This window comes from Nyctereutes procyonoides, unplaced genomic scaffold (assembly GCF_905146905.1).
Source record: "Nyctereutes procyonoides isolate TBG_1078 unplaced genomic scaffold, NYPRO_anot_genome, whole genome shotgun sequence".
Classification (NCBI taxonomy): Eukaryota; Metazoa; Chordata; class Mammalia; order Carnivora; family Canidae; genus Nyctereutes; species Nyctereutes procyonoides.
Window position 1 is genome coordinate 58,899,232 of NW_026575133.1, and position 143,637 is coordinate 59,042,868.

General features: G+C 45.5%; 2 protein-coding genes and 1 pseudogene across 6 annotated transcripts in view; 2 read left to right on the top strand and 1 right to left on the bottom strand.

Moving 5' to 3' along the window:
* The first annotated feature begins 31,657 nt into the window (after positions 1-31,657).
* GATA4 (GATA binding protein 4) lies at positions 31,658-116,878 on the top strand. Of its 4 annotated transcripts, none has more exons than XM_055300061.1 (7): positions 31,658-31,757; positions 64,728-65,848; positions 106,321-106,487; positions 107,746-107,871; positions 111,664-111,751; positions 113,480-113,628; positions 115,040-116,878. In XM_055300061.1, exons 2-7 carry the CDS (start codon positions 65,233-65,235, stop codon positions 115,220-115,222), a joined length of 1,329 nt encoding a protein of 442 aa, XP_055156036.1. In that variant the 5' UTR covers positions 31,658-31,757; positions 64,728-65,232; the 3' UTR covers positions 115,223-116,878. The 4 variants fall into 4 exon arrangements, with proteins under 4 accessions (XP_055156036.1, XP_055156037.1, XP_055156035.1 ...); XM_055300062.1 differs by lacking the exon at positions 31,658-31,757 and adding an exon at positions 31,781-31,874; XM_055300060.1 differs by lacking the exon at positions 31,658-31,757 and adding an exon at positions 60,863-60,992.
* A 9,480-nt stretch (positions 116,879-126,358) lies between these two features.
* NEIL2 (nei like DNA glycosylase 2) overlaps positions 126,359-143,637 on the top strand; it is a 20,543-nt gene continuing 3,264 nt past the window's right edge. Inside the window, exons 1-3 of one of the 2 annotated variants that reach the window (XM_055300408.1) lie at positions 126,359-126,555; positions 128,451-128,590; positions 132,092-132,450. In XM_055300408.1, coding sequence (XP_055156383.1) covers positions 128,453-128,590; positions 132,092-132,450 — 497 coding nt within the window. In that variant the 5' untranslated portion in view covers positions 126,359-126,555; positions 128,451-128,452. The remainder of the gene's footprint in view (positions 126,556-128,450; positions 128,591-132,091; positions 132,451-143,637) is intronic. The other variant, XM_055300407.1, reaches the window with a different exon arrangement.
* LOC129493545 (26S proteasome regulatory subunit 7-like) lies at positions 140,541-142,659 on the bottom strand (annotated as a pseudogene).

Genomic DNA, 143,637 nt, shown 5'->3' on the forward strand with positions numbered 1-143,637 from the left:
CTTGGACTAGACTTGCTGGGCTGGGGCCTCCTCTCCTTGGCCCTGAAGGCAGAGGCTCTCTACCTGGCTGTACAGCAAACCTCCCAGGGGAGCTGTGAAAAATCCCGGAGCCCAGGCCATCCCCAGACTGATGAGACCGGGGCCTTGGGACCCTGAGACGCAGGCACCAGTGTTGTAGAAGCCTCCCCTGTGTGCAGGCAAGGCTGGAAAGATGCGGCCATAAGGCCTCCCCATGTCCTTGGTCCCTGAGGGGTGTGCCGTTCCATACAGCGCCCCCTCCCTCCACGTTCACATCTCCGCTGCTGCTTGCCACAGACAATGCACTGATGTGTCAATGGCCACAAGTCAAAGGCACAAGCATGCACACGCCTGCACACACCAGGACCGCATGTCACACACCCATAGGGGGAAGGTCCATCAAATACGAGCTTCTCCAGGGCTTCTCCAGGTGGGGGGTTGTGAGTCACAAATCCCGACTTACCCCACATCACCCCAGCATTGCCAATCTCAGCAGAGCAGTCTCAGCCCTGGCTGCCTACAGAATAAAGGGGCCACAGCTGCCCCTGGATGTCAGTTCCAGGTTCTAGGAGGGTGATTCCAACAGGCGGCTCGCACAGATCATCACATTTAGGGGAGGAAAGGGACCTTGGCGATGATCCCAGCTCCTCTTTCCTGTGTGGAGAAACCGAGGCCCAGAGTTGTGTAGGGATGTGCCTAAGGTCACCCAGAAGAGAGCCAACCATCCCCAGGCGCTGGCCCTCGAAATGACACTAACAAGCATTGCAGCAGTGAGCATTGCTGACCACTCACCCGGGGCTGGCTGCCTTTCTCAGGTGTGAGACGTGTTCATACGTTCAACCCTCACATCCTCAGAGGTAGGGGAGAGTTTTTGCCCAATTTTAGAAAGGAAGAAACTGGAACCTAGGAGCTTTTCCCCTTTCTCTTTTTTTAATTACAAAACACACGTAACATGAAATTACCATCTTAACCATTTGTCAGTGTGCAGCTCAGAGGCATTAAGTACCTTCACACTGTTGTGCAGCCATCACCCTCATCCAACTCCAGAACAATTTTTTAAAGAGGGACGGGCAGGGAGGGGTAGAGAGAGAGAATCTCAAGCAGACTTCCTGCTGAGCACAGAGCCTGATGTGGGGCTCAATCTCACCACCCTGAGATCATGACCTGAGCTGAAAACAAGCATCAGGCATTTAACCGACTGAGCCACCCAGGTGCCCCCAACACATTTTCATCTTCCCAAATTGACATTAAACCATAAGCCCCCTCACTACCTCCCCCCAGGCCCTAGCAACTACCTTTCTACTCTCCATCTCCATGAGTCTAACTACTCTAGGTACCTCATCTGTGTGGAATCATACAGTAGTTGTCTTTTTGTAACTGGCTGATTTCACTTAGCATAACTTCCTCAAGGTTCATCCATGTAGGATCCTGGGTCAGAATGTCCTTCCTGGCAAAGGCTGAATAGTAGAATTCCATTAAACGTGTATACCACATTTTGTTTATCATCCACAAAGATGGGTCGTTTCCATCTTTTGGCCACTGAATAATGCTATGAGCATGGTGTGCAAATATCCGTTCGAGTCTCCACTTTCCATTCTTTTGTGACTATACCCAGAAGTGGATTTTCTGGATAAAATGGTTATTTTTTTGAGGATCCTCCATCCCGTTTTCCACAGTTGCTGCACCAACCATTCCCACCAGCAGAGCACAAGGGTTCTGATTTCTCTACATCCTCACTAGCACTGATTTTCTATTTTTTCTGATAGCAGCCATCCAAACGGATGTGAGCAAGGTGGTGTTTCCTTGGAGTTTTGACTTACATTTCCCAAATGATTATTGATGTTGAGCATCTTTTTGTGTGCTTGTTGACCATCTGTATATCTGCTTTGGAGACATGTGAAACTTAAGACTTTTAGGTAACTTGCCCAAGGCTGCAGAACTCGTGGTGGCAGGGTGAAGTTCACAATGAAACATCGAACTTGCTCTTAACCACTAGCACTGAGATAACACAGGGAGAGCTCTTGAAACAGTGCCTTAGATGCATTAGCTCCATAAATGTTAGCTATTGTTACCATTAATATTACTACCACTATTGCTGCCACTAATATTGCCACTACTATTGTAACCATTAGTATTAGCACTACTACTACTACCATTCATACTACCACTACTACCATTAATATTGCCATTACTAGGGATCCCTGTGTGGCGCAGCGGTTTGGCGCCTGCCTTTGGCCCAGGGCGCGATCCTGGAGACCCGGGATCGAATCCCACGTCGGGCTCCCGGTGCATGGAGCCTGCTTCTCCCTCTGCCTGTGTCTCTGCCTCTCTCTCTCTCTGTGTGACTATCCTAAGTAAATAAAAAAAAATATTGCCATTACTATTATAACCATTAGGACCAGCCCCACTATTAGTATCACTAACATTAGCACTACTACTGGGGCACCTGGGTGGCACAGTCTGTTGAGCAACGAACTCTTGGTTTCAGTTCAGGTTATGATCTTGGGGTCTTGAGACTGAGCCCCAAGCCAGGCTCTACACTTAGTGGGGAGCTTGCCTGAGGCTCTCTTTCCTTCTGACCCTCCTACTCGTGTTCTCTCTCTCTCTCAAATAAATAAATAAATAAATAAATAAATAAATAAATAAATCTTTAAAAAATATTAGCACTACTACCATTAATATTACTGCTGCTGCTACTACAAGGCTTCTTTTTTAAAAAGATTTTATTTATCTATTTGAGAGAGAGAGAACATGAGCTGGAGTGGGGGTGGGGAGAGGCAGAGGGGGAAGGGGAGCAGGCTCGATCCCAGGACCCCAGGATCGTGACGTGGCCGAAGGTAGACACTCAACCGACTGAGACACCGAGGTACCTCTACAAGACTTCTTAAGACTAGAAGCAGCCAGTTCTCTCTCACCACACAGCTGTGACCCTATCATGTATCCGGGGGTACTAGTAGCATGGTTGGGACTAAGGAGAAAACATCTGGGACTATCAGGGCTTTGTGATTCACTCTCTATCTTAGCATTTCTCAAAAAGTAGGCTGTGGGCTGCCTAGATCACAGTTTTTGAGAAGAGAAGATAGTGGGGTTTTTTTTGTTGTTGTTTTTGTTTTTGTTTTTGTTTTTACTTGAGAGAGAGAAGAACAGGGGAGGGGAGGAGGGCAGAGGGACAGGGACAAACAGCCTCGCTGCTGAATGGGGAACCTGACTCCAGGCTCCATCCCAGGACCCTAAGATCTTGACCTGAACCAAGGTCAGACGCTTAACGGACTGAGCCACCCAGGCACTCCGTGGCTTGAAACTCAGATTCCAGATCTCCCTCTCAGACTTACTGGACCAGAGTCTCAGGGTGGGGGAGCAGTTAGACATTTGCAGGACACAGGCCCCCAGGAAACTCTCCATTCAGTGTGACTGATGCTGGGTGAGCCTCATGCACATATTTTGGTTTGGTAATAATGATCCCTCACCAAAAAGCAAAAGCAAACAAATTGTGATTCACTTTGATTTTCCTGCTTTCATGAATTTCTAAATTTCTCTGGTAATCCTGTACTAGTTTTACACTGAAAAATAAACATGTTTAAAAAAAAATAAACATGTTTAGAAAGCAACCAAAAGGGACACTGGTTGCTCAGCAGTTGAGCATCTGTCTTCAGCTCAGGGTGTGATCCCAGGCTACTTGTGGGGAGCTTGCTTCTCCCTCTGCCTGTGTCTCTGCCTCTCTCTGTGTCTCTCATGAATAAATAAATAAAACCTTTAAAAAGAAAAAAATTTTTTAAAAAAATTTTAAGGCACCAATGTACTGTTTTTTGTTTTGTGGATGTATAACCCCTATATAATAAGCTGCACCATTTAAGTATACAATTTGATGAGGGTTATTTATTTATTTATTTATTTATTTATTTATTGAGATAGAGTGAGAGAGAGAGAGAGAGAGAGCACATGCACAAGTGCATAGGGAGAGGGAGAAGCAGACTCTCTGCTGAGAGGGGAACCCAATAAGGGGCTCGATCCCAGGGTCTTGGCTCATGACCTGAGCCAATGGCAGACACTTAACCAACCGAACCACCCAGGCGCCCCTACAATTTGATAGGTTTTGACCCATGTATGAGACCATCACCAGAGCTGCAAGAATGAACATATTCGTCACCCAAAAAATGTCTCCACATGTAGAGGTACCTGTATTCACATAATATGCTTTCCTGCCTTTTCTTTCTGCCCACATACCCTCCACTCCTCCCCAAGACCTCCAGCATCAGGATTTGTAGATATAAGGGGGTAGGGATATCAGTACCCTTATCCAGTGAGCAATGCCATAGAATCCTGGTGACACTGCCCAAATGACAGACCAGGTCTCAGCAGCTGGTAGTAAAGCAGCAGGGCTAGGGGAGCATGGGCTGCAGCAAACAGTCTGGTGTAACAGGAGCCAAAGGGAGAGGATACATCACCAAATATATTAGCATACACTGGCTTGTGCACCCAGGATGCCCTGCTCTGTTATCATCCAACTTGCAAACTCCTATTCATCCTTCAGAACCCACTTCCTCTTCTGGGAAGTCTCTCTTGGTCCACATCCCTGCATCCCCCCCCCCCCCCGTCTCAGGGATGGTATCCAATGGCAGGAAGTATCTTTTGCTGAACATTAAACAAAACCAATCATCATCCTGGGACATCATCCTGGTCACCTCTCAACGACAGGAATTGTGATTTCTGAACCTGCCCCCAAAGATGGACATCTCTCTCCTTCTGTTTAGACCTGCCAAGGAAGACTCACAAATGCCCACGGCAGTGCCTAACAGTCTCCTCACTTATGTCCAACTCCTTGGCAACTACAGCCTAATACCTGGTCCTGCTCATTCACCCCAAATCACTGCCAGGGGCTCCTGGCTAGTTCTGTTCCCCACCCCAGACCTGTGCTCTGAGCATTCTCAAAAACAGGACAGGAATGGTGCAGTGCAGATGGGCTGGACTTCCCTAGGGACATAGCATACCTGGCCTCCTACTGGGCTGCACATTCTTCAACCCTGGGGCTTTGACATAACCACGATGATCATCATTATGCCATCAGGTGAGTTTTGCTGAGCACTTACTATAATGCCAAATTATTTTGTACACAGTATTTCACCGACTCCTTGCAACAGCCCCATAAGGTAGCCCCTTATTATCTCCATGCTTCACAGAAGACACAGAGGGGCTAACTTGCCCAGTCACTCAGCTAAGATGGGGCAGATGCACCTACCTGAGACCCAACCTCCTCACTCCAATGCTATGCACTTCCCTCACCTTGGACCATAGAACCAACATGTACCAGATAAAAAATCAGTGTCTTCCTGCACACATGGCAGTTGAGCTCTCCACTCAGGGCTTCGGCCTCCACCCACAGGAACCCATCCTTAAGGCTTTGGGACAGAGCCTCTCTTGTGCTGCTGCAGAGCCCAGGCCACATGAGGGAGATGGGGGCTATCCTGTCACCCATGCACCTGCCCTGCTGCTACAACCCTTGGGCCCCTTTGTCAGGGAAGCAGCCTCACAGTCAGGGTCAATGAGGAGGCTCGTTGCTCTTGTCTAAGCCTCATTCCACACTCTCCTGTGTTCACCTACATTATCTCCTTTCGTTCTCAGGAAATACCTGACTGGGGCTTCTCAGAAGAGAAAGGTGAGTAGCACCTCCCACATCCCCAACCCCTGCCCTCAGGAAGCGTGGCAGCCAGACACAGAGCTGCCCCACCGTGCATGGTAAGGTGAAAGGAATTTTGAGTTTCTGCACAATCTGACAAGGAAGAAATAAAGAGGCAGGGCAGGACGAAAGGCAAGAATAGGAGGAGGGTCTGTGGAGAGGGAGTACAACATGGCAGTCGGTGCTAAATTCTCTTGCAAGGCTATGCAGAACCCCGGAACAATACTGTCCAAAGTTGCATTTAAATGTGTCTGCCCTGTTGTCCTGAGAGGTGAACATCTCCTCGCTGGCACCCAGGCCTTCGGTAAAAGTCAGCCTCACACAAAAATGGTATTTCTTTGTTGCTTTTGGACATGAAGGAAAAGGAATGGCACCCAGGAGAAGAAAGAAAAGCGGGTGGCAGATGGGGCACCTGGGTGGCTCAGTCAGTTGAGTGTCTGCCTTCAGCTCAGGTCACAATCCTGGGGTCCTGGGATTGAGCCCTAGCTCGGACTCACGGCTCAGTGGAGTCTGCTTCTCCCTCTGCCCCTCTCCCTGAGCACAAGTTCTCTCTCTCTCTCTCTCTCTCTCTCTCTCTCTCGCTGTCTCTCTCTCTCTCTCTCTCTCAAATAAAATAAAATTTTTAAAAAGGTGGCAGACAAGGAAGCTGAGAGCAGTAACACAGAAGGCAGGCAGGTGGGTGGGATGATAAAGAGTTTCAAGGGACACCAGAGAGAACCTAGACTGATCAGTGGCAGCATCAATCAGCCCCTGGGCTCTGCCCACATCCTCTCCCATCCCCCAGAAATCCTACTGAGGATTGTCCTGGTGAAATCCTTCCAGAACCAGAGCCAAGGGATTAGCCACACACCAAAAGCCTAGAGGACCTGTGTCCCAGGGACTATGCTAAGGAAGATGGTTCACAAACCCCATTGTACAGATGCGGAAACTGAAGCTTCTGCCCGCTTGCTCCCTCCATTCAACCACAAACCTCTTCCTTTACTTCTCTAAAACAAAGGGGTTGAACTTTGGGTCCCTCCTCACCCTGCTTCTCTTAAACCCCACTGCCTCCCTCCCTGCCTGTGCCCACTTGCACCTTCTCTAGGGAGAAGAACTGCATCATCCGTTCCTTAAGAATAGAGGCTACCCGTCCCTCCCAACCACCTCACTAGCTTCTGCACCCCTGCACAACCTCAGCTCTATTTTTTTAAATTAACTAAGGCAAAGCACACACATAACAGAAAACTTACCCTCCTAACCACTTGCACGTGTACACTCCAGGGGCATTAATTGTTGTGCAACCATCACCAGCATCCATCTCCAGTCTTCTTTGTGTCTTTTTGAACTGAAACTCTATATCCATTAAACGACTGCTCACTCTGTCCCCCCTGCAGTCCCTGGCAACCACCATTCTGTTTTCTGAATTCTGTGAATTTGACCATTCTAGATACCGCACGTAAGTGGAATCATACGGTCTTTGTCTTTTCGTGGCTGGCTTACTTCACTTAGCAGAATGCCCTCGAGGTTCATCCACGCAGGACCCTGTGTCAGAACATCCTTCCTTTTTAAGGCTGAATACTATGCCGTTGTATGCATAGACCACATTCATTTATCCCTCCATCCGCTGATGGATACGTGGTTGCTTCCACCTTTGGGCAACTGTGAATAATCCTGCTCTGAACGTGGGTGCATGAAGATTTCTTGGAGGCCCTGCTTTCAATTCTTTTGAATATGTACCCCAAAGTGGGATTTGTGCATCAAATGACAATTCCAGGCTTGATTATTTTTGAGGAACTTTAAATGGGGCAGTGGCTGCCCCATTTTACACTCCCACCAGTAGTGCACAAGAGCCCAAATTCTTCCACATGCTCTCATGATTTTCTGTTCCCTCGGCTCTTTTTACCTTTGTATCACTCCCAATCTCTCCCTACTAATGGTAGTGAGAAGTGGCAAAGTGCAACCTTCCAATGTATTTTTCCTCTGGACTCCCAATTTCTAGACTTCTGGTTCCTGGTGCTCAGATGTTTTACATCATATAAAATAAAATCCAGGGCGGGTAGGGGATGAGGTAACTGGGCGATGAGCACTGAGGGGGGCGCTTGATGGGATGAGCACTGGGTGTTACACTATATGGTGGCAAATCCAACTTCAATAAAAACAAAAACAAAATGAAAAATCAAATCAAATCCAGACAACTTAATACTTTCCGCTTCATCCCTTTTGGCTTCTGGCCTGTAGCTGGCTGGAGGTCACTTTGACCCGACTGCAGGAGGGTCAGGACACCTCTCTTGATGGCCACCAACCCTGGCCCTCAGCACCTAATGAGGGGCTGTGAGCCAAAGGCCATGACCAGGTCTTCATCCGGCTGCTGACTGGCCAAAAAATAAACTCTCTGCCCACTGGTGGAATGGGGCATTTTCACAGACATATTCATAAACATCATCAGGAAAAGACAGTCCCGAAGAAGCCCTCATGCATGGAAAGGCCACCCTTGTGAAAGTCAGGATTTGGGGGCTAAAGACCTGCAGAAGACCTTCTGTCCCCACCCTCCCTCCAAAACTCCACGGCAAAAAGACATCTGCCCTCTTCTTTAAAATCTCAAGGGAAGGAGCTTTCTGTGTATTTCTTAAATTATACTGCTATGACCTGAAACTTTGTGGTCCCTTGAAATTCGTATGTTAAAATCCTAATGCCCCCAAGTGATGACATGTGGAGGTAGGGCCTTTGGGAAGTGATAAGCAGGATTAGTACCCTTATAAAAGAGACCCCACAGAATATAAAAATTAATGAAAGGGAATAAAGGGAAAGGAGAGAAAATGAGTGAAAATATCAGTGGGGGTGACAAAACATGAGAGACACCTAACTCTGGGAAATGAACAAGGGGTAGTGGAAGGGGAGGGGGGTGGTGGGTGTTTGGGGTGACTGGGTGATGGGCACTGAGGGGGGCACTTGGCTGGATGAGCACTGGGTGTTATATGTTGGCAAATTGAACTCCAATAAAAAATAATAATTTAAAAATTAAAATAAATAAAGGGATCCCTGGGTGGCGCAGCGGTTTGGCGCCTGCCTTTGGCCCAGGGCACGATCCTGGAGACCCGGGATCGAATCCCACGTCGGGTTCCCGGTGCATGGAGCCTGCTTCTCCCTCTGCCTGCTTCTCCCTCTGCCTGTCTCCTCTCTCTCTCTCTCTCTCTCTCTCTCTCTCTCTCTCGTGTGTGTGTGTGTGTGTGTGCCTATCATAAATAAATAAAAAAAATAAAAAAAATAAAAAAAAAATAAAAAATAAAATAAATAAAAAATAAAAAGAAGAGACCCCACAGAACTCCCTAACCCCTCAGCCCGCTGAAGACAAAACAAGAAGGCGGCTATCTGGGAGAAAGTGGGTCTTCACCAGACGCGGAATCCGCTGGCACCATGATCTCGGACTTCCCAGCCTCCAGAACCGAGAGAAATAAATGTCTGGGGCTTAGGACACTCCGGGTGCGGTATTCTGTGACCGCAGCCTGAACCCCCCAGGACTACATGGCTACAGGGCGGGGAGGTGGCTGAGGAAGGTAAGGGGCATCGTTGAACAGCTTCGCCGTGCAAGCCCCTTGCTCCGTGCTTTGTACATTTTATATTACAGAACTCTCTAAATCCTGAGGGATGGATAATAAGGAGGCCATCTACAGATTAGGAAGCTGAGGTGCATGGGGGGTTAGCAGCTCACCGGTTAATGATGGCGATAGAGACCCAGACGTGGAAACCCGTGCTTCCAAATGGCCAGCCGCTCCTGACCAACACCATCTACTTGCATTTCCCTGCCTCTTTGCCGTGGTGGGGAGGAGGGGAAGGGATGAGGGGGTGCTGTGGCTTCAGACCCTGGGCCTCACTTTGCATGTTGCCAGGGCGCCCTTTGCCTTTCTCCCAGAGGTGAGTGGGCTCCAGAGGTTTGCCCCCCACGCAGAGGAGACTGACTTAAAAACAGGGTGGTGTTTATCCATTTATCATGACCCAATGGAGAAGAGCTGTCTGACTCCCCATCAGCCACCATCTACTGGCTCAGAGAGCCAAATCCAGGTCAGAACCAGACTGATGCGAAAAAAGTCCATCCCAAGTGACTTGCAGATTTACATATGCATGCTACATGTAAGACATACTGTCTCATTTAAAAAAAAAGATTTTATGTATTTATTTGAGAGAGAGAGAGAGAGAGAATGCTCACAGGCAGGTGGAAGGGCAGAGGGAGAGGGAGAAGCAGGCTCCCCACTTAGCAGGGAGCCTGACGTGGGGCTTGACCCCAGGATCCTAGGATCATGACCCAGGCCAAAGGCAGTTGCTTAACCAACTGAGCCACCCAGGTGCCCCTATACCATCTTATTTTTAAGTGTACTAGTTAGAGGCATTGGGTACACATGCACGACCGTGCAGCCATCAGCGCCATCCATTCTAGAATTTTTTTCAAAGAAAGAAAACTGCTAACAAACCCAGGCTGGCCTCTCTCCCCAGGGACCACACCTCCACTAAAGCCATGTTAACAGGACAACCTCTTCTTCATTTCTAGCCTTCCAGAACTTGCTAAAGTCCCCAAATATCCAGATTACTTTACTTTTCACTAACTTATTTCAGGGAGTACTTCCTTGTCACAGATGCATGGGCTCTTCATCTCATCAGTGTTAAACACATCCCCAAATAGTCCAGGCGTGAGAGGTGGTTCCCTTGGGAGAGGCACCCAGAATCGCCAATCGCCTGGTGAGGCCAGGGGACTCTTGGTAGCTTCTGTCATACAGCTGGGCACCTGCTGGCCTTACACAAGTCTCCTGCTCCCCAGTTCTCTCTACTCAACTATGACCCCAAAACGAAACTTCTCCAAAATGAAGATGAGCTCAGGGTCCCTTCCATCCTGCATCATTCCAGCTATCTCCCATCTGGCCGCCTGCCTGTGCCCACCTGCGCTGACCTGCCATGTGTCCCCTCACTGCTCCAGGAGAAGCCTTTCCTTCAGTTATTCTTTGTGGATTGAGGCCACCTGTCCCTCCCAAATACATCCTGGCTTCCCCCGGGACTGCCCTGGGTAGCCTCCCCCTGACCTCCTGGGAACACAGCGACCATGAGATTGCATCATGCACACCTTTAGACTGCAAGTGCCACATGGGCAAGGACTCTGCTATTTGTCTTGGCTACACCTTTTTCTTTAATTCCCTGCTGCCCTCATTTACGGCCCCATAAAACCACAGGATTAGAAATAAATAAATAACCAATTGGCCGTTGGTGCTCCCTTTTCAAGGAAGAGGTTGGGAGGGGTCCTACTTTCCAAGTTCAGAAGTGAAAATATTACCTTTCATCTAAATAAAGAGAGGAACCCAAGAGGCCTTGCAGAGCTCGACAGCTCCCCTCCAAGCCCTTCCGGTCTGCTTGCAAAAGGACTTGTTCCCCGAGTGACTCCTTCTGGACTCTTCTACGTCTCCCACCTTCTCACTCCCAGCTGCCCGGTTACTTGTAAGTTTTGAGAGCTGTCCCCAATCCCCACCATACCCACTCCCCACCACCCATCCCCCTGCCCAATCCCCAACTTTTCCTTTCACCAAGAGACTTTTCTGCTTCCCCCCACAAATCCCCTTCATGGGACCCTTCTCCCTTTGTTTGTAAATGAAGGAGAATCAAACTAAGAGCCCTTCCACAGAAGCATCCTCCACACCTGCTCAGCGCTGGGCATCACTGCACACTGCCTGCCCCTGCTGCCGTCCAGAGGAGGCCCCACTGGCAGAGGGGCAGGTACCTAGAGAGCCCTCCCCATCCCCCTCCCACCATCAGTCACCCTAGCCTACTCTTGGGAAGGCCCAGCAGACAAAACCTTCATGGTTCTCTCTCTAGTGGAAGCATTCCGGAACCAGCGTCCCACCTCCACATTGTAGAAACCATCTGCCTTGTTATCTTCCTCTCAGGCCTTCTTTTAAAAAGCGAGAGAACCCCATTTTCATAAATATTCTGTCCCACTGCTGGAGGTATCTTTTATCCCTCACTCCTTCTCCAGTCATGTCCAACCTATTTTTGTGACTTAAAAATTCACACCAGGGTATCCCTGGGTGGCGCAGTGGTTTGGCGCCTGCCTTTGGCCCAGGGCGCGATCCTGGAGACCCGGGATTGAATCCCACATCGGGCTCCCGGTGCATGGAGCCTGCTTCTCCCTCTGCCTGTGTCTCTGCCTCTCTCTCTCTGTGACTATCATAAATAAATAAAAATTAAAAAAAAATTCACACCAGACCAGGTCTCTTGCAGAGTGCTTCTTCTGGGTTCTATGGCTACTTCGGTCACTGAGGACCTAGTCCTCTCTGGCCTGAGCTGGGACCCCTGCCACCCAATAGCCCTCCCCACCATTCCTCATTGCTGTAAGCCAACACAGGAAGCCTCCATGGCCCTCTTCCTCAAAAACCCTAAACGATTCCCTATCATTTCTAGAATAAAGCACACTAAGCCCTGAGCACTCTGACCTCAGCCTCCCCTTCCAGAATCACTTCCCACAATCTCAGTGTACCTTATACTACAACTGAATGCACCTACTCATCCCTCATAGAATGGGCATGGTTTATCCCCTGCTTTCAGGGGAATGTGCAATTAAGTAAGGGGGAGTTTAGTTTTGAAAGAAGGCAGCTATTATACTGTGTCTGATGGTGGCAAGAATGATACAGAAGGAAAGAAAGAATGAACGAGTCAAAGAAGAGAGGGGAGATTTGTAGGACCCAGCCCTTTAAGCATCTGGAAGAAATGGGGTCCAGTCCACAGGAGAGGAGAGAGCAGCCTTGTAGAAGACCAAGGGCAATGTGGCCACATGTAGATGGGAAGGAGGGTCACAGACAAGCCCTGAGAGAGGTAGGTGGGTGGATGGCAGGGTGAGAGCACATGGATGGCTTCTGTTTTCTCAATTAGCTAAGAAGCTGAGAGAGAAGACGAGGAGGTCTGGGGAGAGAGAAGGAATGAAATATAGGATGACATCAACCAAGAAAATATATGCCTACTGAAGTAGCTATGCCTGTCTGTCTATCTAGTTGTTTTTCTGCTTACCAACCCACCTCTCCCTCTCAAACCTGGAAAGAAATACCTCAGAATGTAATGTAAAGCTGCCTCTCAACAGAGATTTTATAGATGGCTCCTGTTTCTTCTTTGTATATGTTTATATTTTCCAAAATTTTTCCAGGGTGTGTGAATTAATTTAATAGTTAAAGAAGAATTTTTCTGAGATGCCTGGGTGGCTCAGCAGTTGAGTGATCAGGGCATGATCCTGGAGACCCAGGATCGAGTCCCGCATCGGGCTCCCTCCATGGAGCCTGCTTCCTCCTCTGCCTGTGTCTCTGCCTCTCTCTCTCTCTCTCTCTCTCAAATAAATAAATAAAATCTTTTTTAAAAATTGGAAATTTTTATAGTAAAAACAAAATAAGTTACAGGCCGATATCTGAAGTTGAACAAAAGAGTCACTTTAGAGGACAGCTTCGGAGAGTCCCAAACCAGAGTCAGCCTTGAAGAGAAAAGGCAGATTCTGTCCCAAATGTGATCATAAGGGTCTGCTTCCTCCTAGGGAAGGAACAAAGTGGCTACAGCCTTTCCCTTTCTCTCTCTCTTCTGTCAACACACACACACACACACACACACACACACACACACACACGTGCGCATGCATATGCCAGGAGCTATCGGGCCTGGGAGAGCACAGGGCTATGAGGTTCTGTTCTCCCCCACTGTTTGGGATCCTGTGATCATGAAAATCTCTGTGCCCCTGGCTCTCCAAGACCAGCCCACGTCTCACAGTCCATCCATTTGACATCATAAGGACCCTGAAATTGTCCACAAGTGTGGCTGCTATGCTGTGTGTCTCTCGGGAAGGCAAGGGTCACAAAATCCAGAGAATTGTGGCTTTGGGAAGAAAGGTGATAGCACGTAGTTGAAATAAGGCTGAGCTGGCTGAGCAGAGAGGGAATAAACTCCAAGAGTGAATCTCAAGCTTTGCCCGTGGCTTCTGACAGAGGACGGCCCTGGATCGTCACCGTCTGCTCCCTCCAAGTACTCTGCAGTAAATGCCAAGGAGATACATGACTGAATGCTCCTCTCTCCAGTGTTCTGAGCCTTGATTGTCTTAGCAGGACCAAAAAGAATGAATTAAAACTAAGAAAGGATGGCAACAGGCACAGGCAAAAAGAGAAAAATAAATTAGACTCTACATCAAACGTTAAAACTTCTATGCATCCAAGGACACAATCCAAAGAGTGAAAAGGGAATCTACAGAATGGGAGAGATATTTGCAGATCCTATGTCTCACATCAGAGTAATATCCAGAATACTTAAAGAATTTTGGCAACTAGGGGCACCTGGCTGGCTGAGTCAGTAGAACTTGTGACTCTTGATCTCGAGGTAGTGAGTTTGAGCCCCACGTTGGGTATAGAGCTTACCTAAAAATAAAATCTTGGGGAAATAAAGGATTCCTATAACTCAATGAAAAGACAATCCCATTAAAAACTGAACAAAGGGCTTAAATGGACATTCTCTAAAGTAAACATAGGAAAAGCCAATAAGCACCTGAAAAGATGCTCCACATCACTAATTATTAGGGAAATGCAAAACAAAACTAAGGAGAGGAACTATATTTAGACTAAGTAGCTAGAGGGAAGATGTGGACTGCCCTGTGCAGTTCTGAAGTGGTTTTCCCAGGAAGAGAGACGCATCTGTGTCACTGGGTCATCTGAAGCACGAGATTAGATGCTGCCTTTAGGGGGAAAGGTGGAGATGATGTGCTCTTTCTTTCTTTCTTTCTTTCTTTCTTTCTTTCTTTCTTTCTTTTAATTTTATTAAATTATTTGACAGAGAGACAGCACAAGCTGGGGGAGCAGGAGAGGGAGAAGCAGGCTCCCCAGCTGAGCAGGGAGCTGGACACGGCGCTAGATTGCAGGACCCTGAGATCATGACCTGAGCCAAAGACAGACACTTAACCAGCTGAGCCACCCATACATCCGATGTGCTGGCTCTCACAGGAAGCTCTTGGGCCGCCCCAGGATTTTCACTGAGACAAGCTCATTACTTGTATTCAAAAACCAAGAAGCCAGAGGAGAGGCAAACTCAAGTTGGATCCATGGCAAAGGCTGAAGCCAGAAGAGTGTTCACCTGGCTCCCAGCCCACCCCGTGTGAGTTCCGGGGCCACGCGCCTCAAGCCCGAGCAATGCAGGCACAGGTGGCTGCCTTCCTGCACCCGGGGTCCCAGGCACCACGGAGCGTGCTCCAGAAAGACCAATTCCAGAGCCCAGAGAGGGAGAGGGCCCTGATCCAGGCCTCGCAGCAGCTCCGGGGCAGAGCTTCATTCAGGTCTTGGACTCCACCGTCTGTGTCTGCTCACCATCCCCAGCCAGTGCCTGACAGCACGCCTGAAAGGCCACCAGCTTTTTTGAGAAGCGACACCCAAATCTCAGCAACTTTGTCTTGCCTGATGCAAATCACTCTCCCCACTTTGACCCTCTTCCCCTGTGTCTGCCTCCAGCCCTATGTATTTATTACCCAAACTCAGACTTCCCACCCTGCCCGAGGCTCCCCATCTCCTCATTGTTTCAGGTGGTCTTCTTTCTGGAATCGTGGGGACCCGCAGCCTCCTCCTCTGAGCTGTGCTTTCCTGGCACGGCCCTTGAACGCCACAGAGCAAGCCTCCAGATCTTCTCCCAGCAAGCAAGATGGTACCTGTTCTCCTCCCCTGGGGTAGTCTAAACAGGCATCTTTAAAAAAAGACATTTATTGCCAGGACAATTGGAGATAAGGAAAGATCATCTGTCTGCCCGGATGGCTTGAGCTGGGCCTGAGATGCAGTGTTGTCAGAGTGATTTTAGCACAGACTCTGCTAGACATTAGGCTCTTACAAACTCTAGATAAGGCCCTCGTTTTTATAAGGCTTGGAGGAGTAGAAGGGAGACAGGGAGTTGCATGATAGTTGCCACTGTAGATAAGAAGAATATATATTTTGTTTAACCAAACCTGTCCTTTGGCTGGAAACTCCAATGAAGTAGTATCCATCAAATCCTTTTCTGATTTACACAAATACCTGATTCCCCCGATAAGGAAAAGTGTAAGTCAACACTGCTCTGTTGTAATTGGGTGTTACCTGCCCAGATACCGGACTTTTTATCTACAGATCCTTTTGCAGGCTCCCTTTGGCTTTATCTGCCCAGTAGGTGTGACCAAATTGCCGTGTGTGTGTGTGTGTGTGTGTGTGTGTGTGTGTGTGTGTGTGTTGGTTCCAAGGGTCCATTCATGAATATGTCCCAAAGTAACGCCACAGAAAAATCGTGACTTGGAATCCAAAAGGAGGAAAAATGGAGATGACAGGAGCATGATGGATCTATTTAATAATCATACCTAAGCCGCCTCGTATTGTCTGCTCTTTGGAGATCTCGTCTGCTATCCATCACCCATAACACAGAGAAGCCAAATCCCGGGGCTGCCCTGATAAGAGGCCAATGCTGTGGTAAATCATCCCACACCTCCAGACTCAGTTTCTCCATCTCTGAAAGCGAAAATTCTATCTACCACAGTGTATCTATCATGAGGATAAATGAGCTGTGTTACACCAAGTGATCTTAAAACAGAAAAGCTGGTGGATTAAATGAAGATTTACAAAGAATTATGTCCAAAGGATCATTATTTATGATGTACTTCATGAAGGTAATAGATGACACCTGGAAGGGACCCCAGAGCAAACCTACTTCCGATACCTCATTTTCCAAATGGAAAAAAAAAAAAAAAAAAAAAAAAACAAGGAACACACCCCCTGCCCTTCCTCAGCTGGTCAGGGAAGACAAGTTGGTGATGCAAGTCACTGGTAACTCAAAGTCCACCTTCTAGCCCTGAAAAGTGACACTTAGAATTTACAGCAATATAAAGGAACAGCCGTGATAAAATTTTGAGCAACACAGCAGAATACAAAGTAGCACATAATCTATGACTGTAGCTGTGCCATGAGAAATGTAGTACTTCAAAATGAATGAAAATAGTTGTGTTTGGTAGTGGGTTTTAGTTTAGAATTGGGTCTCTAGTTTTACCACCTTGTTACTGGTCTATTGAAATATCATGACTTTCTCTATGTAAAGAGATTTTTTCTTTGCATGCAATATAAAAGTGTATAGGCTATAAAAAGTAAAAGTGCCAGAGCACCTGGATGGTTCAGTTGGTAAAGCGTCTGTCTTCAGCTCAGGTCATGATCCTGGGGTTCTGGAATGGAGCCTCATGTCAGGCTCCCTCAATGGGGAGCCTGCTTTTCCCTTTCCCTCTGCCTGTTGCTCCCCTCGCTTGTGCAAGCCTCTCTCTCTCTCTCTCTCAACCTCTCTCTCACTCTGTCAAATAAATAAATAATCTTAAAAGAAAAAAAAGGAGTACAAGCACCTACCATACTCTCCCCAATCTCTTAATCCCATTCTCCCAAATTAACTAGCTTTAAATGTGCAGTATCTTTCCAGATTTTTCTCAGATAGAAACCCAAATCTCAGTGTTGGTATTTATGGGTGGGTTGGTTGTTTTTGTTTTTTTTGTTTTTGTTTTTATTTTTGTTTTTAATGAAAAGGGCATGAGGTGGTGACTCTCAAGTACCCATCACACTATTCAACAAGTGGGAACAAACCGTCCGGTGACAATAAGCTGTCAAAGGGAAGAAGATACACTCTTTACCAAGGGACCAGGGAAAGGTGACTTGTGCAGCAGGGCAGAAAAAGAGTTCATTCACCTTCCCGAGAGGAGACTTTACTCCCAGAAAAACACCAACTCAGCATGGCGTCTCCTGGCCCAGCTCCTTCCCTTTCAGCCTAAAGCACCAAGTGTGTTGGTCTGTGGACTCAATCATCATCAGCTTAGTCACAGGCCAGCTTGATAGAGGGAGGCTCTGACACATCAGTGAATCAGTGTGCATGAGTGACTTGAGAAAAACAAATCATAAAACAGGAATTATGGGAATCGTGGGTGGAACACGCAGGCCTTATGTCCAACATACTATGTTATGTACATGGATACTATTCCTGGGAAATCCATCATCCTTCATGAATCGAATCAAATGCCACTTTCATTAAATACTCATTTATTCTCAACTCTAGGTTGTCATAATGCACTAATCCAAATTTTGGAAAAGGGTACTTTCATGATGCAGTGCTCTAGGTACCCTCCCACTTACATGCTATCCTCACCAATACACACATCCCCTCTAGTGACCCCAAAATAGTGGGCTCTCCATATTCAGAGTTGCCAGGTTTAGCACATAAAAACACAAGATACCCAGTTAAATTTGAATTTCAGACAAATAACACATTGTATTTTAGTCTAAGTAGGTCTCATATGTCCTGAAGATTACCTGGCAATTCTATTCAAATGCTATACTCTCTACTGGCCAGTTGATTTGATAATTTTGTCTGATAATTTTATTTGTTCAAAAAGCACAATCTAGGGGCACCTGAGTGGCGCAGTCAGTTAAGTGTTCAACTCTTGGTTTCAGCTCAGGTCATGATCTCAGGTCGCGAGATGGAGCTCCAGGTGGGGCTCAGCATTCAGTGGGGAGTCTGCTTGAAGATTCTCTCCCTCTGCTCCCCCCCTGCTCACACTCTGTCTCTCAAATAAATAAATAAATATATATATATATATATATTTTTTTTAATTTTGGGATGGGGATCCCTGGGTGGCTCAGCGGTTTAGCACCTCCCTTTGGCCCAGGGCGTGATTCTGGAGTCCCAGGATCGAGTTCCACATCGAGCTTCCTGCATGGAGCCTGTTTCTCCCTCTGCCTATGTCTCTGTCTGTCTCTCTGTCTTTCATGAATAAATAATAAAATATTTAAAAATATTTTTTTAAGTACAAAGAATGGGTGATACCAACTCAGAAATGGAAACTCCCTTGGGAATATTTGCTACAAATAATAATCTTTTGAAACCTCCAAAATTTGTCACAGTATTGACACTACCCAACTTCATCCAAGCATTCGATAAATCCTTGTTAAAATAAATAAATTTAAAGTAGCTTCTTTGCACATTTAATCAGAAAGGTACAGTGGTATCTCATTTATTCATTGAAATAAATTACACAGATATCTTAACAGATATCTTAACTATGTATTGGAAAACTGTGAGTGATATAAACATCATTTCAACTAATGTTTACATAGTAGTTTATAAAATACTAATTATGTGTGCAATTGCACATAATGCTTATAAAAGCCCTGTGAGACAACTATTTTATCATTACCACTCTTAAGTATAAAACTTTGTTATTTTATATTTATTTTTATTCACAGGGACATATACGAAACAGGCTGGGTTCAGAGGAATTAAGTATCTTGTTCAATAGCTGAACACCTAGTAAGTGAGAAAACCCGGTGTTAAATCCTGTGCTTCTTTATCTCCACACATCCTTAATCTAAAAAAAAAAATAATAAGTCCTTAATGCATAATATTTGCAGAAAAATTGGTATGAATTAGAAAAAAGAAAAAAATATAAATCACCAGATATGTCATCACCCAAAACCAGCTACTATTAAAATATTAGAAGGAACTATCTTCTTTCAGACATTTTCCAACACAAATAGATAATGCAGCTATATACCTTAATAGATAGTGTCTATCTATCTATCTACCCACCTATGTGAGCTATAGTGAGCTATTCAAAACATCTATCTGAGCATGTAATATTCTTGATTAAAACTCTTCAAAAACTTAACGTTTTTCTGGAGATAAAACTCCAAATCCTCTCATGGTTTGCATGGCCACGAACTGGTCCAAGCCTATTTCTCCAGGCTCATCTTGGTCCAGTCACTGCCCATCTTATTTTGTTCTTCAGCCACATTAACCATCTTTCATCTTTATTAACTCAATTAACAAAAGTAATATTGCATTTATGTTTTAATGTGCATTCATATAAATTATTAGTGAAGTTTAACTTTTTTCACATTAATTGGCAAGTTTTATTTCTTTTTTTGTATAAGATGTCTATTCATATCCTTTATCTAATTTTGTACTGAAGCCTTGTCTTGTTCCTACTGATTTGTGTTTGTTGTATATTTAAAATGTTGATCCTTATCTGACATGTAAATTGCAAATAAATCATAATAATTTTTGCCATACAGTTTTAATTTTCTATCTAGTTAAATCTATAAAGATACATCTTTATAGTTTGTACCTTCGATGTCATGCATTGAATGGTCTTTTCTACCCTGAGATTATATAAATGTTCAGCATATTTTTTCTACAACTTTTGTGGTTTTATGTTTTTAATTAGATATTTGATCCAACTAAAATTTAAACATACAGTGTGAGATAACATTTGCCATCAAATGTTTACATTTGTTTACAAATGGTTTGCAATTGCCCACACAATTTTTTACTTTATTCTTTTTTTTGTATATTTTTTATTGGAGTTCAATTTGCCAACATATAGTATAACACCCAGTGCTCATCCCGCCAAGTGCCCCACTCAGTGCCCATCACCCAGTCACCCCATCCCCCCACTCACCTCCCCTTCCACTACCCCTGTTCGTTTCCCAAAGTTAGGAGTCTCTCATGGTTTGTCTCCCTCTCTGATATCTCCTACTCATTTTCTCTCCTTTCCCCTATAATCCCTTTCACTATTTTTTGTATTCTCCTGTATGAGTGAAACCATATAATGTTTGTCCTTCTCCGATTGACTTACTTCACTCAGCATAATACCCTCCAGTTCCAACCACATTTAAGAGAATGGTAAGTATTCGTCCTTTCTAGTGGCTGAGTAATATTTCATTGTCTACATATACCACATCTTCTTTACCCATTCATCTTTCGATGGATACCGAGGCTCCTTCCACAGTTTGGCTATTGTGGACATTGCTGCTATAAACATTGGGGTGCAGATGTCTTGGCTTTTCACTGCACCTGTATCTTTGGGGTAAATCTGCTCTAGTGCAATTGCTGGGTCGTAGGGTAGTTCTATTTGTAACTCTTTGAGGAACCTCCACACAGTTTTCCAGAGTGGCTGCACCATTTCACATTTCCACCAACAGTGCAAGAGGGTTCCCCTTTCTCCACAGCCTCTCCAACATTTGTTGTTTCCTGTCTTGTCAATTTTCACCATTCTCACTGGTGTGAGGTGGTATCTCATTGTGGTTTTGATTTGTATTTCCCTCATGGCAAGGGATGCGGAGCATTTTCTCATGTGCTTGTGAGCCATGTGTATGTCTTCTTTGGTGAAATTTCTGTTCATGTCTTTTGCCCATTTCATGATTGGATTGTTTGTTTCTTGGGTGTTGAGCTTAATAAGTTCTTTATGGATCTTGGAAACTAGCCCTTTATCTGATACGTCATTTGCAAATATCTTCTCCCATTCTGTAGGTTGTCTTTTAGTTTTGTTGACTGTTTCCTTGGCTGTGCAGAAGCTTTTGATTTTGATTAAGTTCCAATAGTTTTTTTGCTTTTGTTTCCCTTGCCTTCATAGACGTATCTTGCAAGAAGTTGCTGTGGCCAAGTTCAAAAAGGTTGTTGCCTGTGTTCTCCTCTAGGATTATCCATTTTGAGTTTATCTTTGTGTCTGGTGTAAGAGAATGGTCTAGTTTCATTCTTCTGCATGTGGATGTCCAATTTTCCCATCACCATTTATTGAAGAGACTGTCTTTCTTCCAGTGGATAGTCTTTCCTGCTTTGTCGAATATTAGTTGGCCATAGAGTTGAGGGTCCACTTCTGGATTTTCTATTCTGTTCCATTGATCTATGTGTCTGTTTTTGTGCCAGTACCACACTGTCTTGATGACCACAGCTTTGTAGTACAACCTGAAATCTGGCATTGTGATGCCCCCAGATATGGTTTTCTTTTTTAATATTCCCCTGGCTATTCGGGGTCTTTTCTGATTCCACACAAATATTAAGATGATTTGTTCCAACTCTCTGAAGAAAGTCCATGGTATTTTGATAGGGATTGCTTTGAATGTGTAAATTGCCCTGGTTAGCATTGACATTTTCACAATATTAATTCTTCCAATCCATGAGCATGGAATATTTTTCCATCTCTTTGTGTCTTCCTCAATTTCTTTCTGAAGTGTTCTATAGTTTTTAGGGTATAGATCCTTTACCTCTTTGGTTAGGTTTATTCCTAGGTATCTTATGCTTTTGGGTACAATTGAAAATGGGATTGACTCCTTAATTTCTCTTTCTTCAGTCTCATTGTTAGCGTATAGAAATGCCACTAATTTTTGGGCATTGATTTTGTATCCTGCCACACTGCCGAATTGCTGTATGAGTTCTGGCAATCTTGGGGTGCCCGCACATTTTTATTGAATAATCTGTTCTTTATAAAATGCCACATTTATAATGTAGAAAACTCCTATGTATATTTCTGGACTACCTATTTCTGTTCCATTGATCAATCTGCATATTATTAAGTCAATGCCTCATTGCTATCATTACAGCTTTATAATACATTTTAACATTTAGCAGTCAAGTCCCTTTTGATTACTTTTCTTTCATGGCTATTTTTATCCCTTTATTATTTCAAATAAATGTTAAGACAAATTTGTGAAGTTCTAAAATATCAACATATCTTTCAATATTGAGTTTTCTCACCTAAGAGAATAGTATGTTTCTTCATTTATTTCATCTTTTCCTTCTCCTTCAATAAAGTTTAACCTTTTTTTGTGAAGTCCCCCACTTTGCATTCTCAATGAAAATCATGTAAGAATCTTGGTCCCATAATCCCACCCAATAGCAACTCAGCGACCACACTCTCAACTGGAATGGTGTCAGAGAAACCTAATGGAGTCAGGACTTTCACCACCACACATTGATAATGAGACCACCCTCTTCCCTGTGGTATAAGTGGAGGCCACACAAAGTTACAACACACCTCTAGTGATCTTAGAGTAGCATCAGTAGAGCCTGAGTGGGGAGCCCAAACTTCCAGTAGTTCCAGAAACTACTGTAACAGAAGATTTAAATAAAATCCAGTCTTGTAATGTAACATGCAAAATGCCAAAGTTTCAATTGAAAATCATTCATTATACTGAGAACCAGGGAAAACTCAACTTGATAAGGCAAGACAATCAACCAAGATGGCATATATGTTAGAATTATCTGACAAAGATTTAACAGCAGCCAATAGAAATGCTTCAATAGGGACACCTGTGTGCCTCTGTCAGTTGTCTGCCTTCGGCTCAGGGCATGATCTTAGGGTCCTGGGATCAAGCCCCACAGCAGGCTCCCTGCTCAGCAGGGAGTCTGCTTCTCTCTCTCCCTCTGCCCCTCCCCCTGTTTATTCTTTCTGTCTCAAATAAATAAATAAAATCTTAAAAAAAAAGAAAGGTTTCAATTACAAACACTTGAAACAAATGAAAAAGCAGAAACTCTTAGTAAATAAGAGCAAATAAAGAAGAACCAAATGGAAATTTTAGAACTAAAAAATACGGTGACCAAAATAAAAAACTTGATGGATGGATTCAGCAGCAGAATGGAGGGGACGAAAGTAAGAATCAGTGAACTTGAAAATAGAATAGTAGGCTGGCTTGGTCAGTGGAGAGTGCAACTCTTGATCTCAGGGTTGTGGGTTGAAGCCCCAAATTGGGCATAGAGATTACTTAAAAGTAAAATCTTAAAAAAAAAAAAAAAGGAAAAAGAAAATAAAACAGTAGAAATTATTACCCAGCCTGAACAACAGACAGAAAAGAGGCTTAAAAAGAACCTCAGAGATGATGGGACAATAACGACAACAACAAAAATAACATTCATGTCACTGGAGTCCCAGGAAAAGAGGAGAAGAGAGCAAGGCTTAAAAAGTATTTTTAAAAAACCTGAAATTTTCCAAATTTGGCAAAAGACATAAACTTAGAGATTCAAAAAACTGAGTGAACCTCAAAACAGGATAAATTTGGGGCAGCCCAGGTGGCTCAGTGGCTTAGCACCGCCTTCAGCCCAGGGCCTGATCCTGGAGACCTGGGATCAAGTCCCACATTGGGCTCCCTGCGTGGAGCCTGCTTCTCCCTCTGCCTGTGTCTCTGCCTCTCTCTGTGTGTCTCTCATTAATAAATAAATAAAATATTTTTAAAAAGTAGCCAAAACATGGAAACAAGCTGTGTCCACCAACAGAAGAATGGATAAAGAAGGTTATGATAAATACATAATAGAAATATTACTCAACCATAAAAAAGAATTCTTGCCATTTATGACAACATGGATAGAATCTGAGGGCATTATTTCAAGTGAAATAAGTCAGACAAAGAAGGATAAATTCAATATGATCTCACTTATACACGGAATTTTTTTTAATGAACTCATAGATGCAGAAAACAGATTGGTGGTTGCCAGAGGTGAGGGATGAGTGGTGGGCCAAATGAGTGCAGAGGGTCAAAAGGTACAAATTTTTAGTTATAAAATAAGTTATTGGATATAATGTACAGCATGGCGACTATCCCTAATAATTCTCCATTGCCTATTTGAAAGCTGCAAAGAGAGTAAATCTTAAAAGTTGTCATCACAAGAAAAAAAATTGTATGGTGAAAGATGTTAACTAGACTTATTTATGGTGATCATTTCATAATATATACAAATATCAAGTCCTTACATTGTTCACCTGAAACTAATATATTATATCACAATTATATCTCAATGTTTTTAAAAAACACTGAGAGGGGGGCAAACCATACACACTGAACTCTAGGAAACAAACTGAGGGTTGCTAGAGGGGAAGTAGGTGAGGGGAAGGGATAATTGGGTGATGGACATTAAGGAGGGCATTTGATGTAATGAGCACCAGGTGTTATATGCAACTAGAATTTTAGAATCACTAAAATTCTATCTCTGAAACTGAAAAAGAGAGAGAGGGAGGGAGGGAGAGAGAGAGAGAGTACAGTTATCTTGATGAGTACTGAGTAATGTATAGAATTGTGAGTCACCACATTGCACACCATAAACTAATGTAACATTGTATACTAATTATACTTCAATTTAAATAATGACTTAAAAAGGGAAAAAAAGCACTATGGTAAAATAAAATAAATAAAATCACCAGGTAAGCTGTGGAATATAGGAGAAATAACTAGTCCCAGAGACAGAGGTTTCTCTGCCATCGACTAGTTGTGTCTTGAACATGTAATCTTGCTCTGACTCAGTTTGCCAATATATAAAGGAGTATGAAGTTGTTTTTTTTTTAAGAAAAATTTTGAGGGGCATAGCTAAATCAGTGCTAAGAAAGAAATTTATAACACTAAGCGTTTGTATTAGAAAAGAGAAAAACCTCTCAAATAAGTAATCTAAACTCCCGCCTCAAGAAGCTAGAAGAATCAAAGTGAAATAAATACAAAGCAAGTTGAAGGAAAGAATTACAAAGGCAAGAACAGATACCAATGGAATTTGAAAACCAAAAAAATAATAGAGAAAAAAATCAATGGAACAAAAAACTTGTTCTCTGAAAAGACCAGTAAAGTTGACAAAACTCTAACAAAAATGAAAATGTTAAAAGCAAGTGAAGATACAAATTGCCAAGATCAGGAATGAAACAAGGAATATTATTTCAGACCCTACAGACATCATAAGACAAAAGGTGAATACTGTGATCCATTCTACACACACATGTTTGAAGACTTAGATGAAATGGACCAATTCCTCAAAAAACAAACTACAACAACTTTCTTAATATGAAATAGGTCATTTGAGGGACGCCTGGGTGGCTCAATGGTTGAGCGTCTACCTTTGGCTCAGGACGTGATCCTGGGGTCTTGGGATCGAGTCCCACATAGGGCTCTCTGCATGGAGCCTGCTTCTCCCTCTGCCTGTGTCTCTGCCTCTCTCTCTGTCTCTCGTGAATAAATAAATAAAATCTTAAAAAAAAAAAGAACATGGGCTTCTTTAAAAAAAAAAGAATATATAAAGAAAACTCAAACTCAACACTAAAAAAACAAACAACCCAATTAGAAAATGGGCAAAAGACGTGAAGAGACATTTCACTGAAGAAAATATACAATTGCAAATAAGCACATGAAAAGACTTTCAAGAAACATCACTAGCCATAAGGAAAACACAAATTAAGACCATGATAAATATCACTACACACCTATCAGAAGAGCTTAAATTAAAAATACTCAGATATCAAATACTGACAAGGATGTGGAAAAATTGGATCTCTCACATTTTGACGGTGGAATATAAAATGGTACTGCCACTCTGGAGGACAGTTTGGCAGTTTCTTACAAAACTAAACATACAATTATCATGTGATGCAGCAATCACACTCCTGGGCATTCATCCCAGAGAAATGAAAACTTACGTCCACACAAAAAGCTGTACATAATTACTTTTAGCAGCTTCCTTTGTAATAGTCAACAGAGCCAAAATGTCCTTTAGTTGGTTAATGGTTAAATAAACAGTGGTGCACCCATACTATGGGATTCTACTCAGCATTGAAATGAATTAACGATGAATAATGAATTAATGATGAATTAATGATAAATGAATTAATGAATTAATGCAACAACCTGGATGGATCTCAAGGACATTGTGCTGATTTTAAAAAGCCAATGTCACAAGGTCAGGTACTGTATGATTCTATTTATATAATATTCTCAAAATAAATTACACAGGTGGAGAAAATTGGTGGTTGCCAGGCGTTAGGAAGAGGGTTGGGTGTGACTAGAAAGGAGTAGTAACAAGGGGGAGGAGGTCTTTGTGCCGATGGAATAATTGTGTATCTTGACTGCAGGGATGGGTACGTGAATTTACGTATGATAGAATGACAAAGAATGATACACACATATTCTCAATGTCCTGGTTTTGATACTGTACCATGGTTATGTAAAATGCAATCACTGAGGGAAATGGAGTAGAATACAAGGAATGTACTGTCTTTGCATCTTTCAGTGAATATATATAATCTTATTATAACAATACATTATATTATTATATATACACAGCAGTGTATTAGCAGCCAAGAGACTTTCCTATGAGTAAGGCCGGTAAAGGGAAGAACACCTGGGTTATAATGAGTCCTTTCCTCTATTTTGATTGCACTCATCTCTTTTAATAAACTGTGGAGGATGACAACAATGATTGCACTGTCTTCCTTTTAAAATACATAATGTGAGGGATGCCTGGGTAGCTCAGCGGTTGAGTGTCTGCCTTCAGCTCAAGTCGTGAGCCCAGAGTCCCAGGATCGAGTCCCACATCGGGCTCCCTGCATGGAGCCTGCTTCTCCCTCTGCTTATGTCTCTGCCTCTCTATGTGTCTTTCATAAATAAAATCTCTTAAAAATAAAATAAAATACATAATGTCAAAGGAGGCTTGATCACTTATGGAGATTCGGTTTCTTCAATTCCACAGCCTATATATATATATATATATATATATATATATATATATATATATATATATATTGCAGGCCAGCCAGTCCATGGAATTCCAGATTACTCTGTGTGTGCAGCCCTTTGTTGGTACTCTTCTCATGGCAAGTATCTAAAAAAGTTCATATTCGCTTAGTAAAGGTGTAGCCGAATCTAGGGGTTCTAAGTATGTCATCATAGTCCTTGTTACCTAGCAGACCTTCTTCCACATGTGGAATCTGAAGATGCACATCCCACCAACTTTGGAAGCCCAATATATACAGATGGCTTCTTCATCACTAGCCCTGGCTGGAAAGTCTCAGGAAAACTGAGTGCATCTTCAAATTGACCAACTTAGGGCACTTGTTCCAACTACACCACAAAAAAGGATGTCCCATAGGAAGGAAGATTCTCCCACTGGAAGAAGGGACAAGAGAGGCCAAGCACGGAGATCAGCCCCCCCAAAAAGGTCCTCTCTGCCCTTAAAAAGGAAAATTTCAGACAGTCCCTACCCCTGCAGGCTTTATGTTCCACAAGGAGAAACAAGCCAAAACCAAACATGCAAATTTATATATCAACACAAGAGACAGGAGCTTGCAAATATGTCCACCTTGAGCCCCAACTCTACGAAAAGACTGATCTGAGTAGGATGTTGGTAAAGTGTGAGTAACGAAATGTTGCACTGGTCTTGGACATGACCATAGGGCCTGGAATCCGATGGATCTAGGGTGGAGGGATCAAGTTTCCAAGGAGGGAAAGATCCTGGCTCTTGAACACACAAGGTTAATGGGTCACATGAGAGAACAGAGGTGAATGCTTGCCAAATTGTAAACTGCTGCACAGGTATTATCTAGCAGAGAGCATGAGGAGAACATCCTTGAGGAAAAGTCCAATGAGCGGTTCAGAGTCCACTGGCAAGGCAAGAAGCATATCAGGGTTGAAGCTAGTAGCCCTGAGTTCAAGGCCCTTCTATAAAGTTAGATAAAAAAGGGTGAGAGAAAATACACACAAAGTGCTCAGCATCGTACTTGGTACCATGATGAGAACCCGAGGAATGGTCTCCATTCATAGCTACAGTCCTGGCTCATCAAGTCGATGTGCAGAACAAGAGGGTGAGAGACTGAGGGTGCAGACACAGAAGATCAAGCTAGAATGAAGCGACACTAATAAAACCCCAGGAACCTCTCTAACTAGACAGCCTGGGTTTTATTTAAGAAACTTTCAAGAGGGACACTGGATGGCTCAGTGGTTGAGCGTCTGCCTTTGGCTCAGGTTGTGGTCCCAGGGTCCTGGGATCCAGTCCCACATCGGGCTCCCCACAGGGCGCCTGCTTCTCCCTCTGCCTATGTCTCTGCCTCTCTCTGTGTCTCTCATGACTAAATAAATAAAAATCTTTTAAAAAAGAAAAGAAAGAAACTTTCAGGAAACATCTATTGAATCCAGTCAAATTGCAGCTGAGGTAATGGAAATATTCTGGATTTAGATAGTAGTGGTGGTTGCGCAGCCTTGTGAATACACTAAAAGCCACTGAATGGTACATTTGACAAGAGTGAGTTTCATGATATGTGAGCTAGGTCTCAATTTAAAAAAAAATTGGGGGATGCCTGGGTGGCTCAGTGGTTGAGCATCCGTCTTTGGCTCAGGGTGTGAGCCCTCGGTTCCAGGATCAAGTCCTGTATCAGGTTCCCTGTGAGGAGCCTGCTTCTCCTTCTGCCTATGTCTCTGCCTCTCTCTCTCTCTCTCATGAATAAATAAATAAAATCTTTAAAAATAAGTAAATAAATAAAATAAAAATTGGAAACTGACAAGCTAGAGAAGAGAGATAGGTCAACAGGGTGGAAATGCAATTAAGTCAGAACCTGGCCTGACAGGCCACTTGTTTTCCGACTATCCAAGCCTCCTCTTCTGCCCACAGCTAATAATATTAATAACAGTTTATTCATTCACTCAGTCATTCATTTTAATTCTAGACTTCACACTAAGTGATTCCCATTTCACCTCCATAAGAACCCTATAAGAATTGTTATCATGCCCATTTTACGGATTTGAAAACTGAGTCTTAAAGATATTAATTTACTCACACAAGAAGAAGAAATGTAATTTCTGGAGACATCTCTTCATCATATGTTCAATGTCAAACACCCCAGAGGAAGGAGAGTTTTTAGAAGGGAAGTCAGAATTTAAGAGTTATTTGGTGAGAGAGAGGGACAGGTGGTAAGAAAGACTGTTGCTTTCTACCTTCTGTAGTACTTTTAATTTTAGCAATAAATATGTAACACTTTGATAATAGAAAAACTAATAAAAACTGTGTGTGTGTGTGTGTGTGTGTGTGTGTGTGTGTGTGTGTGTGTTTTAAGGAATAGGGAAAGGAGACCTAAAAACAGGTGTTCCTCAGATCTCAGAAAGTCTCGGGCTCTCTCCTTGGTGTGGGTTTTGATTGATTTTTAGAGTTCTGGCTGCTTTTATCAGCAGTTCCATCATCTCTAGGAGTTACCTTCTGACTGAATAGAACAAGCGAGGGGATCCCTGGGTGGTTTGGCAGTTTAGTGCCTGCCTTTGGCCCAGGGCATGATCCCAAAGTCCTGGGATGGAGTCCCGCACTGGGATCCCAGTAGGGAGCCTGCTTCTCCCTCTGCCTGTGTCTCTCATGAAAAATAAATAAGATCTTTAAAAAAAAAAAGATAAAGACTATATGATCCCACTTGTATGAGACACTTAGACTAGTCAAAGCCATAGAGACAGAAAGTAGAATGGGGGTCACCAGGGGAGAGGAAGAATGGGAAGTTAGTGTTCTATGAGGACAGAGTTTCAGCTTAGGAAGAGGACATATACTTAAAACTGGTTCCTATGGCAAACTTTATGTTATATATATTTTACCATAATATTTTTTTTTAAAAGTCCACAAAAGAGAAGCTATGTGGGAACAAGGCAGTCCTCTTGTGAAATAACAGACACCCTTGTCCTGGAGAAAGAAGGACCCAAGCTTCTGCATCCAGACCTTATACTGTTCAGCTCACTCTTTAGGAATTTTAATGATCTGACACCACAGGGAGTTTTACACTAAAATCTTCCTGTGGCATAGTTTCTACAAGCTATTTGGCGGGGGAAGAGTGTAAAGGCAGATAACAATAATAGACACCTTATTCATCACTTACAAAAACATTAGTAACTAAAAATTCTTAGAAGGGAAAAAAAATTCATTATCCCCTTACATTTTCCCCTTTTTTTCCCAGGCCTTCATCTCTCTGATTTCTTTTCTACCATATACTTGCTCTTTGACCTCTGGCAGTTCACTTACCTTTGCTGATTCAGGTTCCTGGTCTCCATGTGGAAAAAAGTCATCCCTTGTACATTCTCTCCCCACTTTCCAGAGACACTATGGTAAGGATTTTGGGAGACTGGGAACTGGGAAATAGGTTAAAACATAAAGGTGTTGTGTTTCTGCGGCTTCTTAAGAACTAACTGCCTTTGGGAGATACTGACTCCACAGCTGAGTGAGACTCACTCTAAATAACGCCGGGCCTGACAGGGTAGGCTTCTGCCCTGATTTACCTGATACCTCCGGTCAGGCCACAACCACTGCTCCCTGCTTCTTCCTGTGTTCGTGGCACAGCCCCACCATCCTGGGTCATCTGGGAGACAAGGAAGTGTGATGGCCAGTAGAGCTGTACCTACATGCAGTGTAGAGTGGTGAGCTCCCCATACCAGGAGTATCCAGAGTACAGATAATCACCTCATTGGTGCTTTCTGCTTTGGGTAAAAGATTGGAATTCTGAGGTATCTTCTAACTCTAAGAATCCAGTGATTTATTTATGGCTAGATGAGGAATCATCAATTAATCATGTACCCCTTTCCTTGCTGTATGACTGGGCCATGGACACATTTCTAACCTTTTGGAGCTCAACTGTCTCAACTTCCTCTTACTGTTATATAATCTGCCTACCTGCTCCCGTTGTGAGGAGCCCAGGCAATATGACACAAAAAGTGCTTTGAAAATCTGTGATTTGGGGATACCTGGGTGGCTCAGTTGGTTGAGCCTCAGCTTTCAACTGAGGTCAGGATCCTGGGGTCCTGGGATTGAATCCTGCATTGGGCTCCCCGGGAGGGAGCCTGCTTCTCCCTCTGCCTATGTCTCTGCCTCTGTGTGTCTCTCATGAATAAATAAATAAAATCTTTTTTTAAAAAATCTCTGATTTTGTATTGCTGTACTAGGAAGAGCAGTACTGCAGTGACTGTGATTCCTACCCTCGGAGGATGACAGCACCTACCTAAGCAGGCAACGTGAAGCAGCCAGCCCCACTCCTCAGAAAGGCAGGACTAGCCTCTGAGAGAGACTTGGGGTGCAGGGCCCCCCTGCTGTGAAGTCAGCACTTTTCCCCACAAATAGTGATTCCTTAGGTTTGTTTCCTGTCCATCTCGGTCCTTCTGAGTGACCTTCTGGAAGCATCTCTGGAACCTTCTGAACATTGACTTTTTAAAAAAATGTCCAACCAGGGCTTCATTCCTTAACAGGATTTCCTTCCACTTGTACACATACCCCCCCCCAAAAAAAATGCTTGCTGAATTAATGAACCACTTCTCTTATCTATTTTTCCTGTTATCTAATTCCGAGGGGAAAGCTGGGAGCTCCGAGGGAGCTGGGAGACGCAGCTCACAACGCCTCCCTCCCACCCCGCTGAGAACAGCCTGGAATCCCTGAGACTGAGGAACTGAGACGGTCCCTGAGAGTCTGCCTCGCACTGGGCCCGCGGGGAGCTACAGGGGCACCGCTCCCACCAGGGGTGAGTCCTTTCCTGGCCTTCCTGGGGACCCCTGTCTGGGCAGAGGGGTGATGCAGGGCGCTGGGAGGAGCCCAGGAGGAGCCCAGGAGGGCCCACAGCCCCGCAGAGGAATAGAAGGTCGGTTAAGGTTGGAGCGCTGAGTCGGGAGCCTGTGGGGAGAGGGGAGGTAGGGGCAAGGACCTACCAGTGAGTGACTGAGGATGAGCAGGAGGCTCTCAGACCTTTGAGGACAGGAAGAAAGGAGATTCTTACCAGGCCAAACCACAGGGCAAGGCTTCCTTTCCCACTTTTTCCCTCTGTTTCTCTTTCTCACAACTTGGTAGTGTTTTAGTTTCTCTATTTCCGGGTTCAGCCTCCCACTCGAACAATCAGAAATCGATGGGGATGGCCAGTCTCCTAAGAAAAAGTAAATAAATACATACCACACAAAAACTCAAAGGGATTTGACCAGGTGCCCGGCACCCTCCTGCCTTTGCTCCTTCCAACACACCCAGATCTCATGGCTTCCCCACCACCACCACCTCACCCCAGGAGGCCACTGATGCTCAGTCTTGAGAACCCCTTGAGAAAGCTTAGGAAAACCCTTCCTGATCTAAGTCAGACGTGCTCAGTATGCTTTCAGGGCAGAAAGTCTCACCAGCGTTTCCTGTTGGCTTCATTGGTTTGTTAGCGAATAGGCCTCTCGGCCTTCAGGATCTGATATTTTTCTTTGCCTATTTACAGGTCAAGGGTCAGCCAGGCTAGGTGTAGGGTTTAATTTTTCATTTATTCTGGAGCCAGGCATGTGATGGGAAGGAGGAGTACAGGTGGGTTTTGCAAGTGTACGGTAATGACTGTGCAAAGCACGCTTTGTCGTGCTTTGAAGAGCTTGGTTGCATATGCTTTTGCATCCAAGTCAAAATTACCTCTGCTTTCTCTAAATCTAGAGTTGGGACAAATGAGTTTTGAATTTTAGTTGTAGCTGAGAAAAGGGGTGAGTCTGAAAGAAAAGTAAAGACAGAGGAGTAGCTTTGAAAAGACAGAGGTGGAGAATGAGAAGACTGGAGTTCTCAGTGAAGCATTATTTAACAGCTATTGCTCTGGGAGAGTTCAAAACCAAAGAGTTGTCTGAGCTTCCTCCCTTTGCCCAAAGGTTAAAAACAGACAAGGGCATATTTTAACTCTGTAGCCTCTTGAGGACAAATCAAGTGCTCTTTGGGAATTGGGTCCGATTTAGTGCAAAGTCTCTTGATGTCTGTGCACTTACTACAAATATTAACAGGGAATGGAAAATTATTCCTTCTGTGTTTCCCTCTCCCAAAGCCTTGCCAGCTTCCAGTGAGACAAATTCAAAAGCTGTCTCAAAACTTACATTCATCTGCTTTACTTATCATTCCCCTGCCCAGCTCATGTTTCTCCTGTTCCTTCCCATTTTCCCCCTTTGAGTGGACATTCTCACTCTTCTGCGTATTCGTCAAAAATAAAGGGAATTGAAAGGTCTTTAGCTGGGCAAGATTAAGGAAGTGCCGATTTGAAATGAGGGAAAACCTTACTGCGAAAGGCTGCTAGAATCCTATGACCTATTATCACAAAATAGGTTTGGCTTTTTTTTTTTCCATTATAGTGATAAGTGTTTTGTTTCTGTTAGTCTTATTTGGATAAATCTGCTTAGAGTAAAAGGATATTTGGAAGTCCCAGTTCATGAACTTTTTTTACAGAAGTTTTTAGATTGGAGTTCATTTTTAGTGACATAGACATTTCCTCTGTCTTCTAAAGAGTTTGTCTGTGAAGGTGATTTTTGCATTGGCCAAGTTCAGTTGGTGGGGGGAGGGAATGGGGGTGTAGGGGGAGATTTTAAGACAGCTTTGTGGGGCTAGTATTGAGGAAATGGTATGAAGTTGCTCTTTATCCCTGTTCTGTTTCTCAAGCTCAATAAAATATCCATTTCAAACGACCTTCTAATGCCTAGTTATATTTGCCAAGTGATTTATAGGATGTAAAATTATAGTTTGTATGTGTAAGTCCAGAGATGTTTTAGGGCTGGGGACAGTAGAGAAGAGGGCGTTGAGGGCTGGGATAGGACAGATACTGAAGAAATTCAAACGATCCATCTCCAACTGTCTAAACACGGCACCAAGTGGAGATTCGAGACAATTATCCGAATAATTGGGAGGGAGGGAGGCACGCACTTTCACCGGCGTTATCTATAAAGGGGCGACACAGAAAATATCCGTGGCCCTCAAGGCTCTGCTTTGGTTCTCCCCAGGATCCCCAGAATTCAGACGATTTTTCTGTAGGTACTCGGAGCCGGGTGGAGACGGGGCAGGAAAGAGGTTTCTAGAAAAGCTTAAGAAGGGCTCCCACCGCGCCACTGGGGGTGGGGGTGCGCCGCGGGACACTCCGCCGGGCCTGATAAAGCCCCGAAGCCCATCTAAGGTCAATAAACCGGGAGGCGTCAGGCTCCGGCGGAGGGTAGGAAAGGACAGAGGAGGGAAGGGAAGAGACCAGGCTTAGGGCTGTCGGCGAAATGAAAAGGAACCGAGGACTGCTGAGCTCCGAATGTGGGCACCCGCGGACTGGGTGGGGTCCCCGCGCGCGGCCCAGCGGGGATACCCACGACCTTGAAAGTGTCCCTGGCCTTCATGGGCCCGGTCTGGGGCGAACAGTCCTAACCGCGTCGAGAGTTTGGAGAAGGAAATGAAAAGTAACTTTTTTTTTTTAAGGGACAGAATGGGAGCTGGGGGTGGGGGGGTGGCAATGGACACTCCCAAATAAGGGGAACACCCAGTAAAGCTTCAGGGACCCCCCAAAGAGGCAGATAATTGCTCCTAAAGTAAAAAAAAATGTATTAATTAGTGATCAATTGCAATCCCTTCTGAATGGCGCTTTAAAAGTTTGCGAGTTCATCTCCGTGTGGGAGGTGGTGTTTCTCCCACACCCCGCAAGACGAGAAGAAAGATTGGGAGAAGTTACTCTGCCCAAAGTTGCATGGCCGGGGTGTCCCGCAAAGGGGGCTCAGACCATTTGCCAATCCGCATTGGAGGCGATCTCCCCAAAGGAAAAAACCCCCACTGAGAAGTACGCCGCCCTCGCGGAAAACTGCCGTGGGCGCCCCAAAGAAGGCTGCTCCCGCCTCGGGTGCGTTTAAGGTGCCGGCGTGTGGTCCCTGCGGCGCGGCCGTGGGCGAGGGCCCGAGCAGGTGGGGAAGGAGGCGGTGGCGGTCAACAGGGCTGCTGCGGCCGCCCGAGGCTTGGAGGAAACCCTGGCGCGCGGCACCACGTTCTAGAACCCGCGCGTCTTTGCAAGCGAACTAGACCGTTTGCCTGCAATGCCACTTTGCAGCGGAACTTCCTCTTATCGTGTCTGTTCCTGGCGAGGCTGCGGTTAGGTTGGTTTGAATGCTTTCAACCACTATGGCGCCGCAGAGGGCAGGTCGACCTCGGGTGCGTGTCGCTCCAGCGGTCTCCAGGGTCGCGTCTCCAACCCCGGGATCCCGGCGGGACCCAGTGTGCGCGAGCAGGGCTAGTGGGCGACAGAGCCCAGGCCGCAGACCCCAGAGTCCAGGTCGGGATCAGCCGTGTGACCTCGGGCCTGGGCCTGATGCTGCTCAAAACGGGTGCCAGATCGCTCTCTCCGCGGGAGACCCTTTTTGGGGAGCTCCGAGCCCCGGGCATTCTCAACACCCAGGTGGACCGGGGGCGGAGGAGAAGGTGGGCAGCGCTTCCGCCCACAGCCTGCCCGCGCCTTTCCCAGGGCGGGGGCTGGCGCGACCCTGGCCCCGCTCGCCCCAGTGCGGTGCCCCGTCTGGTCTGGGCTGCGAAGGGCGTAAGGAAGCCGCGTCCCTCTGCTGCCTACCCAGTGGCTCCCACGTAAGGTCCCAGAACAGGCCAAGAACTACAGTAGGAGTTTCAACAAAACGGGTATCCGTTGCGCGCGCGCGCGCCCTACCCCAAGTTAGGCTGTTGTGCACGTCCGCATCCCTGTGCAGACACATCTCCCCGCTACCTAGTCGAGCGAGGGTCTCCGCGGACCCGACTCCAGTCCGCAAGGCACTGACTGCTTCAGTCCTTTCTTGGGCCGGGTTTGGGGGGCTTCTAAGGGGCGCGGATGGCACCCCTAGCTCGTGGGCTTAGTGGTTACCAACACGGAATTGGAGAAGTCTCCTTCGGCCCGATTTGAAGAGCTTTAACATTTTTGCACGGTCCCCGGCTGGCGCAGGGGCCGGAAGTAGAGATTTCTCGAAGCTTCGGGACTTGGGACTTGTGCAGAAGCCACTGGATTCCCAGGCCTGGGCAAGCTCAAGTTCTGGGGGGAGAGCACTGTCTTTTTATCATTTCTGGGCCGCGCACTCGACCGTTCCCCAACACCCGTCCAATTGGCCTTAGAAAAGACTGCCCGCAGAGCCTTCCAAAAGCACGTTTGGCTAAGCCCCCTCCCGGGGGGGGGGCGGTGGCCGCAGCCCCCAGGGCCGAAGCCCGCGCGGGGGTCGCGTGTCCAGGCGCCGGTGCGGCGTTCCAGGGGTCGGTGTTTGACAGGGCGGAGTTTGGAATGGCTGCTGCTTTTTCTTTAGATACGGTGATGTGTTGTTCTCCCTCAACCACCCTACCCACAGGTCTTAGGGATTTTCTTTATTCGTTTAGTATTGTCTTAACTTTCCTTGTTTTCTCCTTTCTTTCGTTCATCCCCACCCACCCCCACCTCCCTCTCTGGTTCTCGTTCTCCTCCCTCCAATTCAATTCCTGAGTTTCCTTTTCTTGCTTAATCAAAATCCTTTCCCCTTACTACTTTGTTCGTTATCTATAAAATTTGTTCTTTTCTTTTTTTTCTTTTCTTTCTTTTCTTTCTTTCTTTTTTTTTTTTTTTTTTTTTTTTTTTTTTTTTTTTTTTTTTTACCTGAGTACCTTTCTCTTTTGCCGGTCCTTGGCGGCTGCAGACCTGGCTGATTTTAGTGACTCCGGGGTGCTCCCAGATATTCGTGCCACCTTTAAAATCCAAAATCCCCCGACTCTCTCTTGCTCTTTTCTCATCCCAACCGTAGATCCTTACTCCTCATGGTAAATTCGTTTTTAAATTAATTTGAGTGTGATCCTTGCATGCAGAACTCACTGGATAACGATGTCTTATTGGGTGAATCAGAAGCCGTCCTGTTGGCGACTTATCTTAATTTCTGGATATTAAACTACACAGTAGCTGTGTTGTTTGCCCTTAAGAAAGGTCTTAAATTTCCACCTCTAAAATACCACACTATACAATCATTTTCGTAGGTGGATGTCTACCAAGATTGATTCACTAAAAGAAAGAAAGAAAGAAAGAAAGAAAACATGATGCAGAGTTTTTTTTTTTAATGTTGTAGAAACATTTCATACTGAGCCAGATGATTTGTCCTGCCACACCATTTATTATGGCTTTTCACTAACTGTAAGATTTAACAGGAAATTGATATGGCATAAATAGATAACTTTTCCTTGTTCACCAGCTAAGATTTTATTTGCTTTCTGTTATATCACAGTAGTTCTATCATAATAATGATAGAACAATTAGTATATCCTTGTAGATAAATAATGATTTTGAGCATTTATCATTGTTTTATGTAGAATTTGTTGTGAGAGCGTATATGAAATTTTATTTTTATAAGTGTTGATAAATAGATTTTTTTTGCTTTTGCTTTTGGATAATGACTGAAGACAAAAATAGCTCATAAGACGGTTTATTTAAGAAACTTAAAACTCTAAAGAAACTTTTCCTTAAAAAAAAACAGGGTCATTAACTGGTAAAAACTTGACCATGGAGAATTAGGAAGGGGGAATCAAAGTCAGCTCTGCTTCCCCTGCAGTGACTCAGGAACAACAAAAAATGAGGAAAGGTACAGCCCTTCTGATGCAGTCATCACTGTGCAAAAGCATCTCTCTGGTATCAAGGGGGGGTGTCATTCAAGTGTTCCTACCTTCTCTGAGGTTAACAAGCAGAATCTACACGTTACTGTCTTATTAACAACCAATCGCATCGGATACCTGCTTCCTTAAATGCTATGGGAGTAGGGGCAGGATTTAGGGTCGGGGCAAGTTCTGGGAAGAGGCGCTCTGTGGAAACAGCCTTGGGGCCCCAGGATTTGTCAGCAGCTCTCTGCTCTCTCTTGCCCTCTGGATTCCCCAGGCTTCTCGGGGCTGCCTTTAGAAAGCTCTCATCCTAGTGGCCGCCCGAGTTTGCTCCAGCCGCGATAACGAAGGGGCTTGCTATCTAATCTGGACAGCAGCTTGAACAATCCATTAGACCTCGGCATTTATCCGGGGCGGGGGTGGAGGGAGGGATGCGATCTGGCTGCCCCACCCTGTTCTGGGAGGCTTTGAGCTGCCCCATTTGGCGACAGGAGGGATTAATGAAATAGAGAGTTTGGTGTGGGCTCAAAACTGACCACTGCGAAGTAGGCTTCCTGAGGCTGGTATGTTATATTTCTATCCTTTGTCAGTATAAGGATGAATTAGAATCCCTTTGGGTTTGGCAGATCAAATTTCCTTTTAAGGAGTTCAATATATAGTTTAAGAAGTTCAATATATAGTTTACATAGTTTCATTCAAACTCCACAATAATCAAAGGGCACTGTAAGAATCCAATATTCACCAATATTCCTCCGGACTTGGGAGACTTAAATCCATCCTCCATTCTTTCGTTCATTCATTCAGCAAACATTTACAAAGCTTTACTCTGGGCCAGGCATTGTGCCTTGTACTGACAGGTTAAATTATTTGCCCAAGATGAGAACTCTACTGGCGACTGGGGTGGGACCCTAAATCAACTATTCCAGTCCCGTGACTGCTCACTTCTTTACTCCAACACATACAAATCAGAGAGGTCGGGAGCTAGAAGGGCCCCAGAGGTTATCTGGTTCAGCCTTCCATTCAATGCAGGAATCCCCTCCCCAGAAGGCCAGCAACAGTCTCTACCCTTAGTAATAATCACTCCTGCCTGAGATTTCCGCTTGAAAGTGACTCCCTGGACTGGCAGGTCTTTCCCTGAGAGAAGATCATCTCTGCCTGCCCACACCTAAGCTCAGGGTGCTAAGCCCCTCATGCTGCTGCAACCCACATCCCACTAACCCAGCTGTGTCACTTCCCCTTCAGACTTCTCCTGGAGAGGGAAATCCCAGTTGCTAGACACTAACCCCATGAAACTTTAAGGCTCTATGGGCCTTAGGCAAATCTTCACTTGCCCACAGAGGATATTTGCTGGCAGAGAAAACGCTATAGGCAGTAGCCAAAGAATCACCAGAGCCTGGATCCTAGTCCTGATGCAACCAGCTGCAAACTGGGTGACCGCAAGCAAATTATTTCTCTTCTATTTCTGGCATAGCCTAGAAATAAGATGTATGAATGTGCTTCTCAATAGATGAGTGCCACCTTCTTCCAAGATAAATTTTCCCTTCGTACATAATCTGAGATTATTCTCATTTGCTGGTTAAAAAGCTAAAGGCTACAAAAGGCAACTTCTGGACAATAAGCTCATGACAAAGAATGTTCTGGAAACTTTAGATTTGATGAGATACTAAGTGCAAATTGTCCCTGGGTCAGTGGTAAGAGTCTGGACTCCAGTGTTACAATAATATGTTTTGAATCTCATCTGCACTACTTACTGGCTGTGTTATCTTGGGCAAATTTCTTAACATTTCTGTGCTTCAGTTTCTTATATTTTGAAATTCCCATAAACTTTACAAGACAGGGACGCCTTGGTGGCTCAGCAATTGAGCATCTGCCTTCCGCTCAGGACATGATCCCAGGATCTCACATCGGGCTCTTTGCATGGAGCCTGCTTCTCCTCCCTCTGCCTGTGTCTCTCCTCTCTCTCTGTGTCTCTTATGAATAAATAAATAAAATATTTTTTAAAATTAACAAAAAAACTTTACAAGACAAACAGGACCTCTCCTCAGTCCCTGAAATAATCTCTACAGCGTGATTCATTCAGTTGGGCATCAATGTCCCTCCTTGATTTCATTTGGCTTTGTTTGTTTGTTTCTTACCTCTGGCTTCAAAGCCCTTCGGAAATTAAATTTGTCTGATAAAATGTGGAAATTTACCTGAAAAATTGATAGATGTATTTTTAAGTTATCTGACCCAAAATTGAGTGCTGCTGGTGGTGGAAATTTTGGATGCAACATTTCTAGAATGCAATCTTGCAATACAGATCTAAAACCCTCCAAGTGTTCACATTCTTGGGCCCACTTTTCCAGTAATAGAAATTTACACCCCGCCCCAAAAGAGAAATTTACCCCAAGGAAAGAATCAGAGGTCTATGAGGTGCCCTACTCACCAAAATGTATGTCAATTTGACAAGGGCACATCAAACTTCTATTTATTATAGCAAAAAGTAGAAAACAACACAAACTATGAACAGTAAGAGTTTATTTACATAAACAATGCAAAACCTATAATGTAGCCGTCACACTGTTTCCTTAAAATATTTAATGACAGAGGGACGCCTGGGTGACTCAGTCAGTAGAGCCAGCCCCAGACTCTTGGCTTCAGCTCAGGTCATGATCTCAGGGTTGTGAGATTGAGCCCTGCGCAGAGCTTGCTCCATGCTCTGCTTGTTCGTCTCCCTCCCCCGCACCCTCATGCTTTCTTTTTCAAATAAATAAGTAAATAAATAAAATCTTTAAAAATATTTAATGACATGGAAATTGTCGTATTTAAAAAAATTAAAAATAGACTGCAAAAACACTCTATACGGTGTGAAAGTGGTGGAGAGAGGTGGGAGGAAGGAGAAAACAAATGTTCTCAGTGGTTCTTTCTGGCTGATGCAGTGAAGGATAGATTTTCTCTTTCTTGATATGCTTTCCTGTATTTTCCAAATGAATTACAATGAGTTCCTGTTTCCTTGACATTAGAAAAAGAGATGTTTTGAAAGGCGTGGGGAGGATTGATCAAATCCAAGATATGTCTCTTCCTATGATTTTGCTTTTGTGACTATTGTGCTTATGACAAAAGCATATCCATTTTAGAGAATTCTGCTTTAGACTTCTAAAACTCAATGGACACAAACTCCAAGAATAGTCTCCGACTCTTGATTCCTGGATGAAGACATTTACCATTGGTAGGAGTGATTTTTCCACAAAGAGGTCTCCCCTCCCCCTTTAGAAAATGTTTTCACAGCCATCCAGATTGTCTCAGAATTTCACTTGTAACCTTGAGTGTTTCTGAAATTGAAAACAATAGTCTAACTTCTTGTAACTTTCCTCTTCTCAAAACTCCCTTTGCTGGCAGAAGATGTGCTGGAATGTAAGGCCAGGTGCTGGTCCAGCTGCAAATAAAAGCTGATTATTCAGACCCCCGGAGAAGGGGAGGAGAGCTTGACAGGGGAGGGAAGACAGACCTTTAGTGGTGCCCCAAAGCTGGAGAGGGTGTTCAAAGAGAAAACCTTTGTGAAAGCAAGAAAGTTAACCCCTAAGAATGGGACTGAAGACCATATAAATTACAGGACATGTTTCAATGACTGTCAGCTCCCATTATTGAACTGAAATAGTTTTAATTTATTAAAAGGAGTAGCACTTTATAAAGAGGAAGGCTGCTTTCCTCCCCCTTTATAAGCAGAGTGTTAAATGAGCTTGTGTGTGTGTGGGGGGGTGAGAATATTAACAAAAAGGAACAAAATCCCACCATAAACTTAGGGAAACTTAGGAGCATCTGGCTGGCTCACTGAGTGTAACGTGCAACTCTAGATCTCGGGGTTGTAAGTTCAAGTCTCATATTGGGTGTAGAGATTACTTAAAAATAAAATCTTTTAAAAAGTATATACTAAAACTTAGTGAAACTTCAAAAGACCTTGTACTGAGATTTTTAATTAAAATGTGGCACATTTGGTCAACAGAAGATAAAAGTAACATCAAACTAAAGATCAGTTTCATTGTTGTTAATTAGCAAGTAAACATTTAACAAAAATTGTAGTCTAAGTATAGTAGAAATATAGACTTAAAATACCTCTCCTATTCTCCTTCTTTATGCTCTATACTTTTTTTACTTATTTATTTTTCAAAAGATTTTATTTATTTATTCAGGAGAGGCAGAGAGAGAGGCAGAGACATAGGCAGAAGGAGAAGCAGGCTCCCTGTAGGGAGCCCAATATAGGATCCCAGGACCCCAGGATCAGGCCCTGTGCCAAAGGCTCAACCACTGAGCCACCCAGGCGCCCCACTTTTTAAATTTTTTTAACATTGAGGTCAGCCTTTGTTTGTTTGGCAGGCCACAAGGGAATCTGAATAGAATTTTGGTAGAACCACAGAACTTTAATTTTTATAGGATTACAGTTTTGTAGACTGTTCATCTATGCCTTTCTCCTCTACAAGGCAAGCAGGACCCAGTTAAGCATCACGTTTATCTTCATGTCACATTTGCTAGCCCCCTGCACAGTACAGACATGGTAGTACTGTCCTGAAGAATAATTCTCACAGGGACATGTTCCAGACACCTTTGCTGACTGAATTCTCTACAACAAAAATCCTCAGCAACAACTGGCTTCTCTCACAGGTCCCTGAAGGGAATCAAACCCAAAGCCTTGGGCAGACCACATGTACTCTTGCCTGGCCAGGGTGCATCCCAAAGCAATGGGTATGAGGAAAACCAGAGCTGGGAAGGGTACATATTTTCGAAGCCTTTGGAAAATGCTTTATTTTCTACTGGAAGAAACTGGGAGTTCCTAGGTCTGTAGGCCAGTAAGATATTGACTGATTTTGTTATCACTATGCCATTTAGCGTTCTCAGAAATGTCTCATCAGACACAGGTTTTTCTTGAAGACTCAACCGTTATATATTCACTTTATAAAGATTATGTAATCTTTATATAATTTTTAAATGATTTCAACATGTCATCAAAGTAGAATAAGACAAAAAAAAAAGTAGAATAAGACAAGTCAAATAATCCTTCCCTTGGCCCTGCTACAAACTGATTAACCAAACAGTACCTCGAATTGTAAATTGCTCTCGTATGTAAATTGGGGACAATGAATAATAATCATCAAAGTACTTTTACATATATGTCACACTTGATCTTCACATTTGATTGCTCTCTGGAGTAATCAGTGTATCACTGTATTGTGCCCATTTTATAGATGAGGACACTGAGACTCAGAAGTGCTGCATTGCCAAAGGTCACAGTACTAATAAGTAACAGAATACAACTGAAAATGCTCTGCTCTAACTACCAAGTGCTGCCTCCCACACCCACCAGGGATATGCCAAGGATTCTTGAGACATGAATATGAACTGATCTGTAATTGTTCTAATAGGTGTTATCAGGATCCCTTAATTTCCTCATTTGAAAATCATGGAATCTAGGAATAACAGAGCTGCAAGTCTCTTACAGCTGATCTAGGAACCCACCCCCTTCATTCTGCAGGTGAAGCACAAGGAGGTTAAGTGATTTGCCAAAGGTTACCCCATGAGTTAGTAGAAAATGACCAATGTGATTTTTAAAAATTAGTTTAAAAAACTGCCTACCAAGCCCATTTTTATGGCTTATTTTAAGCAGGTTAATAAGTATACCAGACATAGCTTTAAACCCAACTGAGTAAATGCTGACACTAGTTTATAGATTTAGCAGATAAGTAGCAATAAGGAATTATTCATCTCTCATTTATCATCCAGCCTCTCCAAGGTGCAAGGTATAAAGTGAAGTAAATAGCACTTTAAGAGCCTCCACACATGTGAGATCAAAACAGTAAAAAATAAAGTGGTTTACAAAGCCATACGTTTACAGTGTGGCTGTGCCTGAGGTTTCCTGAAATGTGAAAAAAGAGAGAAATTGAGGCAGATTTTTGCATTTTACAAATAGACAATTTCTAATACAGAGAATTCAGTCTCCAGATTTCTTCAAGCATTAATTAATTTTTTGAAGTATATGTGAGCACCTACTCTGTGCAGAGCATTGTGGGAGATCTGGAGCATTATTAAATATTATTACAGCCATCAATGACTTTTTTTAAGCTTAACGAAGCGACAAAATAAAGCATACACACACACATATACACACATGCACTTGAATTTCGAAGAGTCAGGCCAGTATAAGGGGGATGTTTATGTGAGAATAGGAGGAAAGGGGAGACTGCCTGACTGCTGGGGTAGCCATAACAAGGAGCACAGTAAGGAGGTGGCCTTGCCACAACCTTGTCCCCAACACCATTTCTTTATCATGAGAATGGAGTTGGGAAACGTCATGAGCAGGGGAAAATTCATAAAACAAACAGGAGACAGTGAATTGATTACCCAATTAAGAACCAAATCAAAAAATCCTCTACCATTTAGCTAGATATTAAATACAAACTGGTAGAGAGATGGAGGAGGGACTCAAAGAGTGCCAAGAGCAGTAACATATCCCAAAAATGAAAAAAAAAAATAACATGATTTGCTTATTTGGGAGGTGAGCTCTGGTTATTCCGAAGTGCTGGCTTATTTTATTATTTTTAATCAATCTCAGTTTGTCATTGGTGAACCTGAAGCCCAAAGTTCAATGTCAATAACAGCAATCACCAATCCATAAGTGACTTTACTCTCAGCTGCCTAGACAAAAGAAGCTATGAGACATCTCTTAGAGCCCCATATTCATAAAATTGAAGCATTTTCCAGAGAAAAGAAAATGAAAGATATTTACTCAAAACCCTTTACTTTGTAGATGGGGAACTGAGGCTTAGAGAATTCAAGTGACAAAGAGGGATCATTTAATTTATGTGAAACTGATTTATATGTGCTACTGACAATTACCCAGGATGGTGGGCATAAACTGGAACATAGGATCACCCTATGAAATGGTGGGAGTCAAAACAATGATAAAGTCCAGAACCCTACCCATCATGTGCCCTCCAACATTGCTGTCTTATTTTCTTTATTGTGAAGGCTGGAATATTTATGACTCCACAAGATATTTGGAAGATACTCAGTTTGGAAATGTAAAAATGTATCGAGTGCCCCTTTTGGATGGTTTATCTTCACTCTAAGAGGGGCATGAGATGACTATAGTTTTGAAAGGCTATGATTCATTGAGACCCTGTATCACATCTTCATACCCCCACCTGCCCCCACTGGGGACTAGTCCGGGTCACTGTTGCCACCTTCCTGGAAAGGGCAGGGCCAACAGTGCTAACCAGGTTCCCAGACTACCCCAGAGCTCAGTGCTGCCTTATCGCCAATACTCTCACCCTGGTGATTTTATCAGGGTGAGGAAAGCGTGGCCTTGGGGTTCAGATTTATAGAGGGGAGATATCAGTTCCTACAGCAGCATTTTGAAATGGAAGAACATGGTATATAAGCAGGGTCTCAGAGCCCCTGCTCCCAGCCCTGCCATGCAATAGCTATGTGACTCTGGATAAGTCTGTAGCCCTTTCTGGGTCCTTACTGCCTAATCTAGTAAAGGAGTGTATTGGACCAGAATCCTTGCTGTCCCTTGCAGCTCCAGCACAACCACATCGATGTCAGTGTCAGAGAGAGGCTGTCCTGAGACCAGTAATATGCATGGAGCCATAGTCACCCCACAACAGGTGCACTCAAGCTGAGATGCTGGTGAGGTGTCACATGATGTCTCCTGCACGTGAGCTTTTTTTTCTATGTTTGCACTTGGTGGAAGAGACCATGGCGCATGTGTTTCAGTCACATCCCTGATACTACATCTTCAGTCATAAAGGACAGGGATTTTATATTACGGAATGACAAGTTGAAACTCCAATTTTCTGAGTTTATCTCAACAAACTTCTTTTATTTTTGACTTATTTTTTTAAAGATTTAATTTATTTATTCGTGAGAGACACACAGAGAGAGGCAGAGACATAGGTATAGGAAGAAGCAGGCTCCCTGTGGGGAGCCCAATACAGGACTGGATCCCAGGACCCTGGGATCACGACCTGAGCCAAAGGCAGACACTCAACCACTGAGCCACCCAGGTGCTTTCAATAAATTTCTTAAAACATCCACTACCTGTTAGGAACTATGGAATATCAAATATAGGCTTTCTGCCCTCAAGAAGAGTGAAATTTGGGAGATGGGGAGATGTAGACAGGCAGACATGGGGAGACAGTGAACTGAAATACAATGCACTAAGCATTGTGAAACCAGAGGGAGAGAAGGGATTGATTTTGGGAATGGAAGTTTAAAGTATTTTTTAAAAAATTTAAAGGAGGATATATAAGAAGAAAGCGCTTGCTTTTTCCCTTTTGTGTCCATATAAACCAGTGCCTTTTTATATGGGCAGTGTTTGGGTTCTGAAGGCAAACTATTTGCTTGTGAATCTTGGCCCCGTGACCTAACAAGCTGGGTGAGTTACTTAATAACTTTGTGTCTCAGTTTCTTCATCTATAAAATGGGGGAAACAGAGTGATCGTGTGGATAAATGAGCTCATCAATCCATGCAACAGACTTGGCACCATGCCTGGCATATGGTAAGTGCCCAGTGTTAGCTGTTACTCAATAAATGTTTGCCTAGTAAATGGATTGAAGTTTTCATCTGCAGTCCAAGCCTTTTATCATACACACTCAGACTGGCCTCATATTTTGGGTTCCTTGCTCCACAAGCTCATTAAGATTAGGTTCAGACTTAGAGGCCTGGCATTCCCACCCTTCCACTGTGCAGGACCAGGAGTGAGCCCCTTTGTATCACAGCTTTTGGGGGGCACTGATACCTACTTCTAGAGCCCCCAAGTTACAAATGTTGATGTAGGGAGGGGTCCAGTCTCTTTATCTTATGGACAGGAAATTAAAGCTTAGACAGGTTAAGTGATTTGCCTGCAGTCCTGCCACTCACTGGGTAACAGTTGCCAGATTAGAACCCAAGACTGGGGACTCCCAGATCAAGGAGCTTCTACCACCTGCTGCCTAAACCCTGACTCTCCTGGCCTAAGCTGCATTCTCCAATGAGTTTCTTGGGCCACATCAATCACCACTCTCTCTACTGTCCCCCAGAGGAAAGACTACCCCTTTTCCAGTTGTTAAGTTACATCTAATGCAGAATTAGGACTCTACCTGTCAAGGCTAGTCCCTGCCTCAAAGTGTGGAAAACAACTGTGCCCCTTAGCTCTTGGGGTTAAGCTGCCTTCCCTGTTGACTTACGCCTTTATTTCTCATTAATTGAAAGTGCTTTGCAGGCTTCATGTCCAGATCCTCACCTTCACTGCTCCTACAGAGGAGGTGACCCTGGGCGCTTTCACTAGAAAGGCAGAGGAACTAAAAGCCACCTGCCCCTGTTCTGCAGCCTTCAGTCGCTCACCTTAGGGGCCGTGCAGCATTTCTTCTCATTCTGAAAGGGCAGGGGATGGAAAAGGAGGTAAAGCAAGATGGAAGGAGAAACTGGGAAGAAATTAAGTAGGAAGCCTGAGAATGAACCAAGCTCCATCGTTTTTTACAATGAGAGCAAGGGAAGCGTCTTTGCTATTGTTAAAAACAAAACAAAACAAACCCCGATGCCTGTGTGGCTCAGCGGTTGAGGGTCTGCCTTTGACCCAGGAGCGTGATCCTGGGGTACCAGGATCAAGTCCCACATGGGGCTCCCTGCATGGAGCCTGCTTCTCCCTCTGTCTCTGCCTCTCTCTCTCTGTCTCTCATGAATAAATAAATAAAATCTATTTTTAAAAGCTTGCTCAATTAAAAAAAAGTGTCCAAAAATGGGGCGGGGGGGGGGATGCCACGTGGGCACATTACCATCTTTACACGTAGGTGTACTCACTTTCATCTACCTGCCTGTCTTCCTAACTCTCACTATATCTAGCGAGCTCAGATGGGATATTCGCGGGCGTCCTGACTTTCTCCCCTCGGGCTCGGCGTCATCGCCCCGACGCTATACAGTGGATTCCCCCTCGCGGGGCGCGGCCCTGCCCTGGGAAGGCGCTCGGGAGCTAGGGCAGCGCCGGGAGGGGGGGGGGGCCCCCCGCTGTCCGGGCGCCTGCACGGGCCTCGCCGCGGGGGAAGAGCGGAGGTGGGGGGGGGCGGAGCGGCCCCGAGGGCGAGTGGGGGTGGCGGCCGGGGAGGCTGCGCCCCGAGGGCGGGGGTGGGGGCGGCCGGGAGGCTGCGGCCCGAGGGCGGAGGTGGGGTGGGGGATGGGGGGCGGCCGGGGAGGCTCTGCGGCCCCGAGGGCGGGGCGGGGGCGGCCGGGGAGGCTGCGGCCCCGAGGGCGGGGGGTGGGGTGGGGGGTGGGGGGCGGCCCGGGAGGCTCTGCGGCCCCGAGGGCGGGGGGGGGGGGGCGGCGGCCGGGGAGGCTGCGGCCCCGAGGGCGGGGGTGGGGCGGCCGGGGAGGCTGCGGCCCCGAGGGCGGGGGTGGGGGGCCGGCGGCCCGGGAGGCTGCGGCCCCGAGGGCGGGGGTGGGGGCGGCCGGGGAGGCTGCGGCCCCGAGGGCGGGGGTGGGGGCGGCCGGGGAGGCTGCGGCCCCGAGGGCGGGGGTGGGGGCGGCCGGGGAGGCTGCGGCCCCGAGGGCGGGGGTGGGGGCGGCCGGGGAGGCTGCGGCCCAGAGGGCGGGGGTGGGGGCGGCCGGGGAGGCTGCGGCCCCGAGGGCGGAGGTGGGGTGGGGGGTGGGGGGCGGCCGGGGAGGCTGCGGCCCGGAGGGCGGGGGGGGGGGGGGGCGGCCGGGGAGGCTGCGGCCCCGAGGGCGGAGGTGGGGTGGGGGGTGGGGGGCGGCCGGGGAGGCTGCGGCCCCGAGGGCGGGGGTGGGGGGTGGGGGGCGGCCGGGGAGGCTGCGGCCCCGAGGGCGGGGGGGGGGGGGGCGGCCGGGGAGGCTGCGGCCCCGAGGGCGGGGGGGGGGGCGGCCGGGGAGGCTGCGGCCCCGAGGGCGGAGGTGGGGTGGGGGTGGGGGGCGGCCGGGGAGGCTGCGGCCCCGAGGGCGGGGTGGGGGGTGGGGGGCGGCCGGGGAGGCTGCGGCCCCGAGGGCGGGGGGGGGGGGCGGCCGGGGAGGCTGCGGCCCCGAGGGCGGGGGCGCGGGAAGCCAGGCGGCCGCGCGGAGGAAGCGGGCCCCGCGCTCGGGGCGCCAGGCCCGGGAGGCGCTTCCGCACCCGCCGCCCCCTCGGCGGAGCCGGCCGGGGGCTGACCCCGAGCGCCGCGGAGTCTGCGGCCGCCGGCCGCCCCGCGCTCGCCTCCTGCCGCCTCGGGTTACGCGGAGGCCGTCAGCGCGCACCTCATCAATAAGGCCTGACGGGCCGCCGGCTCCGCGGCCATCCATCACCCCGGCGGCGCGGGCGGAGGCGCGGGGCACCCGCGGGAGGAGGGAGGCCCGGGGGAGGCCGCGTTCACCGGGGGCCTGGCGACTTCAGGGAAGCCCCAACAGGCGTGGCTCGGGGGAAGCATTTTTCTATCAATCAACAAATATTTGACTTTATCCCACCTCTTTAGCCTAAGTTGGTGTTTTTGTTTTTTAAGATTTTATTTGTTTATTCATGAGAGACACAGAGAGGCAGAGGGAGAAGCAGGCTCCCTGCAGGAGCCCGGCCTGGGACTCGATCCCAGCACCCGGGATCCCGCCCTGAGCCAATGGCAGAAGCGAGGCTTAACCAGCCAGGGGTCCCAACCCTAGTGTCTTTATTATTATTATTATTATTATTTTTAAAAGATTTTATTTATTCATTCATGAGAGACAGACAGAGAGAGAGAGGCAGAGACACAGGCAGAGGGAGAAGCAGGCTCCACGCAGGGAACCACGCCCTGGGCCAAAGGCAGGCGCTAAACCGCTGAGCCACCCAGGGATCCCTCTTTTTTTTTTTTTAAGATTTTATTTATTTATTCATGAGAGACACACACACACACAGGCAGAGACACAGGCAGAGGGAGAAGCAGGCTCCATGCAGGGAGCCCGAATGTGGGACTCGATCCCGGGTCTCCAGGATCACACCCTGGGCTAAAGGCAAACCACTGAGCCACCGGGGCTGCCCCAACCCTAGTGTCTTTTAAGGATGTTTTCATTTGTTTTTAAAGAGCTGCAAGGGAGCTTAGGAATGATCCAGCTCAACTTGTACATTTCACAGATGAGGAAACTGAGAGCCAGATGGCGGACAGTGTCCGGGACTGGGCACGCCTGAGGTCATGCTGCCGGGTGGTAATAGGAACTAGAGCCCACATCTCCCCACTGGGACTCCCAGGCCCTGTGCCAGCCCCACCCTGGCACTCTGCAGGAGCCATGACCCGATATGCCTGTTTAGCATCAAGTGTAAGGAATGGGCAAAGTCGTGCAAGTTGGAAGTTTGGGGTGTGCCTGTCAGCGTATGAACTGTGCAGGATCCTCGCAATTCCTATTCCCATGTCAGGCCACCACTACATCCCTAGGTCTGGGACACCTACACTGACAAATAATACAGTTCCTTAAAATAATTTACTTCCTCCTTCCAACTACCCACCCCCCACACACACAAGGAGTTTACATGGTTTCTCTTCATGCACTTATCTGTTCCAGAACTTTCTTCTGTTGCCTTTTTGCTGGACCATTTCTCTCTCTCTCTCTCTCTCTCTCTCTCTCTCTTTCTCTCTCTCTCTCTCTTTTTATGCTGGACCGTTTCTCACTGATCTGAACTGTTTGAATGTAGAGACTCATGTTCATCTTACTTCACTCCAAAGATTTGCAGGGTGCTTGGCGCATAGTAAGTATTCAATAAATGTTCACTCTATGAATCCAACACTTGTAAGAGAATTTAAATAATTCAGGTTCAGAAGGCATCCAGGCTGAAAGCACTATCAGATCACGGTGTCCAATTTCATTTCATAAGAGGAAGACTGGGGCCCACAACCCCAGTCCTTGATTTACCCATGGCCTCCCATGGAGTAAGATCAGATCCTTGGTGGTCCTCAGGATTCCTTTCCTTTTTTCCCCAGAATGTTGCCTGCCATCATGCTCTTCTAGTTGTGATTCCTGCATCCATTTCACATCTTTCCTTCCCTTCTCACCTTTTGGTTCTTCCACTGATTAATTAGCAAGCTCTGCAAGGATAGGGATGAAAGTAACAGGGAAATGGGCAAAGCCAAACTGCTTGCTTTGTTTATAACAGAAAACACAATATTTTGTAGAGTTTTGTTCTGTTTTTGTTTTTGGTGGTGTTTTATTAGTGTTGGGTTTTTTAAATTCAAGTGAAAAGGATAAGATTAAAGCCCATGACCAACAGGTGTCTGTTAACTCTAACATTTATTTTACCCCCATGACCACAGTGGTTTGCCTGGAGTTAGAAACAATGATATTATCAACAACTCTGGGGAAGGATACACATCAACACACACACATACACACACACTTATGTTGAGCAGGGAAGGTAGCGCAGCCATTGTATGGCCCAGGCAATCAGTGGCTTTTGAGCTCCCCTGTGATGTTCACTAGACTATGATTTCTGAAAAATACAGGTACAAAGTGTGGTTTTATCTGGCACAGGGCACAATTTCTTCCCATTGCCATCCGCCCGATGGTTGCCCATCCCTGTGCACACCATAAACTGCAGCTGAGTGTAATGAAAATTGATGTAAGAATCAGAGTCAAAATGACTTATTCCACAGAACTGTTGTGAGGGTTGAGTAGAATCATGTACAGGAAAGGCCACGTTTCAGCAAATGGTTTTCCTTTAGTCCATATAGAAATACAGTCCTACTCTCAGTGGTAAACTCATTTTTGCAAGGCCATGGTTTGGTTTATTCTTGCCTCATGGGATCAGCTGGACAAAACCCAGTCTTTCTAGAGAGACAGATGGCCAGCTGGGTCTTTCACTCTCCATCCTCTACCGCCCTGGTAGGTTCCCTGGGGGAGTGACGGTTGTTGCTGCAAGTGACTTAGCAATTTCTGAGCTTCTGACACCTGGCTCCAGGACCCTCAGGATGAGAGAACAGTATAAGCCTCCTTCACATGTCACCTTCCCTGCAGCCCATTGTGAAACATGGATGCATGCATGGGACATGTGTGAAACAGGCACTGGAGCTGTGTCCAAGATAGACTGCTGTAGTATTTCCTGCTGGCCTCGAGGAAGGATGAGCAATAGGGAGGACCAACCTTGGAAATTGAATCCTTTTGAAAGAGATGCAAGACTTTCTTCTGTATATAAATCACTCTTCTGAAGTATTTTAAGTGGGAGTTGAACATGTACCAGGGATGTGGAGTCTCGCTAAGGACTGGGAATGGGTGTGTGCAACAAGATTGGGGAGGGGGTGTGTGGGGGAGAGTGTAGGGGCTAAAGAATCTTATGCTACCCCAGCAAAACTCTATTTTCCCTCTGCTTTTTGAAGAATCTGATTTATTGAGATGAAATTTACTTACAGTAAATTCACTCTTTTTAGTGTACAGCTCTTTGTGTTTTGATAAACACACAAATGGTGTAATTACCACCACAGTCTAAAAATAGAGAATATTTCCAGCACTCCCCCAAATTTCCTCCTGCCCCTTTGTAGTCACCTCTCCCCCCAACCCCTATCAGTGCCATCTAAATGGATTCATTTAGTCTTTTGAGTCTGGCCTCTTGTGTGTTTGAGATCCACTCATGTTGTGTGCATTGGCATTTCATTCTCTTTTGTTACTGAGTAGTATTCTGTTGTATGGATGTACATCCTTTTATCAATTCCCCAGCTGGGGATCATTTCTGTGGTTTTAAGTTTGGGTCAGTTATATAAACAACTGTAGGTTTTGAGGGTACCAGCAGGGTGCCTGGGTGGCTCAGTCTGTTAAGTGTCTGCCTTCAGGGCTCAGGTCATGATGGGGGGGGGGTGGTCCTGGGATGGAGCCTACGCATAGGGTTCCCTGCTTAGAGGGGAGCCTGCTTCTCTCCCTCTGCTGCTCCCCCTGCTTGTGCTCTGTGTGTGTGTGTCAAATAAATAAAATCTTTTTTTAAAGATTGTTTATTTATTTATTCATGATGGACACACACACACACACACACACACAGAGAGAAGCAGAGACACAGGCAGAGGGAGAAGCAGGCTCCATGCAGGGAGCCTGACATGGGACTTGATCCCAGGACTCCAGGATCGCACCCTGGGCCAAAGGCAGGTGCTAAACCACTGAGCCACCCAGGGATCCCCTAAAATCTTTAAAAATAAGTAAATAAAACATAAGTTACATTTAGCTTGTCTTATCCTGAAGCATACTGAGAATAATACATCTGCTGAACAGCCACATTCAAAGAGTTTGGGGTGAGGATGTCAGAGTCCCTGACAACAGTGGTATATGGAAGTGTGGGGTGGGGAGGGAGAGAGAGAAAAAAAGAAATGAATGAATGAATCTGGGGAGGAATGCCTGTGTGCTAGCTACTGAACCTGGGAGGGATGGAAAGAGAGAAAGGTGGGGGGCGAGATGAGAATTTAGGGCTTCTGAAAGCAGAGTAAAGACATTTTTCACATAGCAATTGAGAAATTGATCGCTTTTGATGATGAGGCTGTGTCTTATAGTATCTGCTCTCAGTCCTCTGAGCAGAGTGTGGGTTTCTCCGGAGACTTCATGGAGGGTGGGTGGGAGATTCTTCTGCTCACCAGAGAAAGACTCCAGCTCCAGAGGCTGCGTGATATGAGATGGAGGAGGAAGGATGGGAGAAGGTTAGCAAAGAGTGCTGGGGTTAGCTCAGCAACTCCGAGGAGCAAAAAGCTCACCGGGCCCCTATCTATCTAGATGCTGATTATTGTATTTCACTCAGACCTTGGCTTCCTGCTTTGTCTCCCTGTACTTCCTTGCCTTGTGGCAATTTGCTGTTTATTAGCACCTCTGCTGAAGAGGGCCTGGGGTTGTAGAAGAAAGCACACTTTAAAGGTAGAGCACCCTCGTCTTTCAATCAAGCATGCAGATGTCCCGCTGAATGTGGGGGAAAGTTGAAACTGGTGGGAAAGAGATGAAATGCCAGGGATCTTTTGGTCTTCTTATTCTCTCGTGTCAGAAGTTTAATGCATATCCTTGGTGAGAAATACGTCAGTCTAGTTATTGCAAGCTCCATGCCTCCCCTTTCCTCCTGCTGTTGCAAAAACCCCCAATCATTCCCAAATAAAAAATACCTCCAAGCCGGGATAGGCGTTAGAAGAACGACCAGACCATTCTCTGTAGGCACCTGCTTCAAGTGTGGGGTGATGGTGTGTGAAGCGATGTTATTGTCCATTGCGGGGAAGCCCACGGGCTGGAGGACCTCGAGGCCTCCAGCCACCAGCACCCCCTGCCGCCCCAGCCTTCTCCACCCCCCCCCCCCCCCCCCGCTGTTTTCGCGAAAACGCACTTGGGCTTCTGCTTCCTTGACACTTTCCTGTCTCTCGCTCGGCCGCGCCAGGTCGCGGCGCCTGCCTGGGCGTCTTCTCCAGCTCCGGGTCACCTCGGGCTCCGTAGCCAGGGGAAGGGTGCCGGGGCTGGCGGAGGAGGGGGCAGCCTGGGCGGAAACGCGCCGGAGCTGGCGATGGGAACATCGTGTCTCTGGTGGCCCCACAAGTCCCCCGATCTGTGCGTCGGGGTCTGACGACTGGCAGCGCTCCAGCCCTCCGGCCGCTGGTGTCCCGGTCACCACCACCGGCCTCCCTGGGAGCTGGGCGGGGTGGGGGTGGGGAGCCCTCGCCTCCGGATTGACCTCATCCCTATCTGGTCCCCCCCTCCAGTGGGCCCTGGCGCTTTCCTTCCCATTTCTCTTGCCTTTCTCTTCTCGCTGGGGGTCTCGATCTCTATTTCTGTCACCTCAACTCCTGACCCCTATCTAGCCTGCTTTCTCTCGGCTTGGTGTTTTTCTCTCCTATCTTCCCCTCTCTCCTTTCTCTGGTGTCCGTCTCTAATTCCCCTCTCTGCATGGTCATACCCTGTTCCTCACCATTTAACACCATATATTTGACTTTTTTTATTGTCTGGCTTCCTCTTCTAGAATCTCCTGGAGACACAATTTTCTCTATTTTGTTCCAAGCGCCTGGGAAGTTCGGGGCACAGAGTAGGTTATCAATAAATGGAAAAGAAAGGAAGAGAGGAAGGGAAGAAGGGAAGAAGGAAGGACCTGTTCCTCTCCAGCTTTCATAGTTCTGTCTCACTCTCCAGGTGCTCCCTAGATTTTTCTCTGTCCTCATCTCTGCCTGCCTTCCTCTGTCTCTCCTTTCTCTTGTTTCTGTTTCTCTCCATACCCCCTCTCCTTCATTTCCTCTTGGTCCTAGTATTTGGCTGGGTCCTTCCATCTTTTCAAGATTTATGGGTCTGGGTCCTCCGTGCCTCCCGAGTCACCGCTCCCCGTGTCCTCTGTCCCGTCCTTGGTCTTTGTTCCAGGGAGCCAGGGAGCCTTCCCTGCCAATCACCGCCTGTCTCAGCACCTAATCGGGTTGTCTAGCTCAACTCAACTTCCAAAATCCCGACTGCATGCCTGCACCCAGAAATCCCATCTTGCTGCAGATTCTGGAGGCCGGGGACTATGGGGTTTCCTTAGGGGTAACCTCGATTTGGGCAGGAGATTTTGTAGTTGGTGAGGGTGGGACTGAGCCACGCAGATAAACGCTTCCCCAGTGACCCAAATCTTGGTGTCTAGCCTGGGCCTCCACATCTTGGTGGTGACCCCCGGCACCTACTGTGTGCCAAGGGACACATTTCCCTTTGAAAGGGGACTGTTCCATTCTCCAACTCCCATCAGCCCTGAGAGATGCCATTAACAATCCCTTTTGTAATTTTAATCATTCAACAAACATTTATTGATATCTACCTAGTGCCAGATGGCCGCTGCCCTTATGGAGCTTACCTTCTGGGATGTGTGTGTATGGGATGCAGGTGTATAACCAACCACAGATAAACGAATTTATAACTCTAGGGAATGTAAGGCCTGTGAGTAAAGCAAATTGACATTTTATGTATTCCAAGAACATTTATCAAATTCTTTCTCTGGATCCTGCACTGCCAGCACAGCAACTTCTAAAAGTCTCTGACAGGGAAGGAGGGAGGGAGGGAGGGAGGACCCACGGGTGAAAATACTGAGGCCCACATCACCAAGACAGGGCCCAGATGTGACAGGCTTGGTGCCCAAAGAGGGGGTACCTCTGGACACCTCAAAGAATGCAGGCCAGGAGCCCATCTCCCCGAAGCTTGGACAGTGGGTACAGGAAGCTCCCGTTTGCTGCTGTTTTCATAAGGTTCTTGAGTGAGGAGGGAGAGAGGGAGCCAGACTGGGAAAGGGGAGAAAGGGGCGTGTGCGAAAGCGTCAGCGTGGCCACTGCCAGCCGAAGTTTCTCTACTGAGCGCCCGCTGGCTCAAGTGCCGGGACTTGTGGGCGCAGCTGAGGCCGGGTTTCAGTTCTGCGTTTGCTGCCCCGGGACCTGATGAGCGCCTTCCCAGTTTAAAGAGCCTCTGGCATCCTCCCCCAATTTAATGAAAATGGGGAGCCTCCTTTATGCTTTTCTTTCCCTTCTCACTGGATCTTAGATTAGGAGACAACAACCTGCCTTATTTTAAATTGATTTTAATTTTTAAATGTCAGGTGTACTCATTAAAGGATATTTAGAAATATTGGAAAAACAAAATGTGGGTTTCAGAAAAGTGTTTCGGGGTGCCTGCGTGGCTCAGTCGGTGAAGCATCTGACTCTTGATCTCAGCTCAGGTCTTGATCTCAGGGTGCTGAGTTCAAGCACCATATTGGGCTCTGAGCTAGGTATGGAGACTACTTTAAAAAAAACAATTAGAAGAGTGTTTCATGATAGGAACTCAATATTAAATAAGGTGGAAAAAATAAGACTTCTAAGAAATCTAGATTCATGACCTATTATTGCCCAGTGCACTGGCTTTGCCACCTGGGAAAAGTGTCTTAACCTCTCTCTTCGTCTCTGAGTTCTTGTTCGAATGAGATGAATGAGACGGTAAAACCATTTCTTCCTCCCTCTCACTCCCCGATGTTGTTGTTTCCTCCAGAAAAAAAAATGGAATTTGAGAGTGTTCAGTAATCTGGAAATGACTATAAAGTATTAGAGGGTGTGCAAAAACCTCTGATCCTTCGGCCCGGAAGCACCAAGGAGGCTTTTGAGGAGGTCTGTGAAACCATGGCTTCACTTTGCAACATCAAATATTTTAAAAATAGTTTTATTTTATTTTATTTTATTTATTTTATTTTTGAGAGGGGGAAGGGGAGGAGGAGAGGGAGAGAAAGAATCTTTAGCAGGCTCCGCGCCCAGCTCTAGGTCGATGAGGGGCTCAATCTCAGGAACCTGAGATCATGATCTGAGCCGAAATCAAGAGTCCCACGCTTAAGGAGTGAGCCACCCCTGCGACGGATGAAATAGTATTTTTAAAAACAAGACAGAATCAAAAAACATTGCTGCCTTCTCTCCTCGCATCTGCCAGTGAGTCTGATGATCACTTCCTGAGGTGCTGAGCTCGTTCTGGTGGGAGGGAGCGGGGGTCTCTATGTCCCCACTCCCAGCTCCACCCCACAAAGAATTCTGGGTGTTCAAATGCCAAGCTGGAGGAGGGAAAGGTCTACGTAGGCTTGCAGCTTAATTCATTCTCCAATTTTGTGTCAACGGGGACCAGCCCTGCCGGGCAATTTGGTTCTCCCAGCTCCGGTCGTCAGTCTGCAGGGGGGTTGCACAGGGGGCAGGGTGGGTAACTCGCGTGAGGCTGTGAGTCTTAGAGGAGGAAACGGGCACCTGGTGGGGGAATTCAAGGGCCGCATGGGTCGGAGCCAGCATACGTTCAGCGCGGGTCACTTTGCATATCTGTCTTGAGCCCTTGTGTCCAGGTCCGCAGAGAAACCTGTACATCTTGGAGGAATTCGTTATAAAGGACGAGGGGGGACTTCCTAGTCCCCTCTTTGGTTCTTTTTCTTTATGGGGGTCTCTTGTTCCGATTATAAGACTATGGGGGCCCCGTGTTTTTTCAGGTGTTGTTGGTTTTCATAAGGGAACCCCGGAGGCTGGTTTCCGCAGGGTGCCAAATGGCTTTACCAACCAAAATCTGAGATTCTGGCACCTGAGGTTAAAATGAGCTGGCTTAGGTCCCGCAAGGAAATCCGGTTACCCCGGCGAGGGGAGACCCTCCCTGGTGTCACCATGAAGTCTGTCGTGCACGGTTTATTCGTGGTTTAGTCACTCTTTTTTTCAGGGAACTAGAGTTCAGATTCCTCTTACACCATGTCCAGCCTACAATTGCGTCTTTACTGGGGTATAGACCAGCTCAAGTCCCAGAGGCCTGAAGAGAGCAAGAAACTGCAATTCATTTTTGTGTCCTGGGGAGATTTTTTTTTTAAGTATGCAATACATCTAAGTAATTCTTATTTGTCTAAAATCTCATGATTTGACTCTTCATTAGACGCAGGCCCTTAGTAAAAAGAGATCAAAGATTTTTTTTTTACAGTATTAAAATTTCCCTGTTGACTATGGGAAAGAAAAGCGGAAAGAGGACGTGAGCGGGGTTGGGCCACCATCCCAGGCCAGCCCAGGGACATGTCCTTAAAAATAGCCAAGAATCCGAATCTCAAACACCGCCCCCCCCCCCCCCAGCGGCCTCCTGAACGAGAGAGAAGCCTGGGAATTTAGCGGCAGCCGATAAACCTCCTCCAGCCGGCGGGCCAGGGAGGCCTTGAAATGCTCCCTGCTCCTGGCAACGCCCGCGGCGGCCGCAGGGGCTCCCGCCTTGCCCCAGCGAGGGGGGGGGGCGATCGAAAGAGAGAGGGAGGGAGGGAGCGAGGGAAAATCAAACACCCCAAAAGAACAGACTGTTCGCCAACCACCTTCTGGACCTTGAGCTAAACCCTTTGGGGAGAAAGTTGGGGCTCCGGGTCCAGAGAAAAAAGCCACAGGAAACACAAAAAATTCTCTATTTCAGGGGCATTCCCAGAAGGAACAAATCTCTCAAGGTTCCCAAGCCTCAGCCCACCTGAAGAGCGCCAGCTACGGGCATGGGTAAAACAGTTCTGTGGGGTCCCTGCCAGAAGAGGACTCCTGGGGAATCTGGGGTTCCTAGCAAGCAAGCGCTTAGAAAAACCAAGCTCTTCCATCTGAGGTCTTACAATGGCCACGTACAGCAGGCTGGGCCTGTCGTGCACCCCCCCCCCCACTCCACCATCCCAGTACAGAGGAGGAGACTTAAGTTCTCAGGGCCTGGAGTGGGGGCAGTGTGTGTGTGGGGTCGCCCCAGGGCACCCAGCTGCTGCGAACCTCAGCACACAAGCTCTTGCACTGCCCGCCATCCCGCACAACTGGTAGAAGCCCGCCTGAGGGTGGTCTGTGCCCTTGGCTTTGGTGAGGACGCCTGGATGGCCGCTCCACCAGATGCTAAGCCCCAAGCCCTTGGCTTGTTGCTAAGAAAATCCACTGCCCAGGCTGCAGGCTCAGCTCTGAGGGTCGCTTGCAGAAAGCAGCTCTGAGACCTCGGGCATCGCTGGAAACACAAATCCCCACCGAAAACGGAGGCCCGTACAGCTTGTCGCTTGTCCGAGCCCACGCGTTTAAGTCTCCAGAAAGCCCTCACAGGCCAATGGGGATGTCGTTTCAGACAGAACAGGGGTCGCATACCCTTCTCCGCCAGGCGTCTGCAAGTGCGCCCACCGAGGGTCCTCCCCAAACCGCTCCAGCTTTCGCGTCCCTAGGAGCCCCTTAGGTTCCCAGACATCTGTGATCTGTCAGCGCCAAATTCTGCAGAGGCGCTTGCAAGGAGTTGAGGGAGGCCGGAGCAGGGTCCCTAAACAGACCGTCCTAAGCTTCCGGGGTGGGAAGGGGCCTAGGCGGGCGGCTGCCTGCGGGTCGGGATCGGGGCCGCGTGGGTGCGTCCAGCCCTGGCGCAGACCTTCCGCGGCTCCACCAGGCGCCTCAGTTTTGTCCCCAAGGCTCGGCCGGTCTGAACCTCCGCACGTTTCGCTCAGGAAAGAGAACTCCCCGCGCAGCCGCGCTCAATCCTTCCTCCGGGATTTTCCTGAGAATCCCCATGAGTTGGCCACGATCCCTTTGGGGGTTTCCTTCTAATCAGCCCCGCGTGCTAGTCTCGTCCGGAGCGCCCGGGTTGCCCTCGCGCAGGCCGGGAACCCACGGCCGATTACCAACAGCGGAAGCTGGCGCAACCCTTTACCCTTCCTTCGCGGCCGCACGGGTTTCATGTAGGCTGGTATCCCGGCCCCCTCCCGACCCCTCTAATCTGATATGAAAAACCTGCTCTAGAGAGAGAAACTCGGCTCTGCGGGGGGGGGGGGTGGTGTTTAACCGAAAGCCTAAGAGCGACCGGCCGGCTGTTATCTGGGGCTGAAGGCTGCGGTAATCGATGGGTTATTTTTACGCGGTAATAGGGCCCTGTGATTGCTCTATTAACCTTTAGACCTGTCTGAGGGACTCTCCGGCTCGCAGCCCCGCTGCGCTGGGGCCTCTAGGCACTGACGCCGACTCCAGACCCAGGCCTGCCACCCTCCCCGCCCCCAACTCTAGGGAGGGGCTGGGGTTGCTGGAAGACCTCTCTGCAGAGAAACCCTGCTGGACTGCCCGGCTCCCCACGCCCCGGCCACGTCCCTGGGATTGGTGCAGCGGCGCCGCAGGCTGCAGGGAAAACGGAAAGATCTGAAGGTGGGAGGCCGTGGAGGATGGGAAGCGTCGCCAGGAAGGGGTGCACGTTCTGCACAAATGCATAAAATTGAGGACTCGAGAGGCCACCTTGCGGACTCCCCAGGCTTCTGGGAAGGCTAAAGGGAAGCTTTGGTGCCTGCGCTCTGACTCGAGTGGGCCAGTCCCAGGTTTCGTGTCTTTTCCACTCGCAGTTTGGGGCTAGCGGGATCCCCACTATCCACTACCTCGCGGAGACTCGCAGCCAGCCGGGCACGTCTCATGGCCCCGTGCACCACAGCCGATCAGGGGTCTTGCCCAAGAGGTCACCTTTCCTTCTATCAGCCCCGCCCCTGGCCGCGGGAGTCCAGACTGCGGCTAGACCCGGACCACCGGGAGGCGGGGGTGGGGGATGGGGTGGAGGGAGGAGGGAGGCGAGGGGGGCTCCTGAATAAAGCCGACCCTGGGTAAAACTGCAAAGCGAATCGACCTCAGGCGCGGCGGTGGGCGAAGCCCCGCGCCCCGGCACCGGCACTTCGGCGCTTTCCGAGATCCGTGCGCCTGGACTTTGCCTGCTAGGGGAGTTTTTCGAACAGCCCCGCAGCTCGGCGCAGAGCGGAGGTGCAGCCTCTGCGGCGCACCCCCGCCCCCCGCCCTTGCACGTGACTCGCACGGGCCAGTCAGCGCCCGGGAGCCGGGGCGCAGGGGCGAGGGGACCCGCGCCGGGACCTGGGGGACGCGGAGGCCGCCGGCACAGTGGCCGCGAGAGGCACCGCCGCAGTAGCTCCCCGGGCGCACAGGGGAGCGCGCGCCGGCCCTCCAGGAAGCGCGAGTCCGGCAGGTACGGCTCTCTCTTTCCTCGCCGGGCTCTTTCCCGCCGTCAGCGAAACTCAGAGCTCCTCTGCGCTGTTTGCCTGGGAGTGGAGAGGTAACTGGTGGATGGAAGGAAGGAGACGTGGGGCACTCCCTCCGCCCCCAAGTTGGCCAGAGACTGCTCAGCTTTGGGCATTGACTTACTAGCGTCTTTAACTCCAAGTGAGGTGGAGGAGGGGGAAGCGGAGAGGGGTAATCCAAGTGCTTTTTGATTTTTGTGTGTGTGTGAACTTGAACGTTTTTAATCCCCGCCCCCCCCCCCCGCATACATTCTCCAGACCTTGTTTGCACCTCCCAGGCCAGGGAGGGCGTGGATGGGGGTGATGGCCGTGCTAAATCACACTGACCCTCTGACCCGGGACAGGCCGCCCGGGGGGCTCAGACGGCGGAGTGTCGCCCGTCGGTGACTGCGGGGACTCAGAGTGGCGGTGGAAGGCAGCGCGACTGGGCCTCGGGCCCCAGGGACGCGCTTCCAAGGCAGGAACGGGGTCACTGAGCGCCCGGACTCTTGATGCCCTTCTGGCCAGCCTCCTAGCCTTCCCGACTGGGGTCGGGGGAGTCAGACGCCACCCACGAAGCTAGCAACCCCACCCACTCACACTGCTGTGGGTGAAAGTAGCTGAAGGCCGGAACCTGGGAGGAAAGCAGTAAGTCCCTCCGCCAGCCACGGCTAGCTGCCCCGTTCCACGGTATTACGTCGCTTGGCTCTGGGCTGAGGGTGGGGGTGGGGGGTCCTTCAGGGAAGAGGAGGATGCCCGGGTGGTCAACTGCCGCCAGGCTGAGGGGACCAGGAGGCCTTTCGGTTGGGAACCAGAGTGGAGAGGTACCCGGGGCTGGGAGGATTCGGGGCAGCACTGTGGCTCTTCGGGGAAGATTGGGGAAGCGCCGCAGGGCAGTATTTCCTGAGTTTCTCTGAAAGGGAATGGACAGCCAAGAGCAGGTTTGCAGGTTTTTAAAGGCAGGGATCACGGAGGGATACCCCCACCACCTCCGAGGCTCCACGTTCCCCTGCAGCGGCCCGCTCTCTTCTTGCTGGCCAGTGCGTGCGTTCGCGTGTGACAGTTGTGTGCGCGGCAGGCCGAGAACCGAGGTGTGAGCTGAGCCCAAAGAGCCGGAGTGACTTGCAAATAGACGCGGACAGGAGGGCAAAGCTTTGGATCCTCCCACCATCAGAAATAGATTGGAAAAGGGCTGTGGGCGAAATCACGAAGAAAGCATTTCCTGTTTGGTCTGTGAATTTGAAGTGAACTGGAATGAGTGATCAGGAAGAGAGGAAGAAACGGGGAGCAGGCCTGAGCCCCATGGTGAGGCCAGACCCGCCATTCTCAGTAGCTCCCGAGGCTATCTCTGCGGATGCCTGAACCAAGGCTTAGTATCAAAAATGAGCAGAATGATTTCTCCTCTTTCCAGAAAGGTATAGAGTGGTATTTTCTCCACCTTCTATTGTTCAGTAATGCAACGCCCAGGTAATGTACCAGCCGCTTTAGAAAGGCAGAGCATGTAATAAAGACAAATGTTAGATTTATGGCATTTTTAACATTTACATTTTAAAGCTTGTAAATTAGCGTCTGTATGCATATTGGGAATTGGCTTACAAAATAATAAATCTTTTTCTGCAGTTATGTGAGAAAAAAGTATGTCGTTAGGTTTTAGAACTGCAGAAGTTGAGTATTACAGAAAATACAATGCTATGGTCAACTATTTGATATAAAAATTAAATACTGGGTATTTTATCAAGGTAAACCTATGTATTTACTTATTGAAGCCCAGAGATTCCTATGAGGTACTGATTTTTTTGCCTTTGTTCACAAAGAGTGAAGTTGGCGATCTTAGATCTTTTTTTTTTTTTGACATTTTATTTTTAAGTAATCTGTACACCCAGCCGTGGGGCTCAGGCTCACAACCTGGACATCAAGAGTCACATGCTCTGCCAACTGAGCCGGCCAGATGCCCCTCAGATCAAATTTTTTCGTATCCACCCTCTACCCAAACTTTGTACTGGAAGAAAATGTCCAACAAACCAATAATTTATTGTATAGTTTTGAAAGCAAATAATGAACAGTCTTGGAATTAACGTGACTATAGAATACAGTGCTATTATCCATTATCATTATCATTAGTGATGTTGCAAAGATGTTTAAAAGCATTATATAGTGTGTTTTAGAAATCCCATTTTCAGAATTTTTTTTACAATGCTTAAGATGCCCATTTATTATAGTATGGTTATATCTGAGGCACTGTCTTATGGCACAGTAGAAATCTATAATAATAATGACCAACAATTGTATAGAACTTTGTGCCTGTTACAGGTTTTATAAAACCCTGTTACAAATGCTTTATATATATTAATTTTAATCATAATCCTCACAGTAACTCACAAGATAGATATCTTTAACATTTGCATTTTTGCAAATAAGGAAACTGAGGCACAGAGGTTAGGTAATTTGTCTAAAGTCATTCAATAAGTGACAGAGCCTGGATTTAGTGTAATAAAGGTCAGTTAATATCTTTGCAATTCTACTATTGCAATGAAAAAGAAACCACTGTTAAAAGTAGCTGCTGATTGTTAAGGAGAAAAGTGGGAGTGTAGTGGTGAGCCTCAAACCCTGGAGGCCCACGGCATCTGTCCCCCACCACCCTTTAATTGTATTTTGGTATTTGACAAGTTTCAAAACTTTGCAATGCTTCAGGAGTTCCCGCTTTTGTAAAATGAGGAGACACACTTTCCCTTAGGGAAGCTGTGGCAAAAAGGACCTGGAACAGAGCAGGTGCTTCAGATCATAGAGCTCTTGTTTTATCAGAAAAGTTGCCTGAGAAAATAAAAACACAGGATACAAGGATATAACCAAGTCCTATGAACTGTTCTTCCCCTTCAAGCGGGGGCATTGGTGTTCTGGTTCCCTACGTGGGTGGACCAGTGATTCTATACGGAAAAACCCATTCAGTGAGTCTGAATGGCCCATTGAGTAGTTCTGTAAAGTGAATTGCACATCCCTTTCAATTTTCTGGTTTTGATACCCAGTCTGCAAAATTGCTAAAATATAACTGCAAGAAACAAATATCTCCTCTGATTTGACTTCTACATGGTAAAGTGTGTGGATGGATAAGAGATCTCACAATCCTTTAAGAGATTTAGCAGACACTGTGCTCATGTATAAACATTTAGACTCTACTTCTAGTTAAAAAAAAAAAGTCACAAACAAAATTTTCTTAGGTTGCTGGTTTTTATGAAGTTTGTCGTCTTTCTCGGGCAATCTAAAGTTTTTTCACGGCCAGGGACGCTGAGGGTTACGCAGGACGAGGATGAGCCATATTTCTTGGGTCCTGGCCACTCTGCTGGAAACCCGAAACCCTTGAACTTAGAAAATACTGGGACAAGAATCTGTTTGAAAAATAAGGTAAAATTAAAGTCCTTCCTGACAAGCAATTAAAAAAAAATTGACTTCGGTCACAATCAATAATTACATGCCCAATAACCACGTCTGTAAAGCGGCCCTCGCCAGGCAGGCTTCCCTGGAGCAGCCAGGCCTCCCGGCCCCCGCAAGGCGCAGACCTCAGTTTCTTTCGGAACCGCCTGGCTTCCAGAGCTGGGCGCCGAGGGCGGCGGTTTCTTGGGTTCGCAGCGCAGGGGAAGTGGGGCGTGAACGCTCCGATTGAACTTGTGTCCCCCCCCTTTTTTTTTTTTTTGTCTTTCCTGCTTTAGGACCGTGGCCACAGCGAGCAAGGGAGCCCGCCCCCCACACGGCGGCCGGAGTCTGCGGGCGTCCAGAAGACCGTGCGCCGCGACCGCCGCCCGCGCGCCTCCAGGCCCGGGAACCCGCTGCCACCCGCAGGCGCTCGCCACCTCTAGGCCAGGCCCTGGGGTCGATGCAGCAGCCCCTCCTCCAGCACCTCCGGGAAGAACCAAAATTTCAATTTGGGATTTTCCTGTAAACCAGAGCCTACTAGAGAGTCATTTCTTTTCTTTTTCTTTCTTTTTTTTTTTTTTGGCTCGATTCTGGATTTAATACCTTTACATTTTTTTGAGAGATCTGCTTTTCTTTACTTTTGATTTTTGACCTTCGTGTACGCGACAGCCCCTCACCTGTACACGATTATTACTTCTTTTTTTTTTTTTTTTTTTTAATTGTTCTTCTTCTCGCTCCCCGCGCTGCGCCTTGGCGCGCAAGTGAGGGAGAGGGCCCGGGAGCCCGGGGCTCGCAGGGGCGATGTACCAGAGCTTGGCCATGGCCGCCAACCACGGCCCCCCTCCCGGGGCCTACGAGGCGGGCGGCCCCGGCGCCTTCATGCACAGCGCGGGCGCCGCGTCCTCGCCGGTCTACGTGCCCACGCCGCGGGTGCCCTCGTCCGTGCTGGGCCTGTCTTACCTGCAGGGCGGAGGCGGGGCCGCGGCGGCCGGGGCCTCCTCGGGCGGCAGCTCCGGCGCGGCCCCGGCGGCGGCCGGGCCCGGAGCCCAGCAGGGCAGCCCGGGCTGGAGCCAGGCGGGCGCCGACGGAGCCGCCTACACGCCCCCGCCCGTGTCGCCGCGCTTCTCCTTCCCGGGGACCACCGGGTCCCTGGCCGCCGCCGCCGCCGCCGCCGCCGCCCGGGAAGCCGCGGCCTACAGCGGGGGCGGCGGGGCGGCGGGCGCGGGCCTGGCGGGCCGCGAGCAGTACGGGCGCGCGGGCTTCGCGGGCTCCTACTCCAGCCCCTACCCCGCCTACATGGCCGACGTGGGCGCGTCCTGGGCCGCGGCCGCCGCCGCCTCCGCCGGCCCCTTCGACAGCCCGGTCCTGCACAGCCTGCCCGGCAGGGCCAACCCCGCCGCCCGACACCCCAATCTCGGTGAGTACTGAGCGCCAGCACCGGGCGGGCTGGGGGCGGGGGGGGGGAGCATCTGACGTTTCACAGGTGTGTGCGTGCGCGTATGGGGGCAGGGTGCGGGAGCCTGCAAGGAAACAGACGGGGTGGGGGACAGAAGCTGGAGGTGCCGAAAGCTGGCGGCGGTGAAGGTCACAGCCCCAAGGAGCCCAGATTCAGTTCAAGGAGGGCCAGCCTGCTCGGTGCGTGCTTTCCTGGAAGAGAGAGGACTGCGGGGTGTCAGGGTCCGAGTGTGTCCCCGTGCAGCCCCAGACGTCGTCGTGTGTCTGAGCCAGCCATGCCCAGGTGCAGGTGACTGCGGGAGGCCAACGAGGCTCGCTGGGCAGCTGGGAGGAGCAGCCGCGGGAGCCCTTGGTGCACGGCGCTAGCGATCGCGGGCTCCCTGCGCCCGTGTCCCCTCGGCCCTCCCTTAGCGTCCTCAGCGGGGAAACCGATTACGGTGGCTAGATAGAGCCCAAGATCTTCTGGGCCATTTGGCGGCCCAGTTGGAGGGTCCTTCCGAGAGGCACATTATGCTCCCGTCGGGATTTCACACCTGGAACAAAGGAGGAACTAGAGCTGCCGAGAGGGGTTGAACTGGGGCTGGCACCTTGTGGGTGCCTTCGGGCCAGAGCGTATTGCGCAGTGCGCGGGTCTGCGACCGCGCAGGTACCGGCTGCGCTGGAAGCGCGCGCCTCCTCGGCGTCCAGGAACGCCGGAAGCCCAGAGGGGCTTCTCTGTAATACCTGACTTAAATGGAGACTTGGCAGCAGCTTCCGTAAGTTGAGCGTCCTCTCGTCCGGAGGGTTGAGGTTACAAATAACAATCGTAACGGGTACAATTTAATATTTCCTGTGAATGTCAGCCCCGGGAAGGACGGCAAACATGCGCTCTCCTGCGCCGATCTGCAGAGGAACGAGATGAAGTCTGGGGAAGGGTCTGGAAAGGGAAGTGGCAACCACTAGTTCAAAATGCAAAGGACCTGTGGGTCTTGTGGAATTTCAGGAAGGGACGGGATCGGGTTTGATTGGAGATGGCTGGGGTGGCGGGGGGAAGGGAAGCCCAGACCTGAGAAACAAAGTTAACATTTATTGACTACCTACTAAGCGCTAAATCCTTTCACATTTGTTCTCACTTTGAAGAGTAAAGCCTGTCCCTCCCAGGTTTCCAGTCTTAGGCTGGCTCTGAGAAGGGTCCCGGCTTTGAAGAGCTTTTAAATTATCCTCTGACCCTGGGTGGCCAGGGAGGGTCCCCAGGGGGGTCCAGCCAAATACACATCCCAGGTAAACTGATTAACCGTGGAAATGGCGCCGGGCAGGGTCTGCGGCTCCTGGTCTCCCCCTCCCCTTCTCAGGGGAGCCAGACGGCACCCCCCAGGGGAGGAGGGGTAACTGGCTCCGGAGCCTTTTGGAGGGCCTGAGCGAGATAGCTCGCTTGAAGCATCTCCATACAATGGCAGCTGTGGATGGGTGTGTTGGCCGCGGCCGTTTGGCCCTGCATTCTCAGAACTCTCAGTCGTCTCTAGAAATCTTTCTAGAACTTATGTTTTAAAATAGGGAGAAATGGCCCCCATAGTTCCACTTCTTTTAACTTGTGGTGGGAGTGGAAAGGTTGCCGCCTAACCCCTATAACCTGGAATGAGAATTTGGTGTTTGGTTAGGGAAAAAAAATGTTCAAAGTCCAAAAATGGAGGAAATATTTTTCTGGTCATCAGAATTACAACCACAGTAATGTTAAAAACAACAACAATAACAACAACACACACAAAACTGTGTGAGTGCACACGGTATTTAAATTCTAAAATGCAACCCATACCATTTAGGAGAGTGCTGAAGTAAGAAGTTTCCCAGATTTCAAGGTCAACAAATGACGAGCTGACCTCCAAGGAGCACTTCCTTGCTGAGAAGTGTGGCCCGTCTTCCCAATACTCTGCTCTGTCCCACTAGTACAGGAAGCCCCACCTGAAGACAGTCCTTGGGTCTGGCCTAGCAGCTGGATTATCTCCTCTATACATAGCCAAGTGTGTTAAATGGTGGTCATGAAAGCCTCCACGTTATCTCTGTGAGAGAATATGAGCCGTGCGGAAAGTGTTGGCATTCACATCTTCAGTATGTTCTGCAGGTGGCACTTATAAAAAAGCAAGTCAATTTAAAAGCAGTGCATGTAAATAAATATTTTTTATCCTGTTCCTCCTATCCCAGGCACCCTCCTGTAAATGCCTGGTGGCTTTATCAAGGACCAACTCTGGCATATTAGCTGATTCCTGGTGATTGAAGCATGATGATAAGTGATTACTGATTCCATGATATTTATTGAGACCCTGCTGTTTGGAGTTGCCACCTGGCCCTCAGATGGCAAGACAGTTTGGTAGTATGACAGGCGAACATTCATTTAATTCCAGGTACCCCTTCAAACTTGGGCAAGTTACTTCTCTCAGTTCTTTTTTTTTTCTTTCTGTAAAATGGGATAATCTTAACTACTTTCAGCATTGTCTTAAATTAGAAAAATAAGGCAGAGTTTATGAAGTAGTTGGTTTTGGCCTCTCCGAAGAGATAGCTATTTTGTTAAACTGCTATTCACTATCATGTAGAGTGACCTATTTTTTCGGATTTTGTCAGGACTGAGGGGTTTCCCAGGACTTGGAATTTGGGGTGTGAAGCCTAGGGCAGTCCCCAATAAACAGGGATGCCTGGTCATCCTAAACATACATGAAATTAGGCACACGACCCAGTAGCATGCTGCAGGATTGTCTAAGAGGAAAGGAGAAAAGACAGGAAATGGCTCTTTCTCCTGTCTGGGAATTTTTTTTAAAAAAGATTTTATTTATTCATGAGAGACACAGAGAGGCAGAGACACAGGCAGAGGGAGAAGCAGGCTCCATGCAAGGAGCCTGATGCGGGACTCCATCCTGGGACTCCAGGATCACACCCTGAGCTAAAGACAGATGCTCAACTGCTGAGCCACCCAGGTGCCCCATGTCTGGGAATCTTGAAGTTTCCACCTAAGTGGTATCATTTGCATTTGGTCTGGAAGGGTAAGTAGGAGTTTGCCAGGAAAAGCACAGCACCTGCAATTTGAAAAAAAAAAAGAAAGTTATACCCTCAACCCTCATTTACCATCACATTTCGTAGTACTGTGAAATGATACCATACTGCCTAGCTTTTGCGTTAATAATATATTTACAGCCATAGGTAAAACCACACAGACTAAGTCACTCTTCACCTCAGAAACTGGTTTCAGTTTCAATGAGAAGAAATAAGAGAACAGCTTTACTTATTTATTTATTTATTTATTTATTTATTTATTTATTTAAGATTTTATTTATTTATTCATGAGAGACACACACACAGAGAGGCAGAGACACAGGCAGAGGGAGAATCAGACTCCATGCAGGGAGTCTGACGCGGGACTCTATCCCACGTCTCCAGGATCACGCCCTGGGCTGAAGGCGGCGCTAAACCGCTGAGCCACCCTGGGCTGCCCCAGCTTTATTTTTTAATGAAGTACTAACTGCCTTTCAGTACTAACTTTCAGTACTAACTTTCAACAATATAGTTAATATCTTGTCAGAGTTCTTATGTTGGCTATTGGAAAAGACAAAACTCAAAGTAATAAAAGCTAACAAAGGCCTCTGTAAAGCCCTGCATTTGGGTTGGAGGGAATTATTTTGCCTTGACGGCAATGTATATGAACTTCAATTCATTCCAAGTTCAATATGTGCCTGACCCTGAAACAACTGTTGAAATCATCAATTAGGCTACATTAATGGAATTATGTGACCTTACCTAGGGCAGGTACAGTCTTACTCATGTTTAAGTGCCAGGCACATGCTGGGCACTTGGCAAATATTTGAGTAGAGATCTAGGAGGCAATTGCCGCAGTACTCTGCCCAGGTCAAAACACACATGGGTGGCTGCTTCACAGGCTCCTTGGGGAGCCTTGGGGAAAAGGGAGCAGGATGAAAGAGGGTTCTGCAACTCTTGAGAAACCACTGGAGCGGTTTTAGGTTGGAGAAGTCACAGGGTGGCTAAGAGAGAGAAAGAGAGAGGAGAATGACTGTATAAAAATACTTAATGGGTTGCCTGGGTGGCTTAGTCGGTTAAGGATCTGACTCTTGGTTTCAGCTCACGTTATGAACTCAGATGAGCTCAAGGTCTCAGGGTCCTGAGATAGAAGCCCCATCCCCACCCAACTGCATGCCCCTCCCTGTTGGCTCTGTGCTCAGTGGGGAGTTTGCTTGAGATTCTAGCTCCCTCTCCTTCTGCCCCTCCCCTCCCCTCCAATAAATAAACAAATAAATCTTTTTAAAAAATGTCTTGCAAGGCAGAAGTCTATGACCTTTTAACCTTGTGTTGCTCCAGGTAAGTGAACACTAGGATTGGCAAGAACACCTTCTCACATGATTGTAGTTGTTGAATTAGAATATGGAACATGGCTTCTCTTAATAATAACCCCTTGGGTACTGAAAGTGGTTAAGGAGAGGGTGCATTGCTGTGTGCCAGTGGAGCTGCTCAGGGAATTCTTGCATTTCAAGGGCTAGAGCCCATGTTCATGTGCATGTGAGAGAGATAGCTAGGGCAGGGTACTAGAGTTGTGTCTCCTTGTAAAGGAACCAATCAGAGTGGTTACACAGGTATAACACTTTGTCAAAACTTGTGGAAATACTCTATTAACATGGGAGTATTTGGTTGTATGTATGTTATACCACAATGAAGTTGATTTCTTAATTAATGCCTGCAAATACTTAAAGCAGAAAAGGAGACCATGGAAATTATGTGTAAATACACCATGAAGGAAATAGCATTGTAGGGGATGTTACTGGAAAAGTGAGAAACATGATCTTTATTACGAAATAACAATTCTTTGGGGTAATAGTGAAACAAGCAATTCTAATACTGCCAGAGGATCTCAGATCTTTATTATTTTTTTTAAAGATTTTATTTATTTTTTCATGACACAGAGACAGAGTCATAGGCAGAGGGAGTAGCAGGCTCCCTGCAAGGATCCTGATACAGGATTTGATCCCAGGACTCAGGGATCACTGACCCTGAGCCAACCACTGAGCCACCCAGGCATCCCAGGATCTCAGATTTTTAAAATAATTTTAAGGGTTGATTAAAAAAATAACAGTGAAATACATGTATATCACCCAGTGTCAGCCAGGTGGTTCCTTTAAAAGCTTTGCCTCATTCATGGTGTTGTGAGAGTTTGTTTATGGTATAGGTCAGTGGAAAACTCTCCAAAGTGTTTTCTGGATCTTTGGGAAACTGCTTATCAATTAAGTCAGTTTCTTTCAGAGCCAGTTCATTTATATAGGGAACTCTGCAAGATCAACTCTGAAGTAGCTTGTTTGGCCAGAGAATGATTTGTCAGTCTTTGAGAAAACCAAAGTTGTTTGACTTTCCGGTTACCACCCTGAGCGGGTCAGTCAGAGTTGGGGCTGGTGTGTGGTGCTAGATTGAGAGCCAATTAAATGGAAAAGGTGTGTGCGGGGTGGCCAGGGGTGTGTCACTGCTTCCAGTGAGATCTGTCACCTGCCCAATTGTGTCCCATCAAAAGGTCAGGCCACATTTGCTGGGCACTTTCTAAGCACTCAGGTAGAATGATGCACAGGAGACAGTTTTAGATAACACTTTCTTCTGTATCCCTTTCCTTTTTTTTTTTTTTTTTAACTTAAATGAGCTAAGAAAACAAACATACTCTGAGGCGTGGGGAAACAGGAACTCTGATACCTGTGGGTGGGAGTGTAAATGGGTACAACTTTTAAGGAGAGCCCTTGGTGATATCCAACAAATTTCAAAGTAGATACCCTTGGCCCAGAATTTTAATTTCTAGGAATTTATTCTCCAAATACACTGGCACAGTTGTAGCCCTTTTTGTAATAACAAAAATTGGGAATAACCTAAATGTGCATTATCAGGGGACTATTGATATACATATCGTACATGCAAACAGTAGGTATCATGTAGGCTTTAAAAAATAGGAAATTCATTATGGTATGGAGTCATCTCCAAGATATTTATAAGATATGTATATTGTATGTTACTTGTGTTAAAAACAAAACAAAAAATAAAAAAGAAAAAAACGAGCAGGGGCCCCTGGATGGCTTTTTTTGGTTAAGGGTCTGACTCTTGATCTCAGTTCAGTGTTTGATCTCTGGGTCCTGAGTTGAAGTCCTGTGTTGGGTGTAGAGCCCACTAAAAAAAAAAAAAAAAAAAAAAAAAAAAAAAAGAAGAAGAAGAAGAAGAAGAATATATGCATTTGATGTCGATTGCCCATGGAGAGGATAACTGGGTAGGTGAAGGATAAAGTTGGGGAAAGTATTTTTACCACATATGCCTTGGAACTTTTTGAATTTTTTTTTTAAGATTTATTTTTTTTTAAATTTAGAGAGAGTGAGCTAACAGGGAGACAGGCAGACAGAGAGGGAATCTCATTCAGACTCTGCAGAGAGCTGAGCCCGAAGCGGGGCTCCATCCCATGACCCTGACATCATGACCTGAGCTGAAACCAAGAGTCAGGTGCCCAACCACCTAAGCCATCTAGGCACCACTGGAATTTTTGAATTTTTAACCAACTTAACCATTTTTAATAGTCACTTCTGTGCTTCTTTATAAGCCCATTAAATAAGAAAATACTTTTGAAATAGTGGGAGGTTAAAAAAATATAGGGATGTTAAAGTTGAGTTCTATTTGATTTTATTCTTTACCATCTTAGTCATTTTTAAGTTTACAGTTCAGTAGTGTTAAATATATTCACATCATTGTGAAACAGGTTTCAGAACTTTTCATTATGCAAGACTGCAAACTCTATACCAATTGAATAATAGCTCTCTATTTCCTCCTGTCCAGCCCATGATAACTCCCATTTTAATTTCTGTCTGTGAATTTGACTACTGTAGGTACCTTATGTATAGCATTCACCTTTTCAGGACAGGCTTATTTTACTTAGTATAATGCCCTCAAGGTTCATCCACATTGTATTGTCATATGATCTCCTTGCTTTTCAACACTGAATAATATTCCATTTTATGTATCTATCACATTTTTAAAATCCATTCATCCATCATGAACACTTGAGTTGTTTCCACCTCTTGTGAATAACCATTGCTGGGAACAGTGGTGTGACAAGGGAACCTTTTGAATTTGAACCATGTGAATATATTACCAATTAAAAAAATTAAACCAATTAAGTTATTAAAGAGACATATAGCATTCATGACTTAACTTCCTGAGAGGCCCTCTCCCTTTTTGTCTGAAACAGGGTTCTTTTTTTTTTTTTTTTTTTTTTAAGATTTTATTTATTTGAGAGAGAGCATGCTCCAGAGAGCACGAATGGGGTGGAGTCAGGTGAAGGGGTATGGGGAGAGGGAGAAGCAGGCTTCCCGCTGAGCAGGGAGTCTGATATGGGGGCTCCGGCTGGATTGCACGACCCCCATCATGGCCTGAGCCAAAGGCAGCCACTTAACAATTGAACGACCAAAAAAAAAACAAAACAAACAAAAAAAAACCAAACAAACAATTGAACGACCTAGGTGCCCCTAAAACAGAGTTCTATATTTAGAGTTAAGGATGCACAAGAAAAGTGCTTTGTAATGTAAATTGTTGTTTATTGAATCTAGCTTTCAGTTTTTGCTTATCCAATAGGAGATTGCTTTACCGAGGGGACAAAAAAAACCCTTAACCTCTGCTCAGTAATGTCTATTGGTAGCAAATCTCAGCAATTGTCAAATTACTGGCATTGGGGGGGACATACACAGGTGCCCTCTCCTGCAGTGGCAATTCTCCCTCAGGTTGTATTGAGGCTAGAACCAGAGAACCACTAAGGCAGTGATAGAGTTATGTTAGACAAATTACCTTCCCCCAAGGCAAGGTGAGTCTTTTAACCAATTCTGTTCAGCGTGTCCTTTTAAGGCAATTGAATTGTACCGAATGTAGAGCCAAGCCAGTTGCAAATGTTGCTGCTTTTGTTTGCATACGAAAGAGGAAGGACTTCGGGTTTTTCCATTGCTTTGCTCTAGAGGAGAGAGGTTCTTGGAGGCCCTTGGGTGGTGCTTTTTTAAAAAAAAACTTGAAGGAGCTTTTTTGACATCTGAAAGGATTTGTCTCCTGGTAACTTTTTTGGTCTGCACAACTTGAATAAGGTGCAGGTGATAAGGCCGTCTCAAGGTTTGGGAATGGGTATCACTCTGTTCTATTGGCTTTCTATGGTCCATGACGGGGTCTCAAGTAACACACTCTATGAAGGATTATTTAAACATTTTATTGGCTATCTACAGAGCTATTTGTCTCCTAAAGAAAATAGGTAAGGTAATATGAGTGGGATTATAATAGGAATAACCTCTAATCTGTTTTGTTTTGTACAAAATAAATTTACAAATCTGGATACATTAATGTTTGGAAACTAGCTAACAACTTTTTAGGGACAGTAGCTTTTATCTTGTGCTACATATGTGCCTCTATCTTGCTCTCTGTAATGCAATTTATATACAGTAAGTTGGATCCTTTATCAGGGGTCAGTGGGGAAGTTGCCAGGTGATAGGGACTTTTAAGTCCTTCCTGAGAGGCAGATATCTCCATTTTGCAGGAGAGGTAGCTGATCCTCAGAAAGATTAAGTAATCTGCCCAAGTTCCCATTGGTAGTAAGCAACAGCTCTGGTTTAGAACTCCTCTAAGTCCAACTTCTGGACTTCCATACTTTCCTTTCATTTACCTCCCTTGTATTTGCCAAGTTTACGATGAGGGCACTTCAGGACCATAACATGCATGGTGGTTGAAAGAATCAAACTTTACAATTTATTTTCTTTCTTTTTTTCTTTCTTTCGTTCTTTCTTCCTTCCTTCCTTTCCTTTCTTTATTTTATTTCATTTTATTTATTTTTTATTTACTGAGAGAGAGCATGAAGGGGAGAGGACACAAAGGCAGAGGGGGAAACAGATAATCTTATGCAGGGTTTGGATCCTGGGATTATGACCTGAGCTGAAGGCAGATGCTTAACCGACTGAGCCACCCAGGTGCCCCTCAAATTTTAGGATTTTCTATTACTTGGTCTCCACCTGCACCCTTTCCCCAATATAGTTTTTCCCTTTGTGTTCCTGCTTCCCACCAATTCTTCTCCAGGTCCAATAACCTCTCTAGTTAGAGAGAGCCTTCCATCTCACTCTGATTCTGTGCATCTTGCTCTTGGAGAGTACAACATTAGGAATCCCTGCCTTGCTCTAACATCTTTTTCAGCCTCCTGATTCTCTTGTGCAGAGAATTAAAGAGAGATTTCCCAGAATTCCAACCTCCAAACTGGAGGATTCTCTCATTCTGGAGGGATTGCTGGCTGCAAAAGAAGAAAAAGCAAAACCATATGGCTATCTCAAAAATCCTTTTCCTAAAAGAAAACTAGAAGCAGCTTCTCTGTAGTCCCTCTTCTCTGACATGTATTTGTGGTAGGAGCAGAGAAAGGAGGGGAGAAAAGCACTGTAGTAATTATGTTTTTAGTGAAGATGAAAATAGGGGGATATATGAGGACAGTGTCTAAAACCTCTGGCTGCAAGAGCCCCATGGACTTGGGCTGAGCTGAACCCAGAAGCGATCAGTGGAAGCCTTCTCATTTCTGGCAGGGGGCCTATGGTTTTATCTATTACTGCTCTGTAATCAGAATTGAGCCAGGATATTCAAGCCTCTTATCTGGAAGAAGGGAATTTGGTTTTCTGGCCTTCAGCATTTTGCAGGAGTCCCAAAACGGACTTCAGGGCTCTAAGTATCTTTTTTTTCCACCAGAGGAGTATAATCCAGGCAGGTAAGCCATTCTATATGTTTAAAGTCATTGAAAAGCCCCTGCAAGTTGAGTGTTAAGGGTATCTTTCACTCTGTGTTGAATCACAGATGTACTTTATTTTGGAGAATGAGAAATTAAGGAGATACCGCCACAGTTTGATAGATTATTAAACCAAAAGCTTTGGGATTCCCTAATTGCAGATCTTAAAACGGAAATTGATTCTTAAATTATTTTTTTGTAGTCTTCCCTTTTTCTTCCCAGTTTAAAGCTCCATTTTTACTTCTAGAAATCCAGTCAAACTTTATCACCTCCATTCAGAATTGATCAATAGCAACTGGTGAGCAGGTTAATTATAATCGCAGAATAAACGCTGAAGTCTCAAAGTTCACCACTTTTGCAATGTTTCCAAACCCCTCGGGGACTGTGCCAAGAGAGACTCTCATTGACCCATTCAGAGCAGGTGTGGGAGTTTGAACCAGGGGCAGACAATCGGATCTGATTCAAGACAACTCAGTTTGGTTTCTTATCTGCAGCTTTTCCTATCTTATGATGTCTGTCATTTCAGATAAAAAAAAAAAAAAGTTCAGTCAATTGAGCTGGGAAATAGCAAGTTATGTTCTTATGATAAAAGTTTTCTAGTTGTTGTTTTATCAGATTGGGTTGAAATCGTATGTTTCTGTCAAGGTCTGCAATGACCTTTTCAGATATTTTATCAGGTATTAGGTGGGGAAACCTTTTTTTTTTTCTTTCTCTCGTCGACCTAGCAAAGAATGACCTGACTTCCAAGATCATAAATCAAACCAGGTAAAGAGAGGCAATAATACAAGTTACCCCACGAAATTAACTAGGTGGGGGGAAAACAAACAACAAATAAAACCTTTCCCTAGCACATAGAAAGAACTTAACTTGACCCTAAATAAAGAATGTGGTTCTCAGAGTACACACTTAATAGGAAAATACTGCTTATTTAAAAAAGAAAATGTTTTCTAGGTCAAAGATGGCTTAAGAAAAGCAAATAGTATATTTTTTTCAAATCATATCAGTAAAAGTTAATTATCTGTCTTTTATTAAACTCTCCATGTGTTTAATATGGAAAAATGAAAAAGTCATATAAACTAGTGCACACAAATAGTAATCTTACCACCCAAAGATAACCACTGTTAGGCCTTAATCCTTAACTTCTTAGTTACCATACATATACAGGCATGTGTATATGTATATATTTAAACAGTCGTAAAAGTTACTGTTTAGTTATTAAAGCATTGAAGAAAGTTTTTAAAGATCAGTGACCCAGACTGGCTCCTGAAGTCAGATCCCTTAAGTAGAGCAAAGATGGGAAATTGACAGAAGGAACTGCCAATAATAAATAGCCAATCAAATGGGAGAGCTGTGTGTAAAGACTTAGTTTTTCAATCTTCTGGCTTATTGAGTATATAGCCAATTTAAAGCTAAAACATAGAGGCAACTGGGTGGCTCAGCTGTTGAGAGTCTGCCTTTGGCTCAGGTTGTGATCCCTGGTTCCTGGAAATGAGTCCTACATTAGGCTCTCCACAGGGAACCTGCTTCTCCCTCTGCCTATATCTCTGCCTCTCTGTGTGTATCTCATGAATAAATAAATAAAATCTTAAAAAAAATCCAGAACGTATTTATACATTTATACATTTTAAGTGATTTCCCCTTGAAGTGAGGCAACCAGTTAGTTGCAGGATATGTTGATTTGTGAGGCTCTGATTGGCTAGGAACCGTGAGCAGTAGGGTTCAACTCACTTTTTTAGAAAGAGAAGTCAATGAGGTAAAGGCCCACCTCAGTCTGGCTCTGAGGTTCCCTAGAACCCTATCCTGTGTTCTCCCTTTCCTCAGCATGACTTTAGACAGCTCGCTATGCCTCTCTTAGCTTGAGTGCCAGCATTTGTAAGGTTCAGATATCAGACCAGGAGTAGAAATGGTAAGAAGGGCTGCTCTAGGGCCCTTTGGGCTTTTTAAAATCCAGGGTATTATATACCCCCCAGAATGATAGTTCATATTGATTTTGTCTTTCTTTATACCAGAGCTATCATAGTAACTTGTAACCTTCCTGAGCTTTGCCTGGGCATCAAACTCAAATTCATGGAGTCTCTTCATGTAGGTTTCCATGGCTTCCTGCTTCATTTGAAGGAACAGTATCTGTGAAATTTGGGGTTTGATGGGCAGTTTTATTTTTTATACATAATAAAATACTTAACTACTAAAATGTAAGAACAGCTTTTGGAAACCACGGTTCAGCAGCCCTGGTGGCCCAGCGGTTTGGAAACCACAGTTCAAGTTACCTCAGAGTTGGTCTCAGTTTATATTTCCTTTGGTTTGGCTTTTCTGTTATTACTAAGCCCTTTCAGTGTCTGAGTTTCTAGGAGTCAGTGGAGATCCATAGAGGGTAGAGCTCCATTCCAAACACCAGTTCCAGAACATCATTTGTTTCATCAGTTAACCAGCCAACGAATATCTTTGCCCACCTCCTGTGAGCTGGGCACTTGTTAGGCTCTGCAGATCAAAAATGAACAAGATGATGGGGCACCTGGGTGGCTCAGTGGTTGAACACCTGCCTTTGGCTCAGGGTGTGATCCCAGGGTCCTGGGATTGAGTCTTGCATCCAGCTCCCTTTAGGGAGCCTGCTTCTCCCTCTGCCTGTGTCTCTGCCTCTCTGTGTGTCTCACGAATAAATAAAACCTTAAAAAAAATGAACAAGATGACCTCTATATCCCAGGAGCTTACAGTGTGTTAGGAGAGATAAAAAGTGAATGCACCCTCCTGGTGTACGGAGGGCACTAACAGGGTAAACCTGGGTTCCACGGGAGCCCTTAGTGTACTTAAACTGGCCCTGCCACCTCAGAGCAGGCTTCCTGGTGGAGGGAACTCCTGTGTTGTACCCTAAACAATGATTAAGGGTGTGCTGCATAAGGGGAAGGGTAGTCCAAGCTGCGGATGTGTCTTGAGTCTGGCCATTATGCCATGTAGGTGGGAGGATGGAAGGCAGGAAAGCAGCTGAGGCATCTAGAGTTTGAACTTGGCCTTGGTTGAGAGCAGACTTGAAAGGAGAGCAGTGCCGTGGGCAGGATTCAAGTAGCATTTTGGGCATATCACTTTGATTATAGTGTAGCAAGGCTCACACATTGGCCCTTAGTTTTGTGTTTGCCTCCCCCTGAAACACCGTGACTGCCTCTCCTCTTTTTCTGCACCCATTTCCAATTAGAGAACTCTGATGGAAAGGAGGACCTTATGTATGTGCATGAGCAGGAGGGCACAGCGTGGCTGGGTGGTGGGTATTTAGGCTGAAATGGAAAGAAGTGGCAAAATTCCAGGCCAACTCCAATTCCCAAGCCAGATCCCTGCCCTGGGAAGATGGGGGCAGGGGGTGGGGGTGTTAATCCAGGAGGCAGGGTCCCACTCTCACCCACTTCTGGTGTTGTCTCTAGAGGTGAGGTAGGTGCCAGGAGTGGCCTTGGATGGGAATATAGATAATTACAAGGAAGAATACTGTTTATGCAGGAATGTACCACTAGACCCCACAGGATGGATTAGCCAGTTCACCTACCTCCCACGCAGTTGAGAGATGAAGATAAAGGTTTTAAGTTCAATTCTTGCCTTTTAGACACGTTTTGTAATATTAAATTTCAAATGTATGCAAAAGTAGAGAGTGACTCTTCATCCCATCCCCTAGCTTCAACAAATATCAACTCATGACAAGCTGTATTTTACCTATATACCCCCCTTCCCCCATACTGCATTATTTTGAAGGAAATTCCAGACAACTTATCATTTCATCTATAAATACTTCTGTATGAAAAGATATAAGGACACTTAAAAATATATATAGCCCCAATGCCAGTGATACTCTGATTTGAATTAACTATCACTCCTTACTATCATTAAATATCCAGTCAGTGTTCACATTATCCACTTTTTGTAATTTTCTTAGATTGTTCAAATCAGGTCCATATGCTGCTTCTGTCGATGTATCTCTCAAGTTTCTTTTAATCTATTTTTTTATTTTTACGATTTTACTTATGCATGAGAGACAACAGAGAGGCAGAGACATAAACACAGAGAGAAGTAGCCTCCCTGTGCAGAGCCTGATACAGGACTCAACCCCAGGACCTGGGATCACGCCTTGAGCCTAAGGCAGACACTCAACCACTGAACCACCCAGGCGTCCCCTTAGTCCTGTTTTTCATGTAAATCTGTAATTGGAAAAATAGGCTTGATCACATTCAGCAGCTAGTGAAGGGCATTGCCTAGATCCATTATTCCATTAGGGGTTGCAAATGGTGACATTCTAATACTCATTTATTAGCTGAAATACATCTGTAACAATAAAAAATACTCCAGTTTACCAAATATTTGGTTACCCTGAGATATAGTTTGTATAGAAATGCCAGGATGAGTGCTTGCTTCTTTCACTTTACTTTTCAAAATAATGAATTAGCCTCCTGACATCCTTAGAGATTACCAATGAATTTTTTTTTAGTAACATTAAGAACTCAGAGATTTAAACACATATGATGTGTTATAATCCATGCAGCTATTATCCTAATTGATGCTCAGATTGTTCTGTCTTTGCCAGTGGGAACTTGTCCAAATTAGTTCCTGAGTTCTTTTGACAAAATCTTAGTTTGATCCTTTCCTGCTTTCCATACAACAAAATATCCCAAGCTCTTCTTAGCGTTTTCTGTTCCCAGACCTGGATTTGACCTTTTCCTCTAAGGAAGCACTGGCTCCTTTTAGTGAGGAATGGTATTTGAACATCACTCCTAAAGCTAGCTCTGCTAGTTGTGCTTTTTGCTCTTGGGTTAGTCATTCCATATAGTGTTAAGAAAAACTTCTCCCATCCCACCCAAAGATAAGATAAAAGCCATCGTGTGTTGAGACCATATGTCCAAATGAAATTTAGGACTAAAATGCTTTTACTTCCTTTTATGCATCTTTTTCTAACTGTGCTAAAATATACACAACATAAAATTGACCATTTTAACTATTTTTAAGTGGACAGTTTAGTGGCATTAAGTGCATCCACATTCTTGTGCAACCATCACCACCACCCCTCTCCAGAACTTCTTCCCCAACTGAAACTGTATATCCATCCCCAACCCTCCCCAGCCCCTGTCAGCCACCTTTCTTCTTTCTGTCTCTATGAATTTGATACTAGTTACTTCATGTAAGTGAAATCATACAGTATTTGTCCTTTTGCGTCTGGATTATTTCACCGAGTATAATGTTCTCCAGGTTCATCCACAATGTGGCACATGTCAGAATGTCTTTCCTTTAAAGGCTGAGTAATATCCCATTGTTATGTATATAGGACATTTGTTTATTCATCTGTGATGGACCTTTGGGTTGCTTCTGCTTTTTGGCAATTGTAAACAATGCTGCTGTGAACATAGGTCTACTCATATGTGTTTAAGTCCCTGCTTTTAGTTCTTTTGGGCATAAACCCAGAAGTGGAGCTTCTGGGTCATGTGGTAATTCTGTGTTGTTTTGAGGAACCACCATACTATTTTCCATGGAAGCTGCACCTTTTTGCATCTTTCGTGCATCTTTACAGCTATGAATCTTTTCATCCACACCAAAAATTACATTCTCAACCACCCCACCATAATATCACATTTACTATATGCTATAACATCCAGAGAATCTCAGAGAAACAACATCAACAATCTGGTTTTTTTTTAAGATTTTATTTATTTATTCATGAGAGACACACAGACAGAGAGAGGCAGAGACACAGGCAGAGGGAGAAGCAGGCTCCATGCAGGGAGCCCAATGTGGGACTCGATCCCGGGTCTCCGGGATCACGCCCTGGCCTGAAGGCGGTACTAAACCACTGAGTCACCTGGGCTGCCCTCAACAATCTGTTTGACTAACAATCTGTTACTAAAACCAGTTTCATGTGTTTGTTTTGATCATTCCTTGCCTTTTGATTTTGAAGTTACAACCGGTGTTTCCAGCTTTTGGTTTTGTGCTTCTCTTCAACTACATGAGCTGGGTTACTCCTGGTGGACTCCCCCTGCCCCTTACCTCTTGATGCAGTGCTCCACCCCAGATGGCCACGTTGGGCATTTTGGACATTATCACCCATATCTCAAAACTTTTCCCAGCAGCCTGGTTCCATTTTAGGGGTTGACAAAGTTGACACAGTTGGGGCCAGATATGCAACGCCTTGAAATCGGGCAGAGGAATTTGGGGCTTTATGAATAGAAGGTAAACATATTGAATCAGTAAATTGGGGCTTTATGAATAGAGTGTAAACATATTGAATCAGTAAATTGGGAATATGTACACACAGAGGGGTGTGTGTGTGTGTGTGTGTGTGTGTGTGTGTGTGTTGGCTGGCCTGGAGACAGAAAGCAAGTGGCTCAGTAAGAGGCTGTCAGAAGAGTTCTCTACCCTGGAGAATGAGCAAAGGCAAAAGACATGGAAGGAAAGGCCAGAGAAAATTACCAGGCCAGATTGGCCAAAGAAGAGCATGGGGGAAAACAGTGGTCATTACCTTTCTTTGGAGTCTCTATAGCCTTAGATTGAGGACAAAGCAGTGTGGGAGTATGTGTCAGACTACTTCCATGCACCCCTCCTCCCCCAGTTTACACAGGCAAGGGGGGGGGTCACCTTGAAGTTGCCCACCTGGAAACTGCATTTGAGTTTGCTTCATTTCTTTTGGATTTTGAGCCGTTCTTCCATGTTGTCCTGGAAAGTCCTACTCTATAGCTCTCCTGCTTAGCTGATAATCTCCTGGTGGGGGTGGCAGTGTGAAAGAGGAGACATACAGTAGCAAATGGGACACAAAATGAAGGCAGGAACTCTGGATTTGAGGACTCAGGTCACTGACCAGTCATGTGGACCAAGCCAAGTCATTTCTTCATTTCTGTGGGATTATACTTTCCTGTCAGGAACTTGTCCTTTTTTTTTTCCTCCAGTACCTTAATTTATTGAATTGAAAAAGTCCAGAATAAGTTTTTTTTTTTAAAGATTTTATTTATTTATTCATGAGAGACACACACACACACACAGAGGCAGAGACACAGGCAGAGGGAGAAGCAGGCTCCTTGCAGGGAGCCCAACGTGGGACTCGATCCCAGGTCTCCAGGATCATGCCCTGGGCTGAAGGTGGCGCTAAACCACTGGCCACCGGGGCTGCCCTCGGAGTAAGTTTTGAACAGGGAATTGAGTAAATTGTTGAGTACAGTTTCTCACCCCACATTCCCATTTAAGCCCCTCCATGGCCCAGGACTAACTCCTCACTTTCCCCTTCTACCTGGCAGTCTCTGACTCCTGGGTCTGCCTGGAAAATAAATGGCACTTCTAGGAAGGGCACCAGGCAGGAACTGGTAGTCTCTTATTTGACTGCCTTTCTATGAAGAGTAGAGCAAATTCTGTATTTCTGGAAAGTCCCTTGGGTTTTACCGCTTAGGCTCAGTGGATCTTGGTCTTTGACGGGAAGGCCAGGATAATTGGAGCTTCTGAACCTAGCTCTTGATTCTAGAAGGGCAAGACTTGCTCTTGTTGTCATGGTGGTGAGGGCATGGACACTGGAGCCCTGACACACTGGGAGTACATCACAATGTTAGCAATTATTACCCAGCACCTTGGCAAACTGTCCAGTATATGATAGTCTCATTTTTTTTCTTTCTAGCCTAATAATTCCATAATGGCTTTTTATGCAGACAACTTTTTTCTGTTCTCACTCAGTTGACTGTGGAAGAATTGGAAACAAACAAGGAAGAATCAAAGAATACAGGATTGCACTGCATTTTGGTATCAAAGAGGGAGCAGAAGGTGGATCTTGTGAATGCAGGAAGGCTGGAATGGAATCTCTCATTGGAATCTCTGCAGTGGGCTTACATCTCTGCAGGCAGCCTTTGGTATATCTCCAGACAGAACTCCCAAGAATCAAACAGGGCCAGTGTTCTCACAGTATCTTATGGTGCTTTCTATTTGCATTATAGTTTTATTTTATTTTTATTATTATTTTTTTGCATTATAGTTTTAGTAGACTGAAAGTGTTTTCAGGGTATACCTCATTCATTTTGGCATTGGACATACAATCACCTAATAAATACTAGATAACTGTTCATTGTCTGAGAAGATAAAATCTGGAATTCATCGTAAAGTATGTGTATGGGCCCTTGAGCTCAAATACTCACACTTGTGGTCTGGCCCTTCTGAGATGTTGAACGGGAGGAGAGGATGCATCCTTGTAGAGGAACCTGAGAAACAGAAGTCCAGGGATAAACGTGTCCCCTTCCATGACCATTTGGGGGAGGGGGAATGAGGAGATTGAGGGCTTGTAAGGATCTTGGAAAGGCAGCCCAGACCTAGAAGGCCCAGAGGAGAGAGAAGAGCACAGAAGACCCCAGTAGTATTCTCAAAGGTAACAACAAGGAAACAAGTACCTAAGGGTATGACCAGTATTTTGGAAGTGCTGGGTCTGAAGCATGGGCGAGAGATATGCAGGTGAGATTTCCAGGAGACAGGCGGGATGGACGTGAGTCTGCGAGGTCATCACCCTGATTGAAGCCTTGGGAACAGGAGAGAGCCCCTGGGGTACAGGGGAGAGTGATAGGGGTAGAGGAGCTCCACAGAGCTGACCTCTACCGAAGGTGAGAGGAGAGTGTGGGGCAGTCCAGGTAACAGATGCTGGGTAGGAGGAGGCTGGAAAGGAAGCTTAAAAAAATGGTTAGGTGGCCTCCATGTCGTACCTTATAAAAATCACCTGGGTTCATTCTTTGATCCTATGGTGCTCTGCTGGGTCCTGATGGTGCCCCCTTAGGCTTCCTAAGCACCCCACCCCCCCCCGCCAGTCATCACATCCTATCAGTATTCTGGCCCCAGAGCCAGATGGATTATAATCTTTCCCTACTAGTTTACAGAGACTTGTAGAATTTTGCTCGAGTTTGTCCTTTCCTACCTATTGAGCACCCGAATCCACTGTGTTCCCTCTTCCCCGCTTTGAATAGATTCGCAAGATCCTTCTTAGAGAGCCTCTTGAGGCATCAGGGAGAGTTTTGTGTATACGAATAACTGCCTCTCAACCTCATCATAACAGACAAGCTCAGGAACTCAAAGAGGCTCTGTAGAAACAAACTCTCCCTCCAGACTCTGTTTAAAGGTTGTAAGTGCCTTTTGATTTGGGTAGGAGGCTGGTCTCTCCCTGCCTGAAGTGCTTCACAGAAGTGACAAGACACTCTCCTTCGGGGAATGTTGATATTAAGTTTCCTGCCCTGTGTAAACACATCTCCAGGAATGGCATTAATAAAGGGGACCCTTTCCCCAGGGCAAGGCAGAGGGGGCAGTCGGGGAGAAGGATGAAGAAGGCAGATCTGCTGGGAAGGGAAAGAGCTGACCATCGAACCAGCTGTTTGTGATGAAGGCAGAGCCCATTAGCCATTCTTTCATCATTTTCAAAACTTTTACTTATATACCTTGTTGGGACCTCCAAGTTTTTACTACACAGCAGCTGATAGTAGGAGGGGCAAAAGAATCTCATGGCTAAGGTCTGAAGTCAGCACTTGATTTAAAATTCTAGCTTTTGGGAGGCCTGGGTGGCTCAGGGGTTGAGTATCTGCCCTTCAGCTCAGGGCATGATCCCGGGGTCCTGAAATTGAATCCCACGAGCTCCCCTCGAGGAGCCTGCTTCTCCCTCTGCCTATGTCTCTGACTCTCTCTTTATTTATTAAAGAATAAACAAATCTTTTAAAAAAATAAAAATAAAGTTCTAGCTCTTGCTGCAGCATTCCCCAGTTATGTTCATATGATTGAGCAGAAAGAAGCTACTTTATAGTGTTATTGTGAGTAAAAGGAAATAATGTTCATAAACCATCGTATTTGACGTGCAGGGCATATCTTTAAATGTTAGCCATTAGTCACCCGTTAATAAATGGTTGCTGTTATCATTAAAATAGGATCTACTAATAAAGGACTAGCTTGTGCAGGGTTAGGTTGCTACCGAGTTGAATTAAATGAGGTTTTTGTTTTTTAATTAATGAGAGACACAGAGAAGCAGAGACAGGCAGAGGGAGAAGCAGGCTCCCTGCGGGGAGCCCAGTGCGGAACTCGATCCCAGGACCCCGGAATCGCGACCTGAGCCAAAGGCAGATGCTCAAGCACTGGGCCACCCAGGTGCCCCTAATTAAATGAGTTTTGTATTAGAATTTGCCCTCATTCTCAGTGTTAATGTGCATTTAGGGACGTAAAGCCTACATCCAACATAGTATCAATAATTGCTTCTACATAAGGGGCCTTTTGCAACAGCAGAGGCAAATTGGGGTGTAGATTCCTGAAGAGTGACTTTTGTCATAGCTTTAGAATATTTTTAAAAATCCTCCTAAAGGAGGTGGAACCAGTTGTCTGCTTCCAGTGAGATCTAAACAAAACGTGTAAAAAAAAATCCAAACAAACCACCACTAACAAAAAAAACATGTTGAATTGTGCTCAGAAAGGAAAGGCTGCGTGGGCACTGCCAGGGAGAGCACACTCTGAGAAAGCCCTGATGGGGTCTGTCCTTGGGAATCTCTGAGAATAAGTGAGACCCCCTTTTCACCGGGAACTGCTTCCTAGAGTCTTTGCTAGAGTCTCTTCTTGGGTCTGATTCAAGCACCTCCGTGGTTAACATTATCATGGCGCTAAATTGTGTTTGCTGAGAAGCAGAGGGCAAGTCACTTGCATTGTGGATTTCTGCCAGGAAATGCATCTAAGCCATAGTGGCTGCCAAACTGTGAGGGTTTGGAGAAAGATATGAAGAAAAGGAGGGGTTGCTTATTTGTTCATTTTGTGGTGTTTCTAATAACCCAATATATACACTTCCCTGGGCATTCATCCCTGGCTGATACTGAAGGCTGGAGCCAGGACCCAGGTTTCTTCGTGCCTTTTCCTCTCTGATAGGAGTGATGTGGACCCTAGTGTCCATCTAGGCAGAAGTGATCTGACTGTCTTGCCAGGAGTATTGGTGGAAGCTGTACTGTCCCTATGGGCTTTCTAGGCTTCCAGTTCTTTTGCAAAAATGAATGAATTGGAACAGGCAGGTGAAGACGTGTGGGAATGTTTTAATGACTCTACCAAAAATAGGAATAGAATGTGAAAAATAGGAACAAGTGAATTACTTGTGCCAATGTTATCAGAAACAGGGGTCTGGGATCCCTGGGTGGCGCAGTGGTTTGGCACCTGCCTTTGGCCCAGGGCGCGATCCTGGAGACCCGGGATCGAGTCCCACGTCGGGCTCCCGGTGCATGGAGCCTGCTTCTCCCTCTGCCTGTGTCTCTGCCTCTCTCTCTCTGTGACTATCATAAATAAATAAAAATTAAAAAAAAAAAAGAAACAGGGGTCTTTGGCCTTCCATTAGGGACTAAGGACAGCAACTGGTTAGAAGCACAGGCAGCAATGAAGCCTGGGTCTCCATTTACAGCCATGTCCACCTGACTAGCTGCTGAGCAGTTTGGAGAGATTTGGTGATGGCATCAAGGCCCGGCACACACCCTGAGAGCTTATGGTGTTCACTGCTCTCTTCTGGCATTGTTTTATTATTTATTCCCAACAACTGTCCTGCAGACAGGAGTTGCAGTATCCATTAGCAGAAGAGACTGAGGCTCTGAGGTGCCCAAGGCCACTAAGGGGCTGAGGCTGAAAGCTTCAGGTCAGCCTGACTTCCAGGGCCGGTGCCCTTCCCATCCCCTGTGTTGCCTGCACTGATGGTGCATGCCCTCCCATTTCAGTGAACTGTACACACTGAGGCCTCCAGACATGCTCCTGACGAGCTCTATCAGGGCTGGGCTACTTGGGTTGTCTTCCTTCCCTCAGGATCTTGCCATCACAGCATATTCCTTTCATCCTGGCTTTTCTGCAGTTACTGCCAACTCTGAGTTCCCTCCTAGAAGTCTGAGTCTTAGGTAGACTCTGTCATGTGGAATTTTCTCAGCTGGGACAGCAAATTGTAGCCATAGTGGTCAAGATCTGATTGTTTAAAAAAAAAATCTGATTGTTTTATCTTACTGTTTAATGGACAGCTCTGCATTTGTTCCTTTCTTAAAAAGAAATTTGTAAAGATGAATACATTATTGACTAAAAAGAGAGAGACAGTAGCCAAAAGATGGAAACAACTTAGGAGATCCCTGGGTGGCTCAGCAGTTTAGCGCCTGTCTTTAGCCTGGGGCGTGATCCTGGAGTCCTGGGATTGAGTCCCACATTGGGCTTCCTGCATGGAGGCTGCTTCTCCCTCTGCCTGTGTCTCTGCCTCTCTCTCTCTGGGTCTCTCATGAATAAATAAATAAAATCTTTAAAAAAATGGAAACAACTCAGATGTCCATAGATGGATGAATGGATGAACAGAATGTGGCATATACATACAATGGAATATTTGTTCAGAAAGGAAGGAAATTCTGACATATTCTACAACATGGATGAACCTTGAGAACGTTATGCTAAGTGAAATAAGCCAGTCACAAAAGGAGAAATTCTGTGGCACCTGGGTGGCTCAGTTGTTTAAGCATCTGATTCTCGATTTTGCCTCAGGTCACGATCCCAGAGTTGTGAGATTGAGCCCTGCATCAGACTCCAAACTCAGCATGGAAGTCTGCTTGAGATCCTCTCCCTCTCTCTGCCCCACCCCTACTCATGCTCTCTCTCTTTCTCTAAAAAAAAAAAACAAAAACAAAAAAGACAAATTCCTTATGATTCCACCTATAGGAGGTACCTAGAGTAGTCAAATCCATTGAGACAGGATGTAGAATGGGAGTTACCAGGGGCTACTAGGGAGAAAGGAGTTATTTAATGGGTACAGTTTTAGTTTAGCAAGATTAAGGAGTTCTGGAGATGGGTTGCATAGCAATATGAATATACTTAACACTATTATACACTTAAAAATCATTAAATGAAAAAAAATAAATGGTACTTTAATATTATGTATATTTTACCACAATTGAAAATAAAAAATAAAGAGACAGTGCAAATCTTAGTAAATAGAGAGTAAACTGTAAAACTTCTCTCTCCTCAAGACCTCATTCTATTTCCTTCTTCAAAGGTGTAAGCAGGGGCGGGCGGCCTGGGTGGCTCAGCAGTTTGGCGCCGCCTTCAGCCCAGCATGTGATCCTGGAGACCCGGGATCAAGTCCCATGTTAGGCTCCTGTATGGAGCCTGCTTCTCCCTCTGCCCCTCTCTCTGTGTCTCTCATGAATAAATAAAATCTTAAAAAAAAAAAAAGGTGTGAGCAGTATTAATGTAATAATTGGTAGTACTGTCCCTCCTGCATTTGTTGTATCAGATTGCTTTTCTATAGCAGCTTCACACGTTTCCTTAGATGTCTGCTAAGTAAGTGAAAATTGTAAAAGGATGCATTCAACTACTAGACCTTTGTTCATCAAGTATGCTCCAGGAGCACTGAGACTCAGCCGTGGTGTTTTGGATGGGAGGAAGAAAGGCTGAGAGCTGAGCTCTGCATAGCCTCTGGTGCAAGGAAATCTCCACTTCTAGACTAGAGTGTAAAAGGAGAGAGAAAATAAAACTAACTCAATAAGCAAGGTATGAAATATACGCTGATCTGTATGTGCTTATAATTTGGCTTAGGAGCAAAATGTAGTCTGGTAGAAAAGAATAAAATAACACTGAATGATCTAAATGATTCTCCCTGACAAGGATAAAATAGGTAATTCAGTATCAATGTGATTAGTTGCCAAGTAAATGCATGGAAACACTGGGCTTGTCTAGGAAGTCTAGTGAGAGGAGAGGAGCAGGTAATAGGATTTGAGAAGAATATATTGTAGAAGAAGGGGGTGGACCCTTCCTGTGAAAGAAGCAGAGGAAAGGCATGCTTTCTCCCAAATCTCCCTGAATACCAACGAATCAGGTTAAAAAACCAAACCAAACCAAATCCCCAAAAGTAAAAATTTCACATCCAGTGAGGCTAGGAAAAAACTCATACCTGCATCTACAGAAATACTATCAAATACAATAGAAATTTGGACCACATTGAGGATCTATGTCTCTCAGATCTCCAGCAGGTTGTAAATTTCCCAGGTAAGAAAGTAAATGGGATTGGAAGGGGGGATTTTTTTCATTATTTGCAAATGAGAGAATGATGAACTTTGGGAAATAAATCTGTAAGAGTGCTGTGGAGAAAGCTATCAAAACTTTGCTAAAGGGTATAAAAGAAGACATGATTAAATGGCAAAGATACTATGTTCTTGGATGGAAAATATAGCAGTGCTTTTCTTCCAAATGCCCCAAGCAAACCCATCAATTTAATGCAGTCCCAGGAATCATCCCAACAGGATTTCTTTTTTCTTTTAATTTAAGATTTTATTTATTTATTTGAAAGAGAGAGCACAGACAGGACCCAGGGTGGAAGGAGCAGAGGGAGAATCAGACTCCCCACTGAGTAAGAAACACAAGGCTTGATCCCAGGACCCTGGGATCATGACCTGAGCTGAAGGCAGCCACTTAACTGACCGAGCCATCCAGGCATCCTCCCACCCCAACCAGGATTTCTTAAATGCAACTTGTCAAGCTGATTGTCAAATTTATATGGAAGAGTCATTGTACAAGAATAGCCTAGATAATTTTTATAAAAAAGACAAGAAGGGAGAAGTTGCCCTGTCAGAAATCAGAACAAATGAAAATAAATAGGTGCTGGCTCAGAAATTAATGCAGTGATGTTCATTACAACCCTCTTGTGTGCAGTAGTGAAAAATTGCCTGCCTAAACACAACCAAGGCATAAGAAAAGGGGAAGCTGTGGTATAAAAAGATAGCCATTAAGCGTTGGATCCTTTCAAATATCAAAGTACAGCTAAACAATTGTAGCAAGTATGGAATAGAATGTAAGTGGCATATACCGTGTGTGTGTGTGTGTGTGTGTGTGTGTTTAAAGTAAACACCCAATGTGAGGCTCTAACTCATAGCCCCAAGATCAAGAGCCCCATGCTCCACCAACTGAGCAAGCCAGGGGCCCTGTAAGTGTTATGTACCTTTAAAATGTAGAACTAATAAATCTTCTTAAGGGAGTGAGGTAGATCTGTACCGATATGGAGGAAAGTCCAAATAGATGTGCTTCCATGAAGAAACTAAGCTGCAGAAGAGTTCTTATGGTATGACCTCATTTGTGTTCAGGCAGATGGCACTATTCTTCTCAGGAGCCGCTTCCTGGGGGAGGGTTATAGCCTCCACACTGACCACATAAACTCACCTATGATACCTGCTTTGATTAATGACATGTGACTAGAAGTCACTTGTACAGCTTCCAAGCATTGGTTGCAAAAGCCATGACATGGTTCTGACATAACTTTTTGATCTCTGCCATGAGGCTGGCAAGACCCAGATGGAGATTGTCCCTTCAGCCTGGATCCCAGAGTGAAGCACACATGTCTGACAGAACTTCAGGCCAATTTGCAGCTGACCTGTAATGTGAAATAGCAAAAAATAAATCTTTAAAATAGTAATCCACTGGGATTTTGGGGTAGTTTGTTATAGCATAACCTAGCAAAAGCTGACTGATACAATGTTAAACAGAACCCAAACCAAACATAAGTGTTCTATAAATATTTTTTTGAGCATGTCTATAGCATGTCTAATCTATCCTAGAGAAACTTTTCTTATAAAGATATGGACAAGGATGCCTACTTAGCATTATTACAATAAAATTGAAAACAACCTGGCTATACATCAATAAGGAAATGAAAAATTAAATATGATAGGTTAATATAATGGAAAACTATAAAAGCAGCTCAAAGTACCTCCACATTTATCAACATAAAACTCAAAAACAATAGGCAAAAAATAAAACTTGCAGGAGGATACATAGCATGTGATTTATATGAAGTTTATTATTTTTTTATATGAAGTTTAAAACATGCAAAAATATTATGTGTTGTTTTGAAAAAACACAAACCTATATTGCAAGAGTAAAAACATTCACATGAATCATAAGAATGACATTCAAGATAGAGGTTATTTCCACTGAAGGAAGGAAGTGGCTTGGGATGATGAGAATGAACTGTATTTGTGGTGGTTTTTTTGTTGTTGCTCTTTAAAAATTATCTGAAGCCAATGTGGTAAAACATTAAGATTGACAAACCTAAGTGGTGAGTTTAAGAGTGGTTTTTTTTGGGATCCCTGAGTGGCGCAGCGGTTTGGCGCCTGCCTTTGGCCCAGGGCGCGATCCTGGAGACCCGGGATCGAATCCCACATCAGGCTCCCGGTGCATGGAGCCTGCTTCTCCCTCTGCCTATGTCTCTGCCTCTCTCTCTCTCTCTCACTGTGTGCCTATCATAAATAAATAAAATAAAATAAAAAACAATAACAAAAAAATTAAAAAAAAAAGAGTGTTTTTTTTCTCTATTACTGAAACATCATATATATATATATATATACATACATATATATATATATATCTTTTAAAGGTTTTATTTATTTATTCATGAGAGACACAGAGAGAGAGGCAGAGGGATTAGCAGGCTCCCTGTGGTGAGCCTGATACAGGACTCGATCCCAGGACCCCTGGATCACGCACTGAGCTGAAGGCAGACACTCAACCACTGTGCCACCCCAAGTGGCCCTGAAACCTCATATTTTTTTAAAAAAGTAACTTTGTAAGTGTGATATACAGTGTGGGGGCATCCAAGTAAGTTTAAAAAAACACAAAACCAAACTTAGGATGTTCAGAGGTGCATATTCATGTGTGTAAACATACAAAAATGAGTTGGAAAGATATATTGTAAATTCAAAATAGTGATTGGATAAGAGATGGTAACAGGGAATACGAGGGATTTTTATATCATTCTTGGTACTTCTATGTGATTTCTAAATTTCTAAACATAAAAATTATAATAAGGTACAAGATGTCTAAAGAAATAGAAAAATTGTTGGCCACCATTGCCTCTAAGAGAGTGTGATATTGGTAATGGTGGAGACTTTTTATCTTTTATGTGACATCCTTCTGTAGTGTTTGAATTTTTATAGCGGTTACAAACTATACAACTTAAGTTAGGGGGGATATATTTTTAAATACACAAATGAGAAGAGTTACAATGTAGTGCCAAATTGGATGATTTCAAAAGTAGGGAGCTAGAAATCATCTTTCCCAAATATTACATTTTTGAATTGTGGAGACCAGAGCAAGAGACGTAGAAGTACTGTTGGTAAACATTTCCACCTCTGATTGCTTGTGGATTTGGTTCTCATTGCTTCCAGGCTTTAGGTTTGGTAAATGTGGTTTGTGATCCTGAAGCAATGGATGGACCCCATTCACATCACTGGTACAGTCCTGAGTAATACTCCTGCAGCTATGCTCCTGTGCCCTCTAGCAGTTGGAGGACTTTCCTCAGGGCCACTGGATGTGTGAATGTCATTGTGTAGAGGGAGATCTGGGAAGAGTCTGCGACATCCTTTCACCTAATTAGCTCTACTTTTCTGATGTCTTATGTCGGGCTTCCTCAAATAAAATTATCCTTGAAGAAAGGGTTCTGCAGCTCAAAAAAGCAATTGACAGAAAAATCACTGGTGCAGAGTAATTCGTACATTTGATCTGACATTAATCTGAATAATTTTCAAACTAGGAAGGATCTACATTATCTGGTCTAATGCCCTCATTTACAAAGATGATCCTAGGCATTGGCAGGTAAAATGTATACAGCCCAGGGTCCATTGCTAGGGAGTTTCCTGGCACTGCTGAACAAGGTCTTCATCCTGCTTTTCTGTGTTGTTTTGTCTTAACTAAATTAAAAGCAGAGCCCTCCTGACTCTCCTTAGATTCCACACTTCATGCAAAAAGCTTGCCGGAAAACTAGGTGGATTAGTAGAAGATGTAAAGTGGTGGTGATTTAATTTAACCTTGATTTGATTAAGTAATCCTCAAGAAACCCCCAGAGGGGAAAATAGTCCCTATGTATATGTTTCTACACCTTTGCTTCCCTCCCCTTCTAAAAGGCGTAAATCTCCCCTGAAATGCCTCCCTAGCATTCAGAGCAATAAAGAGGTCACATTATAACTCCATAAATCTCCCTGGCTGGCTGGCTGGCTGGCTGCTGCCATTCTAGGAGGCGAAAGGGAAGTTGTTTCCTCTTGACAGCCGCTGGGCTGGAAGGAAAAGCCTTTTCCCTCCAGACCTATTGTCTTGGTCCCTGAGGGAGTTGGTCTGGCAATTTGTTCAGTATTTCCTTTCTATCTTGCCAGCTTATAACGAGCTGGACAGGGGTTTCGGAGTCCAACAGGCCCAGACTGGCCTGGTTTAAGTCTACTCAAATGGCCCTGATAGAGGGTCTGGCCAAAGCTCCTGCTCAGCCTTCCTAATTATAATAAAAGGAACAAGGTCTAAACAGGCAATGTGCATGTGTATAATTGAGCATTAGAAGCCAAGCCAGATCCAGTGGGGGCTGGAACCTGAGCCTGCCTGCCTGCCTGTGGAAGTCTGTCTGGGGACCCCTAGAGACAAGAACTAGGGCACCATGTGGGAAAAGAGTGAGTCATGAGACAGAACCCATTTGGAAAATGGGAGGTGACAAGATGCTTTTCTGTGAAATCGGAAAATGGAACCTGGCCTAGATAGAACCAGCCCTAAATTAAAAGTAATGCTACATGAAACAATGGTGATGTTAGGGCCTATTTATTTACTTACCAAAACATACAAAAGAATTATTTATTGCAAATAGGAAAAAAAATTGACATATTTCAGTGTTCAGAAGATTCACAAGAATGTATGAACAAGAGCATCTTTGAGCCACCAGGATGTTTCCCTGGAAGCAATCAATATTATCAAATTTTTGTCCTTCTATAGATATTTATTAATATATACAAACAAATGTGTCTATAGCCTCTTCTCCTCTTTGTAAGAAGATGTCATATGTACTGTTCTGTACCTTGCTTCTAATATTTCACAGCATATTTTGGAAAGAATGCCATATTCATATAGGAAAGATCTTTATTCTTTATGGCTACATAGTGTACTTAATTGAGTTAACTGGTTCCGTATTGATTAACATATAAGTTGCTTTCCAGTTCTCTGCTATTGCAAAAAAAAAAAAAACCCACAAAAAAACAAAAAACAAACCCCCACAATGAATATTCTCATATATGAGCCATTTTACACAAGTGCCAGTGCATCTGTAGGATAAATTACTGGAAGTGGAATTTCTGGATCATATCGCCCATGCTTTTGTTAAGATACTGTCAAATTGCCCCCGCCCCCCCTAGCCCCAGGCTGTACCATGTCACACTCACCATCAGCTCGGGGACTGCTTGTTTCCCCACACTCCTACTCCCAGGCACATTTGAATGGCTGACTGACGTAGGTTGGCAGGAGGCCTAGAAAGGGACATTGACCCACCCCAGTGACTTGGAGGATGCAGGACCAGTGTTAGACTTTGTCCACAGAGTGATTGGCAGCTTTTGATTAGCTCATCATGTATATCCCCACACTCCCTGGTCTGTACCCTGGAAAGAGACCTTTCTCTTTCCTTCTGTGGGATGGGAATAATAGTTGGTGCCATAGTGGATACCTAGAGCCCAGAGGGGGCTGACACTGTGGGAGGGGACACACTTGGGCCCACTTTGTTTTTGAAATGAGATGACCCTAGGAAGTTGAAGACATTAAGTAGACCTCTCCAATCCTCCAATTCCTAGGCAAAGATGCTTTTTTAAAATCTAATATTCTATTAGTTATGTTGTAATTATTAATTAACTATTAATAGGTACTTTACATTCTATAAACCTCACTCATTAAAAGTATACTATACAGGGGCACCTGGCTGGCTCAGTCGGTAGAGCATGCAGCTCTTGATCATGGGGTTGTAAATTCAAGCCCCATAGTGGGGATGGAGCCTACTTAAAAAATAAAATAAAAGGTGTACTAAGGGGGCACCTGGATGGCTCAGCCTTCTGTTCAGGTCATGGTCTCAGGGTCCTGGGATTGAGTCATGTATTGGGCTCCCTGATCAGTGGGGAATCTGCTTCTCCATCTTTCTCTACCCCTCCCCCCTACTCATTCTCTCTCTCTCTCTCAAATGAATAAATAAAATCTTTTTAAAAAGTGTACTATGCAGTGGATTTTAGTGTATTCATGGAGTTGTGCATTCATCTCCCAAACAATTTTAGAACATTTTCATCACTTCAGAGAGAACCTCATACCTAGTAACAGTCACTCCCATACCCAATCCCCATTGCCCCTGACAGCCACTTTCTGTGTCCTGTCTGTGGATTTGCTCATTCTGAATATTTCATATAAATGGACTCAGTGGTCTCTTGGTGTTATTTTTAACTGTCCATTTCCCTCCTAGCTTAGGGCCTTTGCACTGCTATTCCCAGTGCTTCCAGTTCTCTTCCCCAGATACAGAGATGCTTGTGTAATTAATTGCTTAACTAATGAATTTAAACAGTGTTACAGGAAGAGAAAATCTTAACATAGTCCATATAATTATCATTTTAAAAATAAACTCAAATTTTCCTTTTTTTTTTTTTTTAACTGCAGCTCAGTTTTCTTACTCATTTCCCTATCCATGGACATTTGGGTTGTATCCAGTATTTTACCATGAACATCTTAGAAATAAACATTTCTCTCCCTTATTTCGGAGGGGGGTGCCTTTGGTGTATTCCAATGTATTATTAGAGCAGTTTTATCACTGCAGCATGTAGTTCTTTTCTGTATCTATCTTTCTATCTGTTATGTATAATTATATATACACACATTATATACATATGAGAAACCTCTGGCCCTGCATAGTTAACTCTCTCAGTTGAATTATTATGTGTGTCTAGGAACATAGCCAGGCTGTCAAGCAGAGCCCTCAGATTTACACCATTCTCCTGGCATTATTGCTGACTCATTAGACACTTTAGGATGCTGGATTTTGCTGAAATCTGATCAATATTCATTGAGTTTCTGTTGTATGCCCAGTGCTGCAGATAGAGTGATTCAGCTTAAGAGCAGCGTGGTGCTCAGGAGGGCAAGGATCAGGTCACAGAACGTTCTGGAATCTCATGTGAGTCACAGACCTCCTCTGGACCTTGGTTTCTTCCCCTGAAAGTTCATGGAATCACCCAAACATCACTTCCAGTTTTTAAGACTCTGGGCCACCTGCCCTCCAGGAGACTTTAGAGTTTTAATTGAGACAAATCAGCACAGGGGAACCAATGATGAAGGGATGTTCAGAGCTAACCAATGGCCATAGTCATGAAACAAGGCAGGGTCTAGAGAAGGGAAGATACAGTTTGGGCTCAGTACCAAGAGTCCAGAAAGTGGCAAAGGTTTTCAGTTTGCTGATATGCAGTCGGGGCTCTTTGGGATGTTGCTGAGCCTAAGGCCAAACGCAGGGAGCTGAAGCCAACCAGAACTCAGCTGTGAGCTGTCCGTGGCTAACTAGGGAATCCTGCATTTATAGTGATTTTACACACCTTTTCCTTGCATTCTGTATGTACTTTGGGAGGGAATAAATCAGTTATCAGTGATCTTGGGGAGAAAGGAGTATAGAGACTACAGAGGGAGTAAGTGTCAGAGATGTAATGTAGATCTCACAGGCAGCATTCTACCCAGAGTGGCCATACATCCTGATTTTCAATCTGTTGTCCCAGAGTAATTAGTGATAAGCAGCTCTTCTTCAGAAGTGTCCCGTTATGGAAGATGAATTATGTGGCATCCTAGTCAGCCCTGGCAGAAAAGAAGAAAGCTGGTGGTTCCAGATTTAAGAGGGTCAGTGTGTGGGGGTGTCTGGGTGGCTCAGTTGGTTAAGCATCTGCCAACCATCATGATCCCATGGTCCTGGAATCTAGCCCTGAGTCAAGCTCCCTGCTTAGTGGGGAGTCTGCTTCTCTCTCCCTCTGCCCCTCCATCCCTCCCACTTGTCTCTCTCTCTCTTTCTCAAATAAATACATAAAATCTTTTTTTTTTTTTTTAAGAGAGGGTTTAGTGTGGGGGTCAGTCTTCAGGACAGAGTGCCAGCTGGACACAGCAGCCTGTAGAGACTCAGGCTCTTGCACACTAACTGGTCTTAGCTCACACTCCTCAGGCCTCTTCCGAGGTTTCACAGGGAAGACTGTAGACTTCTCCTTCACTGGATGGTAACAAGCAGGAGGCAGGGAAAGCAAAGCCCAGAGAGATAAGCCCAGATAGCACGAGGAGACAACTGGCCAAAACAGTGTTTGTAAAAGCATTTACTGTTAGAAGGACAAAATATCAACATTAGGGAAAGTTTTATCAATAAAAATTATAACACAATCTTTGAGTATTCCTTTCTTTGCTTTGTTCATTTGCCTACTTTAAAGGTGGAAAGGGGCTGTGGTGACTCTCTCCTGGGAATCTGAGTGTTTAATTTCCAGGTCTGGCAAAAGAAGTCATATTGTCAGTACCTAACAGCATAGAACTTACTTACTTATTTGCTTGCTTGCTTATTTACTTACTTATTTATTTATAAATGTGTGCTAGAAGGTGAGAGGGCCCTACTTGAGTCTTTTTTTTTTTAAGATTTTATTTATTTATTCATGAGAGACACAGAGAGAGAGAGAGAGAGAGGCAGAGACACAGGCAGAGGGAGAAGCAGGCTCCATGCACCGGGAGCCCGACGTGAGACTCGATCCCGGGTCTCCAGGATCACGCCCTGGGCTGAAGGCGGCGCTAAACCGCTGAGCCACCCGGGCTGCCCACCATAGAACTTTTAATAGCATTGTGGCAATCTGTGTCATTAATGGACTCAACTTTGCACAATGCCAAAGGGCCAAGACCAAATGATCACTGAGGATCAACTTTGAATTGTAAAACACCAAGAAATTTCTCCTGGAGCTAGTGAGTGACCCTGCATTTCATGGGGGAAATCTTTATGCTATAATTATATTCTCAACATCTAATCCTCACAAAGATGAAGGATAGGGAGCATTTCTCAAATTGGGGTGCTGAAGAGCATGGAAACAAATGTGCCTTCAGATGCTTCTGTGATCTGATGAGCTGGGAAAACAGAGCACACGTGGGTTGTGGACTTCTGCTAACATGTTATATTGTGCCCTTAAACTATCTTCCATATATTGATTTTTTTTAAAGATTTTATTTATTCATGAGAGACACAAAGAGAGACAGAGGCAGAGACACAGGCAGAGGGGAAGCAGGCTCCATGCAGGGAGCCCAACGCGGGACTTGATCCTGGGTCTCCAGGATCGCTGAAGGCGGCGCTAAACTGCTAAGCCACTGGGGCTGCCCCATATACTGATTTTTGAACTACTCATGTTGCCACTGTCTGCTACTGGGGAAAGGATTGGGTGTCCCCAACAGAATGGTGAAGTCAGGAGCTGAAGCTCATGGGATTCGGGGCCCAGTTAAGAGACTCATCAGGAAGTGTGGGTTTCTAATTCTAGCTCTGCTGTTTATTTGGCAAGATCTTTCCTGAGCCATGTTGACCACGTTAACCTTCTTCTCTTGCCTGCCCTCCTGAGCTAACTTCCCACTCTGCCCCTGCTAGAAGTACAAACCAGAAAGGACTAGAGGCAGATATCTGGGTGCTTGTAGATCTACAAGGGAGGGACAGTTGGTCACAGAAAGGAAAGACAAATGGCTGACTTTTTCCATAATCCCTTCAATGACAGTGTGCCAGTCACCTAGTGGGGCCTTCGTCTCATCTTTCCCTTTGTTATTTGTAATTTCTCTTGGCATATTGGTGGGTTTCAACTCTTGGCAACAAGCTGTAAATATTTTTCTCCAGTCTCATTTCTTCTTCAATCTCTTCCCTTTGCTATCTCTTTCTCTCTTCCTCCCTTGTTTTTGGTGCTTTTTCCTTCCTTTCAAAATGTTCTTGCTTCCTTGTGTTTTTTGTTTTTGTTTTTGTTTTTAACCTAAATCGCATTCTTTAACTTTCCTCCTAAGCCTGAAGCCAGTCTCCTAGATGAACACCAGTGTTTTTTGTGTATGTGCATGTGTGTGAAGGTGAAAGTTTATTTCCGGTATAATGACAGTATTCACCTGGAGAAAAGTTTAAAGGTCTCTCATACTATTCAGTGATTATTAAGAAATGTAGCACGCTCAATGTTTCATATAGATTATCCTCCATTTCTTGTTCGTGCAATTCTACAGTGTTCCACATCCCAGAGAACTGCAGTCAGAATGTAATCGATAATCTCTGTGAGGTGCCGCCATTTTGGCCTTTAGCGGCAGACGCAGACCCTGCTGGGCCACTGTGGCCCTGGCCTGGCGGCAACTGCTCTTCTTCAGTGGCTGCAAGAAGCTTTCAGATTAGGTGCGTAATCCCTGCCAGCCCGGACACAGCCTGAGCTATGTCTACCATCCCCTTGGCAGTCCCTGTCACAGGGCAAGCCTGACAAGGCCCAGAAGACCGAAGGCTCAGGCTGCCAGAGAAACCTCAGGATTTGTTTGCTTCTTGTACCCCAGGCGCCAGCCCTGAGGACAGATCCAGGGCTGTCAGGAAATCCATGCACAATCTCTGGTGAACTTTGGATGGGACACAGGGCTGGGGTTCAGCACGGGACACATGGGTGGGGCTAGGAACTTTGTTCCTGAAGCCCCTTTGGCTTTGGGGAAGTCTCGGGACAAGTACCTCCTCTCTCACTGCCCAGGCCTTGGAGCCCCTCTGGCCTCTGCTTTGTAGCATCAAATAGTTTAGCTGCCCAGAGCACGGGTAATTTCCATTGTGTTTGTGTGTCTTCTCTCCCCACTTGGATTGAGGAGTGGTCTAGGACAACTGAAGATGTGCAGCTAAGGATGGAGGGGTCGGGGTAGGTGATAGAACCCAGGCGCCATTGCAATTTGTCACGTTTATTTATTTTCTAATATTTTATTTATTTATTCATGAGAGACACAGAGAGAGAGGCAGAAATCCAGGCAGAGAGAGAAGCAGGCTCCATGCAGGGAGCCCAATGTGGGACTCGATCCTGGGGCTCCAGGATCATGCCCTGGGCTGAAGGCAGACACCCAACTGCTGAGCCACCCAGGCATCCCAATTTGTCACGTATAATATCATCGTCTGTTTTGAGTTAGACCAAAACAACTTTGAGCAGGGATTTAGCCCCAGCTTTGTCTTATCTGTCTCTCCATCCAGCACTTGCCACAGGGGCCAGTAGAGGAGTCACATGACAATTATTTGGGCTCTAGTACCCTCCACAGAACTGGTGGAGCGCCTAAGGTCAGATGGTGTCAGCCTCTGAGGGCAAAGGAGAGGGCTCAGCATGGGCTCTGGCTCGAAACCCACTTTTCCCTAGTAGGGGCCAGCCCCTCAAAAGATAGAAGGCCTGCGGGGCTCCACGGCAGAGCGTAACCAGGCTCTGTAGCACCAACCTGGTGGGCTGGCATTCACGTCAGCCACATCCACCAGCCTGAGCTTGCTCCCCAGCAGTCTGGAGACAAATCCAGCTCTCTGGAAAGTGCCCAACAGGTGTCACCAACCATGACCCCAGCCTCTTATTCCTTTCCCTTCTTCCTCCTACTTTTGTCCTCTCCTTTTTCCTCTTTTCCTTCTCCCAGTGTAGCCAGGGCACAGGGATGCAAGAACACTTAGCTCTGGGCCCCCAAACAGACCAGGTTTGACCACTCTCCGCTGACAAAATCCAAAGGCAGAGAGAGGTGGGAGTGGTGATGAAACAAGAAAGGGATTTATTTTGAGTGAGGCCAACACGGGGAAGACAGTGGACTAGCATTTCAAAGACTGTCTCCGAAGGTCAGAAAATACTTCCAGGTTTACGTAAGGGGAATGAAATGTGGAGCAGTCACGCGTGGGTGCGTGCAGGTGGGCAGTGAAAGCCAAACCCATCACTGTCCTGGAGTCAGTCATGGGCAGGGTCTTGCTGGCTCAGGGTAGTCCTCCTTAAGTGAGGGAGTTTTGATTCCTAACTGGGATGCTTTGCCCTCGGGGTCTCCCATCTGAGCCCAGAGACAAGCTGGAAAGAAGATCCCAGTTAAAAAGTTTGAGGTCAAAATGGAGGCAGCCGAACTCCTCTCTCACCAGCCCTGACTTGCTTCGCCCTGCCTGTGGGTGGGTTTCCCAAGATGGATGGAGCAGGTCAGGGCAGAGGTCGGAGTCTTTGCCTTTGATTGCATTAGTTCTCTGTGGGGAAGTCAGGGGTGTGATCCTTCAACCTCCTGGCCCACATTTTTCTTTTTAGGCACTTGGGTAGCAGTAATCTGCCATAATCCCTAGGAACATCCCTACTAAATTGGATGCCTCAAAATCAGGCTCAGTTTGCTTCTCTCTTTAAAACAATGTTTTCCTCAGTAGGTCATAGATGGAGGTGAGGAGTTAGATCCCCGTTTCCTAGCAAGGACCCAATTCATTTTCTGTTTCTGATTGTGAAAATAATCATTAATTACAATTTCCCATTAGCAGCAGCCTCGTGATCTCATAAGTATGCACTGACCGCCTTTCACTGCCTGCAAGTCTCCAAATTGGCCACGTCTGAGAGTGAGCTACAATTTACAATTCTGAGCACTACCCCAGTGTTTTGCGAAAAGGTCAGATTCCCAAATCTCCTAGGTCTTTTATCTATCCCATCCCCCTGCAAAAACCCAGCACCAAGATTTGTCCCTGGTCTCCCACTCCCTCTCCACCCCTCCAAACCTAACAATAATCCATCATTGTTATCTCATTTGGTGTTTACAAAGCACTTTACAGCCATTGTTGTGAGTTTTTCCTCTTATTTGCAAAGTACTTTACAACTATTATTACAAGTCTTTTCTCCAGTGTGGGGTAATGCTGACCCACTTCCGAGAGTGTTGGATTCCCACTGCCTTCTAAGTGGTTGGACCAATTCCTGTGATGCCCAGCACTGGATAGGTGTGGCTTTTCGTAAGGTCATAGCTGTGCCCTTAGAAATCAGGCTTAGAAACTGGCTTCAGGCCACTGCTCACTTGCCCTTTGGGAAGTTCCACCCAGTGCATTTCTAATGAAGGAATAAGAGATGATTGTTACCAGGGTTCACACTACCAGATGTTTGTGCTGGTGTGGGGTTCACTGCCTATCACCTCCCACTTCTGGCAGAGTGGCTGCTAAGCAGCAGGGTTTGAACTTCGTTCTCTCTTCAATCCAAGGTAGGGGTGTGTGTATGTGTAAGAGAGAGAGATACAAAAGAATAAAATAATCCCCCCATAGTAGACTGGGAGCTACTTAAGGTGATCAAAAGTCTTTTTGCTTTTGTTTTAAATTTTTATCAGATTTTTAAAAATAGGTAACCATGACATTCCAGAATGGCATTTTTAAGAAGAGAAAAAAAAAAGTTTACATTGTAATAACTAGCCTAACAAAAACTCCTTCCTGGTGGCCTTAGCTGTCAAAAGACTGGATATGGCATTTTATGTGTTGCATTTTTCATTTAACATGAGGGGTAAACATTTTCTTTGATTGTTAACAGTGTCTTTGTAATAATCTTTCAAACTTTTATAACATTTTATTGAGTATAACATTTGAGTAGGTAGGAAGGCAAGACATTCTGGTAGAAAACATGGAAACCTTGGTAGATTTGGAGTTTCAGTGGACTGCAGAGAGACTTGGTACATCATCTGACAGGACGCCTTTAGGAGGCATGGCTTTGACTTCCTATGTAGTTTTTTTCTTTGGCTACTGTTAACAACTGACCCTTCAATCTGGGTCTGACTTCTGCACTTCGCACCCTAGATGAGAAGTATCTGCCATCCAAACCCCAATTTGGTTAAGGTATGTTCTGAAAATGAGTTGAATAGTATTGTTACTCATTATTGATATTTGACTCAATTTGCCCAACTAGGTTATCGGCCTTCTGAGAATAAGGTTCCCTCTTAGCTTCTGGGACATCTATCAGAATGCTTAAATAGCAGATGCTCAGTAAATATTTGTTGGTGACAAATACTTACTTGCCAACCTCCAGTGCCTTTCCCTGGCCAGTAAAATAATTGTCTTGAATGTGTAACCTATTCTGTGAGGCAAGTGTGAAGGACATTCTAAGGCAAACCTTTGTGTTGGGGTCTCAGTAAGGCCAGGATGACTCCTTCAATAAGATTCTGCTCCTGCATATAAAATGGTATGAAGAGAAGGGGGGATCTCCCCTTCAAAAGAGAGGAACAACTTATAAGATTTTTGTCTGTGGAGGCTTCTTTAGATAAACCAGAATACAGGAAAGAGGCCGTTTTGCCTGTCTTTAAAAGGTGAGAGTGTGAGAGCTACATCCTGGAATATTTATGAATGAAATGGTAAGATGTCTGGGATTTTCTTCAGTTATACAAGACAGAAGAAAGGTGGAGAGATACACGGACAAGGCGGGCCACAATTTGTTGGAAGCTGGAGTGTGCTTCCACTTTTGAGTGTGTTTAAATATTTCAATAATAATAATAACAACAACAACAATAAGAATTAGAATTAGAATTAGATTAGAATAAGAGGTTTAGGTTTGGACTGGGAACATGATCTGAAACAGTCCTCCATCCCCAAGCATGATTTAGGCTAGAATACTGTCTTGGTTAAAATTTGAGGCTGTAGTGCCATCTAGTGTTTACTGCCAACACCCAACCGAAGGACAATATGCTGGAAGGTCCTTCCGTGAACTCCCCTGGCCTCTGGGGAACACCTTAGCAAAGGGACCAGGGTTGAGTGGCCCAAACCAAAGGCAGCATCTGCCAGTTTGGAGGTGGAGGTGGCTCTGATGGTGGTGAGGGTGGCATGTGGGCTCATTCCTTGCCTCCCCCAGGCGCAGGGACGCAAACTGGAATGGGAGTTGTCATTTTGTATGCAGCTCTGAAAGCCGGTGACCTTGCCAGAGGGTTCTCAGCGTGACCCAGGTGCAAAAATAGCCTCTCTTGTGACCGGTGTGTGCTCAGCTCCCTGGCCTGAGCAAATAGCCCCTCACACCTGCACATTGTTGACTCGGTGTGGACACACAGCTACTTGTTTGCAGGTGCAAATGACTGTTTGTGTACCCAGAGTTGAGGGGAGGGCCCCCCACCATCCTACTCTTCAGCCCACGTTCCTTTAGAGCTAGTGGCTGGGCCATAGAATGTGTGACCTTAAAACCCAAGGTTAGGTCCTGGTGGAGGGAGAACTCTAAAAACCTCTCCTTGCCAAATATCCCCCACCTCATTATTAGAGAAGAATCCACTCTTGCCTCTGGTAGTAGGACAAGAATAATCTGAACACCAGGGTAGTTGCATTTAGGGACATAAAATCTGGATGGGATATAAAATATTTTTTTGCAACAGGAAGCAGTATACATGGAGTCAGGGAGACTTCTGAAAGTTTTGAGCCAGGCATTATATAGATCATAGAGAATAAGAAATCTGGCCCAGCCTATCTCACCAGGGCAGCTGAAATGGGCATGAGTGAAATTTCTCAATTCGAAAATTCTATGGACCTGGACAATAAAGATGGTGGGGAGCAGTTGGGTTGGGGGCGGGGATGAGTGAGTCCAGGAGATTGTCGGTGGTGGCAGTGTGCCCATGGAAGTGTGTGTGACTCTAAGTCACGGTTGCTTAATATATGGACCTTTATTTTAGGTACCAATAAGCAGGAAAAGTGTCAAACTATGAAACAGCATATCATACAGATATATTGAAATGACAAAAATGAACGAAAATTAATTTCAGCTTTTTGCAGGGTACTTTGAAAATTTCAAAGACTTTTAAAAACTGTAGTTCCTTTGGTTCAGTAATTCTCCTAGAAGAGCATCCTAAGGAATAAGCAGAAATGCTAAGATTTGCACACAAAACGAGCAGTGTTTACAAAACAAAAATCAGAAACTGCGTAGAGATTAAGTAAAAGTTTAACGATAATAAAGGGTGGCCCATTTATATGATGGGATAACATATTAGGCTAAAATGAGTTTATGAAGAATTTCTGAGGTGGAAAAATGCCTTGGCATTACATGAAAAAAAAAAAAGGCTTCAAATGTTATAGCTTGACCTGCACTGAGCAAAAATATGTGTCACCATATAAAGTACTGGAAAGGACATCATGGAACAAAATGTTAATAACGCTGGTGATCTTGGAGTCACAGGATTACATATGACTTTGTATTTTCTTTACACATTTTCTCTTTTGTTTTTTTTTTTAAGATTTTATTTATTTATTTGAGAGAGACAGATAGAGCATGAATGAGGAGGAGAGGGAGAAGCAGGCTCCTCACTGAGCAGGGAGGGAGCCCATCCCTGCAGGGCTCGATCCCAGGACCCAGGGATCATGACCTGTGAGCCAAAGAGACGCTCAATCAACAGAGCCACCCAGGCACCCCCCCACACACACATTTTATTTTCTAATTTTCCTAGAGTAAATCTCTCTCTCTCTCTCTCTCTCTTTTTTTTTTTTTTTTTTTTTTGGTTTTTGTATTTTTATTGAAAGGGGAAGGGAATATCAATATTGAAGGGCAAAAAGAGAGAAAGAAGTTTTGGGCAGAAGTCAGTTTTGGTTGAGAACCTCAGGGTTACCGGCTCTGAAGGAGAGAGAGGGCCTAAAATCCAGGCTGCTGGTAGTTGCTGCACAACTTTCACTCTTCTCGTGATCTGGGAGAGCCTTACTATGTCTGGGGTACCCAAGACTAAGAATGTCCACTTCCCCTGACGATCATGTGAGCCGAGCCTCCAGGGGTTGAGGTCAGCATCAGGAAAAGGGAGGCAGCCCCTGGTGATCCATCTTGTACTCCTTGCAAGGAAAAGGTGTTATTTCCTTGGCCTCTGGATTCTCTGATGTAAGATTTCTAGGCACAAAGAATTAATCCTCTGTATTATTTTCTGCCCAGTAGATATGTTTGATGACTTCTCAGAAGGTAGAGAATGTGTCAACTGTGGGGCCATGTCCACCCCGCTCTGGAGGCGTGATGGGACAGGGCACTACCTGTGCAATGCCTGCGGCCTCTACCACAAGATGAATGGCATCAACCGGCCCCTTATCAAGCCTCAGCGCCGGCTGGTAAGCAAGTACCCTGACTGCTCAAGCCTACCCTTCTCTCCTTCTTTCAGCATCTGGCTTCGGGGCTTGTGCTCTGGTGGGAAGTTTCCGAGTTTTGAATTTTGGATTTTAAGTCATCTTTAAAAAAAAAAAAAAAGATTTTATTTATTTGAGAGAGAGTAGGAGAGCACAAGTCAAGGGAGAGGGGAGGGACAGAGGGAGAAGCAGATGCACCACTGAGCAGGGAGCTGGATACAAGGCTTCACCCAGAGACTCTGGGATCATGACCTGAGCCATGGGCAGATGCTCAACCAACTGAGACACCCAGGCACCCCCAAGTCATCTTTTAAAAGAAGGTGTGGGTGGAGGGTTTGGGTGGGTGGGTAGCAACACAGTAATTTCTCATAGCTTCAGGGTTACCTTGAGCTATAGGATGTTCCAGACAATCTGTTAACCTCTTCATTATGCAGAAGTGAAAAGTGAGGCTCAGCAAAGCTAACTGCCTTGCCCATGGTCGTCACATGGATACTGAATCTCCTGTCTAGAACCAGAGTCCAGGCTTCCTGGTTCCCAGTCCAGCTTGCCTTGGACATTGCCTGTTTTCACATCAACCCCATGAAGAAGGGAAACTCTTCTTTACCCTGTTTTCAACTGATCAGTTAATAAAACCCAAAGCCCAGTGGGGAGATTAAGCAGTGTGTTGAGCCCTATGGCTGGGAGTTTGTAATGGGGTTTTTGGTTCTTGGCCCTGTGTTCTTTTCTAGTATAATTTAATTTTGACTAAAACAAACTAGCTTTCATGTATACTAGGGAGAGAGGAACAGAGGGATTAAATTCTGATGCTTACCGTTCTTGAGGTCCCAAGGCCCATCCAGCTTTTGATGACACTTGAATACAATGATTCTCCAATGATTCTTGGCTTCAGGTACCTTGTTTGGTACCTGAAGCCTACATTTTTTTTTTCTACTTTGGAAAAAAGCTTTCCTGCCTCCAGGGCCCTTCGTCTAATGAATGACTGATATGCCACCAATGCCAGTTAGGACTAGAATTCACTCTACTTCTCCTGCTGCTGAAATCCTTGTTCTCATTCACCCCCAGGAGTGGCTTAGGTGAAGGGAGACTCAGGCACCTCAGCTGCTCTGAGATTCTTATTCAGAGCTCTTACAGCTTACTTTGTCAACCATTTATGGTGGGCCAGCCCCTTGGAGCTCCCAGTGAAGTAAAAGCTGCAGCACTTGCCTTCTACTTGGACCTGATGGGTCTGTCTTCTCTGTTGCAGTCCGCCTCCCGCCGAGTGGGCCTGTCCTGTGCCAACTGCCAGACCACCACCACCACTCTGTGGCGCCGCAATGCTGAGGGTGAGCCAGTGTGCAATGCCTGTGGCCTCTACATGAAGCTCCATGGTGTAAGTAACCCTTAGCCCCAGGAAGGGAGAGAGCCTCACCTGCCTTCCCATTTACAAATTCAAATTCATTGTTTCTTTCTTCTTTTTTAAAGATTTTATTTGACAGAGAAAAAGAAGAGAGCACAAGCTAGCACACAAGCAGGGGGAGGGCAGGCAGAGGGAGAGGGAGAAGCAGGCTTCCCCCTGAATCCCAGGACCCTGGGATCATGACCTGACCTGAAGGCAGACACTTAACTTAGCCACTCACATGCCCCTCATTGTTTCCTTCTTAGCAAAGATACTTAGATTTGGAAGGGACCTTATAGGCTGTATTAGTCTGTTTGGGCAGTTGTAACAAAATACCACAGACTGAGTAGCTTATAAACAATACTAGTTTATTTTTACATTCTTAGAGGCTGGAAATCCAAGCTCAGGTGCTAGCATGCTTAAATGCTGCTATGGATTTGGGGGAATATTCTCATATGTTATCGATTTTCATGTGAATTACTGCAAGTATTTGTTAGGAACTTAACCTGGCAGTACTTATTAAGGATAAAAAACACATATCTTTTGATTTAGCAGCTCTGCCTTTGGGAAACTAGCCTATAAAACCATAAAAGAATCGGTATGTAATGATGTTTGAACTGTTTATTGCTGCAGTATTTGTAGTGGCAAAAACTAGAAGAAATCATAAAGCCTCATAAAGGAATGGTTGACTAAACTATGGTAATAGTATGATGTGGAATATTGTGCAGAAATTTAAAAAATACTAAGAGCATGTATCTTGACCTGGAGTAGCAAAAAAGCACATTGCAAAGTAATATACATAGTATGACCCCATACTGTGAGGGTGAGGGTGTGTTAAATACGCATACAGATATGGATGGATCGATGGATGGATGAATACACAAGTACATAAATGTATAGATATGTACATGTGCACACAGTTTGAGAATGTTTTAAAATGTGAGAAACATAACAGACTGGTCCTGCAGTTGCCCCATTGATGGCAGTCAGGTGGAAGGGGTGTTACTAACTTAGTCTCATGACTCTTCATATTTCCTTCCTTTTTTTTTTTTTAGTTTTTAATATTTCAGTGTAGTTAACACATGGTGTTGTATTAGTTTCAGATATACAATACAGTGATTAAGCAATTCTCTTTTTTAAATTTATTTGAGGGGGATGGAGGAGCAAAGGGAGAGGGAGAGAGAGTCTTAAGCAGACTCCATGCTGAGTGCGAAGCCTGACGCAGGGCTCGATCTCATGACCCTGAGATCATGGCTGAGCTGAAACCAAGAGTCAGACTCAGTGGGCTGAGCCACCCAGGTGCCCTAGTGATTCAAAGGTTCTGTAGATTATTCAGTGTTCACCATGAGAAATGTACCATGTTTTCTTGTTATAGACAGAAAAGCAGCCAAAAAATATAGTTATGAACATTCATAAGAAAATACACTTCTTTCTGCAAAAAAAAGTGTATCAAGGATGTTGGTGAATCACTGTAATTAGAAAATGGAGGGAAAAAAAACCTTCAGTAGGAAAATGGTTAAAGAAACTCTTGTTCTTCAATAGGGTAATGATGGAAGAAACCAAGAAAGGAATATTAAGCAGGTATTAAAAAAATGATGTTCTCAGGACGCCTGGGTGGCTCAGTGGTTGAGCATCTGCCTTTGGCTTGGAGTGTGCATCCGGGATCAAGTCCCACATCAGGCTCCTTGTGGGGAGCCTGCTTTTCCCTCTGCCTCTCTCTCTCTGTGTCTCTCATGAATAATAAGTAAAATCTTTTTTAAAATAATAAAAATTAAAAATAAAAAGATTGTGTTCTCAAAAAATTAAAAAATAGAATTAGCATAAGATCCCCACAATCCTACTTCTGGGTGTAGTTCCAAAAATGATTGAAAGCAGAGGCTTGAACAGATATTTGTGTCCTTATGTCCACAGCTGCATTATTCACAACAGCCTAAGGTGAAAGCAACCCAAGTGCCGATGGTTGAGTAAGCAAAATGTGGTCTGTCCATGCAATGGACTACTACTCAGCCTTTAAAGGCAAGTAAATTCTGACACATAGTACCAGATAGATAAACCTTGAAGTCATTATGCTAAGTGAAAGAAGTCAATCACAAAAGGACAAGTCTCAAATGATTCTACTTATAGGAGGCCCCTAGACTAATCAAACCCATAGAGACAGAAAGAATGGTGGCTGCCAAGGGCTGGAGGAGGGGGAAATGGAGAGTTAGTATTAATGGGTACAGAGTTTCAATTTTGCAAGATGAGAAGTGTTCTGGAGACAATGGTGGTGGTGGTTGCACAAAAATGTGAATATAGTTAACACTGCAAAGGATTAAGATGGCAAATTTAATGTATATTTTACCAAAATTTTTAGTTTTATTTTTTAATTAATTTTTTAAAAGATTTCATTGATTTATTTGAGAAAGAGCACAAAGGGTGGGGGAGAAGGAGAAGTAGGCTCTTGTAGGCTCTTCACTGAGCAGGAAGCCTGTTGTGGGACTCAATCCCAGGACCCTGAGATCATGACCTGAGCTGAAGGCAGATGCTTAACTGACTAAGTGCCCCCAGGTGCCCCTACCATGATTATTTTAGTACTGAGGTTGGTAGGGATAAACATGAGGGCTGTATTCTTATGAGGTCAGGATGGGCTTCAGGTGGGTCATAGTCAGAGTCGGAGGTTGGACCAAGGAGTGGAAACTTACCTACAAAGGTGGGAACGCTGTTGGATCTGACTCTCAGCAGACCAGAAGGCAGGTTCGAGTTCAGCTGATCTGCTGCACTTCTCTCTTAACCATTGCATGTTTAATTCTCTGGAGTGGTTACTACTTTTCCTTCAGTGTTTCGGGTTTTGCCTCTATTAGGCCCATACAGGAGACAAAAGATTTGGTTGGTCTGGGCTAAGAGAAACCAGATGTGGTGGAAAAGGCACAATATTTAAAAGATACTAGAAAGATGACCCGGCAAGCCTACTCCCCAGACAGTTGTCTAGGCACCTGGGAATGGTTCAAGAGCGTGACACCTGAGAGTCACTGCTTATTTATGAGACATCAGTATGATTAAAGTGTTGTCCGTGGACAGTGTATGTCAGGACCTGGCCATAGGGCAGTCTCCCCAACATGATCTCTTATTGGTCCCCACCACCTGTGGAAAGACCACAATTGGCTCTAACCAGAGTTGGAGCAGTGCAAAGCTCCTCTAAGTAAAGTGACTTGACATCTCAGTTCACTGGGACTGTCCCAGTTAATGCCTATTTTCTTGGCATATTTATTAATAGCACTCCTTTTCCATTTTTATAGTGTCCTTATTTTGCTAAACTAAAGGCTTTTGCAAATATTGTTCCTGCTGCCTGGAATGCCTGCCCCTTGTCTACTTGACAACCTCCCACGACTTAGGCATCACCTCCTGAGCGAAGCCTTCCTTGATATGGTCATGTGCCACTTCCCCTCCCACCCAGTCCAGGACAGAGTTTAGTGGTTCTTCTCCATTCTCCCACATCACTTATGAGTCTGGTTGTTTCCTGCTTGTCTGTCTTTCCCAGTCGAATGTGAAACTCTGGAGGGAAGGAACAGTGTCTTTAAGTCTCCATTTCTCCAGGGTGAGTGTAACACACAGCATGTGGTATAGGAGCTCAATACATATTTGATTTCTTTCTCAGCAGGAGTTCCAGGGGCTGATTCAGTCCCAGCCCCAAGGTGTGTAGAGGAAGTGCTTAGATGTTTCCTTCACATAGTGTGTGTGCATATTTAAATACTGTAGCAGATTATGTACAAGGTAGAAAACCATATATTTTGACTTTTAACCCTCTAGGTTCCAAGGCCTCTTGCAATGCGGAAAGAGGGGATTCAAACCAGAAAACGGAAGCCCAAGAACCTTAATAAATCTAAGACACCAGCAGGTGAGGAAAAGAATTGTGTGTAATTATCTAAATAACTCAGTGGCCCTTGGAGTATGTGAAAATCATGTATTCTTCATTAGGTGGGCCAGCCCAGGCTACTGAGGTCTGATAGCATTGTCCAACCCCAGGTATTCAGGACAGAATGAAAACCCGGTGAAAAGTAACACCATCATACAACATTTTAGGCACTTTTGAAGCAGGTGCAATTCAAGTTGCATGATTACTGCCAGTTGCAAAGGTGGTAGTAGGCCAGCTGGATGGGTTGAGGGCCAGAAAGATAAAGGAACACTATCGTCCCTCCATCTCAAGAGCTCAGTTCCTTTCTGTTCTCCCTGAGATAACTGGGATCTAGGAGGACAGGATCCCCATTAGTCTTGTTCACAACAGCTTGATTTGTAAGCCAATGTACAGTTAACATCATGTATTTTTTTAACATCATTTTATTAAAATTTTTAAAGAGTTTATCTATTTGACAGAGAGAGTGCACTCGCATGTGTGAGCACAAGTTGGTTCAGAGAGGGAGGGAGAAGCAGGCTCTCCACTGAGCAGGGAGCCTGATATGGGGATAGATCCCAGGACTCTGGGATCATGACCTGAGCCATAGGCAGACAGACGCTTAACCAACTGAGCTCCCCAGGCACCCTAGTACTTAACATTTTAGAAAGTTGCTTTTCAATTAGTATCTCGTTGGTCCTTAAAGATCCCCATGCAATCCATTATCCCCATTTTACTACTGAGGAAACTGAGGCTCAGAGAGGTTAATGATTCAGAATGGTTAGACCTGGAATTAAAACCCAAGTTTTTACACTTCAGATCCATATTTTGTCCCATATGCTACTTTGCCTTCTCAGTTTCTAGATTAAGAATGAGGATGACTCGTGCTCCTGTATCAAGAGCACTCCCCCCTTGATACTGTTACCAAATTAAAAATTTCATGGGGGAAATGCTGCCATTGCAGAGAAAGTAAATCAGCTGATCCAGTGGAAAGCTTATCTTTTAATCTAAGGCATGACAAACAGATACATTTCCCCTTTCCACTCCTGAGAACACGAGCAAGGTTCTCCTTTCCCAGATTCAACAACGGTTTACCCCTTTTGGCAGCATGTTTCATTAAAATTGTCCATGTCTCACACCAGTGGTCCTCAGCCTTTCTGCCTGTGCCCACACTGTTTTCTAAGCACAGCACATTCCCCTAGGTAACTTCGTCTCCTTACATGTTGCAGTGACAGGGTGAGCAAGCATTTGTTCAGGTGAACAGTCCCCTCTCCACAATTCCAAATGCAGGGAGCTATATTTGGCAGCAAAACCTAATCTAAACAGACTCAGGCTATTTATAGTCTTTATTTTTCCCATGTGTGGAGATTCACATGTTTAGCTGTACAACAATTAATGTATTTAATTATGGGGTGTCGTCTCAGACTCCATTGGAAGTGTTCTATAATATACAGTATTAAAATCTAAAAGCTTTTGAATCCAGAAACACGTGTGGTCTCAAGGGTTTGGAATAAGGGGTGGCAAGCCTGTCAATAGAAGGAGTTCCCTTGAAATTCTGGTATTTTAATTTTCCCATTTTGAGAACCACCGCCCAGCACTGATGAAGGACCCTGCTTCACTCCCCAGCAAATATAAATAAAGTCATTAGCATAGACCTACCCTGGCTGTCTCAAAGGACTGCCATCCATTTGCCCCTGCCCCTAGTCTGGGTGTCCTGACTCTGCCTTGTTCCAGGTCCCTCAGGCGGTGAGAGCCTTCCTCCTGCCAGCAGTGCTTCCAGCAACTCCAGCAACGCGGCCACCAGCAGCAGTGAAGAGATGCGCCCCATCAAGACAGAGCCCGGGCTGTCATCCCACTATGGGCACAGCAGCTCCATGTCCCAGGTATATCCCCTTGGCGGGGACATAGGACTGCCTGGGGGACTAGGGTACACTGCCAAGGAGCGAGTGACAGGCTCAGCATGGGAAAAGAGCTTCAGCTGGGCCCCAGCAGGTGGCAGGAGGAGCTGCTGGTACCCTTGGGGTCCTGCCTGAAATTGGGGACTGTACCCAATGAGGGCCTGCTTCAGAACATCTGATCAAGTCACAATGATTTGGGCATGCAACTAGGACACACAAATGTTGAGTAGCTCCTCCATGCCAGGACCTTTGGACAGAAGGAGTGGGGAGGGACGTGTTATGACATAGCCACAAGCTGAATCAAACTGTGTGCACTGGGGGAGGGTGGTACAGCTGGAGCAGGCTGCAGAAGGTGGCACGTGGGCTTTCTAGGCAAGTCTGCCTCCCAAGTGAGAGGTGGTTTGACCTTGGCTTTGAAGGATAGATAGATTTCAACAGGAGGAAGGGAAGGAAGAAGACCCTCCTGGCTGGGGAAAAGGTGTGAAAACTGTAGAGGGTAGAGTGGGTAGGTGCAGTGGGGTGGTAAGGAGGTCACAGGCAAGGTGCCATTTAATGAGGGTCAGCTACAGGTCTGGCTTCCATCATGTGTCCAGAAGATGGGTCAGCAGTACCGTCCTTTGCCTCTTCCAAATATGATGGCATTCCTACTCCCCTACCCCTTCCCTCTTTGGCTCCCATATTTGGGATTAGGATAGTCCCAAGGTTGGTTACTGTTTCCAGTTAATTCTGATCTGTTCTCCCACATGTGCTTGAGGGAGGCTGTATCCTAAAGAGCTTTTTTTTTTTTTTCAAAGATTTTATGTATTTATTTGAGATAGAGAAAGAGTATGTGAGAGAGAGCAGGAGCCAGGGGGCAGAGGCAGAGGGAGAAGCAGGCTCCCCACTGAGTAGGGAGCCCAGTGCAGGGCTCCATCTCAGGACCCCGGGATCATGACCTGAGCCAAAGGCAGATGCCTAACCAACTGAGCCATCCTGGTGCCTCCATAAAGGGCTTTTTACTGTCAGGGTAAAGAAGCTGGTCCCATAAAGCCAGGAGAGCTGGCTGGGCATGGAGATCTGGCAGTGATAAGATCATAGCAAATGTCTCATGTAGCCATCAGAGCCTTCTGAGAAACCAGAATATCCACACACCTATGGGGTCCCAGTGCTCAGAGAAGCAAATGAATCCCACAGACCCTTTACATCCCACAGCACAGAGGTTAGGAAAAACACTTCTCTGTGTTGCTTGGTGTCTTAACCCTGCTTTGTCCTCAAGCCCCCTCCTCTCCTCCCTTTCCTGGGGGTGGGAGCCAGCTCGGGACACCTGTGTAATGGTGATCCCCTCTCCAGCCCAGACCTCCATCCTGAGCCCTCAGGAGTGATTCCCTTGAGCTCATCTTGTGCTTTTTGCTTTCAGACATTCTCAGTCAGTGCGATGTCTGGCCACGGGCCCTCCATCCACCCAGTCCTCTCGGCCCTGAAGCTCTCCCCACAAGGCTACACATCTTCTGTCAGCCAGTCGCCACAGGCCAGCTCCAAGCAGGACCCTTGGAACAGCCTGGCCTTGGCTGACAGTCACGGGGACATAATCACTGCATAATGTCACCTCCTTCCCTCCTCAGATTCCTGCACGGACTTGGGACTTGGAGGACGGCAGGGATGAGGCTCTGGGCTCCCGGGAGCCAGCCTGCTCTGTCGGGGAATGACTCCAGAAGAACAACTGGGAAGAAACTTGAAGTTGACAGTTCGGTTAGGGGATGTGGGTGTTGGATTTTACCGGATGCCTTTGCAAGGGTGGGCTACTGGAAAGAGCCCAAACTCTGATCTGAAAGAAACCACCCTTCACGAGGAGCACATTTAAGTCCCTTACGCAAGAAGGAGACTTGTTTCTAGTTTTCCACCTCACCCCTCCCCCACAAGACACAGCCGTCCTTCTGCCCTACCTTTCTACCACTGGGGCCTAAGGGACTGGTTTTTCTGTGGTGTTCCCCGCACTGGGGATCAGAGGGTGGGTGGAGGGGGCAAGGTGCTGGGACCCCCAGTCCAGCCTGAACCAGGACATCTGTGTGACATGCATGTGGATGCAAACAGCCCCTCCGGGCCGCTGCTGCCCCGTCCAGCACTCCCCCTTCAGGCTTGGTACCCCCTTGCATTCCTCAGTACTGAATCTTGACTCCGGAAACGTTGGGTGTAGCCCTGATGTTCCTGAAGCCTCACGGGGAGGTGAAGGAAAGGGCCGCCTCACCCACTGCACGGTGTGGCAAAATCATGACCTGGCAACTTTGCCTCTCCCAAGTTTCTTTCCCCGGGCTCATGGCTCGAACCTCCAGCCCCTTCTGACCCTGCCCCCCCCCCCCCCCAGGCATCTGAAAATAAAAATCCCTGCTGCTGATGAGTGATTCAGCCCTGCCTTCAGCTGAACATGTCTCTCCCTCTGCAAAACAAGAGCTCGGCAGTTGAGCCACACAGCAGCCTCCCCCACAACTGTCCCCCCAAATCCTTCGTGTACCCCATCACACACAGGCGGGTCCCAAGGAAGTACAAAAAAGATTCTGCTGCTAAAGCAAGCTTGACAGACACTCTTCTAAGCCTTGAGATCATTCAGGAGAGCATGTCTGGTGGACCTCATCCCCGGGGCCGGGCAGGGGCTTTTCATGGATTCTGGCTCGCTTGCGCTTGGACCTCGTGGACGTGGCTTTTGGTCTGTGGAGATGCACCACCTCTCGGTCCTCCAGCAGGTTGAGGTCATCCCAGGGGTGGGGAGCACCTGCACCTGCATCTTTTCCCCAGTCTCTTGTCCCGGAGGCAGAGAGCTAGAGATCCTGCAACATAAATTCAAAGCAAACAAACACAACAAAACCAAACTCAGATGGAAAGACGACAACTCCTAAGAGAAGACACTGAGGGGGGCCCCTAAGGGAGTCCCTGGCTCTGTGCTATTCTGGAATCGGCCTTCTCTCCATGCTGTCATCTCTGCCCGTGATGTGGGGGCTCACCGAGACTCCTCCTTCCTGGTCCTCATCATCAACAGACCTATAGCTGACTGTGGCCCTACTACATCCTCCCCCACCCAGATACTCAGCTCCCGATCCCCAAATCCTACTGGCTGTAGCAGAGAATATTTTTAAACCAAGATTCTGTTTTAATCATCATTTACATTGCTTTCTTCCATGAAGGCCACCCTCATATACCTTCCCTAACCCACAAACCTGTTAACATTGTCTTAAGGTGAAATGGCTGTAAAATCAGTATTTAACTAATAAATTTATCCGTACTCCTCTTTTCCTTCTCCTCCCTCAGAGGTCATTATTGGGAGGTTTGATGCTGCCCTTGCAAGGCTGTCTTAGCCATGGAAGCCCCTTTGCCGATCTGCTCACAGGCTGCATAAAATCGTTTTCTCCCTTCAGTCATTTATGAGTTGGCCAAAACTCCCTCTGTATGTGATGGTGGCTAGTGAAAAGAACACTTATCCTGGCCCCGCTACTGAGTAGTTTGCGACCTTGACAGGTAACCTCTCGACCTTTGTTTCCTAAGAGAGGGTTGGGTCAGCTGTTAACTAAAGTTCCTGTGGCTCAACAGTTGTTGCCTACTGAAGGGGCATTTCTAGAGCTTCCTTCAAGGCCAGCAGGGGCTGGGGCATGAGGCAGATCACAGGGCAGTGGTCTGTCCAGCCCACCTGGTTTATTTTTTATTTTATTTTATTTTATTTTATTTTATTTTATCTTATCATTTTATTTTATTTTATTTTATTTTATTTTATTTTATTTTATTTTATTTTATTTTATTTTATTTTATTTTATTTTATTTATTTATTTATTTATTTATTTATTTATTTATTTATTTATTTATTTATTTTGCCCCCCTGGTTTAAAATGTGTACTGGTTTAAGATCACCCTGACTTGTTCTTGCCGTCTTCCACTTCTCCCTTATGGTTTGATCCAAACAAGCTTCTAGATAGGAGATGAACACTTCTCCTTTATCTGTTTGTCTTCACCTGCTTATGCTACAGAATTGCTTAATTGCTCCATTTTAAAAGTGGGGTAGGAGTGGGGACAGTGGTTCTGAGTCCACCCTCTGACTCAGTACCTGTGGGATGGGACCCAGACAAGCAAACCTGCTCCCATTCAGAACTGTTCACCGTGGCTTCCTGCTGTTCTCAATTGGCTTTTGCCAAACCCACAGGCAACTGGTGCCCTTTGAGCTTTCACAGCACTCCTATTATTTCTGGACACATAAGGAAAAACCCTATGGCAACCATAATTTTATGTAAAATCAGAAAAGCTTTTAGATTTGCTAAGAAATAGTTAAACCTACTAAATGAAGCTACCATCCTGAAGGACACGTAGCAGATAACTAACAACTACAAGTAACAAAGGAGGTCCAAAAACAAATAAAACCTACCAGGGTTTATGCTGGCTTTGGAAGCACATGTTTTCTGATGATGAAGTCTTTGCCAAAGACATTTGCCACTTCCCTTTAGGAATGGCTTTCAGAACAGAATTACAGGGGATCCCTGGGTGGCGCAGCAGTTTGGCGCCTGCCTTTGGCCCAGGGCGCGATCCTGGAGACCCGGGATCGAGTCCCACGTCGGGCTCCCGGTACATGGAGCCTGCTTCTCCCTCTGCCTGTGTCTCTGCCTCTCTCTCTCTCTGTGACCATCATAAATAAAATTAAAAAAAAAAAAAGAACAGAATTACACCCTCACATCATCCTCATTCCGTATAGTCATGTTGGGCTTCAACCCAGATGGTATAATCAAGCTTGATTCAGCCTCCTTGCACACTGGACTTGGTTGCTTCCCCAAATCACATCCCGTCTCAGAAGGGGACAAGTTGCTATTAAATAGGATATTCTAAAAGATGCAATTCCCAGAGGGTTGGGGAGTGGCCAGTGTCAAAGGATTGTAGGGGGCATAAGCGATGATGGCATCATTAGAATCAAAGTCTGGCCTGATGTAGTGAGTGAAGCAGACAATGTATGTGTCCAAGTTAAGAAATGCTTCACATTCCTTCCGTTTCACTTCTTGCTATGCCAACACCTTTTGAAGCACAGTTTAAATGAAACAGTTGGAGAACATTTTTGAATGCCTTTAGGGAATGAGTTGTAACACATTTAGCTGCAATTATATTTGCCTTGGGATGACAATAGTGAATATACGTTTATATTCACTGAACGTGCACCTAATGAAGCAGGGTATGGGTTATTTGGTTGAACCTCCCACCCCTCCAGCCTCCAGAGCTTGACGCGCTTGAACTGCCTGCATGAGAAATATCCATTTGGAAAGCTGCTTTTGGAGTGGAGGTGATTGTTTTTTGGCTTTTTAATCCTTTTCTGACATTGGGGGCTACTCCTTAGGTCACATCCTTGCCTTGCTCCAAAATGCCATCTCCTGTAACAACACAAATATGTGTCATCCCATAACCAAGGACCAACCTCAGAGTTTCAAAGTTTAGCCTGGGAAGTGGAACCTGAACTCTCAAGGTCTCTCTGCCCTTGGACACTTCTCTCATTTCAGCCATGGAGGCCTCTGCACTGCAGCCTCCTGGGACATGCTGCTATACTAAACCACGCTGGCTCCAGGATGATTTTTCTCTTCCCTCCAGGAGCTGTGGCATGGTGCTTGCAAACAGACTATTCAGTAACAGGGGAGAAATTAATAATCCGAGTGAAGAGGATGTTAGAGCTTGTTTTTCAAAGTCCGGTTTTCTTTAGGTTTGTGGATTGCTTGTTCACTCTTCTGGCTGAAGCTGGGAGGGTGTGGGCTCAATTTTACAGTAGTGATTGACAGTGGTGCTAGGGGTCACCAGGGACAGAGGAGTTCAGAAAAAGCCTTCAAGGCACTCAGAACTCTTGAGCTCAGGCTGTAGAAGTAGTTCCAGCCTCCCGGTTGGGAGGTCAGATAGACACAAAAAGGGAGCTTCTCCTCCCGAGTGAAGGGTGATAAATGAGACCCCTCTGCTTCCACCTCCCCTCCACACAGACAGACACACACACACATGTGCACGCTTCATCCCTTCCTCTCCCCACTCTTTGGTGATTGCCTTCTGTTGTACAGCTATGGTGGCCTTGTTTCACCCAAGAAACCAAGATGTTAAGGCCTCCACCCTGGGTTTACAAAAGGTTTTTAAATAGGGGCATCTGTTGTTCTAATCACTGAGCAGTGGCAGGTTTGAAACAGTGAATCTCTGATTGCAAGGAATTAATTCAGAAGCAGCTCAATAGTTCTAGTAAACAATACTACTAGACCCCTCTTACAATGACTGTAGTCTCTTTTGTGGCCTTTTCTTTAAGATGGATTTGCTCAAATGAAATGAATTCTAATTAGAGATGTAAAAAATTTAGATTTATCATTCCTCTCTTGTTCTTTTCCTTTAGACCTCAAGAAAATAAAAAATTGACAATATCTATTATTTCTAGGGTTCTTGATTATCTGAGATGTTTGAGTTGGGATGGGGGACAGATGTGATAAGAAAAGACTGAAATAACAGAATCTTCAATAGGCATAGGACCAGGCCTCTGCGCTGAACAATGTGTTTTCATCCTGAAGGTGTTGCTGTATTATTCAAAGAATCCCCCAACATTGCTGTAGCAACGTGGGTGGGAAATACTTTCAATCTATTTCCCCCCTGGCTCTGTGACATCCTTGATGGCAGTTTCCTGGTACGGCTCACCTTGCATATTTCCCTAATATGGCTTCCAGCCTTATCACAGCCAAAGTCCCCTGCCATAATTCTCATGTTTGGAAATTGTTTTATTTTTAAAATTATTTAGGCTTTTCCTCATTTTTCTTAGATCAAAATCAGAGCCACATGTAAGTGACACCTCCATTTTAAAAAGAACAAAAATGTAACAACTAATCTCTGCTAACAAGTACTGGATAGTTGATACACTGAGCTGATTGAGTTCCCACCCAAGGCAAAGACATTTAATTTAGTTTGCTTTATGGTCTTGGTATGGCAAGTAGTTGGATGGTTACCTTGGAGATATTTGACCATTTAAAAATGGCTTGTGGGTTCCTATTGAGTGAACTTCTGGGCCCCAGGGGCTCTAGAAGGGGACCAGAGTCCTGTACATGATAGACAAAAAAGTCTACCAGACTGGAAGTCAAAGACGGAATCCGAGATTTAAGAACTGTAGTTCAGATCTGGCTGCTGCCTAGCAGTATGAGTTAGGGCAGTTCATCAAAATGCTCTTCATCTCAGTATCTGTATCTATAAAATGTTTTGGACCTAGGGGATCTTTAAAGTCCCTTTGAGGGATCCCTGGGTGGCGCAGCGGTTTGGCGCCTGCCTTTGGCCCAGGGCGCGATCCTGGAGACCCGGGATCGAGTCCCACGTCAGGCTCCCGGTAGCATGGAGCCTGCTTCTCCCTCTGCCTGTGTCTCTGCCTCTCTCTCTCTCTCTGTATGACTATCATAAATAAATAATAAAAAAAAATTAAAAAAAAAAAATAAAGTCCCTTTGAGTTTTACACAGTCATGATAGCTCCAATAATCTGAAATTGTCCTTGCCAGATCTGGTATCACACAAGGAATACAAGCTATATTATCTTTTGTCATGTTGTGAGGATGGCTGGAAAAAGACACAAAGACATCATTCCCTAGAGACACACTGAATTAGATCTAGCATCCAGGACTTTGGGCCAACAGCTCTGAAATAAGAAAATGGCTCAACTCTCTCAATCTTTTTTTTTTTTTTTTTAAGATTTTATTTGAGAGAAAGAGCACAAGTAGGAGAGGGGCAGAGGGAGAGGGAGAAGTGACTCCCCACCAAGGGGGGAGCATGACAGGGGGCTCCATCCAGGACCTTGAGATCATGACCGGAGCCAAAAGCAGACGTTTAATTTACTGTGCCACCTATGTGCCCCACCTCTCTTTCAATCTTACATACTTTTCTTGGTATGGCTCCCAATATTTGGAAATGCTCCTTCTGGAGACTCCAGATTGATGTTCTTTAAATGGAAAACTGTGCCCTTTTTTGGTGACCTAAAAAATGAGCTTTAAAAATGTTTCAGAAGCTATACATTCAATATTGTCTCACAAAATAGCCACCTTGGAGACTACTTATTCTAATGTTGCAGCCACTGCAAAAACATATGTTGGAACTCCCTTTAGATGCCATCCAGAACCTGCTTATGTCAACCTAAGAGAAGCAGGCGTATTGCTTCTTTAGTTTGGGGCCCCAAGTAGAATTACATCACCTGACCAATATTTGTCACCAGTCCTTTCTAAATGCCCCTTATAAGGGTAGGAATTTGTCATTAGTGAAGAGCTATTGAGGAATGTTCTGTAGACTCTGAAAGGTGATTCCAGCAAACGAAGCAGGGGAATGGGAAACAATTTCAGGTCTTCTGTGGCTGCCACGCTGCAGAGGAAAGCATGCTATGCATTAGTTCCTGTGAGTTTTTTTAAATCCGTCAAATGACATTGGTGTCTATGCCCAGTACCCAGCTCCAATGAAGAGGTTTGAGAGGGATCACAGTTTGCGGAACTGGAACACACTTTTGAGGCTTCCCGCAGGGTCCTGCATAGAGAACATTCTAAGTAAGTCATTTCTGCAATTTGGGGCAGTGGTTTTTAGGGGTCACAGACACCTCTGAAAATATATTTAATAAATAAAAGATCCGCTTCCCCAGAAAGGTACCCATACCCTGAGATTTTGCACACTATTGACCATTTTAGGGGTTTTATGAGCTCTGGAAACTTCTCCATACACCCTAGGTTAAGAACTGCTCTCAAGACTCTGGTTTAGTCAGTGCTGCCAGGCTCTGTTGATTAAACTGACCAGGTCAGCTCCATCTAGGGTGTCCTGGCACTTGGTAGGACAAATAAGCTCAGAGTAAATCTTCCCATTTAAGCTATGAAGTCAAGCAATCGAACAATCCCGGGCAGGTATCAGGGCCCCTGGTGCTGCTCCAGGCTCCCCGGAGGTCCTCAGCCTAAAATCCAGCTGTTCGCACAAGGACAGAACTGAGGAATTCCAGGTAGCTTCTTCCTGGAACTCCAGGATATCGGTCTGGAGTCTTGGGTCATACAGTGGGGTTACCAGACACAAGCTGCTGAGGATCTGGGGAAGTTAGTATTGCTAAGGTTTCCAATAGCTGGCCTGGGAGAGTCAAACTGTAAGAAAACCAAACCCCATTAGGAAAAAGGATACTTGATTGGGAGACCATGCCTGACTCACTTACAGATCATGAGGGGGCTCAGGGATCATCTGGTCCAATCCTCCTGTCCCTCCACTGTTGAGGGAACTGGCCTAAAGCCATGGAGCTGGCATGAGGACATGAGGCATGACACTCCCAACACTACCCTCAACGGAGGCTCTGAGAGTGGCATCCAGGTCCTGCCCTTGCAGTTAATGCACTCACCATGCGGGGGCACCAGCGTCCTCCTGTCCTGTGGCCACCTGGAAATTCTGCTAAAAAAAGTACCTACTGGGGATCCCTGGGTGGCTCAGAGGTTTAGTGCCTGCCTTTGGCCCAGGGCGTGATCCTGGAGCCCTGGGATGGAGTCCCGCATCGGGCTCCCGGCATGGAGCCTGCTTCTCCCTCCTCCTGTGTTTCTGCCTCTTTCTCTCTCTCTCTACGTCTATCATGAAAAAATAAATAAATCTTGAGAAAAAAAAAAAAGTACCTACTGTGGATTGAGCACTACTGCATGTCAGACTCCGCTAGCAGCTTTATATATCCACATTGAAATGTATATATATCCTCACAGTGATGTTTTGAACATGAAGAAGTTATAGCTCATGGATTTTAAGTAACTCACTGAAGGTCACAAACCTAGTATGCCTGTAGAGACATGTAAAATCCCCTTGCTATGGTTCAGATTCCCCAAACTCTCTTATTGGCAATAGGATTCCTCACCAGATACTACTGGTTTTCTCCTTCACTTCCTTTTTTTTCTTCTGTCTTTGAGATAGCTGTACTTTATTTTATTTATTTTTTAAAGATTTTTATTTATTCATGAGAGACACAAGAGAGGGAGGCAGAGACATAGGCAGAGGGAGAAGCAGGCTCCTGGTGGGAAGCCTGATGTGGGACTTGATCCCAGGACCCTGGGATCATGCCCTGAGCCAAAGGCAGATGCTCAACCACTGAGCCTCCCAGGTGCCCCATGAGGTCGCTGTATTTTATTTATTTATTTATTTATTTATTTATTTATTTATTTATTTATTTATTTATTCATGAGAGACACAGAGAGAGAGAGGCAGAGACACAGGCAGAGGGAGAAGCAGGCTCCATGCAGGGAGCCCGACGTGGGACTCGATCCCGGGTCCCCAGGATCAGGCCCAGGGCCGAAGGCAGCGCCAAACCACTGAGCATCCCAGGCCGCCCAAGGTAGCTGTATTTTTTTTTTTTAATTTATTTATGATAGGCACACAGTGAGAGAGAGAAAGAGAGGCAGAGACACAGGCAGAGGGAGAAGCAGGCTCCATGCACTGGGAGCCTGACGTGGGATTCGATCCCGGGTCTCCAGGATTGCGCCCTGGGCCAAAGGCAGGCGCTAAACTGCTGCGCCACCCAGGGATCCCAGGTAGCTGTATTTTAATCGATTTTCATGATCACTGTAAATTTAATCTTGTTGAAGAAATCAGGGAGCAGAAAGGAAGAGAGAGGAATTGGTTCCAAGGCCATTAGAAAGCTAAGGTTCCAAGACCCAGGCTCCTGTGGGCTGTGGGGTTGACCCCAATCCAGGAGACAAATGGTAACAACTAAAACATACCAAACTCTATGCCAGGCCCAGTGCCAAGAGACTTATGTGAATCATTTCAGTAAATCCCACGGTAGCCCAGTGAGGTAGGCATTTCACTCCATTTTACAGATGAAGAAACTGAGATAAGAGAGGTAAATTACTTGCCGAAGTTCTGCCCCCTAAGTGGTGGGATTTGGACCCCTGTCATCTGATGCAGAAACAGTATTCTTCACTGCTCTTCTATAGAGTTTCTCTTTAAGGAGGTTCTCCATCCCCAGTCTTATTTTCTTAGAATGAGGATTACATACACTTGCACAGCACTTTACAGTTTATGAGTGTTTTGCATCTAATATCTCATTTAATCATTCTTTCAAAGAATATTTATGATTGAGTGCTTAAGCACTGTGCTCTAAGTCCTTGCTGCTCCAAGTGTGGTCTCTGGACCAGCAGCATCTGGGAGCTTGTGGGAAAGGCAAAATCTTGGGCCGCCTGCTAGAAACCTGAGTCAGGATCTTTATTTAAATAAGATTCTCAGGGGATTCATAGGCATATTAAAGTTTAAGAAACCCTGCTTTATATTTCCATAATAAAGCCATATGTATCTCAAATATGAATAGCTTCAGAGAGATTGGCTTGCTTGTCTTCCCATAGCTAACAAAGAGGCAGTATATCAAAGACCTTACAGCAGTGCAGTTGAGCAGCTACTTGACCTGCATAGTATGTGCTCAGCAAGTAGTTGTTATTATAAATGACAAAGTCAAGCTGTGAATCATTTGGTTTCTTAACTCTATAGTCCTTTAGCCTCAGCAGAGCCTTCTTAGGCATCAGGCATTCATTTCAAGAGGTGAGACGACGATTGTGGCTCTGGCTTCCTTCCCAGCTCAGTCAGGGTCTAGAGAATGGGGACTTAGGGGCTCCAGAAGCTACCATTTGTGTACACCTAATCCTACAGCAGGTAGGGGATGTCCAGAGACATCTTGGTGGGGATGTTATTCTCCAGAAGAGGCCAAATATAGAAAGAGGGACACTAGAAGGTTCTCAGGGGATCTGTCCTGGAAACTCAGCATCTGCAAACCTCATCCCCTTTGTCTCCAGGGTCCCGCTGTGCTGAGGAACATCAGTATCCCAAGCTTTCGTAGCCTTCCTCCCCTCACTTCCTGCCCTATTCCTTTAGTATAAGGCCACCTGTACTGCTACCTCCTGATCAGCAGGACACAGCCTGTCTCCTCTGCTGGCCACGTCCTTCTCAGGACTGCCTGCTATCCTGGACAGTTTCCAGAACACCTGCGCTGGCACTTCCCCAAACCTCCCTGTTGTCTTCTTGGAAAGTGCTGGCTCCCCACTCTCTTTGGAGAACTAACAATGGAGCACATATATATATATATATATTTTAAAGAGTCTACCGTTTTATCTTTATTACGCTATGAAACAAAAATTTAAACACTATTTTTTAAAGCAAAATTTGCTTATGGCAAAATCAAGTAACACTGTTCAAATAGTGAAAGGGAAAGACCCCACTCTTCAAACATTTCACGAGAACTTCTTGACAACCTGTTTCCTTTCCAAAATGACCTGAGCTTGGAAGCCTTCCAAATCAACTCAGAGACTTCGCCCGAAGCACCCAAAGTTCTCCTATTCAGGAACTTCACTCTTTTCTGTAACCGCCTGCCTTCGTAAGAGGATAAACTTTCCCAAGTCGGATTCTTCGTCTCCTCCACGTGCTGGATCCCTGTGGCTCAGCCCTTTTTCTCCCACTTTCTCTCGCCCTTGATGCCTGACACGCGGCCCCAGCCCAGCCTCCAGCGACCTTCTGGGGAGCAGCCTCGCGTCCTCCCAAGCCAGAGCGAGGCCCCGCCCCCTTGAGGCCCCGCCCCGCCCCCCGCGCCCGCGGCCCCGCCCCCTCTAGCCCCGCCCCTCCGCCCCGTCCCGCCCCCCGCGCCCGCGGCCCCGCCCCCTCGCCCCGTCCCGCCCCAGGGGCGGAGCCCCGCTCTACCCCTTGCCCCGGCGGACCCCCCCCCCCGCCAAGCCCTCCCCCCCGGGAGGAGGAGCCCCGCGCCTCCCCTCCCCTGCCCACCTCCCGACCTAGCCCCGCTGCGCGTTCCCGGGACCTTTCCGCGTCCGTCCCTGCGCAGTCGTGCGCGGACGGCGGCCGAGACCTTGCTGCTGCGCCCTGCGCCCGAGGCGACGTGCGGGCCTCGCCGCAGCGCTGGGGGTGTCGAGGGGCGCGGGCCCGAAGTCGGTGAGTGCAGCCTCCCGCCCCTCCGTGGCCCGCGCGGTGGGGCGCGGGGAGCCGCCCGGGGAGGCGGCGCGCGCAGCCGCTGCGCTCGGGAGTGCCCGGCTTCCCCGCGGCCTGCGCGCAGTCGTCACCTGCTGCCGCCGGGACCGCGCGGTGACCGGCAGCTGGAAGCGTCCCTTCCGGAACTGCACCCAGGCCCAGTGTTTTGGTTGGCTTGTTTACCGTGTACCCCCCTGCATTCACCCCGGGGAGGCTCCCTGGGGCCCTGTCTCCGCACCCTGCATCTCCCCGCCTCACCTAGAGAAAGGGGCAGAAAGCCGCCAGTGTGGAGCCTCCCTCCCCCTCCGGGAGGGAGTGATTAACCTCAGAGAGGAGGACGCCCCGCAGCCCCTCTCCTCTGCCACTTCCAGTGTGGTCCGCTAGGAGCCGTGAACCCGCGAGCCCCGGAGGGAGGGGGCTTGAGACCAGGCAAGACGCCCCCCTCAAATCCGTGTCCTCAAATCTGCCTCCACTCCCTTGAGGCTGTGGCAAAGACAGCTCGCTGCCCAGTTTCCCATCCATAAGCATCCCTCAAAAAACATGCCCACGTGTTAAGAGATTTCAAGGGTTAGATGCATTTCGGATGAAAGCTTTTCCAGAAGCTTCCTCAGTTGGAGACGACCTGGGCGGGCACTGAGAGCTAGCTGGTTGAGGTTAAGGTCTCTGAAGTCAGGCAAGTCTTGCAACCCAGCACTTTTGTCAGGATAGCCTCGACAATGTCTTGAAGGTCTGATTAGGGGAAACAGCACTACCCTTTAGCGAAAATAAAGCGCCATCCCCCGTAAAATACATGTTATTGAATGTGCTGCTAATTCGACTGTGAGAAAGCATGGATATAGTAAGATCTCCATTTTGGAGATTTTTAATTGTCTTTTAGAATTGCTAAACTACAGTAGTAACCACTCTGCCAGGAACCTACTTAGTTCTTTGGGTTTTCATGGTAAATTACAGAGTCTTGTGCAGGCGAGGAAACACGTGGCTAAGTAGTGTACCTTGGGTAAGGGGCAGGGCAGGGGGGGTGGGGACACCTAGCTGTGAGAAGCCAGGGCACAGGCCATTCAGACTCCAACATCTGAATGCTTTATACATAAACTCTTAGTGAACTTGTTTGATTTGGGGCAGGGAGAGATGAGGGTCACAGATAGCCATACATCAAGGTTAAAACAACCTCAGCTGTTATCAGTTACCAGGGATAATTATCTGCAGTTAAGCTGGACGTGGCCTCTCCCTGCTCTGAACTAACATGACCCCGTGTCTGCACTTGTCATAGTTCTGAGCTCTGCATTGTCGTCACATACACAGTGCCCCTCCTGGTGGGGTGGTCCTGGGAAGACCAGATCTACATCTGTGTCTCTGTGTCCCTTACAGTCTGCTCTTCCATCACCATTTCTCCTCTAAAGTGCTGCTGATAAATCAGCAGTAATAGGCTGGAATGATTGGTATGGCTGAAGCAGGGGCGGGGGTATGATGAAAGCTTGGAGGGGAGTTTGGGGCCCAACTCGGGGTGCAGGTGGTGAGTACCAAAGGCCAGCTCTCATTCAGGCTGCTGCAACATCAAAGAAGGGGGCTCCCGTGACATGCCTTAGCATGCTGTCAGTGCTTAATAAGTGTTTTCTGCATGGAGAAACGTGAGAGGGGCCGGAAAGGGAAACCATCGCTGGGAAACTGGGCCACACCCTGCCATAGCTGGTCCATCTCTTTGACCCCTCTTCTCAGCCACACTCCCTCTGTGACCATATATACTTTTCAAGTCAATGGCAAAAAATAGCTGCTCAAAAGCTTGGAACTTTGCACCCACCAGAAATGCCAGAGAAAAACTAGCTCAGTCAGTGGCTTCTTTTCCTCATATCTGCCTGCAGGGATGCCGGAAGGACCATCTGTGAGGAAGTTTCACCACTTGGTCTCCCCCTTTGTGGGGCAGCAGGTGGTCAAGACAGGGGGCAGCAGTAAGAAGCTGAATCCTGCCAGCTTTCAGTTCCTGTGGCTCCAGGATGCCCAGGTGAGTTCATCGGGGCTTGTTTGCTACCTCCTGTAAATGGGCTGGCTCCATCAGCACATCCTGTGACTTCCCTTAGAACTTCTCTCAAGAATTTTAAACTAGCACTTCCTTGAGCCCAGGACAACCATGCTGGGACCCCACGCAGCTCCTCCTCTTTAGGTCTGATATTTCTCAGCCAGAAGTGGGCATCTCAGTGGCCTGTGGAGCTCTAAAATGTATACTGTGCACACATGAGCTGGAGATTCAGATTCAGAGAGTCTGTAGTGATTCTGGTCACCCAGGGTCCAGCTGACTCTGTTCCTCTGGTTGGGAACGAGCAAGGAGGTAAGGAAGGCACGTAGCCTTCTGATCTAGATTCAGGTCGGCTCATCCACACCTTGAGCATGAGTCAGAATTGCCTCCAGGGGCTCCCAGGGCTGCTGTGGTCTGACTTGTGCCTCCTTCTGGAAGCCTGCTTCTTACCCTATCCCAAATCACTTTTCGAATCATGGTGAACTACCCAGGGCTCCTCAACCAATCCTTCTTGCCCACGTTTTTAACACGTTCCCCACCGCCCACCCCCATTTGGGCAGATCTTCCTTTTTTCCCCCACCTTTGCCCCCGTTCCTGTCCCTTCATGTGACTGGTAATTCCTTGTCGTCAGCCTTGCCATTACATCCTCTGAGAAGCCTGGCCTGTCTGCTCTAAGGGTGGGGAGAGACTTCTCTGTGCTTGCAGGGCACCCTGTACTTCCCTCTATTGGATCCTTATTGCTGAATTGGTCCTACTGGTTGAGCAGAGGAGACAGATTGACAAGGCAGGGCCTGAGCCCTCATAGTATTGTATGCCCAACACTTAGCTGAGTGCCGGCTCTTAGGAAGCATATATATGGTAATAAGCTATAGAAAAAGTAAATTAGCTCATTTGCTTTGCTGTGTGCTCCTAAGCAAATTACTTAATCTCTTAGTTGGAGTTTCTACAATTGTAAAATGGAGATAAATTGCTTAGCAGTTAAAATTGTGTTAAATAGACTTTATGGCTGACATAGGTGCTCAATAAAGGTTAATCCTCTTTTTTCCACCTTGTCCTTCAAACACATCTTGTGGGTTATAAAACCTTCTTGGTTAGAACTGAAAAGAGATCTTCTAGACCTTCACTTATTTTTTTTTTAATTTTATTTATTCATGAGAGACAGAGAGAGAGGCAGAGACACAGGCAGAGGGAGAAGCAGACTCTATGCAGGGAGCCCGACGCGGGACTCAATCCCAGGACTCCAGGATCACACCCTGGGCTGAAGGCAGGTGCTAAAACCGCTGAGCCACCCAGGGATCCCCTAGACCTTCACTTATATTTTCTACATTTGGAGATAGAGAATCAGAGAGGGAGAACACTCCACCCAAGTTGATATGTCAACTTGATATGGGCTAGCTGGATCCCAGGCCACCTGACCTCCAGATCTGTGCTCCTCCCATGAGAGCTTTTGGACTCTGACCAGATTACTGAAAGGTTTGCAGGGGCAGGATTGGATCCTTTCATCTCTGGAACCCTAGCCCTTAGCCCGTGCCTGTCCCAGATCTGGCTCTCAGAGAATATTTACGGAATGGCTGAGTAGACAGAAGAATGTGTGGATAGGGAGCCTCGAGATGGAACTGCGAACTGGTTCCTAGTAAACCTACACAGAAATTGGTGTTGTGGGACCCCGAGAACCCTGAGGGACAGAGAGAACTGTCTCGCATGTGGTTGGTAAGTTCTCATCACTGTGCTCCCTTCTCTGTGCCTCTACCTCCTAAGGATCTGAGTTGAATTTGGAAAGGAAGACCTCTCTCTACAACGGGGAAGCCTGTTAGGTAATTGAATGGGAAGGGGGGAAGCATATAATGCCCATTGGAGGGCCTCAGCAGAGAAGAGGTCCTTGTGGCCTGAAGTAAAAGGTTTCATGGAGGAAGTAAGATTTGAGTTGGACCTTGAAGGATGAAGGATTTAGGTGGACCAGAAGGAAAAGAAAGGGCATTTCAGATTTGTGAAGCAGTCACAGATAGGCGAATGGAGATAGAATGAGCAACACGGGCTAATGAAGCAGGGAAAAGATTGGTTCTACCCTCTACCACCCGTTTTTCTGGCCTGTCTCTTCTGTGTCTTTCCTCATTGGTTCTCCAGTTTCTGTATTTGGAATTGTGTTTAATTATGACAGATTCAGAAGAGCAGCTTCTTCATGTCTGGAGCTTTGGTTTTTGCCTCTGCCCATTGACATAGTGTGAAGTCCTGAGGAGGTGGTCCAGGATATATGGGAAAACACGAGGTCATCGGGCACCAAGCTCCTTCTGTAGGAATTTACTGCTGCTAGTTTGTGTATGGTGTGCATGGCTGTGTGCTAATTATTTCTAACAAAGGAAAAGTATTATGAATTAAATAAGAGGACTAGGGATGCCTGGGTGGCTCAGTGGTTGAGCATCTGCCTTTGGCTCAGATCATGATCCTGGGGTCCTAGGATCGAGTCCCGCATCAGGCTCCCTACAAGGAGCCTGCTTCTCCCTCTGCTTGTGCCTCTGCCTTTCTCTCTCTCTGTGCCTATCATGAATAAATAAATAAAATTAAAAAAAAATACAAGGATGACAATTTGTATTTATTTCTTAGCTAATCTGTGAAAACATGGGCAGCATATCTTCTCAGTCATTCTAGGGTGGTCCTGCTGTCTAGCATGGACCTATGTTACTGCTAATCTAATTCTTCTAGCTTTCAATCACTTTTTTTTTTAAGATTTTATTTATTTATTTATTCACAATAGACAGAGAGAGACAGAGACAGAGACACAGGCAAAGGAAGAAGCAGGCTCCATGCCAGGAGCCTGATGTGGGACTCGATCTCGGGACTCCAGGATTGCGCCCTGGGCCAAAGGCAGGCGCCAAACTGCTGAGTCACCCAGGGATCCCCGCTTTCAATCACTTTGAAAACCATGTGCTAACCACTCGTACCACTGCAGCTAAGAGCAAAGCCAGATCCAAAATACTCAACTTGGGGAGCTTCATGGAAGAGGCAAGAAGGGATAAGTTTGCATTAGGCCTAATACCTGCATATACTTCTAGTCTTCCCTTTTCTGGATCTGTAAGGCTGTCATCATCCATTCAGACTACTGTAGCAGGATGGCACAGACTAGGTAGGTAGGTGGTTTACAAACAGAGAAATTTTATCCCACAGTTCCAGAGAATAGAAATCCAAGATGAGACAACCTGGCAGTTTTGGTGTCTGGTGAGAACCTGCTTCCTGGTTCATAGCCATCTTCTTGCTGTCTTCACATGATGCCAGGACAAGGGCACTCTCTGGGATCTCTTCTATAGGGACACTAATCCCTTTTAGGAGGACTTCACCCCTCATGACCTAATTACCTCCTGGAGGCGCCACCTCCAGATACCATCACATTGTGGGTTAAGTTTCAACATACAGATTAGGCGGTTGGTGGTGTGAGGGGAGGCGGCCACAAGTCCATAGCAAAGACTTAGATCGTGTTCGGTTTTTTTTTTCTAGGTCCATGGAAAGAAATTATTCCTTAGATTTGATCCAGATGAAGAACTTGGGTCCCTTGGCAATGTCTCACTGCCTGAGCCTCTACAAAAAGGAGAGAGGGAGGAAGAGGACCAGGACCAAAAGCAGGCCTTGAGGCCCAGCAGCCAGAACATCTCTAACGAGTCCTCTCAGCCCCTGGAGCTTGTCATTCCCAGTGGAGACAGTGGTTTGGAGTGTTTGCAGGGAGACACTTCTGCTGGAGGAGGTGCTGAGAGGTGGCTGCAGGTCAGCTTCGGCTTATTTGGCAGCATTTGGGTGAACGAGTTCTCCAGAGCAAAGAAAGCAAACAAGAGGGGTGACTGGCGGGACCCCATTCCGAGGTAATGGCGTGGTTGAGCATGCTGTGGGTCATGGCTCTGCAGGGCCTGTGGGTTTTCACTCGGGTCCCATGTGCCGGTCGGGGGCTGGGCTCTGTGGGCTCACTCAGGTGAGCTCTGCAGCAGCCCTCTTCCTCAGAGACAGAAGACACCTCGCTGGCCACCTATAGGTCTGTGCTCAGAGGGGGTGGAAGTGTACTGGGACAGCTTAGAAAAGGGAAGAACTTTCCCAACAAGCATGGGACATTTTATGGCTTGACTAGTGCACTCTGAATTTAGGGACAGAATTGTCCCTGTTTTAATCCGTTGAATGGTGGGAAGAATATCTTGGTGTGTAAAACCCCATCCATGTTCAGGATTATTTCCTCAGTGCAGATTTTTCCCCAGGAGTCGTTGCTGGTCACTGAGAATAAACATTCTCATGGCCTTGGAGAAGTGCTCACTTAGCTAAATTTTTTTTTTTAAGATTTTATTTATTCATAAGAGAGACACAGAGAGGCAGAGATACAGGCAGAGGGAGAAGCAGGCTCCATGCAGGGAGCCCGATGCCGGACTTGATCCTGGGACTCTAGGATCACGCCCTGGGCCAAAGGCAGGCGCTCAACCGCTGAGCCATGTAGGTGTCCCTTTAGCTGAATTCTTAACTAGTTTTGAATTATTTGTATATTTTTTAATCAATTTGTAGTGGCTTTGTATATTATGTGTTAACCTTTGTGATATGTAGTGCCAGTATTGTTTCAAGCCCACCTGTGTCTTTTGATAATGTTTATGCCTTTTGGCATTCAAGATTTAAAAATTTTTTAGAAAAAAAAATAGAAAAAAATTTAAAAAAATAAAAATTTTTTAGGAGTGCTTAGGTGGCTTAGTCGATTAAGGGTCAGACTCTTGATTTTGGCTCAGGTCATGATCTTATGGATTGTGGGATGGAGCACTGCATCATATCTGGCTCCATGTTCAGTGGGGAGTCACCTGTAGATTATTACCCTCTGCCCCTCCCCCCCACTCATGCACTCCTGCTCTCTATAATAAATCTAAACAATTTTTTAAACTATCTCGGGCAGCCTGGGTGGCTCAGCGGTTTAGCGCTGCCTTCAGCCCAGGGCATGATCCTGGAGACTCAGGATCAAGTCCCACGTCGGCTCCCTGCATGGAGCCTGCCTTCTTCTCCCTCTGCCTGTGTCTCTGCCTCTCTCTTTCTCTCTCTCTGTATCTCTCATGAATAAATAATTTAAAAAAATAAAAATATCTATTGAAGTAGAGTTCACATCAAAGTTATGTCAGTTTCAGGTGTAGAACGAAATGATTCAACAATTCTAGACATTACTCAGTGTTCACAATGATAAACATAGTCATCATCTATCACCAAACAATGTTATTACAGTATTATTGATTATATTCCCTATGCTGTACTTTTCATTTCTGTGACTTACTTATTTTAGAACTGCAAGTCTTTACCTCTTAATCCTCTGTACCTATTTTGTCCATCCTCCCACCCCTTGGGATTTTACATTTTTGTGGGGTCATTGGTCCGTAGTTTTCTTGATAGTTCTTAAGGTTGCTCCTCTTGCCAAAGAAGGCCCCTTGTACCTAAAAGTCACACTACTCTTCGATTTTCTAAAGTTCCATAATTACATATCTTTATGTTCAGAACTATAGTGTTTATTTATGGTATGACATAGGGCTGGTAAGATGCTTTGGACTGTAAAAACAACTCAGACTGGATTGAGTGGGGAGGAGATTTTTTGGCTCACATAATGGGAAGTTTTGATTGACAGTGAGCATTGGTGTTGACTCAATTCCCAGCTATGGGCTTCACGTGCTTGTGATTATCCTGTCTGTGCATTTATCCACATGTTGGTCTCGTCCTTAGACCAGCAGCAAGAGGCCCTTGTAGTCCAGGCTTTATGTCCACACAGGAAGAGAGAAGAGGGGAAGAGAAGGTCATTTCTCGAAGTTCAGATGAGCAAGGAGAGCTTTCTCAGAAACTCTCAGCAAACCTCTCATGGCGTGAAGCTGGCTCATGGGCTGATTGCTGAATTAGTCACCAGTCAGGGCAATGGAAATGCTCTTCACTAACAAGCCTCATCCCTAACTGTGTTTTCAAATTTATTGTCCCAGAGTTAATACACATCATTCTCTTATTTTTTAAATATCTTCTTGTGAAGTTATGTCTGCCTTTTATTTTCTTCTTCATGTTTTTTATTTTCCTTTGTCACCTACCCCCCTTTTTTCCTTAGTCTTACCAAAGTTTTATCAGCTTTTTTGATCTTTCAAACAAATGATATTAGTTTTATATACTCTATATGGGAAGAGTATTTTCTGATTTTCCAAATGTTTCAGTGGGGTCATCATTTTGTTTTGTTGTCATTTTTTAATTGGATTGTGATCAGGATATCAAGCCTGTAAGTTTTCTATTTTGGGCATCTATTAAAATTTGCAGCCAAACACATCATTGATCTTTGCTTACATTTTGTGTACATAAATGAAGATATAGTATGTTATGTTCATGAAAAGTAAAACATTATGTAACTGTTAAGAACAAGTTATTGCTTTATTGCTTTGCTCATGCAAATTCTCCCCATCCTTACTTATTTTTTGTTTATTTAATATGTCAAACGTGGGAAGAGGAGCATTAAAATCCTCTGGGGTGATTGTGGTTTTAGGAAGTTCCTCCTTGCCTTTCTGTGTGTTCATGTGTTTGCTATCCTGTTGTTCAAAGCATCAAGGTCTCTGACTCTCACAGGTTCTTTGTAGTGTTATTATTAAATAACAATACACCCTCGGAGAGCCTGGGTGGCTCAGTCAGGTAAGGGTCTTGATTTGGGCTCAGGTCATGATCTCAGGCTCTTGAGTTCGAGCCCCACATCAGGCTCCATACTGAGCATGGAGTCTGCTTAAGATTCTCTCTTCTCTCCTCTCCCTCTGCCCCTTCCCTCCACCTCTCCCTCTCTTTTTCTCTCTCTGTCTCATTCTCAAAACAATAAAGTAAAATAAAATAATAGCATACTCTCTTGCCTTTGTCTTGAATTCTGCTTTTCTTTTTTTCCCTTTAATTTCAGTTAATTAACATATCGGTTTCAGAGGTAGAGTTCACTGATTTCATCAGTCTTATATAATACCCAATGCTCATTACATCACCCAGTTGCCCTGTCCCATCACCCGCTACCCTCCAGCGACCCTCAGTTTGTTTCCTATGATTAAGAGTCTCTTGTGGTTGTCTCCCTCTCTGATTTCATCTTGTTTTATTTTTCCCTCTCTTGCCCTATAATCCTCTGTTTTGTTTCTTAAATTCCACATATGAGTGAAATCATGTAATTGTCTTTCTCTGATGACTTCTATAACTTAGCATAATACTCTCTAGTTCCATTCACGTTGTTGCAGATGGCAAGATTTCATTTTTTGATGGCTGAGTAATATTCCATTGTATGTAAATAAACCACATCTTCTTTGTCCATTCATCTGTTGATGGACATCTGGGCTCTTTCCATAGTTTGGCTATTGTGGAAATAACTGCTATAAACATTGGGGTGCAGGTGGCCCTTCAGATCACTATATTTGTATCTTTGGGGTAAATTCCCAGTAGTGCAATTGCTAGGTTATAGGACAGCTCTATTTTCAACTTTTTGAGGAACCTCCATACTGTTTTCCCAGAGTTGCTGCACCAGCTTGCAATCCCACCAAGTGTAAGAGGGTTCCCTGTCCCTCACCAACATCTGTTGTTTCCTGACTTGTTATTTTTAGCCATTCTGACTGGTGTGAGGTGGTATCTCATAGTAGTTTTGATTTGTATTTTCCTGATGCCAAGTGATGTGGAGCATTTTTTCGTGTGTCCATTGGCCATTTGTATGTCTTCTTTGGAGAACTGTTTATGTCTTCTGCCCATTTCTTGATTGGATTATTTGTTCTCTGGGTGTTGAATTGTTAAGTTCTTTACAGATTTTGGATACTAGCTCTTTATCTGATACATCATTTGCAAATATCTTCTCCCATTCTGTTGATTATCTTGAGTTTTTTTACTGTTCCCTTTGCTGTGTAGAAGTTTTTTATCTTGATGAAGTCCCAATCGTTGATTTTTGCCTTTGTTTCCCTTGCCTTTGGAAACATGTTTAGCAAGAAGTTGCCATGACCAAGGTCATAGAAGTTGCTGCCTGTGTTCTCCTCTAGGATTTTGATGGATTCCTGTCTCACATTCGTTCATTTGTGAGTCTATTTTTGTATATGGTGTAAGGAAATTGTCTAGTTTCATTCTGTATGTGGCTGTCCAATTTTCCCAACAGTATTTGTTGAAGAGGCTGTCTTTTTTCCAGTGGATATTCTTTTCTGCTTTGTCTAAGGTTAGTTGACCATAGAGTTGAGGGTCCCATTTCTGGGTTCTCTATTGTGTTCCATTGATCTGTGTGTCTGTTTTTGTGCCAGAACCATGATCACAGCTTTGTAATGTAGCTTAAAGTCCTGAATTGCGATGCCGGTTTTGTTTTCCTTTTCAACATTCCTTGGACTATTTGGGGTCTTTTTAGTTCCATACAAATATTAGGATTATTTGTTCCAGCTCTGTGAATAATGTTGCTGGTATTTTGATAAGGATTGCATTGAATGTGTAGATTGCACTAGATAGCATAGACATTTTAGCAATATTTGTTCTTCTCATGTATGAGCATGCAACATTTTTACATTTCTTTGTGTCTTTCTCAATTTCCTTCATGAGTGTTCTATAGTTTTCTGAATACAGATCCTTTGCCTCTTTGATTAGGTTTATTCCTAGATATCGTATTGTTTTGGGTGCAATTGTAAATGGGATTGTCTCTTTAATTTCTCTTTCTTCTGTCTCATTTGTTAGTGTATAGATATGCCACTGTTTCCTGTGCGTTGATTTTATATCCTGCCACTTTGCTGAATTCCTGTATAAGTTCTGGCCATTTTGGGCTGGAGTCTTTTGGATTTTCCATATACAGTGTCATGTCATCTGTGAAGAGTGAGAGTTTCAGCTCTTCTTTGATGATTTGGATGCCTTTTATTTCTTTTTGTTGTCTAATTGCTGAGGCTAGGATCCTCTTCTAGTACTGTGTTGATCAGTAGTGGTGATAGTGAACATTCCTTCTGTTCCTGACCTTAGGGGAAAAGCTCTCAGTTTTTCCCCACTGAGAATGATTTTGCTGTGGGTTTTTCACATATGGCTTTTATGATGATGAGGTATGTTCCCTCATTCTTACACTGTGAAGAGTTTTAATCCAGAAAGAATGCTGAATTTTGTGAAATACTTTTTCTTCATCTATTGAGAAGATCATATGGTTCTTGTCCTTTCTTTTATTAATGTAGTGTATTGCATTTATTTATTTGCAGATATTGCACCACCCTTGCAGCCCAGGAACATATCTCACTTGGTTGTGATGAATAATCCTTTTAATATACTGTTGGATCCTATTGGCTAGTGTCTTGGTGAGAATTTTTGCATCTATGTTCATCAGGGATATTGGTCTGTAATCCTCCTTTTTGATGGGGTCTTTGTCTAGTTTTGAGATCAAGGTAATGCTGGCCTCATAGAAAGAGTTTGGAAGGGCAGCCCCGATGGCCCAGCGATTTGGCTCCGCCTTTGGCCCGGAGTGTGATCCTGGAGACCCGGGATCGAGTCCCAGGTCGGGTTCCCTGCATGGGGCCTGCTTCTCCCTCTGCCTGTGTCTTTGCCTCTCTCTCTCTCTTTGTGTCTGTCATGAATAAATAAATAAAAATATTTTTTTAGTTTTTTATTTAAAAAATTTTTTTTAATAAATAAAAATGTTAAAAAAAAGTTTGGAAGTTTTCCTTCCGTTTCTATTTTTTGAAACAGTTTCAGAAGAACAGGTATTAATTCTTCTTTAAATGTTTGGTAGAATTCTGCTAAGAAGCCATCTGGCCCTGGACTCTTGTTTTTTGGGAGATTTTTGATTACTGATTCAATTTCTTTGCTGGTTATGGGTCATTTCAGGTTTTCTCTTTCTTCCTGTTTCAGTTTTGTTAGTTTATACATTTCTAGGAATGCATCCATTTCTTCCAGATTGCCTAATTTGTTGGCATATAGTTGCTTATAATATGTTGTTATAATTGTGTTTCTTCAGTGTTGGTGGTGATCTCTCCCCATTCATTCATGATTTTATTTATTTAGGTCCTTTCTCTTTTTGATAAGTTTTGCCAGCGGTTTATCGATCTTAATTCTTTCAGAGAACCAACTCTTAGTTTCATTGATCTGTTCTACTATTCTTTTGGTTTCTATTTTATTGATTTCTGCTCTAATCTTTATTAATTCTATTCTGCTTGGTTTAGGCTTTGCTTCTTTCTCCAGCTCCTTTAGGTGTAAGGTTAGTTTGTATATTTGAAACTGTTGTTGCTTTAGAAAGGCTTGTATTGCTATATACTTCCCTCTGAGGACCACCATTGCTGCATCCCAAACGTTTGAACAGTTCTGCTTTCATTTTCATTTGTTTCCATGAATTTTTAAAATTCCTCTTTGATTTCCCAGTTGACCCATTCATTCTTTATCTTTTTTAAAAAAGATTTTACGTATTTATCCATGAGACATGCAGAGAGAGATGGAGAGAGACATAGGCAGAGGAAGAAGCAGGCTCTCTGTGAGAAGCCTGATGCGGGACTCAATTCCAGGACCCCAGGATCATCCCCTGAGCCAAAGGCAGACGGTCAACCACTGAGCCACCCAGGGGACCCCCATTCGTTCTTCAGTAGGATGCTCTTTAGCCTCCATGTATTTAAGTTCTTTCCAAATTTCTCTCTTTCTTTTTTTAAAACAGTATTGAAGACTATTTCTAAAGATCTTTTATTTATTTATGGTAGACATAGAGAGCGAGAGCAAGGCAGAGACACAGGCAGAGGGATAAGCAGGCTCCATGCTGGGAGCCTGACGCAGGACTCGATCCCGGGACTCCAGGACCATGCCCTGGGCCAAAGGCAGGTGCTAAACCACTGAGCCACCCAGGGATCCCAGTTTTTCTCTTAAAAAAAAAAAAGATTTTATTTATTCATGAGAGAGAGAAATAGAGAGGCAGAGACATAGGCAGATGGAGAAGCAGGCTTGATCCTGGATCCCGGGATCAGGCCCTGAGCTGAAGGCAGATGCTGAACCACTGAGGCACCCAGGTGTCCCCAAATTTTCTCTTGTGATTGAGTTCCAGTTTCAAAACATCATACTCTGAAAATATTCAGGGAACGATCACAGTCTTTTGGTACTAGTTAAGACCTGATTTGTGACCCAGTATGTAGTCTGTTCTGGAGAATTTTCCACGTGTGCTGGAGAAGAATGTGTACTCTGTTGCTTTACGATGGAATGCTCTGAATATATCTGTGAAATCCATCTGGTCCAGTGTATCATTCAAAGCCTTTGTTTCCTTGTTGATCTTCTGCTTTGATAATCTGTCCATTGCAGTGAGTAGGGTGTTAAAGTCCCCTGCTATTATTGTATTGTTCATGTGTTTCTTTTATTTTGTTATTAATTGGCTTATGTAATTGGATGCTCGCATGTTAGGGGCATAAATATTTACTATTGTTCGATCTTCTTTTTGGGTGGACCCTTTAATTATGACATAGTGTCTTTCCTCATCTCTTATTACAGTCTTTGGTTTAAAGTCTAATTTTTCTGATAGAAGGATTCTTTTTTTATATCTCTGGTTGAGTTCACAGGTGTTCAGAATGATTTGATAGCTATCTAGCTGAGTTCCTGGGACCAGACAAAACTAAGGTCTCCTATTCCTCTGCCCTCTTGGACCCTCTGAATTCTGCTTTTCTTGATAGTGATAATGCCACTCAGTGCTTGGTTGGTGCCCTACTTGTTTTTTTTCCACTTAGAGTGTGCTATTTCACTTACTTTAGATATATTTCTTATGAACAGAGCATATTGAGCTTTTGTATCTCTTTAAAGTCAAACCAAAAACACTTTGTTTTGAAATAGGGTAACTGTGGTGTTTGGATTTTCTTCCATTTGCTATTTTATTATACCTTGTTTGTTTTTTTTCTGTTGAGTTTCTCTTTAAATTTTTTTTTTTATTTTTTTACTCCTGTTGATTGCAAGTACTGCTATTCATCTTCTTTCTGTTGGTAATAATGTTCCCTTTAAATTAGACCTGTATTTTTTCTTCATTAACAGTGACCAAATGTTTAATAACATTAGTAACATGTCTCCTTTCTTACTGAATCTGGTTTTTTGCTCTCTTTCTTTCATCCTTTGGAGAGGACACCTCGGAAATATTTCTACTTCATTACTTCTTTTCTGTCCTGTTTCACTCCATCTTTTGTGTTTGCTGAGATAGTTCAGAATTTTAGTTCTAGATTGTTAACTATATATTATTATTAATTATCTGTAATTAATATTAAAAACACATTAATGTGGGTATCCTCTTTGTTTTTATTCAATTTTGAAACCGTTTATTTTTGTGCATGCAATGGTTACTATACAAGTCTATTTAGTAAGGTTAGGATTCTAGTTAAAAGAAGTGTTTTTGAGCAGCCCCGGTGGTTCAGCGGGTTTAGTGCCACCTTCAGCCCAGGGCATGATCCTGGAGACCCGGGATCAAGTCCCATATCAGGCTCCCTGCATGGAGCCTGCTTCTCCCTTTGCCTGTGTCTCTGTCTCTCTCTCTCTCTGTCTCTCATGAATAAATAAATAAAATGTTTAAAAAAAAAGTTTTCATCAAAGCCTTCAGAGTTCAGTTGTATGTCATAGAGCAGGGAGTAGCACTGAATTTGGCATAAGACTTATTTATAGCCTCCATGGAATCATCCTCAGTAGCGATTTTTCACCATTCCCTGATGGCAAGCATACCAACTCCGTGCAGATGCTTCTTTTTTATATATGTAAATTTATTTTTTTTTTGGTGTTCAGTTTGCCAACATATAGAATAACACCCAGTGCTCATCCCATCAAGTGCCCCCCTCAGTGCCCGTCACCTAGTCACCCCCACCCCCCTGCCCACCTCCCCTTCCACCCCTGTGCAGATGCTTCTAAGCTTAGCACCAGATCTATTTGGACCCAGTCATGCTAACAACTCAAATTTGATATCTCTTTCGACACTCACAGAATGAGCATGAATCTTAAAAATGGGAGTCCAACCCTCTAGATCAGATAAGCTAAATGTAGTCTTTCTATCCAATTTCCCTGGCCTTATCAGTGCTGGATGCAAAATGTCAGGTCTGGTAGTGGCCATTAGCACTTTAATGTTGCCTCAAGGATAAAACTCTCCATTTGATTGATCAGTTCCAGCATCTTTCTTTGTACTTCATTGTCTCCTTCAGCAGCAGCTGCATCAAAATGAGCCCCTCCACTAGTATCAATTTCATAAGAGATAAGGCAGGCTTGTTTTGTTCTGGGCATTTCAGAGAGTTCATGAACCATTCGAGTGCCCGGTACACAGACATACTTCTGTACAAGTTCACATCCCATAACTGGAACGAAGAAGCACCAGTCCTGTTAGCCACTGACCAAGCACAGAGTGTTTTGCCTGTACCCATGGACCAAAAATTAGCACACCCTTGGGAGGCTCAATGTCAAGGTTAACAAACCTCCCTGGATAAAGTAATGGGGTTTCAACTACCAAAGTTTCTGAATCTCTTCCTTAGAGCCAGCCACATCACTGCATGTGACATTAGGTTTTTCCTCCACCTGCATCATGATAACCATTGCATCAATCTTAGGAGGCAGTGGAATGTGAATTTGATACTTATTTCCATCCATACCAACTCTCATCCCTTCTTCAATGTTGGTAGGTGCTACTTGATCACTGAGGTCCACCACAAATGTAGCCATGTGCTTCACATTGATAGTGCACTTTGGGTCCTCCAAATCAGCACTGATTATCTGTGTGCACCTCACAGCCTGCAGAAGCTGTTCACTCTGCAGTGTTCACTTTTCTGTAGCCAAATCACAAGAGTGAGGTGGGGCCAGGCCAGTGTCAGATTCTTTAATACCAGTGAGTTCATTCATCTGCTCAAGAAGGTGTTGCATGTCATCTTCAACCTGCTTTATCTACCTAGAGTCAGTGCTCTGACCATATGTTTTCAGCAAGGCAATCTCCCCCCTCATCCAGACCTCAGATGGGCTCGTCGTCATCCTCCTCCTCATTCTCTGGTTGTCCACAGATCAGCACTGAAGTGATCCAGCCTTTTAGGAGCTCCAAGTGCCTCTCAGCTCCTTAGTGATCACATGGCATCTCACTTGCTTCTGGCGGTCAGCATGGGTAGCTTCTGATTCAAGAATGCCTTACTAACACATTACAGTTCTCAGCTGTGCTCTTGTATGGTCTCTTTAGATCTCTCACAATAAACATGTAGCCCAGGGCTGCCCTTCTGTCCTTTCCTTTCCCTGTCCCCTTGGCTTGAGGTCCCTGCTGACCTCATTTCTGTGGGACATGTATTTTTCCTTGAGTAAACCTCAGAGACTGTGGTAGATGTGCCTCTGAATCCTTTTCCTCTAAAGTTGTCCTTCCAGGGGAGCACCTGGGGGGCTCAGTCAGTTAAGTGCTCAATTCTCGATTTCAACTCAGGTCGTGATTTCAGGTCATGGGATCGAGCCCTGACTCAGTCAGGCTCCATGCTCAACATAGAATATGCTGGTCCCTGCCCTGCTGCTCTCACCCCCCCCCATCTCTCACACACACACACACACACACACACACACACACACACACACACTCCCTCTCAAATAAATAAATATAATTAAAAAAATAAGTAAATGAAGTTGCCCTTTTACTTCCACATCAGAATAGCATCCAGGTCAGATACATGGATGTATCTTCCATTCTGCCTCAGATGTGGGGTCTGGTCTGGTTATCTACCCTTACACAGTAACCCATTATTTCTTTATCAAAGTTCAAAGTTTTTCCTGTGTCCTTGGAATTCAAGAAGTCATGGGCATATATGTAGGGGTATGTATTTCTTAGTAAATCTTGCCTGGACTGGGAGTGGTGCCTCTTTGGCATCCATTTCTTTGTCTTTCCTAAAAAACTGCTTTTGTGCAAGTAGCCACACCTCCTGGGCTTTAAGACTTCTGTGCGTCACGTCATCTTCAGTGGACCTATATGGCTATGATCAGAAAGTTGGAGCTATACATATGTTTTCTTTTAATTACTGCATGTAGCCCTGAGATTTTTATGATTCTGGCAGAGCCATCCCTTTTCTTATTTGGAGTCTTGGCTTCCTTGGGTTAACTTTGAC

Coding starts and splice junctions, on each gene's coding strand:
- GATA4 (XM_055300061.1), top strand. CDS start 65,233: ATGTACCAGAGCTTGGCCATGGCCGCCAACCACGGCCCCCCTCCCGGG. Junction 107,872..111,663: donor TCTACATGAAGCTCCATGGT/GTAAGTAACCCT, acceptor TTAACCCTCTAG/GTTCCAAGGCCTCTTGCAAT. Junction 111,752..113,479: donor TAAATCTAAGACACCAGCAG/GTGAGGAAAAGA, acceptor GCCTTGTTCCAG/GTCCCTCAGGCGGTGAGAGC.